Here is a 127,566-nt window from a genome sequence, read left to right on the forward strand (position 1 = left end):
AAATGTTGATTGATCTCACCACAAGACCTTTTTCAACTTTACCTCAGTCCATTTTAAACCAGCTCAGGCTCAGATAAGACGGTGGTATTTCTGTATCACTTCAATACAACTTTTTCTTTTGCAAAGTTTACACTAGCATTTGTGAATTGAGTATCAAACTGTGCTCATAGACAATGGTTATCAGAGGTTTACCTGAGCCCATACAAGGATTTTCATTAGTAATAGGTCTGGATTTAATGCAGTATCATCTGAGGTCCAAAAGACCATGGCCATGGCCATGCAATATTGTTTTTCAGCTCTGTCTTGCTTGCAAAGATTTCTTTGGATTCTCTGAATATTTTAATGATATGTACTATATGATGAACTCCCCCAATACTGCAATACTGCAATTTGACGTTAAGAAGCATTATTATTATATTGTTATTTGTCCACATAGGTTTATACAGAGTGATGAATACCTCTACATCTTTACTTCTAAGAGACTCTTTCTGGGATGCTGTTTTTCATACCCAATCATGTTGGCAGTTACCCTAATTAGTTGTAAAATAGTTGTAAATTAGTTTTCTTTATCATTACACACATTTTCCAGCATTCTTGCCCAGTTCCCTGACCGGCTTAGCTGATTGCTCAGCTAATCATCTCTGCTCTGTCACTGGCGGAGATCATTCAGAGTGCCTTATGCTGCCTTAGTCTACCTTCTGCCTGCCGTTTTACTACAAGCCCTTTTGCAACCCACCTCCACCCCATCTCCTCCTCCTACTTCTGACTTATGTATGTATGTATGTCATTGATGTCTGCTCTGTTCTGTACCTATGGAGGTTGAACTTTGCTGCTCTCCCTGCCTTAGGCTTTCCATGTCTGCACACGGAAGGGCGGGGTTCCCAGAACAGAGCATACCTCCACATGTAATATAATGCAAATAGTAAATAAAGCTATTTCTTTGGCAAAGTGGTCCTGACTGAAATGTCGTTTTCAACATTTGATATGTTGTCTGCATTCTTTTTTCAGCTAAATATGAGTGTACAAGATTTGCAGATTATCAAAGATAATACAGATTTCTTTACATTTTGCACAACGTCCCAATTTTTCTGATTTGGGGTTGTATTTGGTTTTACCATTCTGTATACAGTATGTGTTCACTGTTCAGACACAGCCATAACTGATGATCTGCAGTGTCACTGATGAGAACTGTCTCCTTTCTTGCACAATTATATTGCTATTTTGATTACTACAAGGAGTCAGTCGTCATTTTACTCCATTTGCCAACAAAACAATAGATGGCTGTCAAATTAAAGATTAATACCGGCAAAAACAAACACTGATGTATATTTGTCAGTTATATGCTACATATCATTTTTGACATATAGGTGCATTGTGAATGGATGTGTGCAAACTTGCTCTCTGGCACACAGTTTGTTTACTGCTGCACACATTGGGCCCCCACATCATAGGCGTCTCCAGCATGTGAAGAGTGAAGAATTCTTAAGGACACTGGGGGTGGAGTTTTGCACAAACTGCACCATCGGGAAACAACCAGGGCCCTTGGCTGCTCATGTATGATGGGATGCTCTGTGGGGAGCAAGAAGAAGAGAGGTGAATAAGTGAGTATTGTATATTATCCGCAGCTTAGTCCTGTCTGACTTCTTATGCACTTAAACACCCCAAGTAATCTCACTAGGCTTGCAGTAAAAAAAAAAAAAAAAAAAAAATGGCAGACTAAAGCATCTCCCATAAATGTACCAACTTGATATAAAGCTCCCTGTCAGTATGATGTTGCGACTTTATGCATGACACGGGGCAGATGTGCTTGCTAAGCCTATGGGCTAAAACCATATGCATGGGAAGGTTGTGAATATCAGGGGTTAAAAGGAAATGTTTGGGGGGACTTTGTGGTGCATGTGGCTGCAACGTCCGTACCACATTTGTGTCCAAACAGGGGTCTGGATTTTAGTCTAACATATCCTGCGGTCATTTTCCAGTCTTACCCAATCTCACTCTCCCATTTTGTTCCTGTCACTCTTCACTGTCCTATCTGAATAAAGGCCAAAATCCTAAAAATATACCTTAAAAGGAAAATTAAAGGAAAATGTCAGCCAATATCAAGACAACACTCATTCCCTCCTTTCTCTTCCAATGATCCTCCATCACATTTCCATAGCCTATAGTGGCCAATTTGTTGTTGTTTTTAGCATGATGCTGATGTTGTTTACTAGCGCCTGGCGAGCCAGACCCACATTAAAATGTAGGGTCTGGGCACTCACCGTTCGCAGTGCTCAGTCCGAGGGGCGGGATAATCAGTTGTCTTTCAAATTCCCTCTGCACGCAATAGGGCCTTAATAGGATATTTGTTTTCAAGTAGCAGGGAATTCAAGCCAAACCGTTGCAACTCTGCCATCAATCATTATGTTAAGCCCACCAAACGACTCTATACACGATTTCAATGTCCTGATTAAGTTTCGATTTCTGGAGCTCACAAGCCAACGGAGAATTTGCTGCCGCTAGGGGCGCGTCTAGATTTCTAAGCTAGTTGTTTACAAGTTAAGGAAATGCACATTATGTTAAATGTCAAAAGGTAGTACACAATTCTTGCAAAAGTTTGTTGATATCCAGCTCAACCGCCAACAACATTCCACTTCTCCCCATTGGGCCCCTGAAGCAATGTATTTAAGCCTCAGTCTAAGCCACTAGCTTCCCATTTGCGGTACAAGGACTGTGACAGATATCAGATATAGACACCAATTTTTTTTTTAGCAAAAATGCTGAAGAGTAAGCTACAGGACTATAAGGAGTATTTTGCAGAATGTGAAAACAGTTACAGTCCTTCAAGGTACTATGTGGAATTGTGTAGATTTCTCATCTGTTGACTTGCAATGTATTTTAGCTAACTCTCTAGTAAGAGATCCGGACCAGCTAGCTCTGATTTTCTGTCAACGGTCAGTCAATGATATCTGGGCAATATATATATATATATATCGCATAGGTGTTTTTAACATTATATCAAAACAGTTGTTTCTACACATTATTGATAACTAGTTATGTATAAGTCAAGGTTGTAAATGGTAACTCAGAAAAAGTGACTTTGAGGTTGTCAACATTATTCCATATATGTTATGACTACAGCTTCATTCATACCAAGCCAGCATTGTCGAGATGCTGTAAAGACGCAATTTGAAAACGATGTTGGCCCTATTTGAGTTTCAAACGAAGGGCGAATAAAGGGTCCCCAGACCAATTCTCCACCTCAATTAAGATTTGAGGTCTGGTATCAGCCAGTCTAGTAATGCGCACAATCTGTTTCCTTCCCTGATTTATCATTATCCAATAACATGACCTTTCTCATATGACTTTCCCAGAAGAAAAAAAACAAGAATAGGACAGAATAGACAGGTTCCATTGCTGTCTTTGCTGGCAGCTGCTGTTCAGTTAAATTCTGCATTCTACAAAGCTACAGCTGCCCTCATACAGCATGCAGGATGCAAACTATGACCCGCCTATTTCCACATGCAAACTCACTGAAAACAGTAAATTTGAACATTTTGAAAACTCCGGTTTCAGTGTTTGTAGACATGGAAAATGGAGTTATGAACTGATCATTTGTCGTTATCTCATTTGATTGATTTTTTTCAATCTCAGGTCTCTGATTGGCCATCATCACTGTTGATATGCTCTTAAAGCGTAACTCCGGAGTAAAAACAAAAGTTCAAGTATTTGATTGAGAGCAAAATTATGTTAATTGGTGGAGTTTTGAGCAATACGTTTTTTGCACGTATGGGCTAATGGGCTTATAGTGAAAGCGAAGGGGGGCAGCTAGCACGTCAAAAAACAAACGCTATTTTATACCACTGACAATGCTCAAAATATAATTACAGTTCTGTGGTAGTGTGGTGAGGGTCCCTACAGACAAACCAAAGTATTGTAAAATTTGAAAGTGTACAGGCTCAGGGAGGTAATAACAAGACCTGTATCTGAAGGAAGCAAATTGTCTGGCTTCGTGTTCCGGTAGCGTCAAATTAGCGGGCACGTTCGATCTTTCAGCGTTGCACAGATCTGGCTGAATCTTACAATACAAACATACCTTACGTTCAGCCAGATCTACACAACACTGGAAAAGTCAAACATGCCCACTGAATTGATGCTACCGGAACACAACATTTGTTTGGAAATATCCCTATAGACTACCTGTTACATCTATTATTTGAGGTTTTTGACCAACAATCGTGGTGTTAGACTGTAGCATGGGCACAGGTTCAGATAGGGCTAAATACGCTTACATGAATGAAGACTGTTTTCGTTTAAAACAGAGTTTTAAAATGAAAACGGATCATGCTGATGTCTTTAACATAGTGAAATGTGGCACCTGACCGGATAAAGTGGCTGAAGCATGTGGCCATTATGTTGATATATGGGTTGTTCCATTGGTAGACGAGAGGAGCTGTCATTCCCATGTACAGGGAGTAGGGGAGCTGTGGCATTCTGAACCACTTGAGGGTCCCACAGTGGTATCTCCTCTGTAGTTTTGTCCTTATCATGCCCGCCGTCCTGTATTTGGTTAATATGAGATACATATGCAGAAAAACATTCAGAAATTCACAAAACACAAAATCAGTCTAGTGATACCACATCAAAACACACTGATCTACTGAACATATTTCTGTTATCTATGGTTGTCTTGAGAGTTAAGTTCCGTTATCTAGATATTTTCCCTAAAATCCCCCTGGATCTGTTAAGCACTCTTTTCTCTTACCAGTGCCTTGATGTTGCCAAGCATGGCTGAGGTGAGAAGCCCCAGGACCAAGGCAAGCAAGTTCATCCCAGCGATAACCCAGACAAGCCAGTACACAAACAACACCTCCTGGCAGTCCTGCACACCCACAAACTCATAGTGCTTGTCAAGGTATCCACCACTGTTAAAACAGAGGGAAAGAGTTTGTTTTGATTGGTCACAGAAATATATACAGTGTAGGTTTAACAAAGATGGCATAATCTCAGAGATGATTCAGACATTGCTCATTTATTTTTCATGATAATAAAGATAGAGATCATGGGCCTGAATATAATTTACATGCAAAGTCCAAAGTCTACTAAAGCTACCGGTAATTTAATACCTTGGTAAAAACCTATTTTCTTATTTAATACAATTGTTAAAGTGTAAATATTGGTGGGTCAGCTCAATGGTCTCACACAATAGTTTCAGTTCATGCATGAGACTATTTGCTCATTGCCAGACTTTCCTCTATGCCTTTCATTTAAATAAGGGCTGGTGTCTGTTATCCTTGTGTTGGTGTGTTCTTGTTCAAACACTCTAATCTGCTCACTTTGCACAGGCATACAGGTCACAGCAGTAACAGGTCCCACTGCGCACCATCATAAAACAAGACTCCTTCAGACCTTGGGACCTACAGGAGAAACAGGCATCAGTCCAGACTGTAAATTATGACGGATATAGGGCATTATTGAGGATGACCATGTGTTCTATGCAGTATGGACATACTGTGGTGTAGTGGTTTTCATAGAAGAAGCCTTGTCCACTTGAGTAGAACTGACACCTGCCAGCCCGAATGGGTCGAACATCCTTTTTTGTGAAAGATCAGAGAGCCATTATCAAGTTGGAATACAATCTACTGTCAACTTCTATTTAGAGTATACTGATCATTTACAATGTGTGTGTGTGTGTGTGTGTGTGTGTGTATGTGTTTATATGTATATGTGCGTGCATGCGTGTGGCTATTGAGACTAATGACTATTGAGAAGAGGCTGCTAAATAAATATGGGTAATGTAAAAAATATATAAGGAGATGAAATATCTTTGTATAATGGGTTTTTGAAACACTAAAACTATTTTGGCAATACGCTTCATAGCTGAGACCTTTAAACCTTTATGACATGTTATTTATGGGTGTGTAGACTTGATCGACTGACCTCCTCAGATTTAGCATGGTGTCCAAATGGGATGTTGTGAAGTGTACACTGTATATGTCTATAGGACAAGTAATGTGTGTACAGTGAAGAAAGGTGTATTTACGATGCTGGGGAGAATGAATAATCCATCCACCACAAGACTTATGGATGACACTATGATGCCAAGGCTGAAGATAAAGATGGCCGCTCTGAGCTGCAAATATCAGCAGAGAGTGCAGACACATTTAAATGATGCATTGCTTACAATGGAGTATAGTACGCTTAAACTCTGTAAACTTTGCCTCCATTAATATTCTACTTCAAAGGCCCATATAGATTCCAAAGGCCCTCTACATGTAAAAGTGGCACTGTCACCTATAATCTCAATTGTCTCATTCATTTCAGCGTATTTTCTTCAACATTTAATACATTTCTTATGTTTCTAGAACACTTGGGAACAGGGTGGCGACTCTGACAGACATGTTGAAGAGCTGTTGAGCATGTTTCATATGGAGATTGCCAGGTGCATGGTAACCTGGCCACGAAAGCTGAATCTCTGCCAAAATATGTTACTAATACATCAGGTCTGTGAAAAATATACATCCATGCAAATATTTCTGGCCATTTGCCTTTGTTCATGCAGGCAAATGGCCAGATGTTGTGCTTCTGGGTTCTGAAGACTGAATGGAAATACAAGATGTACTGTTCTGTTGGCTTGCATATACAACTCTTTTCTGTCACTGTGTTGATGAAGGTGTCTTTTACCAGCTGTTGGCGGTTCCCCCTCAGAGATAAGCCAAGGAGACTGAGGATGGAGGCAAAGACAAACTGCAAAAAAGACATACAGAACCATAGGAGAGTTTATCATGTCAGTTGTTTTTTTTACATATTGGGAGGCGATATTTCTAAAAGTGAATGTTTCTGTAAAACATGGGTGGGTATAGCCAAGACAAGGAACTGGGAGCATTTTCATTTAAATTAACCAGCAGCATGCAAGAGACAGGTAATCAACTAGATGTACCGCACAGCGGTACAAAATATGACCGCCGCTCAGTCCTGTACATCCGTTCTGCGAAAATAAATCACACTTCAATTTGTCTCCATATTTTACTCCATCCCCCACTCTTGAAACTTTTGTGTATGCTTGTTTGGCATGCCTGAGTGTGTGTGTGCGGCTGCACAGAAAGTAGCTTACTGGTGCTGAAAAGGTGAATAGATTGTAGAATAGCCAAAGAAGATGTAGCATTGTTATAAAACCTTTAAAAACAATCACAAGTAGGGCTGTTCATCACAGTTTATCCATTGCAACTGGATTGATGAAAGGTCACTTACACCTGTAGGTTACATTGTATTTGGGAAAAGCAAAAGGTATCAGCATAATGTTATTTATTTATTTATTTATTTATTTATTTTTTATTTATTTATTAACAAAAACATCTCTGTCAGTTCCTGGATAGAATTTTTGTGAATGTTTCTTCTACATAAGATTTTAGTCATCTTTAGTTCATGTGATACTTTATTGTCAATGCACAAATTAAGTAACAGTAGTCTGAAATGAAATGCTGTTTTACATCTAACCAGTGGTGCAAATAACTGACATGTCCAAATGGGCCTTGATGAAATGCGTCGCTAGACTGTTCACACATTTTAACGGGCCAAAGTTGAAGAGCTGTTGTCCGTTATTGTTCGTGCAAATATAGGCTGATTAATGTTCCCTTGCATTGTGCAACTGAGGTCCATGGCTAGTCTGGATTTCACCAGACCAAGCTCAATCTTTTAAGAAATCAAAAAATAAATAGCGGGCAGATCAGGCTGGGTTCACCCAGCCTAGTCCATAGGCACCCGATATTGTTTAATTTTCCGATTGAGATATCCACGCTCTGGCTATTCTAAATGCAAAAATGCATCAGGGAGTTATGACAAAACTGTAACTAACAAACTAGATCCTAATAGAAAGCTGCTAGCTTCCCTAAGCTACAGCTAGGCTTATAAGGTAGGCCTATTTACAACATAAATTGTCAATAGGCTATGCTGGCGACACAAATAAAATCTCCTTTGGAAACCAATGGCTTACGCCTTACAGTATCAAGGGAACTTAAACTGCCATATCGTGGCGAAAAGTTGTAAGTCGAGCTTCAGTTTTTCATGCAGCTCCATGAGTCAAGGAAAGCGCGAATGAAGTAGCCACTTCTTCTACACTCTAAAAAATGCTGGATTGAAAACAACCCAAACTGGCAGTTGAAATGGCTGAACAGTTAAATAGTTGAGTAGTTTAAATATTTAAATTATTTAATAGTGAATTATTGTAGTGAGGACATTTATTTTGAAACAGTTGTGGGCAGAGGAAATAGTTGAACAGGATCTGTAGAGCCAGATTGTATGGTTAAAGCCTGAGACAGAGTATATAGTTTAAAAGTTAAATGTAGATAGTGTAATGGATGTTGACAGACAGAAAGTTGAATGGATGTTGATAGGCAGATTGTTTAATGGATGTTGATGGGATAGTTTAATGGGTAGATGAGTGAATGGTTTGAAGAGGATGAATGGATAGAAAGTTGGATGGAATGTGCCTTATATCCTTGTAGAATGGAGATACACAGAGAGTTGGCCTAATTGAGCAGAAAGCAGTTGATACAGGTATAATCAGTTTAACTTAGTGTTAATTTTGTCACCTATTTTTAATTTAGTCTTAGTCTTAGTCTTGTGACGAAATGTCATTTTTAGTCTTTGTCATATTTAGTCATTCAAATATCATTTTTGTTAGTTAAGTTTTAGTCGACTAAAAGTCTCGTCATTTTAGTCTAGTTTTAGTCAAAAGAAAACTAAAGGTATCTTAGTCTTAGTCAGTTTTAGTCAACACATTTTAGTCTTTTTTTTATAACAAATTATTTCTGATTACCATTTGAGTCAAATAGTGTTTCACACATTTTTCAACAATTCAATTTTCCAACAATATTGTGTGTCCACAGGGCTACACGTCTGTTATAATTACTCATTCTGATTTTTTGTCAGTCAGTATGTTTACATGCACAGGTAAGTCGAGCTACAGTTATAGCTCGGCTGGGATTTGACTATAGACAGTAAAAGATTTGACTGGACCACTGTCATATTCGTAGACCAGTGTTTCTCAAAGTGTGGTCCAGGGATCACTGGTGGTGCGCAAGCTATCCCAAGTAGTCCGCGAGCAGACGTGGTAAAATATAATATAGATGAGTTGTTTGCAATATTGAACCAACTTGTATGTAAAAACAGTTCTGCAACACTGTCTATGTAAGATATGCCAGTTTAAATCATACAGTATGAATCCACACAATAAGCAAAGTGCAAAGACAATAAGCAAGGTGGTTCAGTGAGTAGTTGAAGTAGGTATAATCTTTTTTTTTTTTAGCTAGGGTTAGTTAAGTGGTCCTGAAACTGAAAAAGTTTGAGAAACACTGTCATAGGCCAAAGTATTAATGTTTTACTCCATACAAGCTAGATGGCGATATGCTTAAACACAACACATTCCCCAAACAGACTCTCCATCTTAGCCATAGCTAACTTGCTAGCTTAACTTTCCATATTAGCTTACTTGCTAGCAAACTTTGCATCATCAGTCTAACTAGTTAAATAGTTGACATTACATGATGAACATTTTCGTATGGACATTCTGGGGGATGTTATTTGTATGAGAGAAGCTTCAACTTCTGGGTATGTAGTATTGTGGCATAAAGCTTAGGTAGTTAGCTTGCTAACTCCGGCAGAAATCTCCAGTGTTCTTGTTCCATCTAGTTTCGTGTTGCAGCCACAGGGTTGCAGCAATAGCACGTAGGCTAGCCTACAGGAAAGCTGTTGCGTATGAACTCATTCGGAATATTTTGAAAATGTAACAGCTAGATATTACGTCTTCAAATTTTGTAGACGAAAATTAAGAGAGATTTTATCTTAGTTTTTATTTCATGCAAAACATTTTAGTCTTGTCTTTTTTCATCAACAATAATGCATCTTAAGATAGTCTTAGTCAGTGTTTCAGGACATTACTGCCGTCTCGTCATCGTCTCTTCTTAGTCATGAAAAAAAAAGGTTGTTGACGAACATATTTCCTCTCGTCTCGTCTGACGAAATTAACATTAGTTTAACTAGCTTTTTGATGGGACCTAGTTGAGCAGCTGGAAGTTGATACAGGTGCAAATCAAGTTAATTAGCCCATTATGATGTCATAGTCCCCATACAAAGTCTATGGGGAAAAATAAGCTTGTTTTTTATTAATATCTCAAAAAGTATAAAGTTTACAAAAGTGAAAAATACATTCCTCAAGTCTCCTTTTCAAGACCTACGTTACAAAGTTTGAACGAAGTTTCTACGTTAAACGGTTGAAGCTGAATTAGACGCAGAAATTTGGTGGGAAGAATAAGAAGAAGAAGAAGAAGAAGACTTTGCATTTTCATGTACTGTAATTACATTTCATGTGAACATCGTCCTATCCTTAGACGTTCTCTGCGGTAAACTACAGTCCTTGTAGGAAGGAAGCATCCATTGTTTTTCCAACCCACTTTTAACTTCCAACAAAATTACGTCTCACTGCAACGATGCGCCATCTAGTGGACAAACGACTACTTATCGCCAATACTGGAAATGCAGCCATGATGATGATGATGAATATTTGGCTTTCTTTTAATCCTACTGGATTTGTAATTATGTATCGGCCATTCTAATACCGATAGTATGTGGGTGCCTGTGTGTGTGTGCATGTGTATATGTGTGCACCGCCATCTACAGGCCAATGAGTGTACAATCACTAAATGTACACATAACCTAATTTTTTTTAGACCCCCATGGATGAAATTCTACGAAACTTGGCATACCCCCAGAGAATGCCAGGTCAATCATACACATAAAATTTGGTGCAGTTCTGAACATCTTACCTGAAGATAGGGGCGATTAAAGCAGAATAATATTGCATTTTTCATTTTTTACCGGGGGGGTGCAAATCACAAATGAGTGATTATGGGCCAGGTTGATGTGGGCCCTTGAGACCAACATACCATAAAAGATTCTTCATCCTCAGTGCCACGGTTCAGGTAGTTATTTAGGAAAAACTGCTTTTTTTGCGGTTCGGGGGGCCCAGCACGGGAGTCTAGTGGGGCTACATACCCACCAAATTTCATGTGCCCGGTGGTTCGGGTGTCCCGGTATCGTTGACCAAAAATTCAGGAAGTAGATGGGGAAAAAAAAAAAAACTTTGACAATCCCTATATGACCGCTTCGCTAGCTAGCGGCGGTCATAATAATGAGATCTGGGATCATCTGTATGAAAAGGCAGATTATTCAATGGGCTTGCCTGGAATAGCGCAAAATAGAAGCCCCCTGTCACTGGCAGCTTAAGACGGTCCAGAGGCACCTCTAAACACTTAAGACTGATTTAAACATCAAAATTATGGTCACATTCAGAGACTTTCTATGTTCTAACTGTCCAATTCACATAAAAAAGTCTGTTTTTCCATACACAGTCCTGTCTCTAAATTGGACACAAACCAAGCCATGCACATTTTCAGACATTCCAGATGTTGCATAGAAGGCAGTGGAGCTCAATTATCAACAATTATTCCCCTTCGCAGACCCTACCATTACTGATGACAATCATTGGCATCATGAAGGCATTCACTCACAATGACTCCAGAGGGGCATCCTGAGGTGCTGAGGCTCTCTGTGGCTGTGGAGATGTAGACTCCCGTGGCCACTATGAGCAAGGACAACAACAACAGCACCAGCACCAGACACAGGGATCTCCTCTGCAGGGCTTCTAGAGAGACCACATGACTCATATAAAGTGTATTGTATGTATGTAATTGTGCATTTTTCTTGCCTCTGAGGAAAAAATAGTATGCTTCAGTTTTAGGTTGAGTTTAAACCCATCATAAAGTCTATCATCGATAAGAAAACTATTTTGACCGAAAGCGGTCTTCACAGATTTTTTTTTTTAAAAGTTTGACTTAAAAAAATCAAAACTTAAAAATGTTTATGTATTTCTGTATCTCAACAACCGCTTAATCTACAATTGTCACATTTCATATGTTTAAACGTTTGCTCACATCTCTGTAAGTTTTGTTTGTCTCACTCAACAAAAAATATCAAATCATTTTACACAGCTTGTCTATACACTGAGTGTATACAGGACAGGGCATTTCTCATTCATTTCAAAAGTCAATCAAAAGTTAAGCTTCCTTCTGTATTTGTCTGGAACAGCAGAACGCAAAATGCACACTTCAAATGAAAAGCATCTCAACACAGTACAGCACAGCACAGCACTATAGTCTAGTAGAATGCCATGGAAAATAATCTCATTAACAACCTCCAATAATACACTGTCTTACCTGCTTGGTTCATTTTGGGAGGAGGCCTGCGCCTCACCAGAGGTTCCTCTGTCCGTCTCGAGGACATTTCCCACTGCTTCACACAGCTGGAATTCAGGTACACCGCACGGCTGGATACTCTTTTAAAACAGAGGGAGGGGAGATGGAGAGGGAGAACTCTCTGGAGACTTCCCTGGAGAGGCCACATCAACTCTGGTTTAATGTTTTGCTCTACCTAAATAAGACATGGGAAATGTATGAAGGCAAGAAAAATTGCATCCAGAGGGATTCAACATACATTAAGTATTATGTCTACATGCATACTTAAAATGTCCTGAGGCAGAGCAGACCCAATTGTAAAGTTGTACACGTCATTTTTAATGTTCCGTATCCGCTGCTTAGGATCAACTGAGGAAATGTGTTGAGGTTGCATCCAGATGTGCACGTGTTACTCTCGTATTGCTGGTTTCAGAATTCTGATGAAGAAAAATGCTTGTGATTCACAATTCACTGGCCACTCCGATCCACAAAAAGCCAGAACACACATCTCACCAGAACACTCAGGGCTGCTGGAGTACTCTTGTGGGATTGGGAAAACAAGAGACTATTAGGATGTCATAAGACATTGCTTTTAAAAAAAAAACATTTCTTGAGTGACATCTAAATGGGCTCAGTGAACTACATCAATGTAACATCAACAGGCATAGTGTTCTGTTTTCCGAAGTCATTTTGAGTTTTAAGCTCCAAATCTCATGAGAAATACAAAAACAGAGGAAATGGTATTGTCATGTACATCATGAACCAGTCCATACTGTAACTGATACTGATACCTGAGACCCAAACTTATGTATTCTCATGTAGTTTACTATCCCACATTTTAAACCAGAGCTATCAAATTCAGAGCTATTTGCTACATTGAGACAAAACATCTTTCCAAAGCATGCTGGCATAGCCTTTGTGTAAGATGCCTAGTAACTTTTTTTTTTGTCCAAAAAGATTTATCCACATTGCCTTAAAGAATTGATTCAGAAGTAACTGACTCATGGAGCAATACAGCTTTGACAAAGGTGGGTTTGGCTTACAACTTTATGTTTAGTAATCAATCAATTAAACTGCCCTGTGGAGCATTTGGTGTGTCTCTCTCTCTCTCTGTGTGTGTGTGTGTGTGTGTGTGCGTGTGCATGCGTGCGTGCTTGCCTGCGTGTGTATGCTACTTTTAGCCACAAGACGGCAGTCAGGGGACATCTGTAAAGTCTCACACTGAACTTTTGATGAAACTTTGTTGTGGCTGTAAACAAAGGCTTATCAAATGAAATCCCTGCTGCTATATTGCTGTTCGCTTTTCTGCTGCATTTATGCTTTAGGAAATATACTGTATAGTACCACCTCCACTGAGCATCCTGTTGAAATTCGATATGATATCCTTTATCTGACCATATGCTTTCTATCAGTTCTTTGGCAATGTGCAAATAGACTTTGGCTCAACAATGATGAGCAGATGTACTGAAACATAAGTTTATCCATTAACTCCAGATGCTCCTTACGGTGATGTATAAAAATTTTTAATGTACACAATGTTACAAGTGCTGATGATGATACTGACACACACTGCATAATGGTTTACCAGAGTTGTGTTTCCAAACCACAAAGAAACATTACCCCAATGGTCCCTGTAGTTAAACTCCAGAGATGATAAAAGCAGATGGGAGACCTGACACTCCCCCATCCCATAATTCCAAGCAAACAGTGGAGCCAACAGGGCAGATAGGTGAGGAGAAAACCTGTCAAAGCTGTAAAGAGCAGAGATAACAGGATTGAAACACTCGGCCAAAGCCAGAGGTAAGACTATAGGTTAAGTGCACTGCTTTGAGAATCAGTTGATAACATGTAGGCACTGGTTTAACTTAAGCTAGGGTTTCAAACAAATATTCAGAATTGGGAGGCGTCAAACCCTTTGGATGTTCTATGTGCTGCATAATTATGTTAATTCCGTTAATTGTTATCGCAAATGCCTGGAGGGACTGAAATATACACAAAAGCAAACACACGCATAAACACACTCATTTACATACACAAAAGCAAACACACGCATAAACACACTCATTTACATACACAAAAGCAAACACACGCATAAACACACTCATTTACATGCACAAAAGCAAACACACGCATAAACACACTCATTTACATACACAAAAGCAAACACACGCATAAACACACTCATTTACATACACAAAAGCAAACACACGCATAAACACACTCATTTACATACACAAAAGCAAACACACGCATAAACACACTCATTTACATACACAAAAATTGCAAGACTACTAGGGGATGGAGTAGTAGAAGGAGACAAATTGACAAGCGTGATTTATTTTTGCGCAGAGAATGTGCAAGACTGAGTGGCAGTCATATTTTGTATCGCTGCGGTGCATCTAGATGTAGAAATCATCACAGACAGGCTGTCATGGCATTTGTAACATTTGCAATATTTTGCTTCCACAGATGACGTGACATGCAGCAATACCTCAGGCTTCAAATAATCAGACATTTTTAAATGCATGAACCAGACCTCCCTGCAGCTATTTCAGATCTGAGACACTTTTGGTGGGGATTAGCGCTTAGTTTTAACAGACTGAATTAGCCCACATAGCCACAGAGCCCTTCAGTGCCGACAGGCCACAGCCAGTGAGAGTGAGTTTCTCAAGGTGATGTAATTCAGTCACATAGACGTCATTCAGTCAAGGGGTAAACATAAGCAAGCCACCAAAAAGAATGCCTCTCCACATCTGGAACAGATCCAAGAGGTTTTAAAAGTGCCAGGCAAGCAAAATTACAGGGACTGTTGTTGATGCACTGGCTCTAACTTTACACTAGAGGAATAACTTTAGCATCAACCAAGTCTTTTGTTGTGTGCTCCTAATGTGTGAGCTCACTGCTCCAAGTGTGTGTGTGTGTGTGTATGTGTGTGCATGGGCAAAATGCAGAGGACAAATTCCCTACTGGATAAATAAAGTAACTTAAATATTGACTGCCAATAACGCCACTATGGTTTTGGATTACTGGATCACGGTGCCTGCAAAGGGTTCATGGAAGGAATAATTTTTTAGAGGTGGACATTTATTTTTAGAACTTCTTTTGCGTTCCCGCGCAATACGTTTTGCCTTATTTCTCACAATAGTTTTGCAATACTTTCACTATACAAGGGAACACAAAATTATTGAAACGTATTCAAAATATATTGCAAGGGAAAGCAAAAGAAGCTCAAATAATGAATTCCCACTTCAATAAAAAAAATAGATATTGACCGTACTGGATGGACAAAAAAGTAACATCTAGGGGCACTAGTGAGTACCTCTTGTCAGTCATTACAGGGCAGCTGTTTGCAAGGGCCAATAATCATTAGACAGACAGAGGAAGGTTTGTAACCTGACCAACCAGTTCCAGTCATGGCCTAGAGCACAAGATGACTAGAACTAACTATAAAGTGCACTGCAAAAGTCACAGGCTTGAGCTTAAAGCTAGATGAAATGGAATTTACCAGTGAACAAATGACCTTTATAATAGAGACTAAAATCTCACCTGACAGGTATAACACCTGACATAGTTTTCCAAGTACTGTATCAGAAATAGAGCAGAGGTCTGTAGGGGGCTGAGCTCCACACAGATTACCACTCATCTTAAGGCCACTCTGAATCTTAGAAGTTTGACCGTTTCAAAAATAGAATCTTTATTGTTTGCTTCTCTTAACATGTCATGGTAAACAATACATTTGGCATATGTGCTTTAATGTCAAAATGGTCAAAAATCTGTACATTTTCTGTATTTCATTGAAATATATTGGAAGAAAGTTTTAAAGAAATAGAATGTTGTATTGTATTGTAATAACATACGTCAAGGAAATACATTTATTTCATGTAGTATCACATGTAACACATTTTTCTTTTGAAGCACATACAGTATAATTGGCCTATGTATTTTTAATTAGTTTACCTTATGTCATCTTTTAGGGTTGTATTACCATATGTTTTAGGCCTACCTCTTATAATGACATAGCAAACAAACGAACGCATATCTGACGACATGTCAAAATTCATGGGTTTAATATATCTTCTATACATTATTTACATTATGGACCATGGAGTGCACATCAATAACATATCATTTAACAAGACGCTTAGCAGGCAGATGCCATTACAATCCCACAACAGTTACCTGATAGTTTAATCATTAAAGGGCTTTTTTCCAGCGTTAGAGGGGGGGAGGGGGATTTGGATGCTAGCATGCTATTGTAATAGCACTGCTTTGTTAACGTTTGCAAGCATTCAAATACAGACATTCTTCTGCGAGTTTTGGGACGTTCAAAAAATCTTTTAAAGACTCATATGTTTACCTTGCTCTCGTTCATTCATTCATTCATTTATTCATTCATTCATTCTCTTGCTGAGTTATGGTAACTGGTTAATGGCAAATGTTATATATTCAGAATGTAATATGAAAACATTGTGTACGGATGACGTATTGTCTAGGTAATGAGAGTACATATCAATTCACAAAGGCTGATGAGCTAATGACCTCATGTCCTCTGCTATAGCCTGTCACCTCATATGAGCCAGAGTAAAGGTGGCCAACTCTAAGGTCTCTCTCTATAGACTTACCATCTTCACAAATGGACTCAGCTGTGGCCCTTAAGGTTAGTCATTCTACAGTAAACCCTGCTAATGCCAACTGACACTTTGCTTCTCTCATCGTTCCACATACATAGTGCAGGGGAAATTTGTGACATGAAATTGTAGCTGAAGTTATTATTTCATTTAGATTTGTTTTAACCATCACCCCTGACCTGAAGGTCTTGTGAGACAATGTGTTGTTGTCTTTAAAAGGGAGCTTTATTTGGATCACGGTTAGAGCATCTTTTATGTCTGCACCCAAAAGACCAAGAGCAAAGTCTGAGATGAGAGTCAAGTTGCGCACTGCCATCCACTGAGGCTTTCTCTGTGAGATAAGGCAGTATGTGGGTGGACATTGTGCAAGACAGGTTTTGTGCGTGAGCCGTGCAAACCCTCTGAAGGAGGCAACTCTAAATTTGGCATGAGAAAATAAATTAATCTCAGCTATGAATAAGAGGAGTGGGGTTTTCTGATCATGTGTCCCTCCCTATATACGCCCACAGACACACAACGGTTTTATCATCCTGACTCATTTGCATAAAGATCCATGTGTGCCGTGAGAGTGTGGGGCAGTGCTTAAATCAACTGCTACCCTTGAAGGGAGGGCGTGATGATAAAGTTAGTAGAGAGTGTCAGCGAAGCCTAACATGAGATTTGCATTTGAGTTGATCTAATCCCCTTCTACAAATGTCTGGACAAGGGAGACATTAGAAGATTAGTAAGCAGAGGAGAGAGCAGAGGAGATGGGGTTGATGGGGTGGCCAGACAGGGACACAGGGGAGTGACACATAAACATAACGTAAAAAGTAAAACAATACATATTAATGGCTTAAACTCAGGTAATCCACACATATAAAAGGAATCCAAACATTAAAGTCCATAAGTAGAGTTATGTGTAATAAATAAAACAATAAAGTATTGAACACAATAAGAAAAAACAGTACACCAAGGCAAGGAAAAGCAAGGAACGAGCTGGAATCTAAAAGTAGTTAGAGAGTAATTATCCCTCCTATCTGTGCACATTAAAATTATCTGAGTTAATACATTTTGATGGGCAATAAAAAGGTTTTTCGCTACCAAGGTGTCACACAAGAAACATCTCATGACGGGTAAAAGCAAAAAGCTCTCCCAAGACCTTCGCACCCTTATTGTTCCAAAACCGATGGAACTGGTTACAGATGCATTTCAAAACTTCAGAATCTTCCAGCAAGCAGCATTGAGGCCATTATCTGCAAGTGGAAGGAACATCACTGCATCATAAACTGGCCATGCACAGTAGTTCCTCACAAAATTTCTGACCAGGGGTTCAGAAGGATAGTCAGAAAAGTAGCCCAAGAGCCAAGGACCACTCGGAGAAAGGCAGCAGGTACAATTGTTACAGAGAAAATCATAATGCATTCCACGGCATGGCCTATTCAATTCAATTCAGTTTTATTTATAAAGCGCCTTTCGTGCAAACAGCAATACAAGGTGCTTAACAACAGCACTTTGAAATAAGATAAAGCAAAAAGAATGATAAAAGCAATAAGTGTAAAAATAAAAATCAAGGTGCAAAAGTCATAAAATATGAAGAGATGTATACACACATGCATATGCATACAGAACAGACACATCAAGACCTAAAATTCCAGAACGGTCAGGGATTTAAGAGAAGGCAAGGCTAAAAAGGTCTTTTTTTATGTCTTAAGATGTTTCTTAAAAAGTTCAACTGATTGGACCATCCTTAGCGGAAGTGGCAGGCTGCTACACAGGGCAGGACCATAGTGAGCAAAGGCTGCCTTCCCATGTGTTTTGGTCCTCACCCTAGGAATAACTAGGGGGCCGGAGTCTGAGGATCTGAGTGAGGAGTGGCAGTGATGGAAGGTACAGTGAGAGCAAGTCAGAAAGATAGACAGGCGCAAGTCCATTTAGGGCTTTAAAAACCAAAAGTAAAACCTTAAAATCAATTCTAAAACTGACAGGGAGCCAGTGAAGAGATTTTAAAATAGGGGTAATGTGAGCTCTCTTTTTGGTCTTGGTCAGCACACGTGCTGCTGCATTCTGAATTAACTCCAGCTTGTTAATATTCTTTTTTGATAGGCCAGTGAAGAGGGCGTTACAATAATCAAGCCTGCTAGTAATAAAAGCATGTGCATGGCATACATGTATGCATGGCATATGTACACTCACCCCACATAACTCCATTACTGAGGAAAAACATGTTGAACCTCATTGCTCAAGCTAAAGTTGCTACAAAAATTTGGACAAGCCTATGAAATAGTGAGAATGTAGTCTGGTCAGACGAGACCAAAATGTAACTTTTTGGATGTCATACTACACACCATGTTTGGAGGAGAAATGGCACTGTACATCACCCTAAACATGCCATACCAACAGTGAGGTTTGGAGGTTGGAGGCATCATGGTGTGGGGCTGTTTTTCATCTCAGACTTCATACAGCTGAAGGAATGATGAATGGAGTCATTTCTTTCTGGGAGAATCTTGCCATCCACCGGGACGATGAGGATGAGACGTGGGTAGACCTTCCAGCACAACAACCATCCAAAGAATATACAGCAAAGGACTCTCAGTTGGTTCCAAAGAAAGGAAATCAAGGCCCTGACTGAAATCCAATTTAATATTTCTGGACGGAACTAAAGATCAGGATTCACAAGAGGGACCCCTGGAATCTTTAAGATTTAAAGACTATCTGTTTAGAAGAATGGGCCAACATCTACACCTAAATACTGTGACTGATTAGTTTCGTCATACAGGAAATGTCTTGAGGTTGTCACTACAAACAAAGTCTTTTCCACAAAGTATGACATGGCGTCTTTGGGGTTTAATGCTTATTTTTTATGCCAATCTCAGGGCATGTCCCTGGGTCACAAAAAAAATACAGCAAAAGCTAAATTCTTTGTCCTTGGTCATCCATGATGACCAAGTGGTCCATTTTGGTATGGGGTGAAAATTGTAACCACCATAACACCATACCCACAGTGGAAAAAAGCTGTACTGTAGAAATGTATTAGTTTTGGGTGTTTTTCAGACAATGGGATCTGGTGACCTTCTCAGAGTAAATGGTAACAGTAAAACAAGGGGCTACATTTTTGGAGATTTTTGGAGGAACAGATCAGGCAGTCTGCCGAGAGACCTGCCCCAACAGGCGCCATTGGACCATTAAACCACACAATGATTCAAAACATACAACCAAACAAGGCAAGGCCTAACAGAGAACAATATCAACATTTTAGAGTGGCCCAGCCAGAGTCCCAACCTCAATCTGTCTTAAAAGTGAACACAAGGCCAGAGTGATGGCAAATAATTGTTCCTGCCTCAAAACCTGGATTGCTGCTAAAAAGGTTTGGTCTTGAATCATTGTAGAGACATGGAGAGGCTTGGTAGGTATTATAAGAACCATTTTGTGAGCTGTGAATGCAAATAAAGATGTTTCGATTGGTTATTTAAAAAGGGTATGAATAATTTTGGACATGCCATTTTTCATAAAAAGGATTTTTAAAAAAGATGAGAACACTTCTTTTTTTGATTGCATGTTTCTCCCACATTGTCTTACAACCTTTTGGCATGTGGCAGTGACTGTGTCATTTTCAGTCAGAACAAACATATCGGTAAGAGAAAATCAACATTGAATCAATATTTGCCAGGGGTATGAATACATTTGTTCCTTACTGTATGCATGTGCCACACACTGGAGGAGACAGGCAGATTAAGGCCAAGCATTGAGGAAGCTGACTTCTCAGTGCAACAGAAACTAAAGGTCACACCTCAGCAGACACCTGGCACATGCAGATGCCATTGTTTACTCTACTGTTTACATTTCACACTGCTGGCCCTCTATGGCAAAACTCGTGGCTCATTTGACCTCATTTCTCTCTTGGGGGTGCAGATTTTGTGTGGGGACAAAGCCCAACTGGGAATGGGATGGGTTCCTCAATCATTAACCATCCACATCACTGTGACATTAAAACATTAAGTAAAAAAACATTTATTTATTTATTTATTTATTTATGGCGTATATTTTGGAAACATTTTTATTAACTTTATTTCTGTTGAGTTATACTGTACATAAAAAAAATTATCAGCATTTATATTATGTATTTTTGTAGTGTGAGAATTCTTCCTGAAACATATTTCCTAATTACACTGACTGAACTGTGTATGCCCCTGTATAGACTGTACAGTTTTACTCCACGGACTACTTTAATTCACAGAGTATGTAGAGATATTCACAAGCGTATTACCATGCACAGTTAAGGTGACAGTACACTGATAATCATCATAGTATGCACTCATAGTCATCATCATGTTAATGTGCATGCCTTTTCCACAGACATCACAGGGCCCACTAAGACCAGGAAACCACTTTCGCTCTGTGGCAAAGATCACCTGTGGGTCAGGAGCCAATAAGCACTCTGGAGCTATTTAGTGCTCTCTGTGTGTCCCGTTCAGTTTATACATTATCATCGCGCTAAGCTGTGAGGTTCCTACTGTGTCACTCTCCTTCCCTCATTCTTATCACTTTAATGTTGAGACAACTGACTCCGACGGACGACCATTAGCTTTTTCGCTCTGCACCTTGCTAAATATAGTTGGCCGAAAAGCCTCTTACGAAAGAACCCTCTTACAAGTTCCTTTCCATGAATAGACTGTGCAAAGATACTTATGTGAAAATCCCCTACAGGTATTTAATTCTAAATGAGTAATTACTGGGTGTGTCAGTGTGTCTTTGGTGTGCAGGTGCATGCGTCGGGGCGGCTCATTTGCACCTTGGTGTTGGAGCGAGGCGCACTCTCAGAGTCACACACACACGTACAGTGGAAGCAGCAGCGACCACTGAGCCGAAGAGCCTGACCACGCAGGAACTCCAGAGTTTTCAGTTTCTTGGGGGGAAAGACCGAACAAAGCCGCCAAGATGTGTGACATGGGAGGACTCGATAACCTGGTGCAAAACACCGCCTATCTAAAAGCCCAGGGTGGAGATGACAAGGAGATGAAGAAACGGCGGCGGAGTCTGTCTCTGCCCAAGCCAGACCAGTGTGCAGCCGTACGCACCCAGGTGGATAAGACCTTTGAGTACCTCTGCGAGCAGCAGCCCGTGGGGAAGAAGTTCTTCCGTGATTACCTAAAGCAGGCATCTCCCGACTATGTGTCCGCCGCAGAGTTCCTGGACGATCTTACCGACTGGGAACTGTCACTCCCCGGCGCTGCCAGGGACAAGGCCAAAACAAATATCATCAATAAGTACTGCAAGGAGGGCTCCAAGAACTTCATGAAGTTCTTGACTGGAGATGCACTTGACAAATGCAAAGCAGTGACAGAAAAGGACTTTGATGAGGTGGTACCTTCTAAAGTGAAAGATGGCACCAGAGAATTCATCAAGGGAAAGCCATTCACGGATTACCAGACCAGCCCATTCTTTGATAAGTACTTGCAGTGGAAAGAATTTGAGAAGCAACCCATCAGTGACAAATACTTCTATGAGTTCAGGACATTAGGAAAGGGAGGCTTTGGAGAGGTAAGTGCACTTCATTCTACAAATAGTTGTTCAATGTAATTTATAAGCTTCTGGATTTGGCTTCTCTGATGTTGTCATGCATATTAATGTTTATTAGCCATGAGAAAAAATGTTCCTTCATGGCAAGCTATTGTATGAATTTAATTCAGATGGTTGAGAATATAGATCCTGCCTGCACTCCAATCCAGACCTTTTGTGGAAGTATATTCATTGGATACAAACCCATGCGCCCAAAATGTATGCTTGCACATTCTCTCTCGTAGCATAGTTACAGCAAATAGTCTCTGGCATTTACTCCTGTTCTCTTTACCAGGTATGTGCTGTGCAAGTAAAAAACACGGGCAAGATGTATGCCTGCAAAAAGCTGGACAAGAAACGTCTGAAAAAGAAACATGGTGAGAAGATGGCCCTGCTCGAGAAGAAGATTCTGGAAAAAGTCAACAGCCTGTTCATTGTCTGCTTGGCATACGCCTACGACACCAAAGAGCACCTGTGTCTGGTCATGAGCTTAATGAATGGAGGAGACCTCAAGTACCATATCTACAGCATTGGCGAGAAGGGTATCGAGATGGACCGCATCGTCTACTACACCGCCCAGATCACCACTGGCATCCTGCACCTGCACGCCATGGACATTGTTTACCGTGACATGAAGCCCGAGAATGTGCTGCTGGACAGCCTGGGCCAGTGCCGCCTGTCTGATCTGGGTCTGGCTGTGGAGCTGCCAGCTGGAAAAACCATCACCCAGAAGGTAAGCTGTCCACCACTGGCTAAATCATAACAAAGGCAGGGGCATGGAGCAGGGAGCAGGCAGGGAGGATGTAATAGTACTGTATCATAATGTTGTATCAGCCTTACATTGCATGGGATCCGTGAATCAGAACACCTTTCTTGAGCAGTTGCTATGACATTGTATATGACCTCACAGAACTGGGCTTCTGTCTCGGTGTCTTTTTTGGAGTAAATCTGAAGATTAGGCTACTGTCTTATTAGAGCCATTATGATGCTCGGCCTTTCCTCCATTACATAACCCGCTTGATCCCTGCAATTCTGAGTTCAGACTTATCTATTATTGGAGCTGGCTTCTTACCAGCTTCAGGTTGCAAGACCTAATGGATGTGGTACTTTCTGTGAGGGGGTATATCTGACAAAACATCTAAATTAAACTATCCTACCATTGCATAGTAGCCAGCGCCAATTAGTTGATAATAGGTGTTAACATAAACACACAGGAAACCCTTTGTTAAATTGAATTTAAGCATGGGGAAGGTTTTGAGATGAAAACATGAAGCAAAGAAGCACATGGAATTGCAATTGGAGAGAGTGAATTACATACCTAGTCCATATAGGGTACATATTGTTGTTGACAATGTATATCTCATTTGTATGCAATGAGAGATCATATTTGAATGGACCTCCATAGTAGAAACGTGTGTGCACACAATCAGCAGAGAGAATTACAGTCAGCTCGGTGATAATGAGAGACTCATTGAGGAGTTCAGAGGAGTTCTTTTAAATTTTAAGTCCATGGGATCTTTTGAAAACTCAAAGGGATTATAATCATCAGATGAATGTTGATGTCCTAATTGCCCTGGCTCAAAAAGCTATGCATCTCGATGGAATTTCCATTTACTCGTAGAGGGCGTAACTAAGCTCTAAGGCTAAGTGATCGAGGCAGAGGTCAGTTTGGGCCAGCTACATATGGCAGACATACTTGAATGTTTGGACAATGATAAAATGTGGACAAAGGAAGCCTGTTAGATGTTGAGGACCCCAGGATTAACTATGCATGCTGTACAATTCCTCCACTTGCGGCTGTCGTTGTTGTTGCCGTTTTCCTCTCCGTGCAAAGGGGATGGGATTCTGAAACAGTTTAGGTTTTACCTCAGCTCATTTGTTTGTGCTGCCATTCCAGACTCATTCCTCCAAGTCAGTCAAGTTTCAGTAGTCAGCAGTCTGATAATTATGTAAGGCATGGCCTTGTAAGGCAGGGCAAACACATTTGGACATGCAATAAGAAACATGCAACATCAAACATAGGGTACATGAAGCAACGCAATGATAAGCTCATTATCTTGTGCCCTTCTTGGGCCTATGGCTCTGGGGCTGAGACCCAAGCCTACCTGCTGGAGCTTGCCTGGCTTTGCTACCTTGATCCTCTTACTTAGCAGGCATTACACAAATCTGTCTCCAATCAGACTACCAAGCTGTGGGGAGAGGGATCGGGAGTTGCAGGAGCTGAGGGATCGAGAGTAACAGAAGATGAAGCAGCATGTTGCATATGCAAGTTAGCATGTGTCACCATATGACCAAAGTTGAAAGTTTAACAAAAGTCTTGCATTGGATTTGCAATGCAAGATATCTCAGTCTGTTGGAGATTAGGTATTTTGGCATCCTCATAGTGGACTACGACAAACTGTCCTGAGGGCCTTTCTCTTGTAGTTTGAAATTGAGGCATGGCAACAGACAGACATAAAGCTAAAATCAAAGGTCACAGCTGACAGATTGCCACTGTCAGTCTACTTCAGAGTAATAATATGTGCATCTTCTCCCAAGCTCATTACACTAGAGACAAGAAGAAGTTTTCCTGTTTGCATTACTCTAAAACTAAGGAGGTTGTATAGGGAATGTGACAAGTAGACACCCCATAGCCAACAAGTCTTGCATCGTGAGTAATGGATTTTAAGAAAATTAATTGAATGCAAGTAACACAGTGTAAGGAGTACACATTATGATATATTCTAGTTTCAATGTTAGCTGATGGTTGTGCAGGAGCACAACTGTACTTTCTGATTTAAAGCTTAAAGCTTATTAACCAATTGGCCCTGAGGTGTAGCTGGACACATCACTGGCAGGAAATATGTTTGATATTTTGAGTTTGAGTTTGAGTTTGAGCCTGAGATGGAATGAATACATTTGAATCATGTAGAATATTCCTAAAAGGATATGCTGACCATAATTCTTGAATTTCCCCTTGGGGATCAATAAAGTATCTATCTACCTATCTATCTATCTATCTATCTATCTAATAGTGCTTCAGAACTCTGATAGTAGTTCACCGTAGACCGCTGCTGTAAGTAAATGCTACCCTCAGTGCTATACAATCCTATAAGGATGGATTAATGTGCAACGTAATGTGTGTGTGTGTGTGTGTGTGTGTGTGTGTGTGTGTGATGTGTATATGCATAATGAACAGACAGCAATAGTAGGTGCATTATGCTCCAGGCACTAGGTGTCCACTGAATAGGGATGTATTAGCCATTCTGTACTGGAAATAATGCCTTCTTTATGCAATGAGTCAGAGCAGTGCATCACCATGGATACTCCCATGACTTCTGACAGGTAGCAAAGGATTAGAAGTAAGCTTCTTCGCTCTGGCCATAAGGTGAGGTCAAGTAGGAGCCCAGGACCGAGTTACATAAAATCCCTACCAAGACATCACCATCCCAGCTTTACCAGTTACTATCAGAGTCAAACATGCTAGAAATACCCCATTTCTTTTACTATACGAATCAGATGACATTAGTGTAAGACAATTGGATGGAGGAATACATAAGCTTCCCTCCCTTTATTACCCTCTCTCTCTTCAAAAAACAATGAGATGGGAAGTATGCACCAATGCACACCAAATAAAAAAAAACAATATGCTACGGCTGAATATTCTCTCTTCTGTGATGTGGCTGCCATGCTGTACTGCTGTCTGCAATCCTTATAAGCATATTTTGCTGTTGCAGTTGGTGATAACAATTAATAGTGCTGGAATTCAATTACTTAATATACTGGACTCATAGATTGTTTCCTGAAAGGGATTGTTTATGGGCTGGTGTAAGCCTCCATGTTTGTTTCCCATTTACAGAGCCAGGGTTGTGTACAAACACTGGAAGGACAGTTAGAGCATTGTGAATAGCAATTGTCCCGCTTTGGCCAAAACAGTGTAGACTTCTCAGACTGTGCCTGTAAACAATTTTTGTGACCAAGCATCTCTTCCTTTTTCCAGGCTGGTACAGGTGCCTACATGGCCCCTGAGATTCTGACCGACATCCCATACCGAACATCAGTGGACTGGTGGGCCCTTGGCTGCAGTATCTATGAGATGGTTGCCGGCTACACCCCCTTCAAGGGGCCCGATGACAAGAAACAGAAGCTAGAGAAGGAGGAGGTCCAGAGGCGCATCATCAATGAGGAGCCCAAGTGGGAGCACAAGAACTTTGATGCTCCCACTAAAGATGTCATCCAGCAGTTCCTCAAGAAGAAGATTGACGACCGCCTTGGCTGCAAGTAAGCCCCACAGTCACATAGCCCCTTGGTTACAGCGCTTCACCTTGGGTGACGGAGAATGATGTCTAAGTGGTGATCCTTCACCTCTCTCTCCTTAATCCTGTTCTTCAGTGGTGCCCTCTTGGTCACCTTTCCCCTTGTCAGTGTGGTTTCAGTATGGAGGACTTGCTGGACTGTGGCTACAATTAGAATGAAGGTTAAACGTTTAGGAATCAGACCTATGTGCATTCACACACAGAAAGGATGGCTTTCTTGCCATTGCCTAATGTACAATACCAGTAAAGTGCACCTAGTGTCAGTTATAGAAAACTTCTAAGCAGGTGGATAATCCAGCTACTGTTACAAATGTAGCAGTCTTCATTGTAGGTTCTGCTGGCATCTTATTGACAGCATGGTTAAAAATGAATTGGTTTAAAATCTCCCCATGTGGCTCAATTTACATCATTCAATTGAAGAGGCATTTGCAAATACTTGCAAATATGAAACTAAATGCAAATAGTTTTGAATGATAAATCTGAATAATGCTCTAGGTTGCCAGTCCTGGAAATGTAACTGGTCATCATGCTGCACAAGCTGTATTTGTTCTTGGTCAGTGGTCTATGATACTGTACTTACACTAGGGTTCTGTGTACCTCCACAGGAACAACTGTGAGGACCCCAGGAAGCATGAATTCTTCAAGAACATCAACTTCCCCCGTCTGGAGGCTGGTCTGACCGATCCCCCTTGGGTGCCCAAGCCCAACGTTGTGTACGCTAAGGACACTGGCGATATTGCAGAGTTCTCCGAGATCAAGGGCATCGTGTTCGATGACAAAGATGACAAATTCTTCAAGGAGTTTTCCACAGGCGCCGTGTCTATTCCCTGGCAAGAGGAGATGATTGAAACCGGACTTTTTGACGAGCTCAACGACCCCAATCGGAAAGAGTCCGCAGCTGGTCTCGACGACGAGAAGAAATCAGGCACCTGCACACTTCTGTGAGGAGAGGGTCTCATTGATGCAATAACAAATAAATTCCACTCTGTTATTGATAGCAAAAAGGCAACAACAATGAAAGATCTATCCAAAGCATGCATTACTAAAGATGGAGATGTTGTCCAAGAGATATGTTGCACCCCAACAGTAGGGCTGGGGTGTCCTAAATGTATTTCTTAAACAGTGGCAGATGCAAAACCACTGGGTTATGGGGAAATTTATAGAGTGTTATGGTGGCCCGAGCCTTATACATACATACAGAAGAGAGTTGAAACATCTTGTCCAGGCATGATTGTGTTGTAAATATACTAGGCTTAGTTACAGTCTCCAGTCGAAAACATGGACCAAGGTAAGGAGAGTAAATTACAGAAATGGTCCTTGCACATGGACAGTCAAAATATCTTTTATTTTCTATCTATGCTATCTGATCTGTCAGAAGAAGTCTCAAGAGATATGTTAGTATGAAGAGCAGTGCAACCTTTGTAGTGTACAGAAAGATCTGGAGTGTCACACCTCAATCTCAGAAGAAGAGTCCAGGACTTTGGGCCACCTTAAATATTGTAATTGTTTTTTAATTGGTAATGTTGAACATTTGAATGTTGGACATTTAGCTATCTTCTACAGTTACTCAGCATGTTTAACTGCATTGTCAACATATATCTGTACTAGTTATTTCTTTTAAAAAAAGATTGATAATCTGCTATTTTTGCAACACAAATGTGCTTCCAATGAAACTTGTACTTTGAAGGTAACATGACATGACAGCCATGTGCGTATACATATGTATATACAGTTAAAGAAGCACAACTGTGTGATGTTCACATAAAGTAGATATTAGCCTATATAGATTTATTATAATGAACGTAATGAACGTTTACAGATATTAAATACAGAAATGAAAGTGTGTGTGTGTGTGTGTGTGTGTGTGTGTGTGTGTGTGTGTGTGTGTGTGTGTGCGCGCGTGTGGTCCATGGGGACTTCATGGATCACCGGAATGAGAGCATGCATCCAGTAAGGACAGGCCAGCAGAGAGCTGAGATGAAGCAGGCCAGATGATGATTGCTGTTGCCATGGCAGTGGTGGTCAGAAGATCTGAACAGGGTCATGACCAAATCATACCTCAGATTGTGCAAGCGTCATGTAACTGGCCAGGGAGTTCTTCTCCCAAATATACAACTTTGAACAATACCAAAGAAAAAACAATCTGGAATGTTTCCCCTTACTTCCTGTTTTTGTGTTACAGGTGCTGTGATTTATTTTTATCATATAATGAGTTAATATCTGCATGTTGTTGCCAGTATTCAGTTTTTACAGTGAAGATCGTAAGTATTATTATTAAACATATCTGTAAATATAATTTATGAAGGAAACATTATAAGTGATAGGAATGAATTATTTGAATGAATAAAATATGTGTCTTTTACAGGCAAATGTGTATTTCCCTTCTCTTTACAACACACCTATTCCCCTAATATCAGGGGAACATGTTCTTGCAAAATCCTAACACCTAAAAATATTGAATCCATTAAGCCCATTAAAGAGTTGACACAGCCTGCCCAGAGAGCCCCCTTATCTTATAAACCCGTAATACCTCCTGCCAATGGTCTTCGCCACATGTAGCAGAGCTCACCTCATGCATTTCTCTACATCTGTGAATGTGAAGCAGCGACAGATGAACAAGGAGTCTAAAGACAAAGAGCTGATTCTCAGAGGTGCAATGTCTCTCTGCACAAGCATAGCCTTCATCTACTTTCAGTTGCAGTGCCAGATTCCAAAGAGCTGGATACTTGTGAAGCTGTTTTATGCTGATATGAAAGCAAAGTTGAGATGGATGTGCATTTTAATCGAGTCACCTATATATCATAGAAGGAGAGCAGATAGCTAACAAACGTTCAGAAAAAGTCCTGTTGGCAAATTTGAGGAAAAGTCGGTAAAGGGGCTATTTCACACAATTTGAGGGTGCTGAATTAAAATATTTTGTTTACCAAGTTAAACTAGATGTACCGCATATCGGTACAAAATATGACCGCCGCTCAGTCCTGTACATCCGTTCCGCGAAAATAAATCACACTTCAATTTGTCTCCATATTTTACTCCATCCCCCACTCTTGAAACTTTTGTGTATGCTTGTTTGGCATGCCTGAGTGTGTGTGTGCGGCTGCACAGAAAGTAGCCTACTGGTGCTGAAAAGGTGAATAGATTGTAGAATAGCCAAAGAAGATGTAGCATTGTTATAAAACCTTTACAATCTCTAAACAATCACAAGTAGGGCAGTTCATCACAGTTCATCCATTGCAACTGGATTGATGAAAGGTCACTTACACCTGTATACGCTACATTGTATTTGGGAAAAGCAAAAGGTATCAGCATAATGTTATTTATTTATTTATTTATTTATAAACAAAAACATCTCTGTCAGTTCCATGCCGTTTTCAACAGCTATCAAAAACAAAGGTCGTTTTTGGATGGATGGAATTTTTGTGAATGTTTCTTCTTCTACATAAGATTTTAGTCATCTTTAGTTCATGTAATACTTTATTGTCAATGCACAAATTAAGTAACAGTAGTCTGAAACATTATTGTTAATGCACAAATTAAGTAACAGTAGTCTGAAACGAAATGCTGTTTTACATCTAACCAGTGGTGCAAATAACTAACATGTCCAAATGGGCCTTGATGAAATGCGTCGCTAGACTGTTCATACACATTTTAACGGGCCAAAGTTGAAGAGCTGTTGTCCGTTATTGTTCGTGCAAATATAGGCTGATTCATGTCCCCTTAAATTGTGTAACTGAGGTCCATGGCTAGTCTGGCTTTCACCAGACCAAGCTCAATCTTTTAAGAAATCAAAAAATAAATAGCGGGCAGATCAGCCTAAGCTACAGGTAGGCTTATAAAACAGGCATATTTACAACATAAATTGTCAATAGGCTATGCTGGCGACACAAATAAAATCTCCTTTAGAAACCAATGGCTTACGCCTTACAGTATCAAGCGGACTTAAACTGCCATATCGTGGCGAAAAGTTGTAATAAAATTCATGCAGCTCCATGAGTCAAGGAAAGCGCGAATGAAGTAGCCACTTCTAAATGGGACCCACTACACAGTAGCTTAAGGCAGCGGTCCCCAACCACCGGGCCGCAGGACATTCCTAACTGGGCCGTAGCCTACGACATGAGTTTTTTAAAAAATGCATGCAAACTAAACTAAATTTAACTCGCAATAATGTCACGTTTTTACATGGCATAGGCCTATATGCAGTTGTTTGATTGCACGCATGTTTGCATTTTGCAAGGTCTATTTTCTTACGTCTGTCTGTCCCGCCTTCAACACTTTTACATAGGCTATTGCCTTCAGCGCTGCGCAGCCTCAGGTCAGCTCACTTCACTTGATCAGTTCTTGGCGAACGGTAGTGTCACACTAAGTTAGCTAAACTGCTAGAATGAGCAACAAAAAACAAGCATCTTTAGCAGGTCACTGGCCAGAGTGTTTGAGTTGCGAGAGCAGAAAAAAAGTCACCGTTAGCTGCACATTTTAGTGATGAGGACTGGGTGTCAAAACTCGCTTACCTGTGTGACATATTCGGCTTGCTTAATGACCTCAACCTGTCACTCCAGGGGAGAATGACGACTGTCTTTAAACTGGCAGATAAAGTCGCTGCATTTAAAGCCAAGCTTGATTTGTAGGGACGACGAGAGGACGGGGTGTATTTGATATGTTCCAAAAGTAGTGGGGGTTTTGGGAGAGACTGAGGCAAGGCCCTTTCTCGCCAGCAGCTGGTGGTGCGCGATCACCTTGTTGCGCTCTTAAATGAGTTTGGCGTTACTTCCCATCCTTCAAAGATTCACGGCAAACCAATGAGTGGGTCCCATAACCCATTTGTCAATATCCCGAATAGTCCTAACTTGTCAGCGCAGGAGGAAGAGCAGTTGATCGAAATTGCAAATGATGGTGGTCTTAAGAGTGTGTATAAGGAAACCTCTCTGGCGGGTTTTTTGATCAAAACCAAAGCAGAATATCGAGATAGCCGTAAAGCGCTGAAAGCGTTTCCCACCACGTATGTATGTGCGAGGCGGGTTTTCGGCAATGACTGCAACTAGACAAATTGCGCAATCGACTGGACATTTCAAACACACTGAGGGTGTCACTGTCTTCCATCACCCCCAGATGGAAGCTTCTTGTTGCAGGGAAACAAGCAGGGCTCCCACTGATTATATTCGTAATGCACGTTTAGTTCCCATGTTTTGTTCCCATATTTTGTTAAGCATGTTCACACTTATAGATGTAGCTTCAAGTTGTTCAATATTCATAGTTCATATTGTTAAATTTTCACTTCTTCAAGTTCACGTTTTTCACAAGAGATCGTTACCTTCACTGTTCATACATAACTGGAGCTAGTTCTTTTCAAGTAATGCATGCACAACACATATGGAACATGGAACCCCCAAACCCCCAAACCGGTCCATGGTACATAAAAGGTTGGGGACCCCTGGCTTAAGGTGTGTTGCTAAAGCAGCCATAATGAAATGAAGGTGTCATTGTTTGGATACTTCACACACACGTGCTTTTTAATTTCACAGACTACAACTACCAAGCTGGGATCAAAGCACATCGATTCCCCTCTCACACCCTGCACGCACTTAAAACAAAATGAACAAGCATCTCAGTCTCACGCTTGCATTGGCAAAACTGTATCAGACCGGTGTAACGTTGGTAAATCTTCCATTGCACAGAATGATTTTTGTAGCACTTGCAACAAATGACAGTCGAAAGATACAATTACAGTGCTGCTATCAATTTGCTTGGTATAACCGCATTTATAGTTTTCTACAAATGCAATCAATCAAATTGGCCTCCATTACTCAATCAATGCTAACGGTAACATTACCTAGGTCCTTATTGATATTATAAGATTAACGTACCTGCAGTAAAAACCAAGCATGTCTGATAAACATCCTCAGATTTATTTCGGCTTCAAGAAGAAATCGGAATTACGTTTCATGTGAACATCGTCCTATCCTTATTAGAAGTTCTCTGCGGTAAACTAGTCCTTGTAGGAAGCGTCCATTGTTTTTCCAACCCACTTTTAACTTCCAACAAAATTACGTCTCACTGCAACGATGCGCCATCTAGTGGACAAACGACTACTTATCGCCAATACTGGAAATGCAGCCATGATGATGATGACGAATATTTATTTTTGGCTTTCTTTTAATCCTACTGAATTTGTAATTATGTATCGTTCTAATACCGATAGTATGTAGGTGCCTGTGTGTGTGTGTGTGTGCATGTGTATATGTGTGCACCGCCATCTACAGGCCAATGAGTGTACAGTCACTAAATGTACACAAAACCTAATTTTTTTTAGACCCCCCCATGGATGAAATTCTACGAAACTTGGCATACCCCCAGAGAATGCCAGGTCAATCATACACATACAATTTGGTGCAGTTCTGAACATCTTAACTGAAGATAGGGGCGATTAAAGCAGAATAATATTGCATTTTCATTTTTTACCGGGGGGGTGCAAATCACAAATGAGTGATTATGGGCCAGATTGATGTGGGCCCTTGAGACCAACATACCATAAAAGATTCTTCATCCTCAGTGCCACGGTTCAGTTATTAGGAAAAGTAGTTATTTAGGGGCCCAGCACGGGGGGGGGAGTGGCCCCCGGGGACGAAACGAAATTTTTCCGTAAAAGTCTAGTGGGGCTACATACCCACCAAATTTCATGTGCCCCGGTGGTTCGGTGTCCCGGGTATCGTTGACCAAAAATTCAGGAAGTAGATGACGGGAAAAAAAAAAAAAAACTTTGACAATCCCTTGTATGACCGCTTCGCTAGCGAACTAGCGAAGCGGTCATAATAATAATTATGTAGGAAGTTTAGAAGTTTAAAACCCAGAATTGACCAAAAGTGCACCAAATTCAACACAAATGAATCGATACACTTGGAGGAGGCCTGCTTCCTTTCTTTTCCAGATATTTTAGAATTTGGAAATCGTTTCAGTATCGAGTACCAGGATATTTATAGCAGGTATTGTATCGAAGTCATAATTTTGGTATCGTGACAACACTATGCCAGAGCCACTCTGTTTTCTAGATGACAAGTGATGCTGCTCAATGGCATATTAGAAAAGCAAAATGGTTTTTACTTGTCGGATGTTGCTGACGTTAGATGCAGTTCTGCATTAGGCTTATTCCCGCTATCTAAGTATGTACTGTAGGATATATTCTGAGTTGAAGGTTATCTGTGCAACTTGTTATTGTGATGAAATGCATTAAACACAACATGAGTGACTCACTATGTTAGCAATAAAAATATGGTTGTGCTTTGATTAGAATTTCCGAGTTTATTACATGTTAACTGTAATCATGTTCCCATTAGATACATGAATAAACTATAGTATATAGTATGGCTTTTTTAATGCTCAAACATGTATTTAGAGAACACTTTTATTACATTTGAAATCAACCCAATTTAGGGCAAAATAAGCCAAAAAAATCGCTATTTTATGTTAAAATGCTGATTATGCGGCTTTATTATGCGAAACTCAGAATTGATCTTGGTAAACAAAATATTCAGAATCAGCATCCTCAAATTTGCCGTCAGAAGTTCTCTTCTGTGAAGCTGCTCCCCCTCTATCAGATATAAGAATATCTCTGGCCATTAGTGTACAGTAAAGGAACTGCCCGCCATAAGGTAAAACCAGGGCACTGTGCTCAGATTAGTGGCCTCACTCTGAGTAGCAGTGAGCTTAGGATAGAGTCTCCAAGGCAGTCTAAAACAGCACACATAAGCAGCTAAAGCAATGGACTTCGGTATTGATGGCTATTGACAGACCTGAGCTCTGTGTCCTCAGTGGCTGTTTTTGCCCCCTGGCTTCATCCAAGTCTTTGCATTCACACCAGTGCCATTATACTATCCCACTCACAACCAAGAGCTATTATAATATGGGTCACGATCTAAAGCTTTGCTGCAAACAAATTATTGCAGGTGCGCTACATGTGTTTCGTAAAAACAGTAACAGTAAAATGCGTTACATTTTGTTATGTAAAGCTCTTGAATGTCTGGTGATGAACCATGAGGTTTGTGGTCCTCTACTGGAAAGGACAACACCACATTTCTATTCTCTTAAAACAACCTTTTATTTCAGAGATGTTACATAGGTTTTAAGGCATCTGCACAAAAAAGCGGTATTCTGGCAGAGGCTATAAAAATCACTTGGTTTACAAATACATGTCCCTCTGTGTTCAGTACAGTGGTTTAAATAACTCTTGGCACATTCACGTTATTGTTACTATTGTTGTCTACTGTGCTTCAACATTGTGCTCCATTACATATGTAGAACTCATACATTTTAAACAGTTGATCAGAGAGCAGAAAAACAAACATAAACAGACCTGAATATAAACAAACAGACAGGATATATATTGTGTAGATGACTACGATAATTAAAAAGTCTACTTTTAGATTTAAACGCATAACAATTGATCTTGGTGTATCTAGCACCATGCTGTGGGAAAGGTGTGTGTGTGTGTGTGTGTGTGTGTGTGTCTGACACCAGGCCGTTGTATGAAGGGATAAGGGCAAGGCCCAAGAGGAGGAAAAATTCAAATACAGAGAGAGACACTCCTATCTTACCAATACAGGCAATAACAGGCAAATCCAAACATATGTTACAAAATAATTAAGGATTAATTACAAGGATGAACTCTCTTCAACTGGAATTTCCACGTCTGCAAATGGCCCGTCCACTCCTGCCGGAGGGCCAGATCAAAACAGTGGTTGAGGGGAGGGTAAAAGGGTGCGGGGGTGTGCCATGCATAGAGCTCCACTCTGAGCCGTAATCTACTCCGTCACCAGGACCCGGAACGTCACACGACCCAGGGACTTGTCCCGGTCGTCGTTGTTGCGAAGGTCAGACCCCTCAACTCTGCACTCTACTGTGATCTCCTGGTTGTAATCCTCCTTGGTCAGTAGGAGTTTCACAGCAACCACGGGCTGGACGTACTTTCCCTACAGATCCACGAGAGAGGAGAGGAGAGGAGAAAGAGAAAGAGAGAGGAGAGGATAAAGAAGAGAGAGGATAAAGAGATAGAGAGAGAGAGGAAAGGATAAAGAGATAGAGAGAGAGAGGAAAGGATAAAGAGATAGAGAGAGAGAGGAAAGGATAAAGAGAAAGGGAGAGAGAGGAAAGGAGAAAGAAAGAGAGAGTATGTGTGTGGGAATGAGGGAAGGTAAAACCAAGAAAAGAATTTGTTTTCAATTCGCCACCCAAACATCACATCAAGTCATCCATCTGATTACTTTACACTCAACCATTTCCTCAGAGCAGACTACTTACATGGGTTTTCTTCCCATAGTACAGGAAGTACATTTCCTCAGAGCAGACTACTTACATGGGTTTTCTTCCCATAGTACGGGAAGTACATTTTATCAATCCGTCCCTCCTTGGGGAAGTATTGCAGCTGCAGTGAAGCATCTCTCTAGGGAGGAGTCAGGGAAATACTTTACATCTCTCATACGTAAAGCTTTTACAATAAATATACAAAGCAAATAAAAATGAAAACATACAAATTAAGACAAAAATCTGAGCACACACAAACATGGAACTGACCCCTGATTTCAGAACTTCCTGCCCTACTGAAGAGAATGCACTGGTGCTATTGTCCACTCTGTCCAGTAGATGGCAGATGTGGGTTGTGCTAGTGATATCCAAAGAAGCTGTGCTGCTCTCAGCCTCGTATCCTAATCCCAAACTTGACTAACCTCTCTCCCTTTCCACTGGCCACAAGGCAGCTGGCATGAAAGAATCCGAATGGAGAATTGTGTCCAGTGCACTGAGCCAACTGATCTGGCCCATTTAATTTCAGCTTCTGGTTGTAGAGTTGTGCTAATTAGCGCAGCACGTCCAGATGGTGAACACAGAAATTAGGGAGGAGCTTCAATCACTAAACCCTGCAGTCCCATCTCGTGTCACTTTTATGAAATGTGGTCATATTACCACCCAGTGCTATTTCCTGCCACTGGAAATGCTCCAATGGATTCTTCTGTGTCAATAATTTAGCATCTACCACACAACCAAAACAGTTCAGTAGTAGCCTACCTGCAAGTATGGAGCAAACTTAAGCAAGCGGATGAAAAAGTAACAAATAGGAAGGGTGGTAATTAATGTAAAACCTCAAAGAAGGTATGTCATTATGGTTTATTGTTATTAAATGGCATCTACATCAGGCAATCAAACACTAAAGGGAGCCCAAATATTTATGACATGATAGATAGATAGATAGATAGATAGATCTTTATTGATCCCCAGGGGAAATTCAAGTCCCCAGGGGAAATTCAAGTTCAATTCAATGATATAGTTATTGGTGTGTTATACTGAAACTCAAAATGACCTGAGCCATTTTTATGACTTAATCTGATCCATCTCCATTTAAGATTCTTCCATTTATTAAATGTATGCAAAAGGGGTTTGCCTTGACTGGTAGAATTCTTACAGGTTGAAATAGTGACGTAATTTTCAGGTAAAACAGGCCCAACAGGATGACATCAACAGCCTTCTCTATTAGCATTCCTTTAGGTTCCTAAAGGTTTTCCTTTATTTGGGCTAGTGGGGCCAATGGAGATAGGCTTTAAAAGAAACATAAAAGAATAAAATAATGGCATACTCTACACATTTTACACTAGAATATACCATATCTACCAGTAATTGATTGCCATAATGAGTTAATCAGGTTAGTACATGTCAAATGTTAAAAAAACTATATGACCGATAGCTCCAAATTCTCATAAAGGAAATGCTTACATCTTAGCCTGGTAAACCCAGATGAATCTGTGAACGCATATGAATTTGCTCTGCAGATCTGTCTGGCCAACATCCCATTCAAGCTCATTTGTATAATCACCAAAAACCCAGGAACAAATCACAACAGCTCATCTGGCATGGAGCCAGATTGGCATGAAACAGGGGAGACTGGTTAGCAGTGTTGTTGAACTCAACCAATAGCTACACTGATGGCATCAGTATTAAATGCCTCAGAGGTGTATAATTCACAAGACAGATGTGTTTGCTGTACTCCTGAAAAGATTTCGTAAGAGTTTAATGAAACTTTCGGAGCTAATTTAATCCACTTGAAGTTTAATTTCACTGCTGGTTATGTCACTTGGATATCATAAGCGAACTCACAGCATCCAGACCAATTGTCAGTTGAGAATCCTTTTGGTGTCAGCCAGGCTACCTATAGGCCTACCAGACTTTGATTTGTGAAAGCAGCCAATGAAAGCGTCAACAGCCACAACAAATTATCTTTTTTAGTTAGAGGCATGAACTATAAATATAGCCAAATGAGACAATCCTTGATACACAACACACTTCACTATACACTAAGGGCCCTAATTGACAAGGCGGGCAAAGTGCAAAGTCTGTCAAAAAGTAAAAGTACTTCTGCATGAATTATGTAAATGTAAATCAGGTTTCTAGGCCAAGTTTACTTGCATATACAAGGAATTTCATTTATCCCATCCGTGAATTAGTGAACACACAGAGCACACAGTGAACACACAGTGAGGTGAATCACACACTGAGGTGCCTTGCTACAGCGGCGCTTGGGGAGCAGTGAGGGGTTAGGTGCTTTGCTCAAGGGCACTTCAGCCATTCCTACTGGTCGGGGATCTAACCTATTGTGTTGCATGTGGGAGTATTGAGCAAAGTCATCGGTCTTGCCCGTGGTGTTAAATTAACAAACTGACTTTGCCTAGTTATTATATTTAGTTAGACTCTGCACTTTGCCTATTATTCTATCATTAGGGCCCTTTTGTCTTACGCTTTGGGCTTACCCATCACCTTAGAATGGATTCAACTGGCAGCATGCAAAGAAACCAAAAGAAGAAACACAAAACTGACGACTGAAGACAGAACTGAGGATATACAAAGACAATGACAAAAACTCTAGAGAATCAGACAGAAAGAGAAGACTTTTATTCTATTATACCATTGCTCATGCATACATGGACTAAAATAGCATAGAAATGTTACCTTGGCTGTACAGTTGATGTATGGGTCTCCAAGAGGTTTCAGGCCAATTATCTGAGAAGCAATCAGGCAGAGATTAGCTGAACAAATCTAACTGTCAATACACACAAAAACAAACATTTGAAGCCAAAATGAGTGAGAGCACAGATCATGACCAGGGTATTTCACTCACTCTGTTCATCTTGACCAGGACGCAGGGCTTGCCCTCAGCGTAGCCATAGCTAGAGTCGCTGAGGCCAGAGCAGAGTCTGAGGGAGCTCCTCCGGAACTGACAGACCTTCTTCTCAACCTCAGTGGCATCCTGCTCAAAGTACTCCCCAGCCAGGCACAGCTCATTGGACGCCTGCTCTGTGTCATTGTACCCTGGACGTAATGGGGAAGGCAATCAGCAGGGATTTAATCTGAGAAAACTCTGTAGGAGCTTACAACTCTGTGAACATTATTACACATGAGAGGTGGGAAGACACAGGTTCAGAAAATAAATACATGCTAACATGTTTTACCCTACTAATCCAGTGAGCCAGCTCATTCCCCTCATTATTTCTACTTTCTGGTTCAATGAAATAATTCCACATGGATGACGCATAAGAGTGGAGAGGATCAGAAAACATCAGATCTAACCAAAATGAATTCAGTCTTGGTGTGACCTTAGTTTAAGAGGGAAACTGTAACTGTAACTAACCATTTTTTGTATTTCTCTATAACTCTCTCAAAACTAAATGATAACATCACCTCTTCACACACACACACACACACACACACACACACACACACACACACACACACACACACATACACATTCACATACACTGTCACCTGCGTTCACTATTAGATAAGTGCTATTTCAAGAAAAAATCCTTGTATATATGGCTCTAGGCATTTCTTAGTAACTGTTGGGAACAGGACTTTTTAATCATAATTAACATGTGCTGAATTCAACTAGCCCTGTTCCCAAGCAAAATTTTGAGTTTATGACCATCTAATTAGCATAAACAAAATGGCTGGCAAAATGAGTTTGTGCACTTTCTTTGGGCGGGCATTATTATATCATGTAAATAAATTAATATTGTTTACATGTATGCATGTCAGAAATCTCCCTTAGGCAATAAATCAAAAGTTAAGGCCATGAAAAAAAAAAAGCAAAACAATCAATTATTAGGCTAATTAGACTAATAATCACTAGCCTGGTGAACCTCTTGTATACAATATAATACAATATAATATTTCTGCTGAACGCTGACCTGTTATTTTGTGCATTTGAGTATGTTCATGTAAGAACATCAACATCTTGCTGGTGGCAACAAAAGGCCTATATCTTAAACCATCATCCTATTACATCATGTTAAAGGGGTGGTTCAGGATTTTGGACATAGGACCTCATTTCCAAGTAAGCAAGTGTGATATTTATCAGTGGAGACCGTTTTCAACACGTTTCATCCAGTCCTTCTAATTGCAGAGTTAGCGAGGTGCTAGGCTAAGCAAGTCAACGGTATGTGCTAGCCTGCCACTAAAAACAGTCTTACCCACTCCAAAGTACACCCAAGGCAAATAAATTATAACGCCAGACTATCGATGTAAATGTCTGTATTGATAGTTTTATTTCTAACATTATTCTATCCTTGCATTTCAACGATCGCATTACGTTTTGAGGGACTAGTGTCTTAGCAGCGGCGGAATTATACTTGCTCCAGTTAGTAGTACTGCGCCAAAAAGTAAACAGTAAAGCGCACTCCATACTTGCTCCAATGGGGATACCTAGTAGTAGCCTTGGTAATATCAGTCCGCCGCTGAGATGCAAAATGACTACTACCAACTTCAGGGAACAAAGTATAACTATTGCAACAGCGATGCGAGGGTAGTTGTATTTCTTACACTATTCTATCAACACAGACATTTACATCGATTGTCTGGAATTTGCCTCGAGTGTCCTTTGGAGTAGGTAAGACTGTTTTTAGTGGCAGGCTAGCACATACCGTTGACTTGCGCTAGCCTAGCACCTGCGAACTCTGCAATTAGAACGACTGGATGAAACGTGTTGAAAACGGTCTCCACTGATAAATATCACACTTGCTTACTTGGAAATGAAGTCCTATGTCCAAAATCCTGAACCACCCCTTTAAGAGTGAATTACTTTTTAACATTTACATGTCCATGTTTAAGGACTGAAATCTGAAATTTCACCAAACTAAATTTTCTTTTGGTTTATTTATGCAGAAGATATTCCAAAAAAGATTGGTTGTAAATATAAAAAATTGAGACAAATTAACAAACAAACATTAGCTTTGAACAGATAAAGGAAATAAACACAGTAAATTTGGCCTAAAATTACCTTGCTAAGTTTGACAGAACACTAGCTGAATAATAACTAGAACATGAACTGCATGGCATTTAAAAGTGAATGTTATTTAAACAATGGTACGACAAGATTCTCCAATATGATCACAACAACAAAAGCTCTGCTAGGCCCTGGGCAGCATGCAGACACCCACCCTTATCACTCTCTTCACCCTAAGCCTAGCACTGACTCCAGCATACACGTAGACCCAGGCTGTTTTCTGACCCCAGGGCTGTGCTGTAGAGCTCTGCTAGGCCCTGGGTAACATGTATACGCCCACCCTCTCCACATCATAAGCATGACCATGACTCCAACATAGGCCCAGACTGTCTTCTAACCCCAGGGCTGTCCTGAAGAGCTCTGCTAGGCCCTGGGCAGCATGCAGACACCCACCATAACCACTGTCCCCACCCTAACCCTCACATTGACTCCAGCATAGGTGCTGCCCTGGGCCCCAGACTTCCTGCCCACACCTCAGACCTAACCCTAGCACTAATCCCAACCCTAGCTCTAACCCTAGGGCTTGGAGAGACAGCCCCCTGCCTAACCCTAGGGCTGCCCTGGAGAGCTGGCCCAGTCATAGGCACCAGCCTGATTGTGGTGTATAATTCTGATTAGCTAATTCAAACTCAGAAGGATTTTGACAAAGCAAAAGAATACTGAAGAAGTGTAGCTTTAATACAAGGAGGTTTATTTGTCACATACATCGCAATACTAACGTAAAGCATGTAGTGAAATTTCATTTGGTGTTCAAATTTTTCTGTGCAAGTGTGAAGAAAGAAAGATCAAGAAATATTTTAATAAATAGCAAGAGAGAATAAAAAGTGCAGTGTGCACTTGCAGTCTATGTGCAAGTGTGTAAAAAATAAAAAAGTTTATAGTCTTGTGTGTTTTCAGGATAGAAGCTCCTCCTCAGTCTCTCTGTTCTGGTCTTGTAGCAGCAAAGACGTTTGCCTGACCTCAGTCTTTTGAAAAGTGATCAGGATGTGACGAGTCCTTTAAGATACTTTGGGCCCTGGTACATAGTCTTTTCTTGTAGGTCTCCTGCAGGGTAGGGAGAGGTGCTCTGATGGTACGTTCGGCAGATCGCACCACTCTCTGTAGGGCACTGCAGTCACAGGCTGTACAGTTCCCATACCAAGTGATGATGCTACTTGTCAGGACACTCTCCGCAGCTGAGGAGTAAAAGGCCTTCAAGATGGGTGCTGAACTTTCTCAGCTGACGTAGGAAGTACAGTCTTTGCCTAGATTTCCTCAGTGTGTGCTGGGTGTTAACAGTCCATGTTAGATCGTCAGTGAGGTGTACTTCCAGGTATTTGAAGCTTGTGACCTTCTCCACTGGCAGCCCACTGATCTTAAGTGGAGTGTAAGCTCTGTTCTGTTGTTTCCTGTAGTCCACCACCATTTTCTTTTGTTTTGCTGACATTCAAAGTAAGGTTGGTGGACTGGCACCACTGTGTTACCTCATCCACCTGGTTCAGATAGACCTGTTCATAGTTGTTGCTGATCAGGCCCACCACCACTGTGACATCTGGAAATTTAATGATGGAGGTGTGACTGCTGCTGGCTCTGCAGTCATGGGTGTAGATGTTATACAGCAGAGGACTCAAAACACAGCCCTGGGAGGCACCTGTGCTGATGGTTAAGGTGTCAGATGTCAGACCACCCACCCTGACTACCTGTGATCGGTCAGTGAGGAAGCTGTGAATCCATTTGCAAATGGTGTTGTTTAATCCAAGAGCCTTAATCTTTGTAACCAGAGTGTGGGGGACTATGGTATTGAATGCTGAACTATAGTCAATAAACAGCATTCTCACATACTTCCCCTTTCCTCCCTCCAGGTGGTTTAGGGTGGTGTGCAGGAGGTTGGAGATGGCATAATCTCTGGACCTATTGGTTCTATAGGCAAACTGGAGGGGGTCGAAGGAGCTTGGTAAAGATGAGCAAATTAAATTCTTCACAAGCTTTTCAAAGCACTTCATCACTGTTGATGTCAGGGCCACTGGGCGGTAGTCATTTAGGCATGATGGGCTTTTGTTTTTTGGCACAGGTACAATAGTGGACTTCTTAAAGCATGTTGAAACGGTAGCTTGAGCCAATGACGTGTTGAAAATGTGTGTAAACACAGGGGCTAGCTGGTTAGCGCAGGATTTCAGTACCCTCCCAGAAATGCCATCTGGTCCTGCAGCCTTCCTGCAATTTGCCTTCTTAAACACGTTTCTCACATCATACTCAGAGACAGTGAATGGAGTTTCCTCACTATCGTTCTCATCCGCTTCTATAATAAGGGTGCATGAGTCTTCAAATCGTGCATAAAAAGCATTTAACTCGTTGGCAAGGAAGTTACTCGTTCTCATCACTGAAGGAGACTTGCTTTCAAAGCCTGTGATGGTTCCCAGTCCTTTCCATACACGAGCTGGATCACCCTCACTGAAGTCGGCTTCCACTCTGTCCCTATAGCGCCGCTTGGCCTTCATGCATTCCAGAGCATGGGTTCGCAAAGCAAGCTAGCTCTACCATCTTGGTCTTAGGCTTCACATGGTGTCATTTGTTTTTTCACTCATAATAGACAGAATATCCTCTATCTCCTTCTCCATACTTGGTAATACATAGTTGCCTAGTTCTTCCATCTATTTGCTTCTTTTTTACCTCTAACCTTGCTGACCATACATTCCTTATGGCTTGCTCATCTCTCTTGGCGCTAAGCCTTATGTGTGTGCCTAATATCAGTCCTCTGCCATCTTCAGGAACTGCCACCAGCCTGCCCCAGTCACAGGCAAGATGGACTGAAAGGATCTAGTCATATTCTGAGGTTGCCAATATTCGATCACTCATGTTCATTGTTGAGACCATGGAAAGTTGCAGAACATGCAGGCATTCCATTTCATGGTCATAATAGAACTCATTGTTGTGACCATGAACTGGAATGCTTGCATGTTTAATTCTGATGATGAATATGATGTGTGGAAATAACTGCAGAAAGTAATTGAAATAGAAAGTAGAATAAAAAAAACTCTAGGATAATTCCAAACTCAATTCACACACTTTGATCCAAAGACAATAGTATGCATGTGACTCCAAACAAATGACTCTCGCATTTTAGATTTTCTATTTGTCCATTTGAAATATAAGGATAAAAATCCTTCTATGTGGTCTTTGATCTTCTTGGTGTTGGGAGGCAGGATGTTGTCGGTGCACCACAATGTTAGGTGCTGCAACTCGTCCCTATAGGCCGTCTCATCATTGTTGCTGATGAGACCAGTCACTGCAGTGTCATCTGCAAACTTGACAATGGTGTTAGAGCCATGCACAGGTGTGCAATTGTAGGTGAAGAGAGCGTAAAGGAAAGGACTCGCGCTGATGTTCAGGGTGAGGGTTGAGTAGGTGAGGTTATCTAACTTAACAGACTGCGGTCTGTTGGTTGGGAAGTCCAGAATCCAGTTGCAGAGGGAGGTATTGATGCCCAGTTCACTGAGTTTGGTGATCAGTTTGGAGGGGATAATGATGTTGAATGCTGAACTGAAGTCAATTAATAGAATTCTCACATAGGTGTTGCTATTGTCAAGGTGGGACAGGGCGGAGTGAAGTGCTGTAGAGATAGCATCCTCTGTGCTCCTGTTCTGACGGAAGGTGAATTGGAAGGGGTTCAGTGAACAGAAGCCTTAAAAGAAGCCAGGGCGACCGCTCGATCATCAGTACTCATTCTGCTTGACTTATCGGCTGCCTTTGACACGGTTAATCACCGTATCCTTCTCTCTATACCGCTGACATGGGAATCTCCGAGCTGCTCTCTCCTGGTTTGAATCTTACCTCACAGGGCCTTTCGTTTAGCATTATCATGGCTTGGTCAGCTATCTGCACCTCACCATCTCACCACAGGGTCCCCAGGGCTCAGTGCTGGGCCCCTCCTCTTTGCTATCTACACCACCTCCTTGGGACAGATTATCCGTCGCACGGCTTCTCATACCACTGCTATGCAGGCGACACACAGCTCTATCTGTCCTTTCCACCTGGCGACCCCCTGGTTTCAGCACGGATCTCAGATTGCCTTTCAGACATAGCTACATGGATGAAGGCACACCACCTCCAGCTGAACCTCTCAAAGACTGAACTGCTGGTCATCCCAGCTAAACCTACCATACACCCCGACATCAACATCAAATTTGACTCCCTGTCTGTTTCACCCGACCAGGACTGCAAGAAATCTAGGAGTTGTTTCGACAACCAACTAAACTTCTCAGATCATGTTGCCTCAATAAGCCCGGTCATGCCGTTTCGCACTCTACAACATCACGGAAAATCAGGACTTACTTGACTCAAGATGCTACCCAACTTCTGGTTCAGGCAATAGTCATCTCCGCGACTCGACTACTGCAATGCCCTCCTGACAGGTCTCCCAGCCTGCGCAGTGAAACCACTTCAGATGATCCAGAAGCGGCGGGCGCCTGGTCTACAACCAACCCAAAGGGCACATGTTACCCCGCTGCTCATCCAGCTACACTGGCTACCTATGGCGGCCCATTATCAAATTCAAGTCTCTAGCGGCTTGCCTACAAAGTAGTCTCGGTTCTGCTCCCACCTACTTGAATGCCCTCATACAGACTTACACTACCTCCAGACCGCTGCGCTCCTCTGGCCGAGCGGCGTCTAGCTCTACCACCCGGTGCGCTCAAGCCAATCCAAACTTTTCTCATCTGTTGTTCCTCGTTGGTGGAACACACTGCCAGTTCCTACAAGGGCAGGGACATCCTTTTCCACTTTCAAAACACTCCTGAAGACCCAGCTCTTTAGAGAACATCTACTCTCATAGCAACACTTACAACAAGTCTTACTGATCCTAGCACTCACCAGCCGTTAAACTGACAAGTAACTGTTAAAATACAGCACTCACCGACGCCTTATTCTTACTGTACTCTAATGTGTTTTTTTTTAAACTGTCCTAAAATTGTGAGAATTGTTCTAAAACTTACTGTTTACCATGTTGTTAGTCGCTTTGGTTAAAAAAGCGTCAGCCAAATGTAATGTAATGTAATGTAATGTAATCTAGTTATTAATTCACAGGACATTCAATCATTTTACTAACACAACGGTTATAAAGAAATATGTAACTGACTCATGCCAAGACTACATACATTACCAATATAATTCGCTTCCAATACCCCAGTGTAGAGGACTAATTTACCTTGTAGATAACACACACACTGTCTTACCATAACCTCCAATGTAAAAGCGTTACTAACTAGCTAACTGTGGAACTTCAGTATAACCAAAGATCCTTGATTGCTCCGCTTTAACCCTCTCTGGTATAACATAGCCAATTATCTTAGTTGTAGGGAATACATTTCAAGTGATAGAATTAAGGTATGACTTATGTTTGAAGATGTTATAACATGTGAAGTGAAGTTTGCCAAACCCACAGGCAGCTCGATTGTGACTTTGTTTGTGACACTCCTGTTAGTTAATTGGAAAGAACTAAAAATAGAAGTGTAATGGTCGCCTAACGTTACTGTAGCCCATATAATAGGTTTCTAAGTGGTCTGTTCTCCCCAAAATAGGAACGGGGACATAGCAAATTCAAAGATCATGCCTAGCGTAATCTCAGCCCCGCCCTCTGTTTGCTTGTTGGTTGGTGGCTCTCCAAAGAGAGTTTATCTGTGCCGGTCTCAGTACAGAAGCGAAACAAAATTGAGGTTTTGAAAAGCACCATGAATTGCTGAAGAATTTGGGCATTGGTGAATCTTCAGAAACATTTGTCTGTAGAATTTACAATGTGGACAGAAAAGACTTATGTCATAAATTTGGTCATATAGGGGAATAATGAAACTTCTAATGAGACAAAAGTCAGACCACATGGATTGGTGTGTACAATTTAGGATTATGAATTAACAATTTCAAACAATTTCAATACTTTTTTTCATTTCATCACTACACATCTTTCTTGACCCTCAAAACATAGTAAGTCTCATTCGTCAAATATGCTCAGTCATAAAGTTTCAGCAATTTGTTTTTTCAAAGTTTTTTTTCAGGTAATTAGCATAGGCAAATTAATAGATTTTTTTTCACAGCCTGTATCCTTGATTTATTGGCCAATGGAGATTTCTGAGATGCACACATGTGAACAATATAAATTTATTTACATGGTATAATGAATAAAGAAATAAAGAAAGAGCTCAAACTCACCATTTGTATATATGTATGTGTATGTACAGTGTGTGTGTGTGTGTGTGTGTGTGTGTGTGTGTGTGTGTGTGTGTTGTGAAATCTAGTATAATATTTATAGTAATCGCTTATACGTTTTATATATTTCTTAATGGTACATGATTGTTAAACTAGCAAATTGTGTTGATTACATACAATATGTTTGCAAAGCATGGTGTGTGCATATTTAGGGAAAAAGCATAGGGCTTTTGGAGCCCACATTCTATTTGTTTACCATATTTTGGCATTAGAAAGGTAAAGGTGAGTGACATTTAACAGACTATACACAACAAAAGCATTGCCACATAGCAGCAGCAAAGCTGACCATAAGAGTAGCCTGTTGAAATCAGAAGAGAATCGACACTCACTCTGTAGGAAGTTATCCAGGTGCTGAATGTACTGGTTATACTTTGCAGCGTCCGATCGGTTGTAAACTATGTCCAGTGACTTTGGCCTGATGACCAGACCTAAATGGAATGATTTTGGGCATTGGGTGAAGACATTAAAATAGAGGCATAACATGTTTTTTTTTTATGTTAGTAAGTCTTTAAAATGGAGTGGACAACAGGGCTTTCACAGTACAATGATTACTTGTATTCTGTCACTGCTGTAACCATGGAAACCTAGACATCACTTCCCTTACCTGGATTGGGGACTCGGTCACTGTATTTTGGAACATCATCACTAAGAGTCAGAAGCATCACCCACATTGTGAGACAAAAAAATCCAGCCAGGAATCCATAAAATACCAGGTAGAAGAGGATAATGAGTCCTAAGCACAAAAAAGCTCATTAATGAATGATTTCCTGCCAAAGGAAACCAATAGGCTACCCCCTAAATCAGACACTGTAAGGCCTGCCCCCATAGATAACCTATGTCCTTGCCAGATGTCCAGGCAAGAATCAGCTGTAGAATCACGGTATGGGGAACAGTGCGTGCGCACCAAAGACCCATCCCTGCGCTATGTTAAACACTTTCATCATATCACCTTACATCTCTGTTTTATAGGGTAGTAGCAGCATGTTAACTGAAACCTGACTACGTCACCTGAATGCCATTTAATTCCTGATGAGCCTAAATATACAAGTGTTAATCTATTAAAAAAAAACATTATTTGACACGTTCTTGCATTTGCCATAATGTTAACCATTTCTGCGCAGGAAACCGCTTTGACCTTGAGAGGCGCGCGGTTAGGCTATAGGAGGCCATTGAAAACCGGAGGATGCTGGAGCACGCGCGTCGTGATGTTCCTCGTATGCGATAGAGTGCGTATGACATTTCATTTACAGAAAGAGCAAAAGGTAACATGGCATTTGATTGCTAGGCACGCGTTTAAAATATAGTAATTGCACATACACAGATGTTCCATCAATCTTTTCTATTAAATCGGTAGGATACACCATGATAAACATTCAGTCATCCAGTCCGTTTTTAATGTTCTAGATTAGACTATTGCGGTGGAAGCAGCGTCTGTACCCCTATAATAGCTTTTCAAGATCATTTACTGAAGTATTCAATATAGAGGACTTCTTTCATTAAGGCTATTTAAGAATAAACACTCCATCATGAAGTAGCCTATATATGGATAGCCAACTGTAATTCAGTCGTTTACTAAGCACTCCAAGACCGGCAAGAATGTCTCAAGGTGCCCTCCCCCTTCCTCTGTATACCCACAGCACACTGGTGTAAAATGCAGGTAAACATAATTATTTCACGTTCCAACCAGGTAAAAGACAATTCACAAAATGATATGTATAATAAATTTGACGATTTTAATCATTGTTATTGAAGATAAGATGCATCTTGCATCCTGTCCTACACATAGGAAACAGAGGGCTTATGTAGCCTACTCTTTAGTATAGCTACGACGTCAGAGTACTTCAGCATCATCTGTCTGCCTTGGTCTTCAGGAACCACCATGCCCAGTCCCGTACGTTACATTTTAATTCATTCGAATAGGAATGTTGCTTACCCCAGCTACTTGCGGTCCGACCCACAAACTCTCCAGTTCTCGGGTTATAAATGCTATCCTTCCAAGATGTTTTGTACTCTTTTTCATCTCCTGGTTTGTCTTGGTCCTTGGTCATTTTGATAAGTAGGCTTTGTGTTTTATTGCATTAATAGCAAAAATTACAAAAACAGAATGAGAAGCCTAAATACTGATGGAGGGTTGTCGACCGCAGCTGTAGTCGGAGAACATTTTTTTTTTTCACGAATCACAGCGCCGAATCCAAACTCTCGACTTTGGCGAATCAGGGGCTTCGTTGGGGGAAGGGACTGCGCGCAAGCGCAACATTCGTAACTTTCCAATTCCATTGAAGCTGTGCAAAGATTATGTAATGTATGTCAAAGTCCAAGACATGCTCTTCAGTGTTTAATTCTCTCGCTATCTAGCCTACAGCACTGCAGCTACACGACGATATCCAATCCGTGTATCGAAGTGACTTGCTTATCTGTGATTATATAGTGTGATGTTGAATAGGGTATCGTTAATCGAATCAATTTAGGGGTTTGGATTGGGAGTCTAGATGCTAGGAGAAAGATGGAGGAGATGATGCCCCCAATGGCACAGTTGGGAAATCCTCAGTGACGCAGTTTCTGTGCATCTCTCTCTCTCTCTCTGTGTGTGTGTGTGTGTGTGTGTGAACATTACAGCTATTTGTGAATTGGATTCCTTCCTCCTACAGTTTAAAAGAGAATGTCTTTGTTCTTCATGGGATAAACTGTGAAGTGGTTATTTCTCCCTGTGTGCATATAGTTTGCATATCTACATGTTGTTCATACATTGTTCATAGATAGTCATATATATTCTGCTCTTATAGACTAATATACTAGCTAATACACTGCACATATTATATTTAATTTATATTACTGTAAACCATACCACCTTCTTAACCGTATACTACTGTCTACATTGCACTATTTATCTTATACTGTTTATGCACCACCTGTCTATACTTTGTATATCACATTACACTTTGTTGCTTTTTTGCACTTCTGGTTAGACACAAACTGCATTTCTTTGTCTTTGTACTCTGCACAATGACAATAAAGTTTAATCTAATCTAATCTAAAATGTGAGACAAACATATTCCTCAGACTGAGCCTTAAACAATAACAGCCAATGTACAAACAGCAAAGTAAAAAAGATAGAGAAGAGTGAGGAGCAATCAGCTGAATTAGATAAAAGAGTATTGGATTAGAACTACAGACGGCACCTTTAAGGCTTTCAATAGGACACATAGCTCTCAAATGGCAAGAGGATGAGGAAGGAAGACTGTGATAAATTCTTGCTTGAATGAATATTAGTGTCAGATAGAGCACATATAAGGACGGACACAGCCTTTGCTTCTCCTTCCATTCCTCTTCCGAACAGCTCAGTGGACTTCATATGTCACTGTTATTTATTATGACCGCCGCTAGCGATGCTAGTGAAGTGGTCATATAGGGACGATATAGGGATTGTCAAAGTCCCGTCATCTACTTCCTGAATTTTTGGTCAACGATACCCGGGACACCGAACCACCGGGGCACATGAAATTTGGTGGGTATGTAGCCCCACTAGACTTTTACGGAACATTTTTGTTTCTTCCCCGTGGGCCACTCCCCCCCGTGCTGGCCCCCGAACCGCAAAAAAAGCAGTTTTTCCTAAATAACTACCTGAACCGTGGCACTGAGGATGAAGAATATTTTATGGTATGTTGGTCTCAAGGGCCCACATCAATCTGGCCCATAATCACTCATTTGTGATTTGCACCCTCCGGTAAAAAATTAAAATGCAATATTATTCTGCTTTAATCGCCCCTATCTTCAATCTGAGGATGTTTATCGGACATGCTTGGTTTTTACTGCAGGTACGTTAATCTTATAATATCAATAAGGACCTAGGTAACGTTGGTTGAGTGATGGAGGCCAATTTGATTGATTGCATTTGTAGAAAACTATAAATGCGGTTATACCAAGCAAATTGATAGCAGCACTGTAATTGTATCTTTCGACTGTCATTTGTTGCACGTGCTACAAAAATCATTCTGTGCAATGGAAGATTTACCAACGTTACATCGGTCTGATACAGTTTTGCCTATGCGTGCGTGAGACTGAGACGCCTGTATATTTTTTTGTTTTAAGTGCGTGCAGGGTGTAAGAGGGGAATCGATGTGCTTTGATTCCAGCTTGGTAGTTGTAGTCTGTGAAATTAAAAAGCACGTGTGTGTGAAGTATCCAAAGAATGACACCTTCATTTCATTATGGCTGCTTTAGCAACACACCTTAAGCTACTGTGTAGTGGGTCCCATTTAGAAGTGGCTACTTCTAGTGATGTAGTACTCGGTCCCGGACTCGAGACCAATTTCTCTCGGACTCGTTCCTTCAAAGACTCGGTCTTGACTCGGTCTCGGACCACAGTGGGAGGAGAAGGACTCGTAATTTCAGACCGAGTCCTCGAGACCAACGCATTTTTTATGTTCATATAAAAAAACAGACAACACATAACAACAATAATAATAAAATGCAATGTTGACCGGCATTATTTGAAAATGACATCCCATGGTGCAATGCAAAGATACTGCCGTCAGAGCCGTTTATTTAGGCTATCTCTATGGCTCTGCTGCCGGTGAGTGTCTGTAGGTCAGCATAGTCCATATTAAGACGTTAAGACTGCTCCTCTAAACAATTCCCAATCAAGCTTAGTCTGTAGGCCTAACTGTTGATTATTAACTGGGGTGATATTAAATTATGAATATTAAAACTGAAATTTTTTTATGGTCTTGGTCTCGACTCGGTCTCGACTCCTAAAGGACTCGGTATCGACTCGGACTTGCTTCCTCAAAGACTCGGTCTTGACTCGGACTCGACTGTATTTGAAAACCAACAGACTCGGTCTCGACCCTTCAAAGACTCGGTCTTGACTCGGACTCGGCATAGGCGGTCTCGTCCCCATCACTAGCTACTTCATTCACGCTTTCCTTGACTCATGGAGCTGCGTGAATTTTATTACAACTTTTCGCCACGATATGGCAGTTTAAGTCCGTTTGATACTGTAGCATGAGGCCATTGGTTTCAAAGGAGATTTTATTTGTGTCAGCCAGCATAGCCTATTGACAATTTATGTTGTAAATAGGCCTCACCTTATAAGCCTAGCTGTAGCTTAGGGAAGCTAGCAGCTTTCTATTAGGATCTAGTTTGTTAGTTACAGTTTTGTCATAACTCCCTGATGCATTTTGCATTTAGAATAGCCAGAGCGTGGATATCTCAATCGAAAATTAAACAATATCGGGTGCCTATGGACTAGGCTGGGTGAACCCAGCCTGATCTGCCCGCTTTTTTTTTTTTTGATTTCTTAAAAGATTGAGCTTGGTCTGGTGAAAGCCAGACTAGCCATGGACCTCAGTTACACAATGCGAGGGAACATGAATCAGCCTATATTTGTAACGAACAATAACGGACAACAGCTCTTCAACTTTGGCCCGTTAAAAATGTGTATGAACAGTCTAGCGACGCGATTTCATCAAGGCCCATTTGGACATGTCAGTTATTTGCACCACTTGTTAGATGTAAAACAGCATTTTCGCTTCAGACTACTGTTACTTAATTTGTGCATTAACAATAACGTTTCAGACTACTGTTACTTAATTTGTGCATTGACAATAAAGTATTACATGGACTAAAGATGACTAAAATCTTATGTAGAAGAAGAAACATTCACAAAAAATCCATCCATCCAAAAATGACCTTTGTTTTTGATAGCTGTTGAAAACGGCATGGAACTGATAGAGATGTTTTTGTTCATAAATAAATAAGATACCTTTTGCTTTTCCCAAATACAATGTAGCCTACAGGTGTAAGTGACCTTTCATCAATCCAGTTGCAATGGATGAACTGTGATGAACTGCCCTACTTGTGATTGTTTAGAGATTTTAAAGGTTTTATAACAATGCTACATCTTCTTTGGCTATTCTACAATCTATTCACCTTTTCAGCACCAGTAGGCTACTTTCTGTGTGCAGACACACACACTCAGGCATGCCAAACAAGCATACACAAAAGTTTCAAGAGTGGGGGATGGAGTAAAATATGGAGACAAATTGAAGTGTTATTTATTTTCGCGGAACGGATGTACAGGACTGAGCGGCGGTCATATTTTGTACCGCTATGCGGTACATCTTGTTTATCAAGTAGTCTCAGTTCTCCTGCTTTTAACATCAGGTTTTTCCAAACATAATAAACTTTTTCAGTCAATATATCCTGCAGTGAACAGTAAATTATACATAAACAGGTCCTTTGATTCCTACCGGCTATGCACTTAGTACATAGCAGACAGTAAAATGTTAAAAATGTGTGTGTGTTTGTGTGTGTGTGAGAGAGAGAGAGAGGTGAATGGGTTACATTACTGACTAACAGCATTATCTGGAAAGTGAGTACCGGTATGACTCTTAAGCATAAGTATATATACTCTTTTGATCCCGTGGGGGAAATTTGGTCTCTGCATTTATCCCAATCCGTGAATTAGTGAAACACACTCAGCACACAGTGAACCCACAGTGAGGTGAAGCACAAACTAATCCCGGCGCAGTGAGCTGCCTGCAACAACAGCGGCACTCGGGGAGCAGTGAGGGGTTAGGTGCCTTGCTCAAGGGCACTTGTGCCTACTGGTCGGGGCTCGAACCGGCAACCCACCGGTTACAAGTCCGAAGTGCTAACCAGGCCACGGCTGCCCCCTCTTCTTGTCCTCCTATTCACCTGTACTGTCTACTGCCCCCCTTTGGCCAGTCATCACCAGTGAATGTCTGCTGAACACATTCTGTTGATGAATAATTTGCACTGCAACATGGACCGGTCATTTGAAATAGCAAAGACTGCTTAGATTGGACTTGACAAACTGGTATAGTTTACTGCATTGCATTAGGCCTACTACCACACCAAATTTGGGAACTGAGGCTTGTATATAAATGTTGTAGCCTGGCTAGCGCCACCACTTCTCAATGAGACGTGGCCTGGGAACCAAACGTTCATTTTCTCGTATTTGAAAAAAATGCCCGCAATGCTGCGCGCAAGGCAGCATGGGAACACCCAGGCTATAAATGTTGCTTCAACTTTGATAAGCATCATTATAACAGATTGCCCTGTTCATTTCGTCTGATGATTTGTCAAAAAGTAGTGTTATGTTTCATCCATGCTGGTCAGCTACTGATTGACATCAGGGACACTCAAATGGTCATTGCATTTACTCAAGCCCACCAAACTGGTCCGTCAAAACTGGTCTATCATGAAACTGCGAGCATGCTTGTTGTTTCAGTCTGCCTAATTTGCCAGTGCACATCAAAAGAAATAAATCAATAAATAACTAACTAAAGAAAAGGGTCATTCCGTGTGAAATCACCCAATTTCAGCGCAATTTGGCAGGTCACCCTCTCCCAAAAAATCAGAAAAAAAATCACAGGTGTTTGTAGACCAAACCTATGCATAAATCTTAAATAGTATATCTGTATCACTAATGGTTCCAAAACTACAGCCCTTTGAAGTTTCAAGTCATTTTAAGCATCGTGGTGAATAATATGCTGTATAGCTTAGGCCTACTTATGTGATGAATAATATGCTGCATAGCTTAGGCCTACTTATTATTTTTTTTTTATTTATTTTTTTATTTTTTTTGGCATTCATCATTGTTTATTCCATGTTTATGACTTGAAAATTGTGTTGACAAAAAAGATGTCAACTAATAGTTGGCCCAACCTTTAGAGGCTATCTGTTTTTTTTTTTTTTTTTTTTATTTGCAAACATCATTGACATTACAGAAAATGCAACACTACGACATGCACATGAATACTACATACGACAAACAGACGTACATTACATAAACACATACTGTAACTTAACAAGACATCACATTGACTTGGCTTCCACAAACATAACACAACATAACATTAATAACAGAAAGGCTAAGGATGATTTTAAGGCCCAGGATGATTACAGATATGATTATCAGGGATGAAATTGATGACTGGAATGAAAAGAAGGGGGATGCGGATGGTAGCTCTAATGAAAGTGTGAATGAGGTGGTGTTGGGATGGGGGTGGGGATGGGGGTGAGGGGTAGTGAGTATGTATGTGTGTGTGTGTGTGTGTGAGCATATGTATAAGGCTGGCTTGCTGTTGGGCCAGGAGGAGAGAAGCTGGAACATAGAGAGGGAGGGTTTCAGAGGAGAGGAGTTGTAATTATTCTATTAATGATAAGTATAATAATAGGAATAACTGATTGCCTGGTTGATTGCCTGACTGATTGCCAACCTGGGCACCCATTAATGGCCACAGTTCCACCCAGCCCCTGCAGTTATACTGCGACGAGCTGACAGAGGGGAGGACCTGTGTGCCACCCATCACCCCCAGGCCCCCAGCATATGCACACATCCCCCACTACCACGACCAACCACACCTCGCCCCCAGACCTTCACCCAACACGCCACTCTTGACCTAAATATGTACAGTATGTGAATGGCTAGGTTGAGGGGTCTATCTAGAGTGTAGCATTAAAGAAGTGGGCATGCATGGTGAATATCTGTCAGGATTTCCCCATGCACACCACACTTACCCTGTGTAAGATGTATGCCTCCTCAATGTGTGCATTAAAATAAGTGAGGCATCCAGATAGACACCTGATGAGGCATCTACCTGCACTCCACTCTTACCCTAGCCTGTTTTGTAGTTTTTGTTTATGTATGTCACCTAACATGTAGTGCGATTAAAAGAGAGTAAAGCGTGCTGTGTGCTTCCAGGACAAGGTGTGCATGAGCTGCATGAGGAGGGTGCACACCGGGGGCCCAGGGCCAATAGATAACCCACAGGACCCAACCAATGCCAAAACCACACAGCGACCGGCCAGGACCGAAGTCTCCCAAGCCATCCAATGGGGCCCCGCAGAATAACGATGGGAGAGGCAGAGAGAAAGAGTGAAATTAGTAAAGTTATCAGAGAATGTAAATAAAAGGGGGAGGGAAAGAAGGGGATGCTATTTATATTACTACTACTACTACTACTAATAATAATAATAATAACAATAATAGTTCCAGCTACCCTCCCCTGCCTAGTGTTCGATGATATGTGTATCTGTTGATGAAGTGTGTTATGATCGTGTGGAGATGGAACTCAGGCAAAGAGGGTCAGGACTGTAAGTAGGTGATAAAGGCGTACCAAGGAGAGGTTGTATCCTGAGTATTGATTAAGTTTGTAGTTGATAGGCTTTCTAATGATATATAGTCTGTTAACAAGTTTTTCCAATGAGTGATGTGAGCTTTTCTCTTAGATTTCCAGTTCATGAGGATTGTTTTCTTGGCGATAGTCAGCGCTACCAGCAGTGTTTTATTGCAGGAGTTGCTTAAATTGACTGTGGATGTATCACCAAGTATGCATAAGGAAGGGGATGCTGGGATGTGACAGCCAAAGATGGAAGAGAGAGATTTTGTGACACTCACCCAGAAGTGGTTGATTGGAGTGCAATGCCAAACCGCATGAATGTATGTATCTGGGTTATTTTGTGTGCAGTGAGTGCAAAGATCCGAGCCAAACCCCATTTTAGCCAATTTATGTGCAGTGAAGTGGAATCTGTGAAGAACCTTGTATTGTATTAGTTGTAGATTACTATTCTTTGTCATGAGGTAGATGTTTTTGCACATTTTGGTCCAGAAGTCGGCACCGGGAGTAATTGATAAGTCTGATTCCCATTTGTGATATGGCAGGCCAATTGTTTTTTCTGAACGAGATATAATTTTGTAAATTTGGGAGAGTATTTTTTTGGGAGAGGGAATATTAAGCAGCTCTGAGATTGGTGGGGAATGTCAAGGTTAGCTGTCTGGATGTTAATTTTTCCTAGGATAGATGATTTAATTTGCAGGTATTGTAAGAAGTGTTTACTCGATGCCGTGCTTCTGGACCAAACAGGAAAATGAGGCCAGATTATTGTCTTGAAGAATGTGTTGAAGGTGAGTGATGCCCTTTCCCATCCATGTGTGAAAGTTAAGTGTTTTTTTATTGACGGTGAAATCTGGGTTATTCCAAATCGGGGTGCGAATTGATGGTGCTATAGGTGAATCAGTGATGTGGTAGAATCTCCACCAGGCTGTCAGAGTAGCTGAAATTGTTGGGGCTTTGAAGGATGGATGTTTTTTGACCGACTGACTGCAGAAAGGGAGATCTGAGATTTTAATTTCTTTACAGATTGTTTGTTCTAGGTCTAACCAGGTGTTGTCTGAGGGGTGGGGTGTAGCCATTTGTGGATGAAGTGGAGCTGGTTGGCCAGGGCATAGTGCTGGAAGTGTGGGGCCTCTAGTCCTCCCATTGCTTTTGGGTTTTGGAGAGTGGCGAGTTTGATCCTTGGGGTCTTATCTTTCCAGTAGAATTTAGTGATTAATGAATCGAGAGACTTAAACCAGAGGGTGGTGGGCTGGGTTGGAATCATAGAGAATAGATAGTTTATTTTGGGCAGTATTGTCATTTTGATTACTGAGATTCTGCCCATGATGGATAATGGGAGGTTCTTCCAGCGTTGAAGGTCATCATCTATTGAAGTGAGTAGAGGGGAATAATTTAGGCTAAATAAGTCTGACAGCCTGGGGAGACTTTTATCCCTAAGTAAGTGATATAGTTAGTGCAGAGTGGGATAGGTGAAGAGTTGGCTGTCACATCCCAGCTGTTGGGATGTAATGGGAGAACTGCAGATTTATTCCAATTGATTAAGTATTCAGAAATTTTAGAGAATGTGTCAATGAGTTTGATGGTTTCTTCTACTGATGTTGTGGGGTCTTGAAGAAAGAAGAATGTCGTCAGCATAAAGGCTGATTTTGTGATGCATATATGGAGTCTGGACACCTTTGATGAGGGGGTTCTGACGGATGGCAGCTGCTAGGGGTTCAATGAAGATTGTAAATAGTGAGGGGAGAGTGGGCACCCCTGTCTAGTTCCCCGTGAAGAGTGAAACTTTGTGATGTTAGTCCATTGGTGATTACTGTGGCTGAAGGAGAGGTATATAGAAGTTTAATCCAGTTAATGAACGACTCCCAAGCCAAACCTCCCTAATGTGGAAAACAGGAAATTCCAGTTCACCCTATCAAAAGCTTTTTCAAGGTCCAGAGTTGCTATGATGGTATTATCTTGAAATTTTGTAGAGTGATACATTATATTTAACAGTCTGGGTGTTGGTGGATGAAATTCTACCTTTAATGAAGCCTGTTTGGTCTGGGTGGATAATGGATGGGGTGACCTCTGCTAATCTGTGTGCTAGCATTTTTGCGATTATCTTATTGTCCACATCGAGGAGAGAAATTGGTCGGTAGCTGGATGGCAATGTTGGGTCCTTATTGGGCTTGAGGAGCAGTGAAATTGAGGCTGTGGTGGAACTAGTTGGAAGACGTCCTTTCTGTTTTGATTCATTAATCATTCTGATGAAAAGTGGAGCTAAGATGGTCCAAAATTGTTTGTAGAACTCAGCAGGAAAGCCATCCGGACCTGGTGCTTTATTATCGGGCATCTGTTTCAGGGCATCAAACAGTTCTTGTTGAGTTATAGGTGATTCTAGGTTTTTATTTCGGTCTCATTGAGTTGTGGTAATTGATGCTGTTTAGGAAAGAGTCTATGAATTCCTGGTTGGGGTTTATTTCTGAAGAATATAGTTTATTGTAAAACTGGTAAAAAACATGATTTATTTCTTCAGGTGAGCTGGTTAGCTTCCCTGCTGAGTTCTATATGACCAGGATTGTTGATTTTTCTTTGTTACGTTGGATTTGATTTGCTAAGTATTTACCTGATTTATTGCTATGGTGGAAGTTTTCCTGCCTTAGACGGTGAATCATAAATTGAGTGTGTTTATTGAGTATTTCATTGAGTTTGAATTTATGTTTCCTAAGTTTTGCCTGTGTTTCTTCAGTTGGGTTGCTTGCATTGGTTTCTTCTAACTGTTTAATTTTATTGTTGAGTTCTACTTCCTGTTCTTTTTCCTTCTTTTTTTTTGTATACTGAATATGAGATGAGTCTTCCTCTGAGTACTGCTTTTCCTGTTTCCCACAGAAGGGAAGGAGATGATTCAGGGGAGCCGTTCATTTCTAGAAAGAATGCCCACTCTCTCCCAACAAAACTGATGAAATTTGGGTCTTGTAAGAGGGATGTATTAAAACGCCATTTGCTAATTGGTCGCTGTTGGTTCGTTATGTTCCATTTAATTGTAACTGGGGCATGATCGCTAATGACTATGGGATGAATAGTTGAATAAGAGATATTTTTCATTATAGAGTTGCTGGTTAGAAAATAATCAATACGGGAATAGGAGTGGTGGACGGAGAGAAAAAGAGTAGCATTTGGAGTCTGGGTGCTGAAGCCGCCAACAATCGCCAAGGCCAGAATCGCCATGAACTGTTTTATTGTTTTTGTGGATTGCCAGATTCGTTTGCTTTTAGAGTGATCAGATCTGTCAAATGTGGGGTCTAACACTGTATTAAAGTCGCCTGCAATTATGATGGGACAGCCAGATAGAGTTGAGATGGAGGTGAAGAGGTTCTGAAAGAAAACTGGGTTGTCTGTATTAGGGCCATAAACATTAACAATTGTTACAGGGGTATTGTGAATTGAGATGTTTATGATGACAAAATGTCCTTCTGGGTCTGTGATGGTGGCGTTATGGATGAATGAGATTCTTTTGTTAATCAGAATGCAAACTCCCCTTTGTTTTGTATTGTAATGAGATGAGAAAATGTGATTGAATTGTCTTGATTTGATGCGGGTGTAGTCTAATTCTGAGAGATGAGTTTCTTGTAGGAGACATATGTCAGCTTTTAAACTATCCAAATGATTTAAGATTTTGAGCCTCTTTGCCTGAGATCCAATCCCACGGATGTTCCAGGTCAGGAATGTAAGTGGTACCATGTTGTGATTGTACAGTTATGAAAATGTTTGAGAAGGTGGGTATTGTGTGTGTGAGAGTGTGTGCAGGTGTCAGTTAGATAGGAGAGGGGGAAGGGGGGGGTGGAGGAATAGGTATGTAATGTGGTGTGCGAATGAGATGTAAAGAGTAGGGGCTGAGAAGAATATAGAGCATAAAGAGGTAGGAATTTGGTTCTGGAGTGGTGACAGCATGAACATTTCCTGTTTAGCATTGAAAACATCCAGATCATAATTTGACTTTAGCCTATAGACATAATAAACAAAAACAGACAGGACACACAAGCAAACATGTATAGACAAAACACCATGAATAACATTAAACATTGAGAGAGCAAAAGAGAATGGGTGGGTAGGGGGAGCAAAAGGAATGAAACATAAGAAGAGAGAAGAGAGAGGTGATCCAAGCATCAGTAGGCAGTGGGTTAGAGAGAGTTGAGGGTGACAATGTTATAATCAAGATGAATGTTGGCATGAGGTATGATGTGCTATAGCCAGGTGGTGATATTGGGGTTGCGATACAGAGTTCCATTGACATACAGTTTATCGACTGACAGTGCTGCTCGTTTGCCCTCTTGCCTGAGTTGTTTCATTATGGGCAAGAGGGCTCTTCTTCTTTCCTGTATTACTTGTGGGAATTGGTCGTTTAGTCCGAATGAAGTGCCTTTCAGTTCTTTCCCTTTGCTTTTGATGAGTTCTTTGTGTTTGAAGTGTTCGAACTTGGCGATAATTGGAGGAGGTTTTTTATTGTCTTTGGAAGTGAGACGGTGTACACGGTGGAAGGTAATCTTGTCAACTGTTTCTGGCGGTAGTTTGAGAGATGACTGCAAGAATTCTTTAACTGCTTTCTCTGGGTCGTCGGGTGTATCTTTAGAAGTTGGCAGGGAAAAAAAAAAATGAGGTTATCGCGCATGCTGCGGCACTGGAGGTCTAGGATTGTTTCTTTCATGATCCGATTTTCGCTGGTGAGTTGATTAACATGGTCGGATAAGTTTGTGATATTTCCTTTGAGTTCACGGTTTTCTAATGCGAGTGTGTCGATCTGTGATTGGGAAAATTCGAGGCTGGCTTTTAAGTCCTTAATATCTGCGTGCAGATGTTCCAGTATTGCAAGTTTGTTGTTTATGGATTGTAGTAAACTGACCTCGATGGATGTAGAAGTAGTGCAAGCGGTAGGTGATTCTGGTTCAGTCTCTGTTGAGTAGTCACGAGTGCGTTTCTTGCTGGGTTCAGATGACATAACGTCCAGAATGAAGAGGTTGCCGTTGGAAAAGGTGGAGAATATAATCCGGTTTTTGATGAGAGTTGTAGAGAGGTAGTGGTTGTTTTTAGTAGAAGAAAAATAAAGTTTTGTATTTCTGTTTACAAGCGTCAGTGTTCAGTGCGCTGCCATTTTGGATCTCACCCAAAGTCTCGCGATGTTCAGTTCAGTGCATCAGCCAATGTCATGCACAGGGGTCCCATGTCAGAGAGCTTAGGCCTACTTATAAATGACAACACATGTTTTTCAATCGCCTATGATGTGTCAAAAAATATTGTTGTCAAACAACACTCCCTTGAAATCATGTCACATAATTTTGATGTTAGTTCTTTGCCTTTTTTGGTAAAGTCTCCACCCTCTCTTTGTTTAAAGAGTAACTTCCTCCCTTGTCATAACGTCTGGTTCAACATTAGCTCTGAGAATACCCATGGGTAATGATACTATGGACCTTACAACTTCGTTTTGTTCCCATGACCTTTCTTATAAAAGAAATCACACTGAAAAGTAATCATTTCAAATAGTCATGGATATTTTGCCATACAGATGTGTAAAGTAAAGGCAGCAGTTAGGCTATTTTCAGACTGCAGTCATGTTTGAGTGATTAGGCTACTGCACAGTGTGAACATGGTCAAGTGAGACCTGTCTACATTTTAACAAAGTGTTTGCAACTAACGTACATTGCGCTCTGAAACCCGGAAATGTTATCTATGACTTGTGAGCAACCTACAATGTTCTGAACGCACAGGCCTGTACAAGAACGTGATTAAAAAGAACAAGAAGAACGCCTATTTGCCTTTTTTTACAGTAGACATTCTAAATGCGCTTTCCATAATCTGACGCTGAGACAGGTTATAGGCTACTGTAGGATAGCTTATAAATGGATGCTTTTAGCCTAGTCCTAATCAACCTATCGACTAATGAAAATTAGTTAAACATTGTTTTGTTTTTTTTACAATTAGTAAATATGTTTCACGGTGTCAGCGCCTCTGATCAAGTCTTAGAAAGTCAGTTCAGGATCCTCCCCTTCGTCATGTAAACCTGCTCTGACCAATCCACCCACACTGTTATTCAGATGGCTGAGCATTTAAACGATAACACAACAAACCACTCTTGACGACCAGATCGTCACATGCATTACGCCTTAGGCTACACGCGCACAATTTATCCGGGTTTGTTTTGTGGATCTCACCAAGGCTATATAATTTAGCCAGTGAGTTCAACAACGACGGAGGAAACATCTTAAAGTGACACTGCGATCTGGAGGAGAATAGCCTACGCACACCAAAATTGGCTTACAGTAGGCTAATAGCGGTCACTGAATATGTGGATGCTGCACACCTTTTATTTTGTGTGTCTGATTGCACTGTCTGAGGAATTGCCGGACAAGTCTACTATAAGTTGTAAGTAGGCTAGACTGCAGCCTAGCATATCGTCTATTTGTCTAATTTTTTCTAAATCATGTTTGTCAATAATGTGAAAATAATTGTTAAAGTCACTGTTAGGAATAAAGCCTATGTTTAACGCCGTGAATGTATTGTTGTCTGTCTCCAAGTTGTCCGGTTGGAATACAAAAGTGTGATAAGCGAGGAACAAACGTTTGAGGAGAAAATTCTCATAAACGGAACTTCAGTCACACCCAATGACAACGGAGATGGTCGGGCTACAGAAATATACAGGACGCTCCTCGGCAATATCAGTAGTTCATCCCTACGCGATGCTCTACTGATTTTTGCGAATCGTTTCAACAATACAGGTAGCTAAGACTTTTTTTTATGAGTTTTTGATAGATGCTGGGTGATATTTCTGCCATGTTCATGCTGTACTGACAGCTCTGCTGATATGCTGCTACTATGCTGACATTTCCCAACAGAAAACCACACTTATCAGCGTTTTCGAGAGTGCAAATTCATCGGACACCAGTTGATACATGTATCTGAACAGATTATGCACAATGGAAAAGAGTTTTTGTCTCTGGATCAAACGACGGACACCTGGACAGCCTTGGACCCGCAGGCCCTCTCCTTGAAAGAGGTGTTGGACCGCTACTCTGAACGCACTGTGCAGGATAGGATGCGTTTTCAAGAGACTTGTGCCGAGTTGCTGAAAGAACTTACTCACTCTGACTCTGCTTCAAAAGGTAGGCGTGTATTGTGAACTGTTGCTCAGACTGTCGCTGTAAATTCAGTGTATAGGCCTATGTTGTCCATAACAACGTCTTTTTGGCAGGAAACTGATTTCAAAATTAACGCCCTGCTGAAACCTAATGCTGTGAAACATGCATGCATGTAGTTTATTTTGTTCACTCTGGCACAACAGCTGGTCATGACACAAGAGGGCTATTTCATTCATTTTAAATGGCATTGCTGGTATAATATGAAAGCAATATTTTGTATTGTTTCAGTTTCAACTGCAGTTTTAGCTCCCCTCTTGGCAGGCCTTGTATTCTTGGGCTTGGTCCTTCTCAGCTTTATTATGTCTAAACACAGTAAGTATAGCGCTAATCTAGAGTTATCCACATTATCAATTGCCATAATGTTTCAATCAATGTTGCATACAGTAGGGTCTACAGTTCATTGCAACTGTCTCTCACTCTCTCTCTCTCTCTCTCTCTCTCACTCACTCACTCACTCACTCACTCACACACACACACTCATCAGGTGTCAAAGGTTCTGCTCAACCTGCAGGAGGTAAGACATCTGTTATTCTAGTTCCATCTTGAATGTTTAACGATTTACAGATGGTTGAAGATTTACTTTTGGAATTTCAATGTCATCATTGCATTGCAGTATTATTTATATTTTGTTTGGGTTTCTGTGCAGTGCAAATGCAAACAGTTTGTTTGATATGATCCATGGCATTATTCAGATTTTTACTAATGTTTATGTATAGTTCTTAGCAGACACTTTTGCCCAAAGCGACTTCCAACTACATCAATAAGCATCACAATAACATTTAAATGTTATTAACAGAATAATAAAATTTCTCTTGTCATGTCTAAAGCCATAGGGACTGATTTAAGTTTAGCATTAACAAGATGGGCCCATGAAATGAAGCTTTGTGTGTCCTTTACTGTAATATTGATTTTCTTTTTTATGACATGTACAGTTCGTTATTATTTTGTATAATCCATGGTGTGTAGACTTCATGCTGTGTGTGTTTCCTTCAGGTATTGTGGGTTCAATAGTCCACTATCCAGCTGCAACTTCAGACATAGTCAGAGAACCAACCTTAAAGCCTTCCCTCTCCATCAAAGCACACTTGCTGAGCAATATGCCATGAATGTGTTGTCAGATTCCAGTATGTGTTGCCAGAATGTGATAGAATTTCCAGTCATTGTGTGGCATCAGTATGCTGGTGTCCTATCTATTGCCTGTCTTTGGAAAAAATAAAACAAATATATAAATATGTTTATACCTAGCCAATATGTTTACTGAAATGCACTGCTAAGATGTGTGGAAAAGCATTTGTTCATTCAACTTGTGGTGTTCAGAATTACACGAGACACTGCAGTCAATAAAATTCACTGATCGCTGATATTTGTGCTTCTGCCACTGCACTGTACTGTACTGGTGCTCAGGGAAATTAGCCAAAAATGCTGGTTCTTATGTAGATATATCATACTTATCTCGGGCTTTGTTTAATGATTCTGACAGCAATTTTCAAGGTTAAAGTGGTCCAAAGATGTATTTTTCTTCAAAGAAATATCTTTCTTCAATCAATGGACATTGAATTTAGATTGCTGTTACCCGATGTCACTGTTTTCTCCAGAATATGTTTGCTGTATGAAAGAATGTTTTTGTAATAATTTGTGCTATTAAACATAAAAAAAATCTTATGTGAGGCTGCCATATATGTATGGACGACATATGTAACAGAGATAGTTTTCCCTCTATCACGTTCTCTGCGTTGTGTTGTGTATAATAAGAGACGCCACAACCGACCTGGTCTTTGACTCTTTTACTGAAATATAAGACAAAACAAACACATCAGACAGGGAGCGAGACAGTCGCATCACAGCTCCTGCCAATCAAACAGGTAAACCACGTTTAAATGCATTCAGTCAATTCACCAGTATGAAAGTCTGTAAGCTAACTAGTTAACGTCGCTACACCTGCAGCCACGTTAGCAGACTGTAGCATGTAGAACTGAGGTAATGTGCATTGTGTAACGAGCTAACATAAAAACAGTGATTAAATAAACATAACTCGTATATAAGGTGTGCAACACCAGAAAACAGTTCTATGTGAAAAATGCACCATACAAGTAACCATAAAAGCATAAATAAAAGATATGATGTATTGTATGCAAGACTCCACATACCTCTGCCTCAGGACAGTAGCAAAAGAGGGGGCTACATGAACACTTAAGGGGTCTTCAGCGTGGGAACCGACCCCTGCCACACCCAAGCCACACACCCCTACAACCTACTGTACCTCAGAGGCGTGGGAAACTACAATAGAACTTGTAGAAACGATGGGGGAATTCAGGGAAGCATAATTAACCCTGCTACACATACACAACATGCAATACCAGATATTGCACAAAAAGAAAACATATAAGGCAGGATACAATATATAAAATACAATTAGATACAATTAGCGATAGAAACAGAACAATAAAGTGCAGTAGGGTTATCGAAAACAAATATATGACATAAGTGGCACAAGAGTTAAGGCAGTTACTTCAAAGGATATTGTCATTGGAAAGAAGCTTTTCCTGTGTCCGGTAGTTTGGATGTACAATGTTCTGTAATGTCTACCAGAGTGGAGGAGTTGAAAATGTTTGTGTTCGAGGTGTGAGGAGTCCTTCATGATTTTCTCTGCCCACTTCCATGGTTTCGGAATGGGGGGGGGGCGACTGTCCATGTAAATGTGGCTATTGAGGGAGAGTTTGGAGGAGAGGATAACAAGTTATTGTTGTTATGATGATGCTAAGGAATCATGAATTAAAAGAATAATTGCTGCTTTTACTCGATTTTTTTTAATCAAATCATTTTAATGTCGTTCAGATAAATGCATCTGCATGCAAGAGAGGGAGGGACTTTGACTGTAGTCCTAGGCCAAAAAATAAAATGGACAAATCGTCGTCCGACCGGACTATATTGTTGGTAGCACCACTGGTTAAAAAGGTCATACAATCGTAAGAATATATCATATCATATCTATCAATCTAAATATATTGTTATATTGCGTATGAGTATGCTTGAGTGTGTTTTTTTTTATAACATTGTAGGTAAATCTGATATTTTCCATAATTTCAGTTTCGTTATTTATTACGTCATCGGATTCGCCCGGACATTTTTATGTCCTGTACAACACTTGCTAGCTTCAACGGAAGGAGACTCTTTTGCTTGTTAGCTAGCCTCACAAGCAATATTAACTTCTTATGAAAAGTTAACGCTCTTCTCCTCTTTACGTTTTTAGAAGTAATTATTTGGAGAGGCGAGGATGGGGGTACCAAAATTTTATCGATGGATTTCGGAGCGATATCCTTGTCTAAGTCAAGTTGTCAAGGAACATCAGGTATGAATTGTCAGCTAGCACAGCTTATTAACCAGTCAGCTAGCTAACGTTAAGCTAGTTAACGTTAGATTATTTCATTAACATTAACATTGAAGTTAGTTGACAACACTACGAAAAGGAAATAAACAACGGGCAACGGTTTAGCTAAATATAGCTGAATCAATGTCTTTAGCTTACAGGCCTTAAGGAGTTTTTCACCTCCACGTAACGTTGCCTCAGGTTCCAAAACAGACATGCTAGCGCAGCCCGTTGTTTACATAGACACAGTTTTGATGGCATATGTTTTTGTGCCATACAGAAAAGGCGTTGTTATATTATCACTTTTTTATTACCTTGATCAGTTAGCCAATCGATCATATCACCCACATTCATGACTCTTTCTTAAATTAGCGTTAGTTAACATTCATTTAGATACTGAGCTAACATCATTGTTAGTCAAACAGCTAACCTTAGCAGAATGAATCCGCGACGTCCATTTTTTTAGTTAACGTTAGCTAACTTGTTATTCAAGTTACGAAGTCAGTTATGACAACGAATAACTGGCATTTGCTCCTGTTTTGTGGCTTTTGGTCTGTTTATTTCGGGAGGTATAACATTAGCTTGTGAGAAGTTGTGTGTGCATGATTCAACCAAAAGTGCTTTTGTGTAAGCAGCTAGGAGAACAGTCAATGTTAAAGTCAGCTGACTAGCTCATTGTCAACCTGTTTACAGGGCGACCACAGCAATAATGTCAGAGTACATACTATTATTGGTTCCTGGTACTCGCCAACAATACGGGGTCAAGTACGCAAGGCAGCAGAGTGAACGATTATGACCCTAATTGACAATAGTATTGATCGGTCTCAATAGAATACTTTTAAGGTGCCTTAACGTGATTGGGATAGTACCAGGTTTTCGATTTCTGTTGGTATTGTTTCGCAAGTACTAAACTCGTTAACACGTTAATAAACTAGAAAGTGTACAAAGGTATAAATAGTGTGGTGTAGTTGACCAGTGTTAGCATAAGTTTAGAGCAACACCCATGAGTACCTGTCAGTGGTTATGGACCTACTATGCTTTGTTTTCCTCCTTGCCAGGTCCTCTGAGACATGTTCTGTCTTGAATCAATTGTTTGTGCAATTGTGTGTTTCCCATGATGTCCATTAATTAAGCTAATGTACTGATACAGCCTACAGCTTATTTTCCTATCTCCCTCATACATTTGTATTTAACTGCAGATCCCAGAATTTGACAACCTGTACCTGGACATGAATGGAATAATCCATCAGTGTTCACACCCCAATGACGAGGATGTACATTTCCGCATCACAGAGGAGAAGATCTTTGCAGACATCTTTCATTATATTGAGGTTTTGTTTCGCATCATCAAACCCAGGAAGGTGTTCTTCATGGCAGTGGATGGTGTTGCCCCAAGGGCTAAAATGAACCAGCAGCGTGGCAGGAGATTCAGGTGATCTATCACACAGTCACACTGCCGGCATATTGCCTGATGAGTGTCCTGTTTTTCCATCACAGTTAACATTACAATCAGTTATGTTTGATTTCATATTTGTACTCAGTTGTCCATTTTACCTTTACCTGATTTACCCTTTTCTCATTTGTATGGTGTAGATCAGCCAAAGAGGCAGAAGATAAGATCAAAAAGGCCCTGGAGAAGGGAGAAGTCCTGCCAACAGAAGCCAGGTTTGATTCCAACTGCATCACTCCAGGTGAGGAACCACTAAGCTGCTTCTCCCCCCTGCCATTCTAGGCATAATTTCCAGAGGTAGTCAGTAATGGGTTGCTTTGCTGTTATGATGACCTTTTTGGTTTGTTGTGTCCTATGTAAGTGGTATATTTTGGGTGATTATATGTAATGGTAGTGAGTGTTAAGACTCAAGATTCTTGATGTGGGATGCAGGGCTTTTCACCATCTCATCTTCATTTTCGCTCGTTCCTTCTTGTGTCGTACAGGGACTGATTTTATGGCCAGACTACAGGAACAGCTGAAGTACTTTGTGCATAGCAAGCTGTCCACTGACAGACTGTGGGAGGGCGTGAATGTCTTCCTGTCAGGCCACGAGGTGAAAGTCATGCTCAACGCTCATACATGGCTGTTTTGCTTGTTTCTTTTCTTTGGATGTTTAATATCTTCTTCATAATACATTTCACAGACGCCTGGGGAAGGAGAGCACAAGATTATGGAGTTCATTCGATCAGAGAATGCCAAGCCAGGACATAATCCAAACACGCGACACTGTCTCTACGGTTTGGATGCTGACCTGGTAAGTGTCTGTTTCCACACACTAGTGTGTATCATGTGTGACACAACTCTCTTCATCTGTTTGGAGCCTGAGTTTGCCAATTACCTTATGAGGTTGATTTCTGTCAACAACAGATCATGCTCGGTCTCACCAGCCATGAACCACACTTCTCTCTCCTGAGAGAGGAGGTACGCTTCGGTGGAAAGAAGTCCCAGAAAAGGTGTGTGTGTGTATTAGCGCTGCAACGATTAGTCATCAAAGGTGACAATGGCAATTATGAAAATGTGTATATGCAGAATTTTATTGTCTATGAGTCATATTATTTGAGGCAATCTGAAAGGACTATGATAATAAAGTTTTTGTCTACTCCACACAAATGTTCAATAGCGTTTGAATGGCACAACGGAGTGAGAAGCATGTGAGAATATTTTAGTAAAATAAAGCAACAAAACAGCAGAGCTGTCCATTTCACAGTAGCACGACGGTGATGCATGCATGAGCATCTCAAACGCAAGCACCCTAGAGCCTTGATGTAATGTTATCTCCGAATGGGTAAAATTTACCGAGCAGCCAAACTATTTCAATGGCCGATGGCTTTGTGCCAACTGGTTATATGTTATATCATGGTGGCTGGTTGCTTCAGGAGCTTTGTGGTGTTATTCCTGGTATTCAGTTTTTGAGGTGACTATGCCCATGCAGTGTTGACCGTAGCCATACACATAGAAAAACTGTAGACTCACCCAGTGAAATGTGTGTTTTCATCCTGTAGGATCACTGCTCCTGAGGAGACCACATTTCATTTGCTGCACCTTTCCCTCATGAGGGAGTACATTGACTATGAGTTCTCAGACCTTAAGGTATGCACACTCACACATTCATCGTGCTATAAATTGGGGCAGCCGTGGCCTACTGGTTAGCGCTTCGGACTTGGAACCGGAGGGTTGCCGGTTCGAACCCCGACCAGTTGACACGGCTGAAGTGCCCTTGAGCAAGGCACCTAACCCCTCACTGCTCCCTGAGCGCCGCTGTTGTTGCAGGCAGCTCACTGCGCCGGGATTAGTGTGTGCTTCACCTCACTGTGTGTTCACCGTGTGCTGAGTGTGTTTCACTAATTCACGGATTGGGATAAATGCAGAGACCAAATTTCCCTCACGGGATCAAAAGAGTGTATATATACTTACTTATACATATATATACTTAAATACATATGTGCATTCATATGTATTCATATCAACAGATACACACACAGCAAAAAATGTAGATGTGTAACACTCACTCACACACAGACTCTATTTATTTGTACACACCTGCAAACATTCATGTGCACAGAGGCACACTCACACTCACACTCTGTGCACACAAGATAAATGTATATGAACGTTTTAGTTATATCTTAAATGCTTCTTCATTGCTGTAATTATAAACGAATGTAGCTGCGTGTTGTTCATAATGTGCTCTCCTCCTTGTGCCTCCCCTTAGAAAAAGATCCCGTTTGAGTATGACCTTGAGCGGGTCATCGACGACTGGATCCTGATGGGCTTCCTGGTGGGCAACGACTTCATCCCTCACCTGCCTCACCTGCACATCAACCACGATGCTCTGCCTTTGCTTTACCGCACCTACATCAGCGTGCTGCCCACGCTCGGGGGTGAGTGGAGCTCCCAATGCCATCTTGACGGGGCACACACGCAGGCACGCGCGCATGCACACTCTCGTGACCTGTTTTACCCACGTTACCCAGTGGTGTCAACCCCTCACGCTCCACACAAAGCCTTCGCACACAGCACACTTTGCACACAGCACACAGCCGAGCGCAGCTTCCATGCTCTCCCTGTACACTGACCACTCACCTGAGTGCAGCACAAAGGTGCATTTGAATTGGCAAATTAAAGGCAAATGTTCGCAAACCATCAGAGGAGCTAACCACACCAAAACAATATTTGCCTCTGTATTGCAAATTTGAACACGCTTCTTGTTTCTGTTTGTATGATTTGCTAATATCTGTTGTATGTCGCCTTTGGTAGGGTACCTCAATGAGAACGGCTTTCTGAATCTGGCTAATTTTGAGAAGTACTTGGAGAAGCTGTCTGAGGTAAGGTAACAAATCAGAGTAACCAGTAAATAAATAAACAGTTGGACCTTTTCGTGATGTTTTTGACCTGTGCTGATCTTTGCTCCCCAGTTTGACCGTGAGCACTTTAATGAGGTGTTTGTGGACCTGAAGTGGTTTGAGAGCAAAGTGGGGAACAAGTACCTGAATGAAGCTGCTGGTCTAGCTGCAGAGGAAGCACGCAAAGACATCAGGAAGAGCAAGGTAAGCCTCCGTCAGGCTAACCACTAGAAAGGTCACTGGGGAAATGTGATTTATGTGATCTAAAGGGATGAACAGAAAAGTATTTTTGTTGTCTTGTTGTCTCATTGTCTTGTTGTCTCATTGTGGTCCCCAATTGCTTCATGATTCATGTTTCCTGACTTAACAAAGAAAAAAAACAACTGAATTTGATTAAAAAGAGTGTTTTCTTGTTGCCACCACCCATCCCCTTTTTTTGTGATCAGTCACAGCAGGATTCTTTGTGCCTTGCTGCTCTCGACAGTGGAAAGGACACCGGCAACAGCCAAATCAAAGGTACCCATGCTGCATTAATCCAGCGCTGTCATGCTATGATCCTTCACTGGCCTGGACACTTGAATCTGTTCACTGGCCTGGACACTTACTGAATGTGTTCACTGTGAGTCACCGCTGTTCCATGTGTCTCCATCATCCCTCAGATTGTGCGGAGGAAGATGGTGAGGAAGAGGAAATATTTGAGGTGGAGTTCCGGCAGTATAAACGCATGTACTATATGTCGAAGATGGGTGTGGAAGTCGTTTCAGAGTGAGTGAAATACATTCCCCCAAGCGGACTGACAGGCATTTAAAAAAGTAGCATGGTGTGTGGAATTGTCATGTAATGAGCACGTCATTTAGAAATGGATGATCATGCTGTCTGTATGTTTACATTACTTTGCCTTTTGTCCCTCCAGTGAATTTCTGGCCAGTCAAGCCAAGTGCTATGTAGAGGGAATCCAGTGGATTCTGCATTACTATTATCATGGGGTTCAGTCATGGAGCTGGTAAGAGAATAACTACAACACACACTGCATGTGTGCGTGCGCATGCGTGTGTGTGTAAGCATTGCTACTTTCATAATTTAAAGTAAACAGAAATAATAATTGCTCTGCCAAACAGCTGTCATCTAAAGTCTTAGTGGTCTCATTTGACCAGCCAGCCTAGCTAAATGTCATAGCTCTCAGTCTTGCGCTTCCCTATCTACTGACACGTAGGGGGCACTAATTCACCCTCTTGTTCTTCCCCCTTTGGTGCTTTTTTGTCTGCTCCAAACCAATGATTTCATCTGTGCTTCCTGTGGTAGGTATTACCCGCATCACTATGCTCCCTTCCTGTCTGATGTGAGGAACCTCCGTGACCTCAAACTGACCTTTGACCTGGGGAAGCCCTTCATGCCCTTTGAGCAGCTGCTGGGCGTCCTGCCAGCAGCCAGCAAAGATCTTCTGCCTCAATGCTACAGGGTAACGTGCATATACCATGCTATTTATACATTTACACTCATCTACTTGTGTTCAGATATGTGTGTACACACACAAACATACTTATACAGCCCTAATTTATCAATGACTCAGAGAAAAGACATGTTCATGCATTTTTAAAATGGTGCTCACCAGGCATACACACACAGGATTTTTTGGTAGATTGAGCATTTTCTTTCAGTAAGTGACGAGCTTAATATATGAGCGCGCCCGCTAGTTGTGACTGGTTTTAGAATTTTCTCACCCTTTTTACCCCTTGCCTGTTTGCATCCCTGCTTACTGGGAACCCATTTCCTGTAGTAGTTCATACTGAATGTTGCCCATGTCTTCTCTGTGTGTAGCACTTAATGACGTCCCAGATCTCCCCCATCATTGAGTACTACCCTCTGGACTTCAAAACGGACCTCAACGGCAAGCAGCAGGAGTGGGAGGCCGTGGTCCTCATCCCCTTCATAGACGAGGTGACTGACTGGGCTGTCTCTGCTGCCCGTGGTTTAACGCATGGCTGCTGGAAGAGTTCATCAGAACTTGTAGAAATTAGGTGCTATGTGGAGTTTTTTTCCCTTTTGAAAACATTTCAGAATTGCCTAGAAATATCAACGAAAAGTGTTTTGACACAACTTCAAAAAAAACACCTATGCTCTGAGTTGCCAATATATCCACTAAAGGTAGCATGTGAACCAGCTACTGCAGGGTAGTCTTTCAAAGTTATTCTTAAATGCAATGGAAGAGTGCTGTGTAGCTGTGTTCGACAACTCAAATCCTACTGAACCCCACATGGCACCTTTTAAGTCAAACCTCCAAGTTTTATTATTTTTGCTGAACATACACCTTTAAATTGCATTCATGATTGACAGCTAGAAGTCTTAGTAGAACAAATGTATATACATTGAAAGAACGGACAACTTTCCTTCCTCATGTGTGGAGGTTCACATGTGTGTTTGTTTGTGTGCTCCTCTCAGAAATTGCTGCTTGCTGCCATGGAGCCCTTCAATGACAAGATGACCAGGGCAGAGAAGGACAGGAACAGGCATACAGAGTGTGCTCTGTACACGTTTGATAAGGACCTGGACTACCCCTACGAGTCCTTGTTGCCGGAGCTGTTCCCCAACATTGTCCACTGCCATGTAAAGTAAGTGCAAAGCCCAAGTGCTCAGACGGCATCTAAATCCACAATGTACTCACTCACCTGTGTATTGTGTTCTGCCCCATGCACCTGAACTTACCCGATTCAATGTGTTGAACAGTGTTGTTGAGTTAAAACAAAAACACATGCAGCCCATGTTTGGTAAAGTTGTCCAGGTGTGCAAGCTTGAGAATTGACATCGGAGGATATAAAACAGTGAATGAGTAGACAGGTTTTTTTCCCAGTGTGTAAATAGAGATGACAAATCCCTGAATGTATGCCCGATGGACCCCGTCTTTGAGCAGTTGCAGAGGACTGACTGGTTTGCTTGTCTACTTTCAGAGTGACCCCAGTGGCCATGGATGCCTGGCACGTGTCGCTCAACCACGTTGGCCGCCGGATAGACAGGGGGTCGCTTTACTTCTGTGGCTTCCCCACGCTGCAGCACATTCGCCACAAGGTGAGCCTCAAGCCTCACACGAGAAGGCAGGCTGCATCACAGCTCTGCAAAGATCTGTCCAAGGGATTTGTGACAAAATAATGCTGAAAGAGTTCCACACATTCACTGATTGATTTTCATAACTCCTCTTCTCATGGGTTTCCAGTTCTACAAGAAGAAGGCCGGGGTGGTGGTGTTCCAGCAGAGCAGTCGAGGGGAGAACACCATCCTGGATATCTTACCAAGCCAGGAGGGGGAGCCGGTGAGCCATCATTCAGTCATAACTCGACTCTCACCACACAAGACATGTCTCGGGTGGAACTACTACTACTGTGAACTCTACTAGTCACAAGTGTTATATAGGTTTGGTGTGAGGTCACCACCACGGTAATGGTGATAAAAAGTAAAAAGTGGTTTTGGCTTTTGTGTTTACTAGTAAGTAATACATAGAGTTATAGAAGTGGCATTATTTGTTCATTAGAAATCTCACTGAAAGGCAGTGGGGTATCCTTGACTGAAGGTCTCTGACTGAAGCATGTGTAACGGCTGGATCAGTCTGGTAGCTGTGCAGTAAGTAACCCACTCTCATGAGGCCTTAAGAGTTGTGCTGAACGGCAGGCGTTAGCACCCATGAGTTTAAGCTTCCTTGCTAGCACGTCAGCAAATCTGAAGTGCTGCAAGTCGTGGGTGTGGGCCCTAGCAGGTGCAAGGCTGAGCCGCGTGGTCGAGTAAACACAACGTGTGTCGCATGTGCTCCTCTCTTCCTCTTTCAGGTGTGTGAAGAAGTCGCTTCTGAAGTCCTAGGGAAGTCTCTGTTTGTGAACTGGCCTCACCTGGAGGAAGCCCGCGTTGTGGCTGTGTCTGATGGAGAGACCAAGTAAGCGACATCTGACCTCTAGCTCTGTCACACACACACACACACACACACACACTCATTCACTCACTCACTCACTCACACTTACACTCAGGTATATACCGTAAAACAGCGGTCCCCAACCACCGGGCCGCGACCCGGTACCGGGCCGTGGGACATTCCTAACCGGGCCGTAGCCTACGACATGAGTTTAAAAAAAATGCATGCAAACTAAACTCAATTTAATTCGCAATAATGTCACGTTTGTACATGGCATAGGCCTATACGCAGTTGTTTGATTGCACGCATGTTTGCATTTTGCAAGGTCTATTTTCTTACGTCTGTCTGTCCCGCCTTCAACACTTTACAAATTGCCTTCAGCGCTGCGCAGCCTCAGGTCAGTTCACTTCACTTGATCAGTTCTTGGCGAATGGTAGTGTCACACAAAGTTAGCTAAACTGCTAGAATGAGCAACAAAAAACAAGCATCTTTAGCAGGTCACTGGTCAGAGTGTTTGAGAGCCGCTGCAGAGATTTCTTACAGAAAAAAAGTCACCGTTAGCTGCACATTTTAGTGATGAGGACTGGGTGCCAAAACTCGCTTACCTGTGTGGCATATTCGGGTTGCTTAATTACCTCAACCTGTCACTCCAGGGGAGAATGACGACTGTCTTTAAACTGGCAGATAAAGTCGCTGCATTTAAAGCCAAGCTTGATTTGTGGGGACGAATGGGGACGGGGTGTATTTGATCTGTTCCAAAAAGTAGTGGGGGTTTGGGAGAGACTGAGGCAGGGCCCTTTCTCTCGCAGCTGGTGCGCGATCACCTTGTTGCGCTTTCAAATGAGTTTGAGCGTTAGTCTACTTCCCATCCTCTAAAGATCCACGGCAAACCAATGAGTGGGTCCGCAACCCATTTGTCAATATCCCGAATAGTCATAACTTGTCAGCGCAGGAGGAAGAGCAGTTGATCGAAATTGCAAATGACGGTGGTCTTAAGAGTGTGTATGAGGAAACCTCTCTGGCGGGTTTTTGGATCAAAACCAAAACTGAAAACGTTGCTACCATTTCCCACCACATATCTATGCGAGGCCGGGTTTTCTGCAATGACTGCAACTAAGACCAAATTGCGCAATCGACTGGACATTTCAAACACACTGAGAGTGTCACTGTCTTCCATCACCCCCTGATGGAACCTTCTTGTTGCAGGGAAACAAGCACAGGGCTCCCACTGATTATATTCGTAATGCACGTTTAGTTCCATTTGTTCCCATTTTGTTAAGCATGTTCACACTTGATAGATGTAGCTTCAAGTTGTTCAATTTTCATAGTTCATATTGTTCAATTTTCACTTCAAGTTCACGTTTTTCACATTTTTAAGAGTTCGTTACCTTCACTGTTAACTGGAGCTAGTTCTTTTCAAGTAATGCATGCACAACACATATGGAACATGGAACCCCAGACCCCACCGCCCCAGTCCGTGAAAAAAAAATGGGAATCGAACCGGTCCATGGTACATAAAAGGTTGGGGACCCCTGCCGTAAAACATCAAATAAAAGCAGAGTCCCAAATAGACGCCTATAGACTTTTACACGCCTGGTGTGCCATGTGGGGTTTGGATAAATAAAGGCTGGTTTAAAATAGGGGTCTGGTCTGTTTTTTAGTTTCAGGTTGTATTTAATCTCCTAAAACCCACCAGTTTCAGGGTGCAGATTGTGCACACTAAAGTTCTGATTGGATGGCAATAATATAGACTGTGGCAGGAATTGCCAGAGTTGCACATTGTTCAAACTTTTTTCGATATGGACTAGCCCTATGCCATGTCCAACCTACATCGACCCATTTTGTTTCAAATTTGCGCTTTTTTTTTGTTTCTAATTTTTACTTTCCCATTTCTCTTTTAATTACGCTAAGGTTTTACCTGGAAGAGCCCCCAGGTGTTCAGAAGCTCTACTCGGATAACAGCCCTCCGCCCATCAAAGTGTCTTACCTGAGTGACAAGGAGCAGAAGGACTGGGAGAAGGACTCGCAGGGCCTCACAGAGTAGTAAGCAGCATCCCTGTACTCTCACATACCTGTCCTATTTCCCGAGGTCAACTCGGACTTAACCGTGATCACACTTTTATGCCTGTCCGAATGTGTCCGTAATGCGCGTGCTTTTGTGTCCAGCTTTGGTAAACGTAAGGGTGTGGTGATCAATGAGACGGTGGTGGTGTTGTACGCCCAGCTGCTGACAGGCAGGAAGTATGTGCCGGACCAGGACGGGAAAGTGCATCTGGAAAAGCAGTGGGCCAAGCAGGTCCTGCCCCACCCTTACCAGACCATTGTTAAGGTTAGGGGCCCCCCGGCTTGACCTCTCCTGACTCTGCTGTCTCTGCCTCTGCAGTGGTCTCTCTCTATTGGTTTCTCCTTTTTGGTACATCTTCTTTTCCCTTACAACCCTTCTTTCTTCTCCTTTTTTATTATTGTTTTTTTGTTTGTTTTTTTCCTTCTCAGGACATCAAGGCCTTCGACTCCTCCACATCTTGCTTTAAGACGCTGGATGAGCTTTTTCCTCCAGCCATCACTGTGTTTATGGTGGGGAGCCCGTATTATGGCGCCATGGGAGAGGTTTGTTCTCAAGTCACACTAGTAACACTTTAATTTAATTTAAAGTTGTGGAATTTTATCCAATGTGACACAGACTCACAGCGTGGTCTCATAACAGCTGGTTTAAGAATAGAACCTGGGCCGACTGGTTGTCACGTTACTCATTGTGTTGTTACCTCTGCTCCACCACGCCTGCCTATCATACTCCGCTTTCTTAAGCCACTGTTGATCAATGCACTAGAGGTTGCAAGGCTGTTTGCATCATTTTCACAGAGTGCATCTTGGTGTTGTTAATTCTGTTTATCCTGTTCACGATGAAGGTGCAAGACTCCAGTGATGTCATCAGTGAGGGGCGGGTGCGGGTGGTCTTCACTGTTCCCTGCGAGCCGCAGCTCGATGCCTTAATCCAGAACCAGCATGTGAGTGACCCGTGTCCATCCAATACACCAAGCACTTGGTGCACACTGATGAACGCTCACCACCAGTTGAAACCACTGGGCTACGACTGACTTAACTCTCCTTGTCCCCCACGGCAGAAATACTCTGTGAAGTACAGCCCCGGCTACGTGCTGGCTTCCCGCCTGGGCATCACCAGCTACCTCGTCTCCCGGTTCTCCGGCAGCATCTTCATCGGCAGGGGCTCCAAGAGAAAGTGAGTGGAACCTCTCGGCTCCAGTTTGGAGTGGCTGCGCAGTGGGATGCTCTTGGTCTGTGTGTGGTGCCAACTGAGTATTGTGGTGTCCTCATGGTTATGGGCTCTTCTTTCTCAGTCCTCACGGAGAGCAGAAGGCCAACGTGGGCCTTAACCTCAAGTTCAACAAGAAGAACGAGGAGGTGCCGGGCTACACCAAGAGGACGGAGAAGGAGTGGCTCTACTCTGCTGCTGTGGAGGAACTGCTTGCAGAGTACCTGGAGAGGTGTGTGTGTGCGTGCCTGTGTGTCATCCGTCCACCTCTCTTCATCTGAATGTTTCCACTCCTCTCCAGTACGTCGGAGTAATATGAATGTTAACATGAATGTGCACTCCCCAGATTCTCAGAAGTGTTTAACACCGTGTCCAGGAACAGTCATGACGACGTCTTCTATGAGGATGACATCTGGCCAGCATTGGAGGAGAACGGGTAACCTTGACTTTCAGACACTTACATACTGACTCTTCCCAACCAGTGCAGTGGTTTTGGTGAGTTACCACGTGGTGAATTTGTGACGGTGAAATCTGTGTTTGTGTCCACATAGGGCTGAAAAGGTGCAGGAGATCACCAACTGGCTGAGGGCTCACCCGGTCAGCTCCATCTCCCGGGCCTCTTGTGACCTCCAGGTTCTGGACGGCGGCATCGTGGAGATGATTGAGGAGGAGCTGGAGAGGGCCAAGGTTAGAGATCTAAGCTTGTATATCATGGCTAGTTGTCTTGAGAACTGCTGTCAGAGTTCCCACGGGTCATGGAATTTCTGGAATATCATGGGATTTTTAAGTCTACTCGAGACATTTGATAATTTTGTGGGCAAAGTCAGAGAATTTTGTTGTAGCAGTTTAAAATGTACTTCCCAAAATACATTAATAGAAATATATTTCTACATAGTATCAGTGTTTGTTTGGTTATTAGCTTTTTCCATTACTGCTTGCTTGAGTGGTTGTGGTTAGCACCTTTTTTAATGCTTTTTTTGAGTGGTTGTGGTTAGCTGCCTCCTTTTAATGCCAATTTATTGATTTCCTGCTTTATTCCATGACTTGCATTTATTCCCTGACTTGCCCTGACTTTCACTTGTCATGGAATTTTACATTTGACTTGAGTGGGAACCCTGTGCATGTTTTGCATGTGTGTGTGCAGTGTACACATGCCTGTATGGAGTTGTCATCGCTGTGTGTGCTATTTTTATAGGTGAAAAAGAGCAGCAAAAAAGTGCGGGTCACTGTGAAGCCACATCTGCTCTATAGGGTGAGTACCACCACTGTCAACACATAACATTTATATAGCGCTTTTCAAGGGACCCAAAGGGGGAACCATACTAACTACCACCAGGATACTGTGTTCATAATTATCTGTATGTGTGTTTATTAGGGGTGTGTGAGTTGTATGTTTTTACTGTATTTTACTTGACCTGTCGCCTTGGGTTCATGCTCTCTAAAGTGCCTTGAGATCATTTCAATGTGCTACGTTAATACATGATGCATGCATTAATATCTATTGCACTATATGAGTAAATGTATACAAATTAAATTGAATTGAGTAGAACAGAACAGATTGTGGCTTGTGGTGTTGCCTGTTGCTGCTCTATGGCTGAAGTATATTGTCTGTAATTGTGTGTGTGTGTGTGTGTGTGTGTGTGTGTGTGTAGCCTCTTGAGCAGCAGCATGGGGTGGTGCCTGACCCTGATGTGGAGTACCGTCTCTTTGACCGTGTGGTCAATGTGAGGGAGGGCTTCTCCGTCCCACTTGGCCTGAGGGGCACCATCATCGGGATTAAAGGAGGTACCTGTGCTACCTTGTAGTAATATGTGTACACACACACACACACACATACATACATACATACATACATACATACATACATACATACATACATACATACATACATACATACATACATATATATATATATATATACACACACACACACACACGCATGCATGCAGATCTACACATGTACACACATATCCACTTTGCATGTCATGTACAGTATAGTAACTTTGTGCCGCGGAAGGCATTATATCCTAAGCGCTTTTCAGAGAGAGATACACTACCTAAAAACAATGTTTTTGTGTGAAACCAGTCAGTTCATGAGCTTCTGGTTCAGCATGTTACCATGGAACTGGATTATCACTTATTGTGGCCAAGTCAAAATATGAACACGAAGCCTTTAGACAGATTGCAAATAGTTTCTCATTTCTTTCATTTCTCACCACCTCTCCTGTTTCATGTGTCTGTGTCCACCTCTCTCCCCCCGTCCAGCTGAGCGCGAGGCTGAGGTCCTGTACGAGGTGGTGTTTGATGAGGAATTTGCAGGAGGACTCACTATCAGGTACGTGCTCTCATGGAATAGCGCCACAGAGACTGGTGATCATGATAAAGAGTGAGATAAGATACAACCTGAAGTAGAGTTAATAAGTTAGGGCAAATGAGCAGACGTGGTGATTAGATTGCCTTTGTGAGCCTTTGCAGGTGTGATTATGTGTCCACTGGTGTATGCTTTGTCTTGTTTGTCTTTCTTGTCTTTTTGTGATGCTTGCGTTGAGCCTAATGTTTCCTCGTGGGTGTAGGTGTTCAGCAGGCCGTGGCTACCGGCTGCCTCCTAGTGCCTTAATCAACCTGAGCCATGGCTGTCGCCTGGAGCAGGGCTCCCGCAAGCTCACTGCCGTCATCAAGCCCCAGCCCTCCGCCAGCCAACAGCCACACAAGGGCCAGCTCGCCGGCCTCAACCACTCCCCACGCTCCCCATTCATACCCACACAGGTCAGACACACACTCACACTCATACTCACATAGCACATGTGATGTTGGAAGTATTAGCTATGTGAATCTGTCTGTAATAATTAATTGCGTTGTGAGCCTCAAACGTTGTGAGCCTCAATCGTGTTGTGTACAGTTCAATAGGTGTGTAAGCTGACTGTATTCTTTCCTGCAGCAGCAGAATGGCAAAGGCTTTAACCTCAGGGCCGACACTCAGGGCAACAGACACTCTCCTCACAGGGGCCTCAACCAGAAGAACCAGCAAAAAGTCAAGGTTCGTGTCCACCTGTTCTGCAGTGATTCCCCCCCCCCCCCCCCAATCTATTTTATAAAGCCTACTTATTTGTGTGTGTGTATGTGTAGGGCTCTGGTAAAGACGAGGAGTACAGCAATGTATGGCTGGCTCTCCAGAGTTCTGCAATGCCCCAGAAACCACCAGCTCACTGGCAAAATAATGTGAGTCCTTGATTCCCACTGTTTGCTTGCACTTCACACAGTGTTCCACATGTCTGTAGGTGGACGGGTGGGTGTTTATTTGCACATCTTTGTGAGTGGTGTAAAGTCTGTTTGAGTCAATGTTTTTGCAGGGGTGCCAGTTTGCACGCCACATGACTGTGTATGTGTGATAAGGACAGTTTGTGTAATTTTTTGCAGATGTGTGCATGCGTGTGTGTGTGGGGGCGTCTGTCTTCATTGAATCATCTCCACTGTTGTGTTCCTTAGGCTGGAAAGGGCAGCTTACCTACGGGGTCAGCCAGTCCATTGAGCCAAAGCAAGAGTCAGGGCAGTGACCCCCAGGCCTTCCAACCTGCCAGCAAACCAGTACGTTCCTCCACTATACTTCATCCCACCAACACCGTACATAATCCCAATAACCAGTTTATAAAGGGTCTCAGCTAAAATTGACTTCATTAATGCATTAATACATCATTGCCACAAAGCATAACCGTCAATTCAAACAATTCCTCAAAAACAAACAAACAAAAATAACAGAACAAAGCCGTAGATCAATCTGCAGGTGGTACCCATTAAACCACAGAGCAGCTGTCAAGGGTGTTTTAGATCAAACTCTTCAGGCCATTACAGACATAGCTGTGTAATTATATTTAGATATAATTGGCCAGTTGTGCTTAGAGCAAAGAGAGATGGTAGATGTCCAGTGCCGTCTAGAGGAGGGCATGTGTGTCGTGAGCGAGTGACATGTTTGGAGATGGTATTTTTCAGAGCGAGTGTGTTTTGGAGGCCGAGCTGCCAGCAGGACAGGGAGCAGAGCAGGGCGCTGATCAGGCTGCATGCAGTGAGCCGTAGAGCCCGCCAGTCCAGTCACCCCAGCAGCAAATCAACCCCTCCGCTATCTACTGATAGGGGCACCAGCAATAAAAAAAAAAAAAACACTTTTATCATCACAGCAACTGCAGTGCAGTCAGACTTTAGATGTATCAGTTCAATATAACTTTTATTATCAAACTCGTTTTTAACTTATTTGATCAAGAAATTATTAACTTGGTGTTATTCGTTTTTAACCTACTTAATCAAGAAATTATCTTAAACATATTGAATACTTGTACATGTATATGTTTCACCAAGAAAAGTTATGTAGTTCATATGTTTAAAAGACATTTAAATATAAAATAATTGTATGTAGTAAATTTACATACATAAAGTACCTGGAGATTGATGTTTGTGGCGAAATACTGTAAGCTTGTGATGAATCGATCACATAATCCATGAATTAATATATTTATGTATTTATATTTCATAATTTATTCATACATTTTCAAATGTGTTTTGGTTGGTTAAAAATAAATAAATGAAATCTCTTGGGGACCAGACAGGTTTTTGTCTACATATTAATGGCCTCCCCGCTCTAAGTAAAACTGAAATATGTATTCTAAAGGCCACCATACTGCCCATCATAATCATTATCTGCCCATTATAATCATTATCATGAAAAGCAGCAGTAGGTATTGCCTATTTCTCTCTTACGTTTATCCTTGCAGATTCTCTTTTGAGTCGAAAGTGAAATCAACAGACCTGTATAATGTATTTTCATAACCCTAAAACATAGAATCCATCTGGAGGCATCAGGCTGTTGAAGAGAAACGAAGACTTCAATTTAGTGCCACCCCAAAACCAGCAGAACAAGGTATAGTAACATACCTGGTGAAATGCATGGAATAGCAAGGATTGTATTACACACCTACACATCCACCATTCCCACCATTCTCAGTTTACATTGGCCCGTTTCAGACTTCCTCCGAGTTTGAAGATCTGATTGCTAACCTGAACATCACCAAAGGAAATGAGCCTGTTCCATTAGGTCCTTCCAAAGAGCCAGCTGAACAATCGGGAGAGCCTCTCTCGCCACAGTCCTTTGCCATGGTAACCACACCCAACTGCAGTTCACAATGGCTAAAATCTGTTGTTTTACTAAGTTGCTTAACCTACTGGTACCAATATTTGCTTCCATAGACTGCCCTCATATTTTTGAATCACTTTAAAGTGTATGTGACATTAGATGCTGTGAGGTGTGTCTGCTGTGATGTGGTTGACTGTAAGTGCTTTTTGTTCCTGTGGGGTTCTTTGCAGAAGGGAACACTAATGCTCAAAGAGATGCTCAAGATTGACAGCTCTCACGTCCCCACCTCTGCTGATGCACCCAACTCCACCCACTACAGCTCCCAACAGCACCCACAACAGCAGCAGCGGAGACGACCCTCCAAAAAACTAGGTACACCACCATTTAACACTGAAGAGATCCTGTGTGTGCTCATTTTATTTTATAGATTCAAAAGAAGTGGGCATTTAGTTTGGTTTTTTGAGCATGAGTTGTGAGTGGTGTGTTCACGTTGAGCCGTGCTTGCTTCTCACCTGGCCACCCCCTCCCTCAACAGCTGCCAAAATGAACTCCCCGCAGGGTGATGCCCCCGGGCCCCCCCTGGCCCCCGGGCCCCCTCCACTGCACCACAGTGCCATGGCTGCGGAGCTGGGCCGCGTCTGCATGGCCCGTGGCATGGGCCCGCCTGAGTTCACCTTCCTGCGCACTGCCCAGGTCAGCTCAGCAACCTGTTTAGTCACTCATTCACTCACTTTTACACACACACACACACACACACACACACACACACACACACACAACTGTGTCTGTAGTGAAAAGGTGGAAACTGATTTATGGAAAGCCCTGATGACTGAATGTATATTTACCTACTTGGGGGAAGAGCTAGAATTAGCTCAACCATATAAAACCTTTGATGTTACATGTACAACTACTGCCACTCACTTTGATTTTACATGTACAACTACTGCAACTACTCTCTTTAGGGTGTGACTGTGTGCCAAGTAAAGCTGTCCAGTGGTCTGCTTGTGCACGGCCCCCAGTGCCAGTCTGAGAACGAGGCCAAGGAGAAGGCAGCTCTGTTTGCCCTGCAACGCCTGGTTAGTTCCATGCTGATAATGTCAGTTGTTTGTTTGTGGTTTGCTGTAATGCAGTTTAATGGATAATGTTTTGTGATGTGGTGAGGTGCAGTGAAATGGATCTTACTTCAGATCTTGGCCTTGGTAGTGGTCTCCATCATCTAATCTGCGCTGTATTGATTGTCCTCCTGTGCAGAGCTCTGTGGGATCTGCGTTCCCTCTGCCTCCTCCTCTGTTTTCGGGGATGCAGGGGATGCGCCCAATGGCGCCCCATCCCTCCATGTTTGCTCAGCCTCCTGGTGAGTGGATTCTGCTTTAGGGCAAGCGGCACAGTCTGATTTGGGGGGGAAACAATTGTCATTCTGGCTACTACTGGATTTCAGAAATAGTGTTCTGTCTGCTATGATGATGGCCAAGGGCAGAATAGAGATCATCAGATCTGAAGATGTTTAGAGTGCATTGACAGTGGAGTCCATGTTGTGGTAGAGGTCATCAGAGCTGAAGATGTTTAGAGTGCAATGACCGTGGAGTCCATTGCACCAGTGCAATGACAGTGGAGTGTTGCTCCGCCACTCACACTCGTTTGTCCTGTTGCACAGGTTCTCTCCTGATGCCCCCCCAGGCCTATGGTCCTCTACCATGGGGGATGCCGGTTCCTCACCAAGGCCAGCCTTTCTATGGCGGCACCTTCCCTGGCGCACGAGCCCCTCCACCCGCCGTCCCCATTGGATCCCACAACCAGTTTGTGCCTCTCCAGGTCAGACGTCTGAGCTGTGCTCTTACGATCACATCCTCACACAACACAAGTTTGTGTGATCATTTAGGCCTAGTCCACACGTACCAAACCGACTTTTTTTTCCCTCCGTCTTCCCTGGAACCGTATCAAGAATATTTGCGTCCAAACAGATCCATTTCAACACGACTCTTAACACGTTACTCCATATCCGAGGCCTATAGGTGGCACTGTTTGTTACAGAAATTGACCAAAGCTTGCGCGCTGTGTAGGCCATACAACAGACAGAGTAGGCTACAACAAAACTGGCTAGTGCAAGGAAACCAGAATTGTTTGTGTGGACTTATAGTGAACTGTCAACTGTAAAACTAATAAACTTAATTTTTACGGTTTGTGAAGGGTGCAGTCCCGTCCTTTATTTGGCTAACGCAGGTAAAAAAATCTCCTTTACTTTCTTTGGTTGTAGGATAGTCCGTGATTCACATTAGTTTTGGTTATCACCGCAAGTGCAAAGGCTAGGCGTACCCAAGTTCTAGGCTATTCCGTCGCCACATTTATAATATTGCTATAATACCTTTGTTAGTAACAGTCGATACTTTTTCTTGCATCAAATCGCGCATTCGCATTTAGTGCGCATCTATAGGCTTAACATGAGTTCTAAGCGTCTTTGTATCTGACTTCACTATGAATGCATTTATTTATGTTGTAAGACATGTAAAATAAATGAATGACACCGGCACTACGCACAAATTAATGTAAACTTACACCGCACTTCCCTAATAACTTAAGTTCTCTCGCGTCACTGACAGTAGCTAGAATGCATAAAAAAACACCGGTGATAAACGGTGTTCAGTCCACCAAATCATAAGCTATCGGCGCTGCGCAGCACCAGTTGTGATATTTATCCTACGGAGTGTAATCGTAGGTAATGTCATGTATAAAAACTGGTATTGTTAGGCAATACTATAAGTGTCAAGTCCAGGGCAGCTGAGGTGTGGCGATGACATCATCGATAGCAAGTATGATGTGCGGTTTCGCTGTCCAAACGAATTCAAAAGGGCTACGGTTTCAGATTTTTCCACTCTGGGACCAGATTTCAAAAAAGTGCGGTTTCGGGCAGTGCGTTTACAGGATTCGTTTGGACGCTCGACCAAGACGAAGCAAAACCTCTGCGTTTAACCCAAACAGTGTCTCCGTGTGGACGGGCCCTTAGTGTGTTAACATTTATGTATATAAGTCATGTTCCAGTTTCCTCTGTGCTTTAAGTTTACATTCCTTTACATACATTCCTAACCTATACATAAGTTTGTATGTTGTTGGTCTGTATCATCACCTTGGGGGCAGCCGGGGCCTACTGGTTAAGGCTTCGGACTTGTAACCGGAGGGTTGCCGGTTCGAACCCCGACCAGTAGGAACGGCTGAAGTGCCCTTGAGCAAGGCACCTAACCCCTCACTGCTCCCTGAGCGCCGCTGTAGCAGGCAGCTCACTGCGTCGGGATTAGTGTGTGCTTCACCTCACTGTGTGTTCACTGTGTGCTGAGTGTGTTTCACTAATTCATGGATTGGGATAAATGCAGAGACCAAATTTCCCTCACGGGATCAAAAGAGTATATATACGTATACTTATACTTATACCTTCACTGTTCTTTAAAAAGTTGTGGATCTGCAAGTCTCGATGAATCATTGAACATCATGGTGTTTGGAAAGATTTGGTCCTCTCAGGTTCATAGCATATAGGGTGGCTGTCTTTCTCTTACAGTTTTATGTGTCTGTTTCTTTCTTCAGGTGACTAAGAAGCGAGTCTCAGGGCGCAAGATGCATGAAACAAGAGAATTTGTCAACTCTGCTCATGCGGCATCATCAAGCCCCGGGACCTACGCAGCACTGTCGGCCCAATCAGGTCCGCCTCCACCTGCCTCCCCTCCACCAACCAGCACGCAGGACAGCCATGACAAAACCACCCCTGTGACCCCCAAAACTCCCAAACAGAACCCCAACCCCCACACGCCGGGCTCAGCCTCCAAACGGAAGCATAGGAAGCTGGCCGTGAATTTTGAGGCCACTAAAGTTACAGAATGAACACCTCGAGCAGCCACAGTCATTATTTTTAACAAGTGTTGAAGACAAACCAGGAAAAAAATGGAAGCCCCTTTCTTTATTTCTTTGCATTTCCATCATGTTTGTAAGAAAGCGCTATTCTGTTCGCCCCTGACATCCCTCAGGCCCTTTTTTGTAGGGTGTTGTTTTTAGTTCCTCTGTGTCCACTGAGAGAGCGGTAAAGCCTCTTTTAAACTTCTTTCTCTGTTTTTACACCTGACACCTCCCTCCCCTCCACCGATGGCTGCTCATGGAAGCATTTTTTTATTTTATTTTTATTATGTTTTTTTTTACACATTTGCCTCCCAACACCATGTAATTCTGCAAGCTGACATTTTAAGTCTAATCTTTGCTAGTACAACAAAGGGTTTTAAGAACCCCCTTTTTTTCGATGGTGGCACAGAAGCTCTAAATATGAATGCCTGACAGGAAAGGATGCAACACATCATAGTACCAAACAGCTCCTGAAGAATCAATACCATACATTACAGCAACATGTCATACCACTCACTTTCACAGAGACAACTTGAAACAACACTGAACTTCATCTGTAGCTGCTGTAGCAGTCCTGATTGCGACCTTGAAGGGATATAATGGTTTACATATTGGTTTAGTCAGGTTTATGAATCTGATGGCTGTGCATTGGTGTCTTGTGCACTGGCAGGGGTCCCTCCTCTATAATATTCTCCCTGCCAATCATGAGGTGTTTTTAAGTTCATTTTCAATTGCATAATTAGAACATATTGAACGTATAATGTATTATTAGCGAATGAAGGGACAAGAATCGCTGATTGGTTTTATGGTAATGAGTTGATGTTTTTCTCATTCAGTGACCACCTGTAGTTTTTTTTTTTTTCTTCAAACCTGGAAACATTTCTGGTTTTACGTATATATTGTCAGCTGCAATCAGTCTGTTTGCCTTTTGTTTTCAATCCCATCTGATTCATTGTAGGCCACTTTTGGTACTGTGCTCTGAACTGTCTGAGTGTGGTTTTAAAATGTTCAAAGAGACATGCATCTGTGTATAGAATTTTATTTTAAAATGAAATTGGTAGTTTATTTAAGAATGAACACCAAAAGCCTAAATGTACAGCAGAGCGCATGTCCTAATTTTGGGGCATCCTGTACAGACACGTTTAATAAACACCTTTTGTTACCAACAGGTTGATTATTCTGTTGTCTCTAAGTCTCTGCACATCATTGTTTTATGGGGTGGGTGGGTGGGGGTTGTGTGGGGTGGGGAGGGGAGGGTACTGGAGTAGACATTGAGATCACTTGCCCTATCCTTGAATTCGATGAAAAATGTTTCAATCTTTTGCCTGGTGTCCAAACAAGTACAGCTGTTTGGTTTAATTTATGTATTCCATGTTATTGATTGAATGGATTCGACATCATAAGCCCTAGTAGCACTGTCGCTTTAAGACTTGTGTTTCGGCACTCCCACTTATCGACTGATATATGACGTCGCCTTCGTTGGGATGCACTTAAGTGACCTCCAGGAAATGAACTGTGTATGGGAATCGAACCAGTTTAGAACTGAAACAAATGTGTAATAGTTTATGGATTTATTTAGATTGACTGGATGATTATACATAAATTATAAAAAATACATAAAGTATTTTGGAAACACCACGGGAAAAACGTTCGACACGGTATGAGAAGATTGTGAATGCAACAGTGTCCTGCCGTGATCAACCTGTATCCTCATGGGCAAGTTGTCGAAAACCGGTACTACGTGTGAAGTTGTCACTTCGAATACCAGTTGCTGATGTGGTCAAGGCCTCATGGGTTGGATAATTAAAATCAAAGGTCTTTTGGCCAGAGTTGCTACTACGTGAACAGAGATGCGCATGTCTGTGCTTCAGTAAAACTTCACCCAGTAGCCTACCTCAAGTTCGGGGCCAAACCAATTTCATCACCACAAATGCTCAGTTAGATCAATTTACGTAACAGTGAGAAATCATGGGGACACAGAGAAATGGCTACAGAAAGGAAACGTTTATTCTATCCGTGGACGTTGGAACAACTTCAATCAGATGTCATGTCTATGACAAAGAAGCGAAAATAAGAGGAACATGCACACATAAGGTAACACTATATGAAATTTCGCCTTTGAACCATACTTTTTTCTAGGCTACTTATGACGTCTAAAGTTGCTGTGAAATTGGAAACGCTGTGATTTGGGCAAATATTGATTTTGCATAGCACTGTAGGCATTCTTCATAATTCCATGTCCATGAACAGGTGTTTGGTGTACTCTTCACAGGTGTCCCTATTGTATCCTGAGCCAGGACGTGTTGAGATGGACCCAGAAGAGCTCTGGCAAAGCTTTGTCACAGTGGTGAAAGGCGCAGTGCAGGGTTGGTTGGTTTTTAATGTTGTGTTGTGAGTCTAGCAGAGATGGCAAAAGTACTCACTTCCTGTACTCAAGTAGAAGTATAAATACTTGTGTTACTCTGGTAAAAGTAGAAGTACTGATTTAACGTCTTTACTCAAGTAAAAGTAACAAAGTACAGGCTTGGTAATTTACTTAAAGTATAAAAGTAAAAGTAGTGTTGTGAATGATAGCATTTTTTTTATGCAACGGTACCTGGACCATACAAATGTTACTAGAGTGCAAGAGTGCCAGTCTCTCGTTTTAAATCTTCCCACCTGTTGGGCCATTTCTAGACTTTCCCCCCCAACATTGTACTGCCTACTTCAGAGGGCAGTGTGTTCTTTTGGCCTACCATCAAATGCTGGACATCTTTAGAAAGCTAAGATCCCGTAGTTTCTTAGGAAGCACTGGCACAGAGTTACAGAGCCAAGAATATTGTTTTTTCTTTCTGCCGGATAACAAGCATCTCTGAACTGACCACATTTCAGCCCTCTAGGTCACTTGATATGATTTTAGAAACACAATTATCACCAGGTCCTGCGAAGCTGTGTGCAAAAGTAGATCAATATAGAATGAAAAATGAGTACTTTAGACCAGTGGTTTTCAACGTGGGGGCCGGGGCCGGGGCCTCAGCAAGTTGGAGGGAAAAATAAAAGCAACAAATAAATACATCTGAAAAATGTAAAATATACCTATTACTATGAGGGTTGTTATACAATTCCATTATAATAATGTGACGCATATCTGAACATTATATTTCCCATGATAATGACTGGGAATAATAGTAGAGTGATAGCTCTCATATAGCAGAAAGCCCCAAATACAATTTTTACACACTGTATGCTCCATCGCGAAGTGCTTGTGGCTAAAATAATTATTAGGATTAGCTTAATGTATTTTTACATTTGCCGTAGTATTGTCGATGGGTTCAATAACACATCAAGGGGGTCCTTGTCCAGAACCTAGTGGTATTTGGGGGGCCTTGTCGTGGAAAAGTTTGGGAACCCCTGCTTTAGACCATTATTTGCCAAGGTATGCTCATGCGTTTTGTAATGCCCTTGGAAACTCCCCATAGGACTTTTGGTTACCCAAAATGCATACTGACAATAAAAGTATGCATTTCTGAGGTTTTTTTTGTAGACTATTTGGATTGTATGTCAGGTTCTGATATAGAATGATTGACTACACAAAATGGAATAATTACACAAAAGTCTCTATTTTTGCATTTTCTTTCTTTCATGGGTGTTTGATGGACTACATCTGCACAACTAATATTGGATAAAACAACATGAATTCATTTAATTCCAATGGATTCCTGTGAATATTTCAAGACCAGGAATGTAGTGGTAAAATAAGAGGTGGGTAGCCTAAACATGGTAAGGTGGACTGCGCCATGCGGTATCACATTTTTAGAAAAGGCATTCAGAACATGTTTGATGATGGTGGAGGTTATTGTCCAATGTTTACAACAATACAAGTGACTTGATGAGTGTAGCCTACATATTGTTATTGTGGACAATACAGTGTGATTTTTAAAAGTTAACAGTTGTAATTTGTGAATATACTATTTTGAGAGGTGGATAAACTCTAATAAGAGGTGGATAAACTATTTCTGAAATTTCAGAGGTGGGTAAACTGTGTTGCCACTACCGTTCAAGACGAAATGCTGCATCTACTTATTGCTAAGGCTACACTGCTATGAAGTTACATTTGTTCCACTTTTATGAGCGAGCAATAGCACAATTTAAGCGCAGACAAATATTTTGACCGAGCGCACAAATTATATTTTGAGGAAAAATGAAACTCGAGCACAAAAACGTAGTTGAGCAAACAGGAATCTATGTTGTGCTCCACAAATGTCTGCCTGAAAACAAGCGAAGTTGAGCGAGCGCAACAGAGATCTCCTGAGCTAGCGGAGAACACTTTATGTGTGCAAACAATGTCCTTTGCTAGGACAGTGAAACTGAAAGAAAGGGGGCATATTGATATTAGCAAACAGGCAAAAACAAGTTTTTTTGTGCTCGAGTTTCATTTTTCCTCAAAATATAATTTGTGTGCTCGGTCAAAATATTTTTCTGTAACTCCATACACTGCAGCTATAAGCAAAGTTAGGGAAGCACCAAAGGTGAGGAGAGGAGGACGGCATTTTTGACTAAATGTAATTGACGTGCTAACGTTAACGTTACTGCCATCAAGCTGCAATGATTTGTCGCGCCCAAATCTGTCGAATCTGGAAAATCTTGTAGTGGTGCGTCAAGTGCAACTAAGTACTATTTCAAGAAAAAGTCGTATATGGGTCTAGAGGCATTTCTTAGTAAAAGTTGGGAACAGGACTTTTTATCATAATTAACATGTGCTGAATCCAACTAGCCCTGTTCCCAAGCAGAATTTTGAGTTTTTGACCATCTAATTAGAATAAAAAAAATGGCGATTTTGGGCACTTTCTAGGTTCTTCGGACGGGCATCATTATACCATGTAAATAAATTAATAATGTTTACATCTGTGCATCACAGAAATCTCCCGTGGGCAATAAATAAAAAGTAAAGGCTATGAAAAATAAAAAATGCAAAAATATTATGCTAATTAACCTTATTATATCACCTTATTATACTCTTGACGTTTACGGTCCTCTTTGGCAAAGAGTGTGGCCTGACTTCATTGGTAAACATCTTCTTCGTGGTGGGGAGACACATGTTTGGAGTTTAAAATCATTGGAGTTCCTTTGAACTAATCACGAACAACCGTTAACTAACAAGCTAGCATCATATCTTTGATTCCAAATGGGAAAGATGGCCAGCAGTCACATGTTTCATTAGATTATCTTAGATTCAACTTCATTGTCATTGTGCAGAGTACTGAAAATATAAAAGTGTATGTGCAGTATAAGTATAAATATCAGTAGAATATCGCTATGTTTAAGTGTAATAAAGTGTGTACATTTATAAATATAAATAGAATGCTATGGGTGGGATAGGGGCAAAATGTTCGCCTCCTTGTTGTCCCTGTGAAGGTTGCCATCGACATGGGGGGGCTTAGTTTGGTCGGTTGTCACCGGGGTGCAGAGCTAAAGTTCAGTAAGGTGACAGGGGTTGATGGGTGTGAGGAACCAGTGATGCGTTGAGCAGTTTTCACCATCCTCTGCCGTGCTTTCCAGTCGGAGGCAGAGCAGTTGCCACCATACTGTGACACAGTTGGTGAGGATGCTCTCAATGGTGCACCGGTAGAGGTTTAGAAGTTCACCAGGATCTGAGGAGAGAGGTTGTGTTCTTTAGTCTCTTCAGGAAGAAGAGATGCTGGTGAGCCTTCTTGATCAAGGTAGAGGTGTTGAGGGTCCAAGAGAGGTCCACAGAGATGTGGACACCCAGAAACATGAACTGGTGACATGCTCCACCTCAGTCCTGTTGATGAGGATGGGGTTTTGTGTGCTAGCTTTTGGTCCTCTTGGTGTTGAAAGCCAGGTTGTTGTCGGTGCTCCGTGATGTTAGGTGCTGGACCTCCTCACTGCAGGCTGTCATTATTGTTGCTGATGAGAGCAATAACCATAGTGTTGTCTGCAAACTTGACAATGGAGTTAGAGCCATGTACAGGTATGCAGTTGTAGGTGAAGAGGGAGTAAAGGAGGGCTCAGCACACGCCGGTGTTCAGGATGAGGGTTGAGTAGGTGAGGTTATCTAATCTAACAGACTGCGGTCTGTTGGTTAGGAAGTCCAGAATCTAGTTTCAGAGGGAGGTATTGATGTCCAGTTCACTGAGTTTGGTGATCAGTTTGGATGGGGATAATGGTGTTGAATGCTGTACTGAAGTCAATGAACAGCATTCTCACATAGGTGTTGCTATTGTCAAGGAGGGACAGGGCAGAGAGAATTACTGTAAAGATGGCATCCTCTGTGCTCCTGTTCTGGCAAATTCTCTTGAAGCACTCTATACTACTCTACCTCTGGGTACAAATAAAGTAACTTGAACTTGAACTTGAACTTGCACTAGTTATGAAGTTATTAATCTAGCTATTAATTCACAGGACATTCAATCATTTTACTAACACAAAGGTTGTGAAGAAATATGGGTAACACTTTATGGTAAAGGTACATGAATTATCATGAATTCATGCATAAATTAATTAATGATGTATGCATTACTTCCTTTATCCTTTATCTATTAATCATCAGGAATTGACATGAATTCATATACTCTCATTCATGATGACCTCACGTATGAACAACACATCAACTAAAACATTAGGTGTGATGGGTATATCATTGTGATTTATGATTTCTTAAGCATGATCATCATGACTACATGAATTTTAGGATAATTGCTCATGCATTCATCATGTCTGTGGCCCCTCAACTAAAGTAGTGAATAATGACATGTGTTTAGAGAACTCCAAAGTTATGAGAATTTGAGCAGTGATGACCACATTTTTGGCAGAAAAATAAAGTCATGATCATGGTTAATACATCATAATTCATAATGATGTGCCCATCGTACCTAATACTTTAGTACTGTGTTCATGTATGAGGTCACAAATGACAAACTATGGACTCAGTAAATTCCTGATGATTAATTAGATATTAATGAATGAAGTAATACATAAATCATGAATTACTTCATGTACCCTTACCGTAAAGTGTTACCGAAATGGGTAAAGGCCTGTGTAACTTAATCCGAGACTACATACATTACCAACCTAATTCGCTTCAATTATGTAAAATGTAATGTAAATCAGGTTTTATGGCCAAGTATACTTGGGTATACAAGAAATTTGTCTCTGCATCCATCCGTGAATTAATTTACATGGTATAATGACATCCGCCCAATGAAAGTGCCCAAAATCACCATTTTGGCAACCATTTTGTTTATGCTAATTAGATGGTCATAAACTCAAAATTCAGCTTGGGAACAGGGCTAGTTGGATTCAGAACACCTTAATTATGTTAAAAAGTCCTGTTCCCAACTTTTACTAAAAAATGCCTCTAGGAAGCACATATCTCAAAAATATCACCTGTCTAAACGTAGGCCTATATTCCCATCCGCTATTATTGACGCGAAAAATAATAACAGTAACTCTACTGAAATTATTTGAAACTAAAGTAACGAGCCAGTTTTGTAAAATGTAAGGAGTAGAAAGTACCTCAAAAATAAATAGTAAAGTAAAAATATCTGAAAAATCTACTTGAGTACAGTAACAAAATATTTGTACTGGAGTCTAGGGTGACTTTGTAGAACTTTGATACACTGTTGCAGGAGGCTAAGGATTTCTCCTTGCTCTGTTCAGATTCAGGCTTTCAGATGTGGCAAATGGAGGCCATAGGAATCTCAACACAAAGGGCTACATTCACCACCTGGGACAGGTAAGCCATGTCTGTATAAGGAAGAGCTGCTTAAAGGAGAATTCCGGTGTGATATTGACCTAAAGTGTATTGAAACATGATACCGAGTGTGAACGTATGTCTCATAGCCCATCTCGGCTTGTCCCCTGCACTCCAAAATCTGGCGCTAGTTAGCCGATGCTACCAACAGCTTTTTCAATAGTGGTGCTTCGGCATCGGGCTAGCCATGCAAATAAATCACTGTTTTACACCCATTTACGAGGCTCAATGTGTGTGTACAGGTATGATAAGGGATCAGATTCCAAAAATAATTCAGTGGAAATGCATGGATTCCAGTTTCTTCCAGTAGCAGCAACTGGAATCCATGCATTTTGAAATTATTTTTGGAATCTGATCCCTATCATACCTGTTCATTCTTAGTTGCTTTCGACTTATCGTGACTAAATTCAAGATGGCTACAAACGCTAAACTTCGTTGAAGATACTGTCTGTATAAACGCCTTGTAAGTAAACTACCAGTGCTTTTTCAAAGTTCTCAATGTCTCGTTTTTTAAATGTCAGGGCCCTCGGAATTCTACCAATGAAGTGTGGAGATACATTGAGCCTCGTAAATGGGTGTAAAACAGTGATTTATTTGCATGGCTAGCCCGATGCGTCAAGCACCACTATTGAAAAAAGCTGTTGGTAGCATCGGCTAACTAGCGCCAGATTTTGGAGTGCAGGGGACAAGCCGAGATGGGCTATGAGACATACGTTCACACTCGGTATCATGTTTCAATACACTTTAGGTCAATATCACACCGGAATTCTCCTTTAAAGAATGCCTAAAAGAGCATGGTGAAAAGAATATTCCATCATGAGCTGCATATTACAAAAACTTCTGCTGATTAAAGAAACAATGCTTATGATGTATACATCGTCATTATATCCCAGTGTAGTAGGTTGTGTATATTGTGCAGATGTCACATATGTGCTTACAGCCACATTTATTGTTCTCAGGAAGACTGGACATCCTTTTCATAACTTTATCAGTTGGCAAGACTTGAGAGCAGCCGAACTAGTGAAATCATGGAACCAATCCTGCACAATGAAGGTGAGACCGGATCTCTCATAACTCTTTTCATTCTTTAATCAAGGCATGTTGTTTGCAACATATAGGCCTACCTGCACAGTGCACACAGTGAAATAAGGTGATGTGGAAGGCATTAATATGTGGATTACACCCCCCAAGAAGGTAATGTGATCTTTGTGTCTGTGCTGACAGTCGATCCATGGAGTGATGAAAGTGTTGCACTTCTTCACCAGACAGAAGAGGTTTCTGGCTGCCAGCCTAGTCGTTTTCTCTACCCAGCATATCTCACTGCGTCTGGCCTGGATGCTCTCCAATTGCCCAGAGGTAAGGGAGATAGCAGGGCTGACCTGCTTTGGAAAGAAAAGAGATGGCATGGATGACTAGAGATAAACATAGCATGGTATTACTGGGTCAATGTCAAAATGTGTTCAGATAAACCCTTCACCTCAACTCAGTAGCTTGAAATTGTAGTTCACTGATTCATCACCAATATTTAAAGTACCCTACTATGTTGGATTGTTTCGTCACATTTAGCTGAAAAGGTACATGACCTCTGACTGATCCTCCACTTGTCCCATATGTACCACAGTTGAGTAAAGCGGTGAATGAGAACAGTTGCTGCTTTGGAACCGTTGACACCTGGCTGCTCTACAAACTCACAAAAGGCAAGGGACAACCAAAGCTCTCCTTATACTCTCCTCTTCCTCTGTTTGTTCATATATTAGTTGGACTGTTTGGAGAATAGAACAAATGAGAAGCTGCAGATTTTTTTCTTAAGACCACTCTTCAGAGTATTAGTCCCAGGGCCTAATCACCAGTAGTTGTGTTATGCAGAAAATCTCTTTTGACCTGTGACACCATTTAGGGAGTTAAACCTGTTTACTTGAATTTGCCTACAGGTTCAGTACATGCAACCGATTACTCAAATGCAAGCACAACTGGAATCTTTGATTCATACCAGGTCAGTTATCTTTGAATTGTTCTGTTCATAGTATCAAGATGATTTGTAGAATTTCCAGTCAAGTTTATGCTTGTATACCACCGGTGTAGTGCAATACAATGTAATCACAATCACAAGTCTCTGATATTACATTGTAATGTTTTGGTGATATTGCTAAACCATGCCTGACTGTATAAGCATTGCAGTGTGTCTGATTATTTATGTATTCATTCATTCAACCTTTATTATGACCGCTAGCGTAGGATACATTAAAAAGCTATCAGCCTTGAATATTCGCCTCCTTGTTGTCCCTGTCAAGGTTGCCATGGTCGTGGACACCTCAACAGGCACAGGCGAGGAGGCATCAGGGTGGGGGCAGCTTAGTTTGGTTGGTTGTCACCGGGGTGCAGAGCTAAAGTTCAGTAAGGTGACAGCCGCAGGGAAGAAGCTTACTCTGAACCTGCTGGTTCAGGTGCAGAGAGACCTGTAATGCCTCCCGGAGTGGAGTGGGGTGAACAGTCTGTGGTTGGGGTGAGAACAGTCTTTGATGATGCTGCACGCCCTGGTTGGCCTCGATGGAGGGGAGTGAGGAACCGGTGATGCTTTGGGCAGTTTTCACCACCCTCTGCAGTGCTTTCATTTCGGAGGCAGAGCAGTTGCCATACCATAATGTGACACAGTTGGTGAGGATGCTCTCGATGGTGCAGCGGTAGAAGTTCACCAGGATCTTAGGAGACAGGTGGACCTTCTTTAGTCTCCTCAGGAAGAAGAGATGCTGGTGAGCCTTCTTGACTGTGTCACCTGTAGAGGTGTTGAGGATCCAAGAGAGGTCCTCAGAGATGTGGACACCCAGAAACTTGAAGCTGGTGACACACTCCACCTCAGTCCCCTTGATGAGAATTGGGGGTGTGTGAGCTGGCTTTTGACTTCCTGAAGTCCACAATGAGCTCTTTGGTCTTCTTGGTGTTGAGAGCCAGGTTGTTGTAGGTGCACCACGTTGTTAGGTCCTGGACCTCCTCCCTGTAGGCCGCCTCATTGTTGTTGCTGATGAGACCAATCACCGTAGTGTCGTCTGCAAACTTGGTGTTAAAGCCATGTACAGGTGTGCAGTCGTAGGTATAGAGGGAGTAAAGAAGAGGGCTTAGCACACAGCTCTGTGGTACGCCGGTGTTCAGGGTGAGGGTTGAGGAGGTGTGGTTATCTAACCTAACAGACAGCTGCCTCAGTCGGCTGCACAGCACAGGCCCTGAGGATGTGTCTCCTGGGGATTTCATCAGGACCAGCAGCCTTACGTGCATTAGTCTTGCTCAGTACTGCACACACATCAGTGGTGGAGAGTGTGAGGGGCTGGTGTTCTACAGAGACCACAGCCTTGATGGCCACCTCCTTGTTGTCCCTGTCAAAGTGTGGTTTAACTCCTCTGGCAAGGAGGTGTTGGTGGTAGGGGGTTAGTAGTTAGTAGTTTTGTGGTCTGTATATATAGTGTTTAGTTTAGTCGACTAAGATAATCCAATGCTAAATTCTGTTACCCTTAACGGTCATCTCAACCATTTGGTAAAGGCTCATAAAATAAACATGACCACCATATTGCTGGGGGCAAACACCTTACTATCTATAATGGGCAACACTTGGCGGCAATCAGAGACGCCTGTTTCTCAATTGGCCTCCAGTGATCATTGCCCCCACCATAATGGTGGTGCTATTTACGTATGTTCTGGAGCCCAGTGCTGTATCTAGCTTTCTAATATCTATGGGTTTTAGCTGGAGTTTGCTATCAAGTCTAAGTAATAATTAGATTTAGCTTTCCTCACAGATGACGTGCATTTATTTCTCAGCTGTTTAAAAGCTAACCAGTGTGATGGGTATCCCGCTAGTGACTATGCTCTTTTTTTTTATTTAAATAAAGATGATAATTCAGGTAGTTAACCAGTAAACCAGAGAGTTACTCTATCTTTTTTGTAAATAAATCCAGTGCCATTTCAACATCTGTGATATTTTGATATTGTAAGGTGAACATAAAGGAATTGAGTCTTAAGTATTGTCATTGTGTGTTTTTCTTTTTTTTCTTTGTCTGCTTCTTCTCTCTGTGTGTGTTTGCACTTTTCAGATGTGTTGGAGTGGATTTCTGTGCTCACTCCTCTCTCTGCCTCTCTCTATTCTCCCCAAAGTGCAGAATACTAGGTGAGTATCAGCCACCACATTACACAGGTGCTGTGCTTCCCTCTGTGTTTGCAGTGAGGTTAACCTTGCCTTTCTTTTCTTTTTATTGACCTTCCAGTCACAACTTTGGTTCATCAGACCCCTCCATATTTGGAGTTGCCATACCAATCATGTCAGTTGTAAGTTGACGTGAATGTTTTTGTTCTGTTGTTTGGCTTGCTGTTTCCTCTTCCTTTCTCTGCTCTGTGCTCTGAGTGCATATGAACACTACAGCCATGAGGATGTGTGTTCTCTCTGTCCCACAGATGGCAGACCAGCAGGCGGCCATGTTTGGTGAATGCTGTTTTGACACAGGTGACGTAAAAATCACCATGGGAACAGGGACGTTCATGGACATTAACACAGGGGCAAAACCACACACTTCTGTCGCTGGTAAGATACTGGACCGAATGAAAAGTAATGTGGAGGAAAACTGAAACTTGACTGGACTGCACAAACAGTCCTTTTTTATACCCTTTCTGTTTCTACCTAGCTAGAACACAATGTACCTCTTCTCTGTAACAGGCCTCTATCCTCTGGTGGGTTGGAAGATCGGGCACAGTGTGGTGTATCTGGCAGAGGGCAATGCTGCAGATACGGGCACAGCCATCAAATGGGCACAGGAGCTAGGTAAGACCACACTGCCTCAGAGGAAACAGGACTTTTGCCAGCAGTCAGTCTCTGTATTGCTTGCACTGTGTATGGTAATAAGGGATCTATATCCCTTATCTTGCAGTTGTAGCAGATTAGAAAATTCAGGGGGTGACTTGAAGTGTGTGTCTGTTTTCTAGAGTTGTTCACTGATGTGAGTGAGACTGAGACAATGGCCAGCAGTGTGAAGGACGCTGATGGAGTGTGTTTTGTCCCCTCGTTCAGTGGTTTGCAGGTATGCCGCTAGTTTTACAGTATTTAGACATGACTCTTGCCATGTAATTCAGGTGATAATTTTGACTTTTCTTTCTTTTGCCTTTACTGCCTACTTCTGTGTCCCAGCTTTTTTTGTAAGTCACAAGTGTGTTTCAGTTGTGGTTGTTATATTTGTTTTGTTTCTAAATTGTATATCAATGAAACCACAGCATCAATAAATAAACTTATATATTTATGATTTCCTTTTTATTTATATTTATTTATATCATGTGGCTTTGTGTGTATGTATACAAGGCTCCACTGAATGACCCCGGAGCTTGTGCATCCTTTATGGGTCTCAAGCCTTCTACTACTAAAAACCACCTGGTGAGGGCCATCCTAGAATCAGTGGCATTCAGGTGAGTTTGAACCTATCTGTCCTGGTGCCTCTAACATGGATGTTAGTCCATAGTCCACAGATTCAGTATTTAATACTAAAATGCATTTGCAACTGAAGAGTGCCAGCAAACACCAATGTATTTCTACCTTCACAGGAATAAGCAGCTCTATGACATTATGCAAAGGGAAACACACATTCCTATCTCTAAAATAAGGTATGTTACCTGTGTATCACACATTCCTATCTTTAAAATAAGGTATGTTACCTGTGTATCATACATTCCTATCTTTAAAATAAGGTATGTTACCTGTGTATCACACATTCCTATCTCTAAAATAAGGTATGTTACCTGTGTATCACACACTCCTATCTCTAAAATAAGGTATGTTACTTGTGTATCACACATTCCTATCTCTAAAATAAGGTATGATACCTGTGTATCACCCACTCCTATCTCTAAATGGTGCATGTGTCCTCTATTTGACTTCTTTTAAGGTTATGGTTATAGTTATAGTTATGGGATTTGGCAGGTGCTTTTCTCCAAAGCGACATACAAATAACAACAATACAATAATTAAATGTAACAGTAAACAATTAAAAAAAATGATAAGACTACATTAAGGAGAATAGCAATAATAAACAACAATGTCAATTCAATCAATAGCCTAATGAAAATAAACAAATACTATAATATACAAACCATTGTTTAAAAAATACAGATATGCCTTTAGACCCCTCTTGAAAGACCCAAAACTATCACAGGAACGGAGGGCACTAGGCAACTCATTGCGCCAACATAGAACGAGTGAAGAAAAGAGTCTTGAATTTGACCTAGCTTGTATGGTCGACATAACAGACGCTCATCAGAAGACCGCAGCGGGCGGTTGGGGATCATTGAATTAAGATAGCAGGGAGTAGATTCAGCCAGTGACACATTTTACACTCAAGTCAGTCACACATGTTTATGAAATTATCCCTATTTCTTGTTTATGTGGGACCAGAGCGGATGGTGGAGTCTGCACAAATAATTTTGTAATGCAACTGACTGCTAACCTGTTCGGACGCAAGATCGCAAGGCCCAATCACTTCGACATGTCTGCTTTGGGTGCAGCTTTTATGGCAGGACTGGGAGTAGGTACGGGAATAAGGCACCTCGGCCACTTTTTCTCATTCACACAACTTGTTGCTGATATGCATTCACTGATATGCCAATACTTGCACCCATGCTATGGTTTTCACTCAGTCACATTTAGTTATAAAATAACAGAGTGCTACTGACAATCTACAAGGAATATTAAGCTAAGCTGCGTTGGAAATGTTCACTCACTCACTATATAATATTTGCTATATGCCTGATTCACTACATTGTGCTGTATATGGTGAATGAGAACACTTTTCAAACACAGTTCTAGTCTGGTCCTTCACCTTACCACTGTTGGCTTACCATTCTGACATTACTCCGCAGGCTTCTGGAGCAGTCAGGAGGAGCTGAAGAGCCTGCACTCTGTAGAGCGCCTATTCCTGCCCCAGAACAGGCCCCAGGGAGGTGCCAACCAGTACACGCCTGTCATCCGCAGCTGGGAGAGGGCACTGGAGCGCTCTATGCACTGGTACAGCAACTTCTAATGGTGGGTCCTCACAGATTCAGAGCAGTCCTGACTTCATTCTAGGGACTCTGAGTACTGCACAGCTTGCCTTTACGCTCCTTTTCTGAAAACTGAGTCATGAAGGAACCTGTCCATTTGTACCATGGACCTAAAATCATCCTATGGCATTTACAGCACTCCTGTGTATTCTCCTGAAAGCCTTGGTTAGCTGAATCAGCTGCATCATAATAATGAGTATAATCATTTTGCCACTTTTTTTTTCATTTCAATCCCACGTGATCCTTGGATAGTTTTCTACAGATGATGTCACCAACAGTGCCTAAACATGCATTACTTGATTTCCCATAGTCTTGTTAGACTACCTCAGACCATCATCAATTTGTCGTTATTTTTTTTTTGTTAGGAATAGTGGAAATTAAAAGCCATACTAATGACCTAATAGCAAGATGGACAATTGAATTGTTTTTGTAACAAAAGCGTCATTGTAATTTGTGTGGTATGTGATCAGTTTCTGTGATCAGTGATGTTTACATGCACGCATGTTGAGTATAAATGCAGATGCTTATAGCAACTTCTTGTTGTAAAAACCCATAACAGTTTTTGACTGTGCACTGACTGGATTGATGTGTTGACAGGAAGCTAAACTAGCCTGGTACTGCCATGCCACTGATATTTCACAGTATTGTTGCGGTTAGAGGCTTTTTACAACTGGCTTAGAAGAGGTTCAGTGGTGGGGTGGTTTCCAGCCTGTTTGGCCTCTGCCATTAACTGCTAGCGAGATTCAGCCAACATTACTTGCCTGTTGCTATCACCATAACCCTTCCTCTGAGTTCTATCATTGGCTCTTGGGCATTTTGGTGAACCATTTTGTAAAATGCTGACAGCTAGCTTGGCTAACACTAAACCACTTCTCAAATCTCAATTTGTACACTTAATTCACTTTCAATTTCCTGGGGGCATAACCACAGTGAAATTAAGCAGAAATTTGTACATTGAATTTGGAAGTAAAGAAAACACATCTTTCTTGTAAATTAAGGTTTTAATGAAGTTTTTTTCCCTGAAATCTGCTTCAACGGGAAGGTCTCCAGACAGACCTGCAGAGCAAATTCAAATTTACCAACAGGTTCATCTGGGTTCACCCAGGCTAGCATTATTGGCGTGCACGATGCAAGTATCCATGGGTTGTACAGAAAATTACATTGGATAGCCTGGTAACAAGAACTCAATAGTGAAGGATAAGTGACCAATTATGAACAATGTAGGCCTAGAACAATTTTCAATGGACTAGAAGATTACTGTAAAACATGATCATATTTTTAAAGTTAAAAAAATATGTTAAAGTCATTGAATTATTATGTTGCCTTGTAATGATTATGCACTGCCTTCCCTGAGAACAAATATAATTAATCAGGGACCTTGCTCAAGTAATGTCAGTAGAACTATACTGTGCTTCCTGGGGCCTTCTGGTCGCAAACTGTAAACTTTAACTGTAAACCACAATAACTGTGACACTGTATTGTTATTTGTTTGTTATGTAACTGTATTAGAGTGTATTGTTTATAATGCATTTCACTGCTCTCTTAGCAATTGCTCAATAAAGTAACATCTGCATCATATAATATATTGTGGTGAAGTTTCCATTGCTCCATTGCTGCTGCTGATATGTAGGGAAACAGTCAGAACCAAGAGGCAAGTTGCCTGTGACTGTTGTTAACAGTTATGTTGATGACACACAAGGCAACCTTTTGAGCAATGTTGCCAAGCAATGGTCCTGGGTATTGTGGTTCTGGCACATTCACATTGATATTGACATTTTTTTTTCTAGAGAACTTCAGTAGGTTAGACAATTTTTCATGATCATCCAATCAGAACACAGAACGGTTATGTGGTTCCCCAGCAAATTTGCTTAAGGAGTTGCCCCATGCATCTTTACTGTCACTGCTTGCCGTATTCTTACCTTTCCCATTTCACAATGTAATTTAATTTTGCTTTCACATATTGGGGTTTGATTTTTCTTTTTTAAGATTAGTTTATCTCTAGAGTTTTGCAATGTCAGGCAAAGCATTCATGACCTAGCTGGAGCAGTCACTTGAAACATTGCAGCAACAATTGTCAGCTGTGCACCTGTGACTCTGGTAGTGAAATCCAATGGAGGAGTACCAGACCTAAATCATAGAGTGAGGTTATGACTGCGAAAATGAATATATCTAGACATTACAACCAATCATCAATGCAAATTAAAACAACGAAGTAACATTAAAAGCAACGAGTGCACGAACTGCTCTGTTTGGATTGGTTCAAAGCAATGTCAATCATTCAGCAGTGGGAGGATTCAGGAAAAGATGGCTACCTTGTCTGTTGGCGAGCCTCAAGAAATGGAAGGTGAGCCCACACTTATGTATCTGACAGTTTCTGATTTCAGTTTGTGCTTAAATTAAGATCAGAGAAACTTTGTGTACATTTTTTCCCTCTGAGATCCTATTCATTTTAATGGGGAATTATAACCATTCTCTTCGGATCTCAGCCATTAGCTAAACCATTCATTTCCATGCACTGGTGATTGTTTACGCTTGCAACACTACGTCTGCTGCTGGCTATCTAGCCTGCTAGCTACCTAGCTTTTCAGCTGGCTAATGTTAGCTCAACGTTACGTTGCAAGGAAGCGACGTTGACCGTGTTAGCGATTTAGTTATTGCAATGAAAATGTGCTGTCTGTAACCCCATATAATTATTAGTTAGAGCTGATGTGCTAATAACCCTAACTAGGCAGCCAGTCTGTTTTAGAAGTTACACAACATGCCAGGATTGTAACGTTAACGTTACTTTCATCAAGGTACCCCGACCAGACCACAGTCAGTAACGTTATGTTGTTAACATCGGTATCTTGACAGGATACTATTTTACCATTTTAAACATGAGACCTTGAATCACTCGTTTCGTGGTCTTTTGATCGTGTCAACAGTCCGGAACAGTTGCGATTTATATTTGTTAGCTGGCAGTCAGGGTTAGCGAGCTAATTGCAGTGTTCCTTGTGCCTGCAATTCCTGCCCTCTTCTTTCTAGAAAGCACATTGTCATTGTAACACCTTTTGAAACGTTGTTCTGTATTACGTGTCAATTGCCAACACGACTGTGTTATACATGATATTAAATGATTATTAGTCCAGTGACCAGTGATGATCTCAACTTGTCCCTTGACGCAGTTGACAGAAGGGGAGAGTCAGAGGAATCTGGTGATGATGAGACTAAGAGAAAGAGCATCAATGGAGAAGTTTGCCCTCCCCAACCATCAACAGGTAATAACCCCCCAACACACACACACACCACAACAAATATTTTCTGACTTAACTGCTGAACTCTATCTTTTTCAGATAAAGAGGAGTCTCCTGTGGATATGGACACAATAACCCTTGATCCAGAAGAGGAGGTGAGTGAAAAGATGATCTGGTATGATGTATATTCAGTTCCTTGCTGTGATGTTTCACCAGCTTAAAAAAAACTGATCTTTCATATCCCCATCTTTATCCCATCACAGGATGTAGATCTAGTCCATTGTCGAATTGGCAAGATTGAAGGGTTAGAGGTGTTACAGAAAGCAAAGGTAGGTTCACTTTCGTAAAAGAAGGGCCTGTCTGTGTGTACCAAACTACAATTTACATTAGCTTCCTGTACTGGATAAGATAATGTCCTGTTGTTTCTGGCAGACACTTTCTCTCAGACAGAACCTCATCAAGTGCATTGAGAATCTTGACAGCCTGGTGTCCTTACGGGAGCTGGACCTTTATGACAACCAGGTCCGCAAATTGGAGAACCTTGATGCACTCACTGAACTGGAGTAAGTAGTTTCACATGTGTTCAATGTGAATATTAAGTATAACTTTATTTACAGACTCAAAGTCCAGATAAAAAAACAGACACAACATATTACATAAAGGGCACATACATACAAACACACATAAATAAATACAAACATACAAATGACTGTCCATATTACATAAATGGCACATACACATATAAACATACATACATACACATAAACATACATATAAATGACTACATACATTGGTGGGGGCTGTGCAATGTGTGGTGGGGTCACTGTTGTTAAACTAGGTTTAGGAGTTAACAGAGCTAGCTTTAGTGGTTAAATAAGTGGTATCTCTTGGATATGCTGGCATGCTTTTATTTTGTATGTGTAGCATGTGTCGTTATGCACAGCTATCTCCAATAGGGGTGGAACAAAATATTGATCGGCAGTATATCATATGACTTCTTTTGTATTGTAATTGTATTGTACAATTCTTATTCTAAGGCAGTTGGATGTGTCCTTCAATACACTGAGAAAAATTGAGGGTTTGGAGAGGCTCAGTAAGATCACCAAGCTCTTCCTGCTTCACAACAAGATCAACTCCATTGCCAACCTTGATAACCTAAACAACCTGGAAATGCTGGAGCTTGGGTCCAATCGCATTCGAGTAAGGTCTAGGAAGCACACAGCCTACATTTACTGCACACATTACAGTTGACTATGTTTACTACACACTACACATGGCAGTTTCCATGGATATGTTTTAAATCTATGATCAAAAACAAATGTGTTTTATTTGACTTTTGTGTGCGGTTGCCAGGTTAGCAGACCCATTCAATATCAAGGCCTCCACACTCAACCCTCTTGTAGAGTTTTCGCATTTTTCCATCATTGCACATGATCATTCAGCCTTATTTGCTAATAGTTTTTCATTTAATTTAATTTAAACTGGGGCCTGAAGTGTGCTTATGTTGTCACCCGCTGTAGCTCAACTACTTGAGCAAATTCTTGCCACTGCTAAAGTCATGACCACAGTTCCGAGGATACACAGTTACTAATAAAACACTCTTGATTATAAATCAAGTATGATAAAGATTGAGATTGATCAATGCCATTGTGTGTTGCAGGTAATAGAGAATCTGGATTCGCTGTCATCTCTGCAAAGTTTGTTTCTCGGAACAAATAAAATCACCCAGTTACAAAACCTTGACGGCCTACATAATCTCACCGTCCTCAGCATTCAGGTATGTTTCGCTTGTTTTTGAATAATGGAGTATTTGATAATTTATATATTTGCCTTTTATTTACGCAAAATAAAAATGTACTCAGAAACATGTATCTCTCCTCCTCAGAGCAATCGGATCACAAAAATGGAAGGTTTGCAGTGTTTAGAGAACTTAAAGGAGCTGTATTTGAGTCACAATGGAATTGAAGTTATAGAGGGATTGGAAAACAATGTAAGTCTTTAATGATGATATGAAAAAGATGGTCAGTGGTATTTCTTAAAACATAACGGACAGTATAGTTAGTGATTAAGGTTATGTAAGGGGCTAAAATCCTGAAGGGGCTAAAATCCTGAATGTGTATTTTTAATGTGTTATTACAATGTCACACAACAGTTGAACACAACTGTATATTAATCAACATGTGATGCTGATATGGCATTCAACTTAAATGACTTAAATTATATTTACATGTGAAAATAACTGAAACAGATTCAAAGCAGTTCTCCATATACAGATAGTCCATTGATAACGTTTTGTTCTTATGTGCATGACCCAGTTAAATGTAGTTCCTTTTAAGTACTTAAAATGTTTCCATAAATAGAAGTGCTCTTATGTTTCTGTGTGTTCTGTCTCTCTCTAATGCCCTTCAGAAAAAGCTGACAACTCTGGACATTGCTGCCAACCGGATTAAAAAAATTGAAAATATCAGTCACCTGACAGAAATGCAGGAGTTCTGGGTAAGGATCACACAAAAACAGGAAGAAACTGTCCAAACAAAGCTAAGATATCAACTTCATAGTTACACAATCAAACATTCTAAGCAAGTGTTTTTCTTACTTATCCTCTTTTTCCCTTTCTATCTTTCCTTTTTGATACTCATTCCATGTACAAGATGAATGATAATCAAATAGAAAACTGGTCCGATCTTGATGAGCTGAAGAACGCCAAAGGATTGGAGACAGTTTATCTGGAGAGGAACCCACTTCAAAAGGACCCTCAGTACAGACGCAAGATCATGTTGGCCTTGCCCAGCGTTAGGCAAATCGATGCCACCTTCATCCGCTTTTGACCCACCCCCGACCCCACCCCCAACAGATGATGTGCAGCTTGCCTCCCGATGCCAGTCTTGCTTCCTGCCTCGTCCCCATGTGCACTACGTCTGATACGCACTCCCATTCTAATGGTCACTCACATATACACCTTTACCTCCCTTCACTTAATCACACCTAATCCCCGCCACCACCTTCTTTATCTCGGGCAACACACAAACCCACGCAAGGTGCACACAGAGACTGTAGTCTTCGCCCATGCTTTTTTGTGTGCTTTTGTTCATCAGCTTTTTCTGCTTCCTTCTTAATATCTGCACTGAGAATCGTGGAGAGGGTGGTGTAGGAGGGGCTGGCTTTGCTGCTGCCTCAAAGCTTGTGATGTGAAACCATACCTGTGCATGTACATATGGGAATGGTGCTGTAGCATTCCACCCACATCCCTCTCTCCCTCTCACCTTGGAGCACAAAATGAGTGTGATGTAAAGATTTCTAGTGCTCACTCTGATGAGGGTCATTTTGTTATTATTTTTTTTTTCTTTTAATGCTGTTTTCTAAATGTGTCTAGCAGATATCCATCAGATTTAAAAATAACTTAAGACAATGATTTGTCAAGACCTCAAATTTATTGATTTTATTTTAGCCCCATACTCCCAAGTTGGATCTTCCCAATAGCAAACACTACAGTGACAAAGTGCTTTGTATTTTCTGTACAGCTGCTTTTTGCATTCTGTAAAACGTTGCTAAATTTGCATTAAAAGGGTTGTTATGGTGACAACATAAAACACCTTCCTAAGCAGACACCTACACCACTGACAAAATACAATGCTGTGGCCATTAACTGTATGTGGCACCACAAGGTAATTTTGTTGAAGTAATTTTCTTTGGTAGTACCTGAATGGCAATGCACTTTGTTTTCACTGACTAACAGACTGTCCACAATAATAACAATAATAATGATAATATTTGGTGTGACTAAGGGGTGTGTCCATATCATTGTGCAGCATTTTTGCATAGGTGAAACCTTCTGGTCAGTTCTGGGCACTGCCCTAGGAACTGCAAGTAAGGATTCACTGTCACAGAGTGGCTCAGGTAATAAGTATTAACTTAGCAGGTGAACTTATGGAATTGGCAGGAATGATGTCCAGTGTTGGTATGTGCTGTCTCTAATACTCAGTGGTAGAGTTTAGGGTAAGGAAAGGTTTTGGGAAGTACTGTTCTGCTGGTACTTTCTGGGAGAGAGCTGCTTAACAGGAATATGATGAACAATGCATTGGGACTAATTTTTATTTGCTTGTTTATTTTTGTTTTGGTTTTACAAGTGCTTGGTTCACTCTTTTGAACTGAATGTATTATTAAAGAAACAGATTAAACAATGAAGTTCATTTGAACCGTGCATTGTGCTGCATTTTTAACCTTATATTAATATACTAAATAATTATGTTATACTAATAATTACTTTGATTTTTCCATTTAGATTTTTTGCACCTTCATGTTTCCTGCATTTATTATTTTTTTTGTAGATAGCAACACATTAAAGATACTTTTAAAATACTACAATGACACTAACCGCAAATCAGAAACAGACCTATACGTCTATTCTGCTGTAACTGAATCAGCTTTCTGGTGGCACAAACGATTTTGAGCTGTATATGATAAGAATACATTACCCATAATAAAACTGAAGCCATTCGTGACGAATTCACCGAGGCGGTGTAAATATTGGTGAGCTTTGCGCAAGCGCATTTCTGTGTTGTTGTTGGTGGCGGTAAGATGGCGACGCTCGGAGATGCATCGGCACCGGGGCTTAATGGGTTAATACAACAGTTCACTGCCATAACGGGTAAATATAGTGTTTTGTAAAACTGATAGCAGTTCGCATTTGGTAAGGTACTGTGGTACAAATTAGGTACATTCATGTTCTACAGAAATTGCGCATGGAACTTAAACGGGGCATCACTACCTAGCTAGCGTTACTGCCCCCTCTGTCATGCAAAGGGAAAAGACCTGGCTGAGAGAAGAAGGAGCTAGCTAGCAAGCTAGCTGGCTAAGGATACAACCATAGCACTTACTGGTTGTTATAAAGAATTGGGGATATGGGGCTCCATAAAAATCCATACTTGACCCAAAGTCCATGAAACTAACGCATTTGATATCTAGTTTATCGTTGTACACTACATGACTGCAACTCCATCCTGACAGTCTTGCGTTTCTCACAGCCCTGTCTATTGACGTCGTTGTGTGCAACATATTCCTGCAAATATGAGCTACGTTAGCTAGTAAGCTCACTCAGGCTCTTCCTAAGCGAGTCCTGGAGAAGCAGATATGTTTTGCTGAGTGCATGTTATTGGTCAGGACATGTAACGTTGTAAGCAGAAGAAGCAAACGTTACTGTATCATCAACCTGTTTGCAACTTTTTAACCCTCTTAACCCTTAACGTTAGATCGATCTTTAAGCGAGTTCCCATATCATCCAGTCAACCAACAATATGGCGGTATAAGGCAGAAATTGTACCAGTTATCCTGTTTCTGTGTCTGAGATTTAAGTTAAATTAGTCGTGTAGGAATGTATGGATAATGATAACAAATTGTGTGCTCTTCAAAATGGGGGTAATTTCAGGTGACTTTTCCATCTTGTGCATTTGTCACGTACAAGTTTCACTTTGTAATATCCAAAACCTGAGACCAAGAGGCCTGTAACTGTAACTTGGAAGACGAGCATGTCAGCTGTTTAACGCATGCGCAATGATAAGGACCCTCGTGGAGCGCTTGCTGTTAAGAGTTATTGTCAAATGGTTAACAAAAGTCCATCCTTGTTTTCGCTGCTCAAAGATTGCCATGAAATGTACTTTTGTATTGATATATTGTTTTAAGGATAGATTATCTGATTGGTTTCCCTCATCTGAATACAACGTTTTTAAAACATTGCACCTGGCTGTGTAGAAACATCATGAGGATGTTTTTGCTTTCGTTATTATGAATGTGTACTATCTCACTTTCCACAGGGGCCACAGAAAGTGTAGGGAAGCATATGCTGGAAGCCTGCAACAATAATTTGGAGATGGCGGTGACCATGTTCCTGGATGGAGGTGGGATTGCAGAGGAGCCCAGCACCAGCTCTAGTTCAGCAGGGGCTTCGAGTCATCCAACTCACCCCGCAGAGTGAGTTAATGAGTTGGGCAACAGACAACCCCCTGTGTATGTCTTTACATTTTTGATAGGAAATTGGCTTTTTCACAGACCCAAACCTAACTGCGTTTTAGGGGGTATATAGTTTACCTGTGCCTGATCTTCACTTCCTTTTCCTGTGCTAATGTGAGTGTTTCCACAGAGACGACGTGCGAGCACCAATCCCACAGAAGCAAGACATACTGGTAGAGCCAGAGCCATTATTTGGAGGTAACTGCAACATGTTGAATTTCCCCTTGGGGATCAATAAAGTATCTATCTATCTATCTATCTATCTATCTATGTTCATGCTCTTGGCAAGAGCTCCTTAGTCTGTACAAACACATTCATAATATCCCTCTACCCCCCAAAACAGTACCGAAACGACGAAGACCAGCCAGATCGATTTTTGATGGCTTTCGAGACTTCCAGACAGAAACCAGTAAGAGACTCTCCCTGGCTGTAACTATTTGAAGTGCCACATTTTTAAACTGCACGATTGGTCATTTGGAGGTGCTTTGCTGACAGTCTGTTTCTTCATCTTTGAGCAGTCAGGCAGGAACAGGAATTGAGGAACGGCAGCCCGATGGACAAGAAGCTGAGTACACTGGCTGACCTCTTCCGTCCACCTATCGAACTGATGCATAAAGGGAGCTTTGAGACGGTGAGCCATTCTGATGTTTACCAGTAGAGGGGGTAATGATACTTTTATGTCACTGTTGTGTTCTGGTTGCCAAGTGTAGAGCATGTCCAAACTCATTCTTTGTAAAGCCATATTCTTAAATATATGTTAAGATCATGTAAATGCATAAGAGAGAATATTAAACATATTTTCCAAATGACATATATTCCATGTTACTGCCTTGTTGCTGTTTATGATCTATAAGTTACTTACATGTGTGTTACTGTAGGCAAAGGACAGTGGACAGCTTTCCAACAAATGGCTGATGATCAACATTCAGAATGTGCAGGACTTTGCCTGCCAGTGCCTAAACAGGGATGTATGGAGCAATGATGCAGTTAAGTCCATCATTAGAGAGCACTTCATATTCTGGCAGGTGAATATATATATATATATGTAAATATATATACAAACGTCATCACACCCTTTCACTCACAAAAACACTATAAATTACTTCTCTGATTCTTCTCTTGTGTCCTTAATTGCATTCACAGGTTTACCATGATAGTGAAGAAGGGCAGAGGTATATACAGTTTTACAAACTGAACAAATTTCCATACATCTCCATATTGGATCCCAGAACAGGTGAGAGAGAGCTGACCCATTAGTCGGTGATATGTTGTTTACTCTTAATTCTGCTTACTAATACTTTCAGGACTTTCCACTGTGATAGATACACATGGATCTTTGACTAGCTCAGAATGAAAAGGTGTGATCAATAATGTATACGACCGTAGTAACCTTTGAGTTTTGTGACTGATAGGTCAAAAGATGGTGGAGTGGAATCAGTTGGACGTGTCCTCATTCCTAGACCAGGTGACGGGGTTCCTGACCGAGCATGGACAGCTGGATGGGCTGTCCTGTCAGCCCCCTGCAAAGAGAGCACGCTCGGTAAACCTTTCCCGTACTCACCGCCCTCCAGTAACTGTTACGCTCTCGTACAAACTCAAACAGTGTTACTTCAGTCGAACTGACTGCATTAATAGGATATTGTGGAGTGCAGGAGTGTGTGCTTTTCTCAATAATAAACACATAAACACTGACAGAGTAGCACGCTAATGCATACATGTGAATAATCAGAATTGTTCGAGTACATAAACTGCTCCCTGTTGAACTGTATGTGTGTAGTTTAACAATCAGGTTAAGCGCTTGGCATTATCCACATACATGTCCGTGTTCTTCAAAATATGTGTTGGATAATTGCATGTTATTATTAATGAATGTTATTATTAATGACTAGACTTAGCAGTCCCTTGACATTTGGATTAAGTGCCAAAATAATTTGTGTTTGCACAAAAATGTTCAGTCATTTTCATCCTCATTTTGACTTTTCATTTTAAAACTACACCACTTAAACAAATATTAACAAAACATCACATCAGTATGTATAAGTATATAGTATTAAGTATATATACTCTTTTGATCCTGTGAGGGAAATTTGGTCTCTGGATTTATCCCAATCCATGAATTAGTGAAACACACTCAGCACGCAGTGAACACACAGTGAGGTGAAGCACACACTAATCCCGGCGCAGTGAGCTGCCTGCATCAACAGCGGCGCTCAGGGAGCAGTGAGGGGTTGGGTGCCTTGCTCAAGGGCACTTCAACACTTCAACTTACCGTATTTTCCGGACTATAAGTCACACTTTTTTTCATAGTTTGGCTGGTCCTGCGACTCAGGTGCAACATATATATATTCATATATATGTTTTTTTCCTCTTCATGACACATTTTTTGACTGGTGCGACTTATACTCCGGTGCGACTTATACTCCGGAAAATACGGTACTGGTCGGGGTTCGAACCGGAAACCCTCCGGCTAGAAGTCCAAAGTGCTAACCAGTAGGACACGGCTGCCCCCAACACAATTTTACTGTGGGCAGAAAACTGGATCATACTAGGACAGTTTGTAATATGTTACAGTTGTGATGTTGAAAAAAAAAAACACAGAATGATCATAAGATTAATAGAAATGGTGAGTATTTGAAATGTAGGCCAAATTCCCATCAAACATAAGTTTAAAAATATTGCTGACCTGGTTGAACTTATTTAGGAGAGGAAATACTTCAGATGTGCATCAAAGTTAGTAACAGCATAACAAAATTTCCATACATGATTTGAACATCATAATAACTAGGGGTGTAAAGGTACACATATTTATACCGAACCGTTTAGGTACAAGATGCAATATTACAGATCTGTACTGAATGTTCCAAATGCAGTCCTTAACAGTAATCAACAGAAGGCTTTTTTGTGTGTGGACCATGTTTCAGATTGGAAATTCCCACACAAATATATGTCAGTTTAGTCAATTTACATCCAAAAAACTTTTGACACCTTTTCAAAATACTATTCTCATTGTGCATTAGCAATATTGTCTCTGAGTTTTAGGATAGGATCACAGGCTTAGCTTTAACTAAAATTGGCCGCACCGTGACTTAAAAACCGAGGTACACAATGAACTGTGATTTTTGGGTACCCTTACACCCCTAATAATAACTGATATAGTTGTGAAACTAGCCATGTAAATAAGGGGTTGTTGAGTTAACTATCAACAGACTGATCTGACGCACCTAATTGTTGTGTGTCACTACTTTGATCCCATTTCAGATACATATGCAGATGAATTTATTGTAGTACTTTAGGATCTGTGTCTAGTTTAGGTCATTAAACAGCAACAGTTTTTCTGATAGCATTGTGTCCTGTTTATCAATACAAACGTGTTAAACAGGTCATACTTATGCGGAGGTAATAACATTTGAACCCAAATGAGCCCTAGTTTCTCTACTGAACAAAAAGTTTAAAAGTTCCGAATGTGCAGAAATACTATTTTAACATCTCAAATAATTCCTGAAGTGTAAGAAAGCTTGTAAACTCAATTCAGATAATGAACAGCAGTAGACCGATAGTGGTGTTGTTGGAAATATGTTGAGCCCCGTGCCCTAGTCTTAGACAGTCACCCACAAATGAACTCACTAAACCTACTGTATGACTCATAGTGACACCTCCATGATGTTCTTCTGTGTCATCACTCCTCTCTGTTCCATCCACTTAACACTCTCAGGAGAGTCTAATTGATGCCAGCGAGGACAGTCAGCTTGAGGCGGCTATTCGGGCCTCGCTACAGGAGACCCACTACGAGTCTGCCGCAGACCGGCCAGACTCGCGCTCCGACGATGACTCTGACGCGGAGCCTTTCTCTGACAGCGAAGGCCTCATTTCGGTGGACGGCTCCGACGATGAGGGCAGGGCAGGCGGCGAGGACTCATTGGACGGTCACCAGTCGCCTTCTGCTGCCCCTGCCCCGCCCACCAGGCCAGAAAGCCCCGTCCAACACAGGAAGTCCCCACACAAAGAGTCGAGTCACAGGAAAGAGGAGAGCAAGAAGAACCACCTTGAGCCCAGCGCATCGAATCAGCAGACCAAGTCCAGCTCAAACCAGCGGCACCATGGGGAGAACAACCACTTTTCACCAGATCAGCACACACAGCTCCCCGAGACCAGCGCCAGTAAACCCGACGACAACGGTATGCCATGACTGATAAAATTTTACATTGGGTCATAGGTTCAGGGCAGTGTCATTCAATGTCGTCCAGGGATACATTTGTTTTAATTGGGTTCTGTTTTGTAAATCCGATTAAAATGAGTGGTCCATATTTGTTTAATTGACTGTGGCTGTACTATACACTTTTTTATGACTACAGGCCCCAAGGCACGACTCATGTTGCGATACCCAGATGGACAAAGGGAACAGATAACGCTGTCTACCAAGGCTACGCTAATGGTGAGTGCCAGCAGTTCAAAGCTCTATGTTCCAAATCAAAATGTTATTGCAATATGTCACTCGGTTATCATAGTTATTTTGTACATGAAGCATCTTTGTTTTTTCGAGTGAATGTGAGGTATTGACTTGTAAAGCGCTTTGAGATGTAGAGTAGGAAAAAATCTGTGTAACTACTGTCCATTTAACATTTCACTGTTAAACGTGGTATATTTCAATGTGTCTTTCTGAAAATGACATCCATACAATTCAGTTCATTTTTTCTAAATCTCAAATTTCTCCTGTTTCTGTCCCCAGGTCCTGGTGAGGCATGTGCAGGCCAAGGGTTACCCTAATGAACGCTTCGAACTCGTCACCAATTTCCCCAGACGGAAACTTGCCCACTTGGACTATGACATCACACTGCAGGAAGCGGGACTGTGTCCGCAGGAAACTGTTTTTGTGCAGGAGAGAAATTAGACCCCACCCCCCCTCTCTCTGCTAGTTCATCCACATGCCCCATTCCTCTCCTCCATCTGATCTGGACACAGCAATCTCTTTAAAGGCCTGGGAGGACTACAAATGTATAGAAGCCCCACTTTGTTTGGCGTTCACCCTCAGTCACTTAATGCACATAAGCCTGATTGGGTCAAGCGTTGCCAAAACCCATGGTGTAACGTTACCAATCGGAGTCGAGTACTACTCATAGATGAGTAATGGAAGTTGAATGGAAAAAGGTGTTAAGGTTTGGTATCTGAGATTATGATGGAACAAAAGATACTGTCTTTTTAACCCTTTGTACCAAGATGTCACAAACATTTGAACTTGACATAGGATGGAGGAGATTGAGCTTTCCCCATGGCCTACAGCCAACACTGATGTCTGCGTCAGGCTAATACCAAAAGAGGCTGGGTGGTCCAACAAAAAGGTATTTAGAGGATAAACCCTCAATTCTAAAACCTGCACTGTACAAAGATGGTGTAGAGGTTGACATTTAGTCATAGTGAGTTTGTCTTTCTTTTTTTTTTTTCTTCCTTTTTTATATTCTGTATCATTTCCAAAAAAATGTTGATTCTCAAATATAATCATCAAACAAAGGGATTCTCGACTGTTAATAGAGTTGTTTTTCAGAATCTTTAATTTGCCAAGTATTGGAAATTTAATGATATCTTTTCGTACAGGTGTCAACATAAATATTGGTCCAGTAAAAAGATCTGAAATGATATGCATAAAAAAACCCATAAAATAAATGTAGACTACACACAAACAAACTAAAGGTGAATAAGTGCTCAGACAACAGTAGACATGATCAGTAGTTTGCAGCAAGGGAGTTGTAGAAGGGTCCTTCCTCCAGGGGATTATGGAATTGGGGAAGACCAGGGGCAGATGTGGCGATTAGTTTGAGTGTTTTTCTCTCTCTTTTTCACCGGTTGTAGCTTATATTTATGTTCAAAGAAGCAGAGCTGAAGCAGGCATAGATGGAGGCTGTGATGATGTACTCTATTATGGCAATGTAGAACTGAGCCAGCAGTGTTTGTGGCAACCCAAATGCCATGAGTTGTTAAAGGAATTTGGGGATCTTCATTACTTCAGTAAAGTGTCTTGGATCCTGCTGAGTGGTGGTGCCCAGGAGTTTGTGAAACACGGCCCTGCTGACCATAGAACCGTGAATCTCCAGTGGGGGCAGAATGGTGTGTTTCCTTTCTAAAAATCAATGATTGTCTCCATAGTTTTATCTGTGTTACGTGTTGTTATTCAAACTTATCAGCCATACCAGCCTGAAATGCTGAATTGTGTTGGATGAATGAATCAACGCTTTTCATGACCCTGAATTCCTTGACAAACTAGCTACCCAGCACCTGCCAAAGTAGTCTGCTTTATATTTGGCATATAATTATAAACCTCATATAACTCACTAACTTGGTTCATATTCACATGAAATATTGTAAACCAGTCAATTAATTTCCTTTGCTCCATCTACATTTTTTCCCTGGAGCTCACATTAAAATGATGGTAGAGGCGTTGTCATAGCTAATTGGGTCATTTTATTTACTGTTCTGGAAGAACTTATACCTCCATCAAGGTAATGTTTTCAGGTCTGTTTGTCTACAGAATAACACAAACCACCACAGCGATTTCCAGCATTTCTTTTTTACTTTGTTTTTAACCTTGCAAGAAGGGGTATTGTATGCCTCTACACTGGCATGCAGCATTGTTTTTGGGTTGTCCTTGCATATGTCTGTCCATTTTATTATTCTGAATTCTGAAGGCTACATATTAATTGACCACCTAAATCTAAACATCAAGGTCACTGTGACCTCATGTACATCTTATCATAAACATGATATCACACCTTGGGAATTTCTTCAAATGTGGTAGACGTTCACTTTGGCTCAAAAATGAACTGATAATGGTTGTAACAATGCACTCAAGTCGCGATACGATTCACGATTTTAAGTTTATGATGCGATTTTCTCACAATTTATTTAGTTGAATAAACTGCAGTCTGTTAGTTAATATGTCTGACCGGGGTGAGGGGCATATGGGGCTAGTCAATGATATAATTATTATATTTATAATATTATTATATTGTTATATAAACTACTGATCTAAAAAGAAAAAAAATAGTAGCCTATTTCTGATTATTTATTCATGACCGCACACATTGTGCAGATATTATAGGCTAGGTGCTGTCACTATTAAGCTATTAGGCTCCAACAGCTCTTTCTACCACTTTCTGTCTCTGATTCAGCTGAGGCCTGAACATATTGTAAACAATGAAGCCAACTTCATCATAGTCTACTGGTTGACTGTTTAGCAGTGTTGTAGGACTCAGACTCGAGTCTGAGTCATGAGATAAATTTAGAGACTCGTAACTTGACTTGGACTTGGGTCTCTTTTTTTGTAATGTCATTAGGCTATAATTGTAATGTCATTACAATATTATTTGGTATAGGATTTTAATATCTAAATTATTTTTAGTATTAATATTAGTGCAATGGAGTGTTACTGCTTCATGTCATAGGCCTACATCACACATCACGCCATCTTCCTACAATAACGGACGGTAACTTTAATGGCGCCAAATGCCTGGAGACATGAGTGCCCCGAAGGTTGTCAGTTTTGCATTTAATAGTGACTCGACTGGGACTTGACTCGAATGAGTAGTGGACTCGACTCGGACTTGACTTGGATTTTTTTTAATGACTTGGACTTGACTCAGACTTGAACCTGGACTCGAGGCATAGTGACTTGTCTACAACACTGCTGTTTAGTGTCCCCACGTGTGTTTAAGTTAAGTGATACTTTTTCTCCTTGGGACAGACCCTTTACTCTTTGTCTTTGGTAAAGTTGAACATAGCTCGACAATGCAAGAGCTTAAGAGTTATTATTTATTTATTTAATTTTGAACAACGTGCATCGCGATTATTTTTTTTTCTCAACCGGTTGTAATTTCACACATGTAAATCGATTTTTAATCCACGATGCATCGTCACATCCCTAGAACTGATGATAGTCAAATGTCAAGGTCACATGTCATTGTTGTTAACAGGATCATCTTTTCTTTAAATGTAACACAAAGGTCAAATTCACTTCTCCAAAATGCACGTCAGACTTAAACTTAACATTGGATACCTTTCAGGAGATTTAAGAAAAACAAGGGAGATAGGCCTAATAGGCCTACCATATTGGGCTGTTAATTTAGGCCATGGCAACTAGTTTTCTTCTTAAATGAACACCTTTTTGGGAAATTAGCTTGTTTGCCATCAAGATAGATAGATAGCCTACCTTACCACATACTGTTCTCTTATCCATGCGTGAAATAACAACCTGGTTTAGCATAATTCTTGAAGTGGGTTAGGCTACATTAGCCTATAGCTCCCTTTTTGCTATAGGCTAGTAGGTGTCACTCACTTCCAGAAAATTATCATAACAGATGTATTTGATCTTGTATTCAGTCATTCAGCCTATTTAAATGAAAAGTAGCCTAATCCCTCTGCAGTTTGGAATCATTGTGTGCACCAAATGGACATGGACCAGAGAAATTAAAGGAAAGAGTTGCTTGAGGAGATCAGGGGCCGTATTCACAAAGAATTTTAAGGCTAAAAGTAGCTCCTAAGTGGCGAATTTAGGAGCAACTCCTAAAAATAATGGGTGTGTCACTCCTAACTTTAGGACTCCTAATTTTTTTCACTAAAAGTAATTCACGAAGCATTTTAGACCTAAAAGTAGCACCTAAGTCTGGGACAGCCTAAAAGAAGTCGAGAGGACTCCTAACTCACTAAGACCTATTCACAAACAGCTTTTTGTGGCATTTCACGTTGCATGTTTTGAAATGGGTATGCGCAACAGGAGCTTCCAATCGCGAGGGAACAATTTTGCATTGTAGGCATAAAAGGGATGCTATAACGCCACCAACAACAACCAAAACTACTCATTGTCAACATGTAAATTAAATGTAACGTTTCATTGTGAATCAAATTAAAATGTTCTCCTCTTTGCAAACGTAGGCATATGGTGACAGATTAATTTAATAATGTTGCAAAGATAGGCCTACGGATTGATGCAGTAGGCTAGGCTATGTTTTATTAGGCTACTAGGCTATTTGTTTTGCCTTACTCTTTATTCATTTAGGCTAGGCCTTTTTATTCAGTTATTCATCATCTTCCGTCCTTCGCACTACTTGTGTAGCGCACGCATTCTCAGACCTGTCACCTGTCACTCATCATCGTAAGGGAGGTGTTTGGAATCATTCCCGCGTTACAATCATCAGCCAATCAAGGTGGTCACTTCAGTCAAGCTCGTGCATGAGTAATGACGTCATCCATAGCAACGAAGACACTCTTAGTTTAGGAGTTGTCATTTTTCCTTACTAAGAGTAGGTCTGAAAGGCTTTGTGAATAACTTTTAAGAGAAAACTCCTAGCTAAAATCTTTTAGTGCGATTTAGGAGTACTCCTAGTGGTAAGATAAAAGGCTTTGTGAATACGGCCCCAGAAAGGAATTTTAAGGCAAGCATGTTAAAGGTAAGGACAATCAGAACCTTTCCAAGCACCTTCATGTTATGGTGACTATATATAGCTGTACATATTATTAACAAGTTTAAGGTGCATGGGCTGTAGCTAACCTTGCTGGATGTGGCTGCAAGAGAAATATTTACCCTAGACTGAACAGAAAGATAACTGGAAATTATAAGACAAAGCGCTAAGTAAAACTTCCAAGATGAACCCCAAGGTCAAGGTAGGCCTACATCAGAGTCTAATCACAACATTGGTCATGTTTTGAACAATAGTGGGCTCCTTGGAGGACTCCACTGACAAACAGAAGAAAAACACAAAAATATTGAATGGAATTGGATAAAATGCATATTGTCAACTCAAGTCATTCTCGGAGTGATGAAACAAAACTGCAACACAACACACAAAACTAGAGCTTTTTGGCAAGTCATATCAGCTTGATGTTTACAGGCCAAAAATGTGTCCCAGAAAAGAACACCACCTAATTTGGCGCTGGTTTGTTGAATCTGGCCCAGGGCGCCTTGAATCTGTAGCCTGGCGAGCCAGACCCACATTAAAATGTAGGGTCTGGGCACTCACCGTTCGCAGTGCTCAGTCCGAGGGGCGGGATAATCAGTTGCCTTTCAAATTCCCTCTGCGCGCAATAGAACGCAATAGGATATTTGTTTTCAAGTAGCAGGGAATTCAAGCCAAACCGTTGCAACTCTGCCATCAATCATTATGTTAAGATCACAAAACGACTCTATACACGATTTCAATGACCTGATTAAGTTTCGATTTCTGGAGCTCACAAGTAGGGTTGCAAAATTCTGGGAATTTTCAAAGTTGGAAACTTTCCATAGGAATTAACGAGAATATATGAGAATTAACAGGAATAAACTGGAATTAATGGGAATAAACTGGGAATTTTTAATATGGCAAGTTAGTCTATAACAGGGAACTTAAATAGTGGACAAAACCCCATCTTGAGCATAATATTAGTTAAAACAACCTGATTTAATGCAATTTCAGTCGAATTTCTAGCCTGCACATCAGTCAATCACATGCACACAGCAATCAGCATAGGCTAGACATAAAGGAAACCTATGGTGCGTTCATGTGCATGGGAAAAAAAGGTTTCAACCAATCGGATTTTGTTGTTGAGTGGTGTGGTGTATCTTGGGCAGTTCAGTGTTGCTAGTTTAGCACGCTAGTAAACAATAGGCAGAGAATGGGATTCCCGCTAGCATGCTAGCTAGCTGTGTATGCTAAGCTAAGCGAAAATACGAACAAATCATAGGCCTATTGCTTATTACGAAATAAAATGTTAATGTTTGTATATGAAACAGTTTGTATGAATTACCCAAAATGTCCAGTTAATTCCCATAATTTCCTTTAATTCCATTAAAGTTTCCAATTTGGAATATTTCCAAAATTCCCCAGCTTAACTTCCCATGGTAAGTTTCCGGAAAGTTTCCGGAAATGTTCCGCCCCTTTGCAACCCTACTCACAAGCCAACAGAGAGTTGCTAGACTAGCTGCCGCTAGGGGCGCGTCTAGATTTCTAGGCTATTGAATCTGTGCAGGGCACAATCACAACTGTCACATGTAGCCTACCTGTCAACTGATGCAGGAGTCTCATTCAGAGCTCATTCTCATTTCCCTTGCCATTTTCATAAAGTGTTACTAAAGTCTGAATTGCAGTAATAGAGAAAAATTGAGGCTTTTTTGTGGAAGAGTAATAATTTCAATTGAAAAAATGAAAATTGTCCTGCACCTGCCAGAAGGTAGGATGTGCACACAATAACTGTTTGCTGAGAGTAATAATTTCAGCCACAACTGTAGGTGTTTTTCATCAATTGTTGAGTCACAAGGAACAAGTGTTTACTCAAGTGTGATAATTACTTTAAACTGGTGGCATGGGACATGAAATGGAACTCATCAGGTCATACGTAAGGGATAATGTATTGTCCGCCGGTAATTATCAGAAAATAAGTCCCGACAGGGAGAACAGAACCCCGACGCGCAGCGGATATTTTCTGATAATTACCGGCGGACAATACATTATCCCTTATTATGACCTGATAAGTTCCATTTCATGTCCCATAATTTGTGGTGCATATGAAATCCTGTAAAGAGCACTCGGAGCATAAGAAATCAGACAAGAGCTTTGGCCATGCCAGATGGAGGATTCCTAACCTTATAATATAACTGAGGATACATGTCAAATGGATTTATGAGGTGGCAAAGATTGGTGGCAAAATATATTGTAACATGCCACAACCAAGCATGTTCAAAAACTATCCTTCAATGTATTCAAAGAGGCTTTACCACTCTGACAGCATTGTGCTAGGCTGTGGTGGTTGTTGTGAAAGCTTGTTGTAAAAGCTTTTCACACAGGACCCCTTTAATTTCCTTTTTGGATCTATTTGTGGATTGCCCATGAAATAAACCTTTTCTTCATGAAAATAAGTTTAAAGAGGAAAAAATGAAATTAATTTGAGTATGTCTTTGTGTTGTGTTATACACTATACATGTAGTATATCCTTGTTTCTAACCCCAAGGTCTGTTGTTTTCCCTGGTGACAATCTTCATTGGAGCACACATAATTGACCATAGGTCTGTGGAGCAGCATGTCTTTGTCAGCTCTTGCTCCACTTAGTCTTTTATCTCAGTGTTGAGTTTGACCCACAGAATTGAGCCAAGGCTCACCTGCTGAGATGAGTCAGCAATAATGAGTTGGCTACCTAATGCTTTGGGAGGAGCACAATGTTCTGTGTATCACACAGGGGGTTCCATGGGTTTGAAGATACATACATTTCAATCAAACATTTCAGCAACAAAGGGACTTCTTTGTCTTGTGCAGTTGGCCACCTGATAATACCTGCACCCCAGTATGGCCATAATGATGACATACTAATAAGCGTATATTAGAAAATTAAAGAATGATGTAACAGAAATTAGAAGAAAACTTTGTTGGGGGTTTCCTTTGTTAACATTAAATGGTGTATAGCGAAGATTGATGTATGGTCCTTGTCATGGACTTGACTTGTAGCTTTTCTTTCAAAACAAAGAGGAATCTGTTCAGTATTTCTGGGAAATAATGTGATTAAGAACAGTGTGATTTACTGTACCTGCATACTTGACCCCAACTTTTAACGGAAAACTTGAGCACGAAAGCACACCGGATACCTCTCTATTGTTGATGATCTCAACCGATGTTCCTTTCACAGGTCAAGTGCAGTTTCAATGTTGAACTATGTTGATCTGAAAGAAAGTGTTCTTCAGTTGGCCAATACCAAGAGAGTTGTTTTTCCCAGGGCACTGAGAGAAGACAATGGGTGTCATTCAGTATTTGCCAATGGCCTAGAAAACGTGTTTCAATAAAAAAAAAAAAACAGTGTTTTACTTAATACTTTTTGATAGCTTGTTTAAGTGGACTAAAAAGCCTCTACTCTACTCCACTCTACACTAAACACAGCTGTGCCAATATGATGATGGTGTTTTTAACCATGATTATTTTGAATAAGTGATGTGGAACAAAGACCTCAGGTTTTATTTGGAGAAAGTGACAAACACTCTCCAGTGTTCAGTATGATGTAGTGTGTTTTCTCAGGTCAGGTCTAGGCAATATAGTGCTGAAATTAGATTCAACAAAACAATCTGCATCACATTGCTTCCAGGAGTTTGTTTACCACCTTTTTTCTGCTAGACCAAATATTTACAGATCTAAATTTGCAGCTCTCTAAGGGCCTGTCCACACGGAGACGCTGTTTAGGTTAAACGCAGAGGTTTTGCTTCGTCTTGGCCGAGCGTCCAAACGAATCCTGTAAACGCACTGCCCGAAACCGCACTTTTCTGAAACCTGGTCCCAGAGTGGAGAAATCTGAAACCGTGAGTCCCGTTTGAGTTCGTTTAGACAGCTTAAACCAAGACATCCTGCTTTGGCGTATCGATGATGTCATCGCCACACCTCAGCTGCCCTGGACTTGCACTTATTGCCTAACAATACTAGTTTTCATACATGACATTACCCACGATTACACTCCGTTAAGATAAATATCACAACTGATGCTGCGCGAAGCCGATAGCTTATGACTTGGTGGACTGAACACTGTTTTGCCCGGTGTTTTTTTATGCATTCTAGCTACTGTCAGTGACGCGAGAGAACTTAAGTTATTAGGAAAGTGCGGTGTAAGTTTAGGCTACATTAATTTGTGCGTAGTGCCAGTGTCATTCATTTATTTTACATGTCTTACAACATATATACATGCATTCACAGTCGAGTGAAATCAGATATAAGCATACAAAGACGCTTAGAACTCATGTTAAGCCAATGGTAGCACACTGAATGCGAATGCACGATTTGATGCAGGCAAAAGTATTGCTAACGAAGGTTTTATAGCAATATTATAAATGTGGCGACAGAATAGCCTAGAACTTGGGTAAGCCTTGCGTTTAGTAGCCTAATTGCGGTGATGGGCAAAACTAATGTGAATCACGGACTATCCTACAACCAAAGAAAGTAAAGGTGATTAGGCCTACCTGCGTTAGCCAAATAAAGGATGGGACTGCACCCTTCACAAACCGTAAAATAAAGTTTATTAGTTTTACAGTTGACTACAGTTGACAGTTCACCATCAGTCCACACAAACAATTCTGGTTTCCTTGCACTAGCCATTTCGCCGTAGCCTATTCTGTCTGTTTTTAAAGCGCAAGTTTTGCAAGTTTTGGTGAATTTCTGTAAAGACACAGTGCCACCTATAGGCCTGGGGTATGAAGTAACGTGTTGAGATGGATCCGTTTGGACGCAAATATTCTTGATACGGTTCCAGGGAAGACGGAGGAAAAAAAGATCGGTTTGGTACGTGTGGACTAAGCCTAAAACACATGAGTGAAATGCACAAACCTTGACTGCAAGCAACAGTGATTTGACACTTTTCTTTTCAAAGTCCCTATGATATCATCTCCCAGAAGAGGTGATGAGGTGATCTTAGAGATGGTCTTCCATACAATGGTTGTGCTGTCTCTGCCAATCGATTACAAGTTGCATGAAAGCTCCATTAAAAACAAAATCCCTGCGGGTACAAGGGATTCTGTTTGTCAATTATTTGGATACACAGAAGAAATAAGGACTATTTATTAAAGTGTCAGAATTTCTTGAAACTGTGGTTGGGCATGGGGCATGAAATGGACCACTTGAAATCAAGTCTTACAGCTACATAACAAAGGGTAGAATTGTATCTGCCCCATAACAAACTGTACTGTTTCTAACCATGTGTGCTGTCTATCATTACTAATGCCACACTGAGGGCTCAGTGTCTGAATTTCTCTCATGGTTAATCAGAGGCATTGAGCTCACAATGCTTTGCACCTGCAATATCAAGAGATGAAGAAGCAGACTGATTGAGGGGAGACATGTAATGATTTACAATGTAAAGACATGACATATTTACACATTATTGTACTTTATGTTATTTTTACATACATATTCAACATACTTTATTAATTCCAGGAAGAAATTAGGACTGGGTTAACCTATCTGTGAGCAGTGAGCAACAAACACACACACACACACAGCAGTTTCTTATCTCAGAACTGTTGTGGTGGAGAAAAGTATATTATTTTACAAAGATTAATGCAGCTGAGCATCAGCATTAATTAGTGTTAGATCATCATTAGACATCTGAACCAGCTTACTTCATCTTGTCTTCTCATGTCATCTTGTGCCTGAGAGCACTCATAGGCTCATCCAAAATGCTAGCACCCAAGTCCTAAGCCAAAGGCAGACTGAAGATGCACTTCCACTTCCACAATAATTCCCTAAAATAGCACTCATAGATGCAGGACGGGCCAATGACCCCAAATTACACACATACACACATCCTCTGTGACCCCCTCAAGAATCAGAGAGAAGCCCTCTGTTAGTCCTACAGCGCACCACTAAGCTAAACACAGCACAGGACTAGTACTCATGGTGTTTATGTTGGTGCATGGTCAACTGGTAAATAATAAGGTAGATCTTTTCATTGGAGCCTGGATCCAGATGGAGACATGTCATATGAGAGGTAATCATATATCTCATTACCTTGACCATCTGTGCTGAGGGTCTATGTTTCAGCCAAAAGCTCCTGTCTACTTCCACCTCTCCTCTTCACCCTCCCTAGAAGCCAGTTAATGTGTGACTGTAGTTTGCAGTTGCAGCATTAGTTGGAACACCAAAAAACAATTCTGAGTGTGACAGTGAGATAATACAACAGTAATCATGAAACAATTAGTCAAATAATCTTTATGTAAGTTGTGCTAATGCAAACGCTTAGTTGCACTTGTTAAAAAAAAAAATCTGAATCTTGAGCTCATCTGGAGGAGAGAGTGACGGAATCATTGATTGTAGTTCCCTGGTTGTACCTTAACCTGCAAACAGTCTGCAAATGTACCCCAGGTCAGTTGCTTGTGCAACATGGGAATTCTGTCTTGGCCAACTGCTCAGTGCAACTCAATAGTGAATGAAAATTAAATAGGTCTTTTGAGGATAACTATTTGGCATAAGCATTATCCTGTTTGCGCTCAATCATGAACAATCTTTCCAAGAAGACCACAGCAGTGTACACCCCGAATTAATGTGATTCAAACCTTACAGGTAT

The 127,566-nt window shown here is 41.3% G+C and overlaps 8 protein-coding genes across 13 annotated transcripts; 6 read left to right on the forward strand and 2 right to left on the reverse strand.

Moving 5' to 3' along the window:
* Window positions 1–843: 843 nt before the first annotated feature.
* Window positions 844–12,318, reverse strand: LOC125298399 (transmembrane protein 255B-like). The gene is made up of 9 exons (XM_048249142.1): window positions 12,252–12,318; window positions 11,547–11,680; window positions 6,640–6,726; window positions 6,023–6,112; window positions 5,439–5,572; window positions 5,316–5,396; window positions 4,745–4,904; window positions 4,450–4,539; window positions 844–858 (listed from the first exon to the last, which is right to left on the reverse strand). Exons 1-9 carry the CDS (start codon window positions 12,316–12,318, stop codon window positions 844–846), a joined length of 858 nt encoding a protein of 285 aa, XP_048105099.1.
* A 9,237-nt stretch (window positions 12,319–21,555) lies between these two features.
* grk7a (G protein-coupled receptor kinase 7a) lies at window positions 21,556–29,100 on the forward strand. Its single transcript, XM_048247893.1, has 4 exons — window positions 21,556–22,417; window positions 22,731–23,168; window positions 26,415–26,695; window positions 27,336–29,100. Exons 1-4 carry the CDS (start codon window positions 21,815–21,817, stop codon window positions 27,673–27,675), a joined length of 1,662 nt encoding a protein of 553 aa, XP_048103850.1. The 5' UTR covers window positions 21,556–21,814; the 3' UTR covers window positions 27,676–29,100.
* Window positions 29,101–34,800: 5,700 nt separating this feature from the next.
* atp1b3a (ATPase Na+/K+ transporting subunit beta 3a) lies at window positions 34,801–49,778 on the reverse strand. The gene is made up of 7 exons (XM_048247908.1): window positions 49,215–49,778; window positions 47,886–48,014; window positions 47,611–47,709; window positions 38,882–39,072; window positions 38,713–38,763; window positions 36,074–36,160; window positions 34,801–35,690 (listed from the first exon to the last, which is right to left on the reverse strand). The coding sequence occupies exons 1-7, from the start codon at window positions 49,327–49,329 to the stop codon at window positions 35,523–35,525; spliced, it is 840 nt and encodes a 279-aa protein (XP_048103865.1). The 5' UTR covers window positions 49,330–49,778; the 3' UTR covers window positions 34,801–35,522.
* A 12,654-nt stretch (window positions 49,779–62,432) lies between these two features.
* Window positions 62,433–65,258, forward strand: LOC125300735. Its single transcript, XM_048252868.1, has 6 exons — window positions 62,433–62,823; window positions 62,976–63,176; window positions 63,294–63,560; window positions 63,825–63,908; window positions 64,081–64,110; window positions 64,590–65,258. Exons 1-6 carry the CDS (start codon window positions 62,745–62,747, stop codon window positions 64,700–64,702), a joined length of 774 nt encoding a protein of 257 aa, XP_048108825.1. The 5' UTR covers window positions 62,433–62,744; the 3' UTR covers window positions 64,703–65,258.
* A 1,470-nt stretch (window positions 65,259–66,728) lies between these two features.
* On the forward strand, window positions 66,729–88,631 carry xrn1 (5'-3' exoribonuclease 1). Of its 3 annotated transcripts, none has more exons than XM_048240898.1 (42): window positions 66,729–66,945; window positions 68,163–68,395; window positions 68,557–68,654; window positions 68,899–69,008; window positions 69,099–69,209; window positions 69,323–69,408; window positions 69,958–70,045; window positions 70,668–70,836; window positions 71,213–71,280; window positions 71,371–71,502; window positions 71,745–71,814; window positions 71,958–72,063; window positions 72,212–72,301; window positions 72,601–72,757; window positions 73,117–73,236; window positions 73,738–73,907; window positions 74,244–74,361; window positions 74,507–74,602; window positions 75,114–75,217; window positions 77,105–77,236; window positions 77,360–77,522; window positions 77,687–77,800; window positions 78,100–78,198; window positions 78,316–78,431; window positions 78,550–78,696; window positions 78,811–78,900; window positions 79,016–79,151; window positions 79,660–79,716; window positions 80,117–80,249; window positions 80,730–80,799; window positions 81,038–81,230; window positions 81,403–81,501; window positions 81,591–81,683; window positions 81,951–82,049; window positions 83,296–83,373; window positions 83,478–83,609; window positions 83,817–83,958; window positions 84,122–84,279; window positions 84,549–84,662; window positions 84,838–84,940; window positions 85,241–85,398; window positions 87,160–88,631. In XM_048240898.1, exons 1-42 carry the CDS (start codon window positions 66,871–66,873, stop codon window positions 87,451–87,453), a joined length of 5,121 nt encoding a protein of 1,706 aa, XP_048096855.1. In that variant the 5' UTR covers window positions 66,729–66,870; the 3' UTR covers window positions 87,454–88,631. The 3 variants fall into 3 exon arrangements, with proteins under 3 accessions (XP_048096855.1, XP_048096863.1, XP_048096873.1); XM_048240906.1 differs by having other exon boundaries at window positions 81,406–81,501; XM_048240916.1 differs by lacking the exons at window positions 83,296–83,373; window positions 83,478–83,609; window positions 83,817–83,958; ... (3 more) ...; window positions 85,241–85,398; window positions 87,160–88,631 and adding an exon at window positions 82,452–83,284.
* Window positions 88,632–88,959: 328 nt separating this feature from the next.
* Window positions 88,960–103,858, forward strand: gk5 (glycerol kinase 5). Of its 2 annotated transcripts, XM_048240928.1 has the most exons (17): window positions 88,960–89,559; window positions 89,738–89,831; window positions 91,180–91,206; window positions 95,125–95,200; window positions 96,178–96,271; window positions 96,443–96,574; window positions 96,840–96,915; window positions 97,150–97,211; window positions 99,298–99,371; window positions 99,469–99,529; window positions 99,656–99,782; window positions 99,915–100,019; window positions 100,181–100,275; window positions 100,551–100,654; window positions 100,790–100,849; window positions 101,637–101,770; window positions 102,101–103,858. In XM_048240928.1, exons 1-17 carry the CDS (start codon window positions 89,434–89,436, stop codon window positions 102,259–102,261), a joined length of 1,608 nt encoding a protein of 535 aa, XP_048096885.1. In that variant the 5' UTR covers window positions 88,960–89,433; the 3' UTR covers window positions 102,262–103,858. The 2 variants fall into 2 exon arrangements, with proteins under 2 accessions (XP_048096885.1, XP_048096893.1); XM_048240936.1 differs by lacking the exon at window positions 91,180–91,206.
* A 680-nt stretch (window positions 103,859–104,538) lies between these two features.
* On the forward strand, window positions 104,539–109,709 carry ppp1r7 (protein phosphatase 1, regulatory (inhibitor) subunit 7). Its single transcript, XM_048264552.1, has 10 exons — window positions 104,539–104,624; window positions 105,445–105,537; window positions 105,613–105,668; window positions 105,777–105,842; window positions 105,946–106,076; window positions 106,551–106,713; window positions 107,174–107,290; window positions 107,399–107,503; window positions 107,923–108,009; window positions 108,165–109,709. The coding sequence occupies exons 1-10, from the start codon at window positions 104,585–104,587 to the stop codon at window positions 108,339–108,341; spliced, it is 1,035 nt and encodes a 344-aa protein (XP_048120509.1). The 5' UTR covers window positions 104,539–104,584; the 3' UTR covers window positions 108,342–109,709.
* Window positions 109,710–109,827: 118 nt separating this feature from the next.
* Window positions 109,828–117,028, forward strand: ubxn7 (UBX domain protein 7). 3 transcript variants are annotated; one of them, XM_048264528.1, is made up of 11 exons: window positions 109,828–110,161; window positions 111,324–111,480; window positions 111,650–111,717; window positions 111,863–111,928; window positions 112,035–112,150; window positions 112,398–112,544; window positions 112,663–112,753; window positions 112,932–113,059; window positions 115,232–115,694; window positions 115,872–115,951; window positions 116,246–117,028. In XM_048264528.1, exons 1-11 carry the CDS (start codon window positions 110,092–110,094, stop codon window positions 116,405–116,407), a joined length of 1,548 nt encoding a protein of 515 aa, XP_048120485.1. In that variant the 5' UTR covers window positions 109,828–110,091; the 3' UTR covers window positions 116,408–117,028. The 3 variants fall into 3 exon arrangements, with proteins under 3 accessions (XP_048120485.1, XP_048120501.1, XP_048120492.1); XM_048264544.1 differs by having other exon boundaries at window positions 112,398–112,505; XM_048264535.1 differs by having other exon boundaries at window positions 112,038–112,150.
* Window positions 117,029–127,566: the final 10,538 nt, after the last annotated feature.

This window comes from Alosa alosa, chromosome 1 (genome assembly GCF_017589495.1).
Source record: "Alosa alosa isolate M-15738 ecotype Scorff River chromosome 1, AALO_Geno_1.1, whole genome shotgun sequence".
Taxonomy (NCBI): Eukaryota; Metazoa; Chordata; class Actinopteri; order Clupeiformes; family Clupeidae; genus Alosa; species Alosa alosa.

Bases quoted from the DNA above. Each gene is read 5' to 3' on its own strand.
- gk5 (XM_048240928.1), top strand. From the start codon at position 89,434: ATGGGGACACAGAGAAATGGCTACAGAAAGGAAACGTTTATTCTATCC. The intron at 100,850-101,636 runs GTATGTTACCTG...ATGTGGGACCAG, and splicing joins ATTCCTATCTCTAAAATAAG to AGCGGATGGTGGAGTCTGCA. The intron at 101,771-102,100 runs GTACGGGAATAA...ATTACTCCGCAG, and splicing joins TATGGCAGGACTGGGAGTAG to GCTTCTGGAGCAGTCAGGAG.
- ppp1r7 (XM_048264552.1), top strand. From the start codon at position 104,585: ATGGCTACCTTGTCTGTTGGCGAGCCTCAAGAAATGGAAG. The intron at 105,669-105,776 runs GTGAGTGAAAAG...ATCCCATCACAG, and splicing joins CCCTTGATCCAGAAGAGGAG to GATGTAGATCTAGTCCATTG. The intron at 108,010-108,164 runs GTAAGGATCACA...TCCATGTACAAG, and splicing joins CAGAAATGCAGGAGTTCTGG to ATGAATGATAATCAAATAGA.
- atp1b3a (XM_048247908.1), bottom strand. From the start codon at position 49,329: ATGACCAAGGACCAAGACAAACCAGGAGATGAAAAAGAGTACAAAACA. The intron at 38,764-38,881 runs GTGAGTGAAATA...ATTGCTTCTCAG, and splicing joins TCCTGGTCAAGATGAACAGA to ATAATTGGCCTGAAACCTCT. The intron at 36,161-38,712 runs GTAACATTTCTA...ACTCCTCCCTAG, and splicing joins ACATCAACTGTACAGCCAAG to AGAGATGCTTCACTGCAGCT.
- LOC125298399 (XM_048249142.1), bottom strand. From the start codon at position 12,318: ATGTCCTCGAGACGGACAGAGGAACCTCTGGTGAGGCGCAGGCCTCCT. The intron at 6,727-11,546 runs GTGAGTGAATGC...TCTTTTTTGCAG, and splicing joins GATGCCCCTCTGGAGTCATT to TTTGTCTTTGCCTCCATCCT. The intron at 6,113-6,639 runs GTGACAGAAAAG...TGATATTTGCAG, and splicing joins AAGACACCTTCATCAACACA to CTCAGAGCGGCCATCTTTAT.
- ubxn7 (XM_048264528.1), top strand. From the start codon at position 110,092: ATGGCGACGCTCGGAGATGCATCGGCACCGGGGCTTAATGGGTTAATA. The intron at 111,929-112,034 runs GTAAGAGACTCT...TTCATCTTTGAG, and splicing joins AGACTTCCAGACAGAAACCA to CAGTCAGGCAGGAACAGGAA. The intron at 115,952-116,245 runs GTGAGTGCCAGC...TTCTGTCCCCAG, and splicing joins CTACCAAGGCTACGCTAATG to GTCCTGGTGAGGCATGTGCA.
- grk7a (XM_048247893.1), top strand. From the start codon at position 21,815: ATGTGTGACATGGGAGGACTCGATAACCTGGTGCAAAACACCGCCTAT. The intron at 22,418-22,730 runs GTAAGTGCACTT...TCTCTTTACCAG, and splicing joins GAAAGGGAGGCTTTGGAGAG to GTATGTGCTGTGCAAGTAAA. The intron at 23,169-26,414 runs GTAAGCTGTCCA...TCCTTTTTCCAG, and splicing joins GAAAAACCATCACCCAGAAG to GCTGGTACAGGTGCCTACAT.
- LOC125300735 (XM_048252868.1), top strand. From the start codon at position 62,745: ATGTGGATGCTGCACACCTTTTATTTTGTGTGTCTGATTGCACTGTCT. The intron at 62,824-62,975 runs GTAAGTAGGCTA...TCTGTCTCCAAG, and splicing joins GGACAAGTCTACTATAAGTT to TTGTCCGGTTGGAATACAAA. The intron at 63,561-63,824 runs GTAGGCGTGTAT...GTATTGTTTCAG, and splicing joins CTCTGACTCTGCTTCAAAAG to TTTCAACTGCAGTTTTAGCT.
- xrn1 (XM_048240898.1), top strand. From the start codon at position 66,871: ATGGGGGTACCAAAATTTTATCGATGGATTTCGGAGCGATATCCTTGT. The intron at 72,758-73,116 runs GTAACGTGCATA...CTCTGTGTGTAG, and splicing joins TTCTGCCTCAATGCTACAGG to CACTTAATGACGTCCCAGAT. The intron at 80,800-81,037 runs GTACGTGCTCTC...TCGTGGGTGTAG, and splicing joins GCAGGAGGACTCACTATCAG to GTGTTCAGCAGGCCGTGGCT.